We start from the raw sequence: 144,179 nt of genomic DNA, 5'->3' as shown, positions 1-144,179 counted from the left end.
TTATCATTATTATTATTATTATCATTATTATTTTAGCGAGGAATTGTGACGGTTGCGTTATTACGTTTTTCCGTTTCCTCCTTTTTTTTTTTTTTTTTTTTAAAATCCGAGCGAAGTAGGTATTTCGACGTCAAGTTTTTTGTAATCGACCTTTGACCCGATTATTTAATAAACAAACCGCTTTTTATTTTTTTCTATTCGACCACCTTTCGAAAAACAAAAACAAAATAACAGTAATAATAATAATAATAATAATAACAATAATAATAATAATAATAATAATAATAATAATAATAATAATAATTTTTACTTAAATTTTTTGGGTTATTACACCGCGTCAAATTTTTAGAAAATGGAGCGAACTCACCCATTTTTCCAAACGTTTCGCCGATTTGAACAGCTATCGGCATCCTCAGTGGAGTCTTGCGTACCTGTGTACTTAACACTTGCACTATCAAAACAAAACTGATTGTAATAACCCAAAAAATTTAAGTAAAAATTGTAGAGTAGAATGCCGCGAAAGTCTAAATAATATAATAATAATAATAATAATAATAATAATAACAATAATTGAAGCAAGCACAGAATTAAAAAAATTATTAATTAACGGCAAATTACTTTCTAAAATTTTTTTTTTTCTTATGATCTTTAACCGGAAGTGGATGTTTACCATCTGATGATAATATTGTCAAATAATAATAATGATGATGATGATGATGATGATGATGAAATAAAATGTCGGTATAAAAATTTTTTTTTTTTTTTTACGATTTCCTTTCGTGACTTACTCATTTCGATTACTCGTAAGGAGAAAAAAAAAAAAAAAAATTCAGAAAATACAGTTATTATACAAATCTAGTGACACGTTTAAAAATTACATAAAACTCATGTGCGGTAGCAGCAAAAAAAAAACAATTGAAATAATTGAATTTTTCGCAACGAATGATGCCAACTGCCACTCCCCTTTCCTCCCCTCCCCTCCTCCCATCAGATTCATTTACTCGTTTTTCTCATCGTTGTGTCTTCCCCTCCCCCCACCTCGTATTGTACTTATTTCAACAACTCGTTTTTGTTTTATTATGAAACGAACAAATAAATTACTTTACCTAAAACGAAAGTTCGAAATGAAAAGAAGAAGAGGTAGGGAGGGAGGGAGGAGGGAAATAAATAATAATAATAATAATAATACTGAATTCGGTTTGTTAAAAAAACAAAAAACGCGGCAATCGTGTCCAAACTTAAATTTTTTCCCGTTTATTTCTTTTTTTTTTTTAAACTTTAAACGAGGGGCGGAGAGCGGGGGAGCGGGAAAGCCTCGAGCGTACCCGATCGTTTCCTTTCATTGCCAAATAAAAAAAATTTTTCTTTTTTTTTTTGTTGATTTGCCCAAATTTAAACGATTTAACGCGTTTTTAACGTTTTTATTAAACTTGCGCAAAATTAACAAAAAAAAAAAAAAGTTTTCCACGTTTTTTTTTTTATTAAAATTTAATCGGGGGGCAAAACGAGTTTGATGACTTTTTAATAAATGTATCGCCTCCGAAGTTGCATAACAGGACCGTAGGGTGAAATTTCAAGATTTATCGAATCGAAGCGAATCACGTGCAGGTAAAAATTAAAAAAAAAAATTCGGCGGTGACGGTAGCGGCGGTCGATTCGTTGACAAAATCAAAATGAATGAAGAATGAATGAATGAATGAATGAATGAACTCTTCTTCTTACATTTTTATTTTTAATTATTATTATTATTAGTTTTAACATGAACCGTTCGACTCAAAACGTTTTTCAATACGCAGAGAGAAAAAAAACGAAAAAAACGAGACGATTATATCAATTAAAAAAAAAAAATACTTGAAACGAATCCCTCATCGTCGTCGTCGTCGTCGCCACCGCCGTCGCCATCAACGTTCACAAACAATCGCGAATCATTCTAGAAGTTTCTTTCTTTTTAAAAAAAAACATCAAAAAAAAAAAAAAAAAAAATGGATCCCATCACGACAACATCAACAAACAACATCTAGGGTCGATCATATTAAAACTGTGAAAAATTTATTTTTCTACATGTGCAAAGAATTAAAAATACTAATAATAATAATGATGATAATAATGATAATAATAATTAAATTAATAGAGTTGTTTATACACAAATGTGTGCGAGTTTCTCCCCCCCTCCCTCCCTAGATCCCCCGCATAAAAACTTCCACGAATTATTTGCTCGCATTAACTTTTAACTCCATTTGAAAATTTTTATTTTTATTTATTCCATTTACAATTCTATCAACATCATCATCATCATCATCATCATCATCATCATTAACATCATCACCATCATTTCCATCATCATCACCATCATCATCATCATCATCATCATCATCATCATCATCGTCATAGTGTTTGTTTGTTTTCATCATGTGTTTACACACAAGTTCAATGTCGATCACCACGATTTTTATTACTTTTTTCCCCCTCCCTTCTCTCTTTCTCTCTCACTCTCTCACTCATTAGTATTCCTTCGATGAAAATTTCCGTTCACGTATAATCACGCATGCGTGTGTGTGTGTGTGTGCGTGCGGGTACAAAAGGAAAAAACAAAAAAATTCGCACGTCGAATTATTATTAAAATAATCGCAGCACTCGACATTTTAAAACGACGACGGAGAAAAAACAAAACCGTAAGAAATCAAAGGATAATCACGTAAAATATTCCAATTATTACCCAAAATTCAAGGTTGCAATAATAATAATAATAATAATAATAATAATAATAATAATAATGATGATGATGATGATGATGATATTAAATATCATTCGGCACGAATTTTTTTTCTAACCGGAAACGATTAATAAAGATTTCAAAAGTTTTCATTTTCCCAAAGACTTTATCCTTTAAAAAAAAAAAAAAATTTGCAAATCCGCATCAATTTCCGCTACTCCCGCATAATAATAATAATAATAGTAATAATAATAAAAATCGTTTTCGTAACAATAATGATAATTATTATTATTATTACGACTGGAAGGCCGCCGTTGGTATACAAAAAAAAAAAAATTTTTTTTTGATTTTCGGTCGTCGTTTTTTTTTTTTTTTTTCTATCTTCGTTAATTAATTTCAATTAAACAACAACAACAACAACCACAACACCCGAAATTCGATACCTGAAAAAAGTGTAACGCAGGAGGAGGGGAAGAGGGAGGGAGGGGAGGGGAATTAGTAATGGAAATTTAAGAAAATCGCGCAATTTGACCCGTAAAAAAAAAAAATAAAAACAAATCACGAGTCCAAATCGTCCGTTATACAACACGGACACACAAATCGAACGAAATCGATTTAAAATTTTTTTTTTTTTTTTTTTTTACAAAAATTTAAATATCGATCTTGTTGTAACTCGTGATTAAAATCGAACAAACAAACAAACAAACAGACAATTTTTTTTATAATTCGATTGTTAACAACGATTTGACTAACGAAGGACGCGACTCTCTCTCTCTTTCTTTTTACTTGAAATGAAAAAAAAAAAACTCCAGAGAATTACTTTTCCGTTTTAAATCGATTTTTCAATGCCAATTATCTCTCAAAATAAAAATAATAATAATAAAATTATTGACCCTGAATTTACAAACTGGGGGGGGGGATATAAAGAGAGAAAGAGAAAAAGAGAGAAAGAAAACTTCCAGCGTGCATAATAGAAACCCAAATTTGCAACTTAAAACCAATATTAAATTTATTTAAAACAATAACAATAGAAATAATAATAATGATGATAATAATAATAATAATAATAATAACGATGATGATGATAATAATAATAATATTACGATGATGATGATGATAATAAAACATGAGAAATCGTGATTTTCCGCTTATTATGATCGTCATCATCAACAAACTCGTCGTCGTCGTCGTCACCATCATCATCTTCATTATTATTATTATCGCCATTATAAACACAATAGAGACTTCGCTCGTTTTCCCAAATAATAATTTATTATTATCATTATTATCATCATCATTTCTCGTTTTAAAGGTTTCGGGTTTGCTTTCGTTGAATTTTATACACAATAATAATAAAATAAAAACTCGTTCGTTTAAACTTTCTTTTTCGTAAATCGAGGCGTAAACAACAACGACATTGAATTTAAATTTTTTTCTTCTGCTTTTTCTTCTCCATGACTCACGTGCTTCGTAAAATTACGCAATTAAAAAAAAAATTATCGATTTGCGATTATTGATTGATTTTTTTTTTCTTCCTTAAACTTTTACACGAAACAATACGATTCTTCCTTTTTTTTCCCCCCTTTGTTTTCACCTTTCACATTTATAATAATAATAATTATTATTATTATTATTTTATTACCGACGACGAGACTTTTTTTTTTTTTTCGGAATTCATTCATAATTCATTCCGAGAATGAATGCGATTCTCGATAAGTGAATGATGCAATCATCATCATCATCATCATCCGTAAGAATCGATGCAATTAAAATCTATTTTTTTTTCAACTCGAAGTTTAATATCGAAAATCGACAATTCGAGAATCGATTCGGAAAATTTTTTTTCTTCTGCTTTTCTCTTCCGCTCCGGCTATGGCTCCGCCCTTTTATTCGACTTACGGCAACAACAAAACGTTCCTGCTTCTCTCACCCAGAGTTTCAATACGAGTTTAAATGCCTTAAGGTTCGACGACACGTAAGGTTCAAACCTTACTTCGAGCGATAAGATAATAATAATAATCGTCGACGTCTTATCATTCAATTTCATCACTCTCGATTATTATTATTATTATTTTTTTTTTTCGAAATTACGAAAAGGTCAAACGCAAAAAAAAAAAAAAAAAAAATTTAAAAGGCGGTTTGCATCGTTTTGGCTTCCGTTCCATATTTATTAATTTATTATTATTATTATCATCATCGTTATTAACGTAATTATTATTATTATTATTTCTCATATCGATCTCATCGATTCGATATCACGATGTTTTTTTTTTTTTTTTTTACCATAAACGACGAGTGAAAGTTTTTTTATTACGAATAACAATCGAAAAAAATCCGAAAAAATGGCGGACATTTTAAAATTTTATAATTGAAATTAAGGTTTGGCAGTTTTTTTTTCTTCTTTCCTTTTGTTACAATTACTATTATTATTATTATTATTATTGTTTGTTCGTTTGTTTGCAGGCACGAAACAATTTGTTTTTTTTTTATTTTTATTTTAGGTCAATTAAATGACGTCGACGTCGGAAATTTTCCGTTTAACAACTTTAAAAAAAAAAAAAACCGACAAACGATTATTATTATTATTATTATTTCCAACTTCCGGTTAATGAAAAAGAAAAAAAATTAAACGTAAAATTTTAATTACCGAACAATCGTTTGTTTTTAAGTCTTGATCAAACGAAATTTTTAATTCCAGTCGATTAAAAAAAAAAAAAAAAAATGTCCTTATTTATTTTCCTTTTCCCTTCCCTCTCCCCTTTCCACTCCCCTCCCCTCCTTTCCCCCCGTTTTAATATTAAATTTTTATTTTAATTTAATTACCGTTGAACATTTTCATCTCTCTCTGACTCTTTCTCTCTCTCTCTCAATCAAATTATCACCGAGAGTAATAAAAATATAAAAAAAAAGTAAAAACGGCTCGTTAATAAAAATAAGAAAATATTATTAATAATAATAATAATAATAATAATAATAATAATAATAATAATAATAATAATGATAATGATAATATACTTTTTTTTCGCCAGGTGATGAGCACCTGATAGATTTCTCCGGAAGTTTTTTTTTAAAAAAACAATTTTGAATTTAATAAAAAAAAAAAAAAAAATTATTAATTCCCATTAATTTCAACAATTATCAATTTATTCCCTTGCACGACCTTCTCTGAAAAAAAAACAAAATTGGGGAGGTCATTCTCCTCCTCCTCCTCCTCCTCTCCCTCCCCACGTTGTCCTCTTTCTCATCTCATCACGTTGTTTCCCGATCCGAAACGATTCCCATCACCATAATCGTTTTCGGGGGGGGGGGGGGGAGAGAACAACAACCGAACCCCGAACGAACTGTGAAAAAAATTTAACAGGGAAGTATAAAAAAAAAAATTTAAGAAATGGCGTTACGCAATTTTTTTTGAATCCGCGTGTCACAATACCGACCGAAGAGATAATATCCGTTAGTGAAGTATACAATAATAATAATAATAATAATAATAATAATAATAATAGTAATAATAATAATGATAATGATAATAATAATAATAATAATAATAATGATAATGATGATGATAATACCAATAATTAAAAAAATTTAACGATTTCGTGTTTCGAAACTTTTCCGTTTCGTTAAAAATTACCGTTTTCATAAGATTTTACTCTCTCTCTCTCTCTCTTTCTCCCCATTACCACGACCCCTCGCTCGCTTTTTTTCGCTCCTCTTCCTTCCTCTCCTCCCTCTCCCCTAATAAACGTGAGATTTTTGACGTGTCAAAATGTCACATAGTCGTCGTCATGTGAAAAAAATCAAAAAAAAAATTACGTCGAAATTATCGACGAATGAAAGTGGCAAATAAAGAAACGCAAAATAATTTTCGTGAGACATTTTTTTTTTTTTTTTTTTTTTTATTTACTTAACAATGCTGCCAACATGCGAATTCAAATAGTAATAATAATAATTATTATTATTATCCGGCACAGTTTTTACTTTATGCAAACAATTAAATTCTTGTTAATTTTTTATTAAAAAAAAAAAAAAAAAAAAAAAACTAAAACCTGAAACTAAACTCGACACACTAAAACCTCTTGAACTTATTCTTTACTTTACTTTATTTTAATTTATTTTATAAATTTAATTTCCATTGTTATTAATAATTCTCATTAAAATAATAATAATAATAATAATAATAATAATAATAATAATAACAGTTAATTGTATAGAAGGAAACTCACGAAATTTCTCTTTTTACTTTTACACGAAGAAGAGCAACAGTTTTGGAACAGGGCAAATTATAATCTCGCAAACAATTAAATTAAAATACTGTTAATGCCCCCTCCACTTTACTCCCCTCCTCTCCCTCTTTCTCCCCAGTCGAAATTCCATAATAATAATAATAATAATAATAGCACGAAATACAAGCCTGAACACCTTACACGATACGACCGCCATTTCATCGTTAAATTTTTTAGAATAATAAAAAAAAACAATAACAATAATAATAATAATAATAATAATAATAATAATAATAATAACAACACGGTAAATAATAACAATAATAATAATAATTTTTTATTCGCAAAAAAAAAAGAAACAGTGACGCATTCAGGAAAATTTTTAAAAACAACAACATTGACTCATCATGCCTCGTCATACCTCGTACTGAAATAACAAACCCAATATTAATTATTAATTATTAATTATTATTATCATTATTACTTTTTTTTTATGAGCCTAATACTAATAATAATAATAATGATCATTTTTCAATAAAAAAAAAAAAAAAATTTGATACGATTCGATCGATCGCGTCGCTCGAATTTTTTTTTTTTTTTTTTTTTTTTAAATTCCCCCCCAGCAAAAAAAAAAAAATAAAACGATGAATCCGAATAATTTGTCATGAAACAAACAAAAACAAACGACAACAAACGGAAAAAAAAAAAAAACCCCCCCGACTAATTATTATTATTATTATTATTTTGAAAAAAATTCGGGACGGATAATTATTGCTAATTCCGTCATTTTATTTTCAAAACAGCAAAAAAAAAAAAAAAAAAAAAAAGGAAAACAACGACAAACAACAACGCGCCATCACTGAGACAGAAACCTAAACAACAAACAATTTTTTTTTTTTTTTTTTTTTTTTTTCAAAATTTACGAGTCACGCTGACAAATAATATAAACTAATAAATTTCGCTGATACAAAACGTAAACGATGACGACGACGATGATGATGATGATGATGATGAATTAATAACGATTTATTGCTGATTTCCGATAAAAACAAACAAAACAGACGCGAGACTAATAATAATAATAATAATAATAATAATAATGACGTTACGAGGAAGTTATTATTTTTTTTCATTTTTTCGCTTTCATTTTTATTATTTTTTCCTTTCCCCCCCCCCGTTTAAACTGTCAAGTTTAAAGGAAAAGTATCGGGGGGGGGAGGGAAATTTATATAGATTTACATAACTGAAGAATACATACATAAATATATAAAATGATTATTATTGAATTGCGTAACGAAACGAACGTAGTCGTAAGAAAAAGAAAAAACTAAAAGGAAATCAAAAACAAAAAGATGTCCGAAATTTTCAGAGTCTTCCGCGTGAACGAACAAAAGGTGAAATCGATGGAAGAAAAAAAAACCGTTACAATAGTTGTAAATTACGTAATTTAAAAACGAATTCAAATTTATTTTCGTAAAAAAAAAAAAAAAAATTTCACATCTACCTCTTCCACGCATCGGTTTAAAACCTTTCGACGCAAAATTTATCAAAACTTTATTTCAAATTAAAAGAGGTACGACGCGTGCGCCCGCGCCTGATACAAAGATAACCTCCTCCTCTTCCTTAAAATTTAAAAGGTTACCGAAACGGAAAAAAAAAAAACTACCGATTCGAATTATTATTTTTTTTTTTTTAAATAAAATTTTCAAAGTCGAATTTAATTATTTTCATTTAACCTTGAAATCATCTTCGTGAACCCCGTCCCACCTCCCTCCCCCTCCACGCGACGTTGATCTATTTAATTATCATTATTATAAACGTTATAATTCTCGCGCATGAAAAATTCTTTTTTAAAAAAAAAAATTTCCTCCGGTTGATTTTCTTTTTAATTTTTTTTTTTTTTAGGGAGGGGAGGGTAAGGGTTTTTAATGAAAAATCATCCGTATTCCTCCACAGTTGCCAAATCGTCAACAAAACGAACGAAAATAAAATTCCCGTAATTCGATTTGACAAAAAAAAAAAAAAAATCTTGAGAATTTTCTCAGGTTTTTTTTTTTTTTTTTTATATTCGTTTCTCAACCCAGAATCGACAGCACATGTACAACAAACAAACAAACGAACAATTTTTTTTTTTTTTTTTTTTTTTTTTAAGGAATGTTTGAATAATCATGAGAACTGGAACACGATTTTGACGTGTCGTTAGAAAATTTTTTTTTTACCGGAATGTGTACGTAATTTAAACTGTCGATTGAGAAAAAACCGTCGGTTTCACACACACACACACGCGAATGGAATCCCGCGTTCGCGACATTTTCCCTCCCCCCCCCGTTTTCCTTTTCCTTTTTCCGACGGTTTGTGTAATAAATTTCGCGTGTATTTTTGTGCCTGACTTCATCGCGACCGGTCATCACATTTATTTAAACTCGTTAAAAAAAAAAAAAAACGATGATGTCATTACGAAGCTTTCGAAATCGTTCATTTTTTTTTTTTTTTTTTTTCCTTTTGTGCACCAAGTCAAATGACTAATTTTAAACCGTGTTAAAATCCATAAAAATAAAAACCTCCTCATCGTTCATCATTAATTAACCCGAATCGTAATTAACCTAATATTTAAACAAAAAAAAAAAATTTTTTTTTACATTGTTGCGAACTTTAAACCCCAAGTTTCGCACGGGGAAAAGAGATGAAAAGAGAGAGAAAGAGAGAGAGAGAGAGAAACAAAAAAAAAAATTTTTTAGACACTCAATGACCGATACGAGTTCAATAATATGATTTTCAATCACGTAAAATATCAATAAGGACGAAGGTCAGATTCGATTGATAATAAAAAAAAAAAATTGTTTGAATTACATGCTCCAACATTCCTAAGTCTGCGGTCAAATTCTTAAATAAAATAAAAAAAAAAAAAAAAACTCCGTGCTAAAACTCTTGCTATTATCATTATCATCATTTTCTTATATTTTCACTTTTACACATACACGCATACGAGACAATTTACGATTGAGTGTCGGTATCTTCCATTTCAGGTATCCATCCAACTTTATCACTACCCGATACTTCACAATTTGCGGTGTAAACCCGACCGACCTGAAATTTTGAATTTTCTCGTAAATATCGATCGAAATTTTTTCTTCCCCACATCCTGAGAATCTTTTTATTTTTAAATCCCTTTTTTTATTACCCATCTTATTTCCGGTGGTAAACATATTTCGAACGGTTATAAATTTTTAACTTTTCCCCCGGGATTTTTTTTTCGTATTTTTTGAAACTTTGCGCGCGCGTGCGTATTTACGAGGAGGGGGGGGGAAAAAATGTCGCCTTTCCAAGTATCCCCTTATTCTCAAAACCAGGTATTCTAAATAATAAATGATTTCCGACTCGAATCGGTACCTTTTTTATTCCTTCAAACTTTACAAACTACCTTCCCGTAATTAAAAAATCATCCACAAAATTTCGTCGCCATTTACGGTACTCTCTCTCTCTCTCTCTCTCTCTCTCTTTCTTTCTTTCTTTTTTATATCAAACACATCATCATCATCATCATCATCATCATCACCTTTCCTAACGTTCCACCATTTTGAATTTTTTTTAATTTTATTTTCTTAATAATTAATTTAAGTAATATTAACTATATTCGGAACAGTAAGAACGAAACATATATATATATATATATATATATATATATATATATATATATATATATTGTTATGATCCCGTACTCAATATTCACATTTTCAACTTTTTATAAACAAAAGACTGGCGACGAACTCAAATTGTTCTTCTTTAGAAGCGAAGCTTCTAAAGACTATTTCTTTTATTTTATTTGCAAGTGTTTGCTCGAACATTCGAAACAGTTGACTGGCGAAAGACAAAAGTAATATAGGGAAGCTACACAGCTTTGCATTGGTTCATTTGATTTTTAGTCTAGCTGTAATAAGTTCTTGTTTATTAATATTAGTTTTGTGATAGTTTTAAGTGCTTGTTCATTACTTACAAAAATAAAGAACGAACCGAATATAACAATATATATATCCTTTTTCGGGATTAAGTTAATCATCTGAAAACTCAATTAAATCCGTGATAATCCGATTTTAATTATTTAATATAAATAATATAATGTCCCGTTTTTCATATCCCGCACGTCTCCCTCTCTCTCTCTCTCTCTTACTCACTCATTTTTAGTTCAGCAAAAAGAAAAATAATAATAATAATAATAATAATAATAATAATAATAATAATAATGTGACGCGAATCGAATTCGTTTTGCGCGTTAAAAAAAAAAAAAATTTAAAAATTTAAAGATTTTTATATATATTATTATACGCTTTTGAAACCGAAATAATAATAATAATAATGATACAATATTTTTTCTATTTTTTGATTATAATTCTTTTTCCCTTTCTTTTGGTCTCACTTACACATCGAGTAAAGTTAAGAATAATAATAATAATAATAATAATAATAATAAACATTTCCCGTGACCGTATTGAATACGGTTATAATAATAAATCTTCATAAGATATATAAATTTATATAAATAATAATAATAAATTACACGTGACTAAAAAAAAAATAACCCTACTTTTTTGTTACGAACGTAACGTTGTTGTATTTTCATTGATATCGATGTATTATTGTTATTATTATTATTATTATTATTACTACCAACGCCCATATCATCGTCGTCATAAAATTTTCCACGGAGAAACAACAACAATAACAATAACAACAAACAAAACCGTGGCGTGTACGGGTATGGATGTGTGATGAGTGTGTGTGTGTGTGCGTACGCGCGACGTAGTGACCTCAAAGGGTCTGTCTCGTGTCGCGTCGTAAAATTTATCATGTTAGACGCCGAAAAAATATATTTAATGTAAATAAAGTTATATGTGCGCGACTACATAAACAAATCATAGAAATTTTCGCGCGATTTTCTCGTCATAATTTTTTAAAAGATGCGTTATTCGGTTACGACTCTTAAGTAGATAATTTAAAAAAAAAAAAAAAAAAAAAAAATTTAAGGTGTGATGAAAATCGATTTGCCTTCTAAACGTTTGTCGTTTATGAATCATTTTGGAAAAAACAAGACAAACAAATTAAGAAAACAATAAAAGTTTTATAAATTAAACAAACGACTCCCTAAAGTCGACAACCGAAAAGAAAAGAAAAATGAATCATCCAAATTTTACCTTTTTGGGGTAAATAAAATTACTTAAAACTTGGTATAAAATTAACGGAAATCTACAAACAAATATTAAAAACAAACAGAGAGAGAGAGAGAGAGAGAGAGAGAGGGAGATCCGCCATTTTGCTCACAAAAAAAAAAAAAAAATTAATGTGGAACCAATAAATACATATTCCGACAGATGATACATAATACCCATAACCCATCATAAAACTCCGACAGTCAATTTTTTCGAATTAAAACGTCAATGTTTACAAAGGGAGAGAAAGAAAGAGAAAGAGAAAGAGAGAGAGAGAGAGAGAGAGAGAGAGAGGTGAAAGAATGAAAATTATTGAAAAACAACAGCTGACATTTTTTTTTCTTTTAAACTCCAAATGAATCTGATTAAAAAAGGGTCGCCAACAAATCCCTTACATATGCTTAAAAGCACATGCGACCACCATATTTTTACGTGAGGACCTCTCATTTACTCCGACGAAACCGACCTCGACCCCAGACTCATTTATTTCGTGTTAAACACTCATATCCGTCTTATAAAAAAAAAAAAAAAAAAGGTATAAACTCACCGTTGGGCTTTGAAGTACCGATGCATCGCTTAGGGAGCAATAACTCGAGGATCGGCTGGAAAGTAAAGATGACAGAGGTTCCGGACTTAGACTCGTCGCCGATGCCAAGCTCACCGAATCCAGGCATCGATCTCGCTTCTCCGTAGAGTCTTGTCGAGATCTCATCGAACCCTGAAGATGAGTCCTCATCGATTCCATCGATCTCGAATTGAGGCTGACTGTATCCGCCGACCGAGTTCGGTAAGGGCTGAGTTGAACGTGCTTCAACATCCTGTTGGGGAAAAGGAAACAAAAAAAAAAAAAAAATCGCATCTATTATTAAAAATGAACGTATGTATGTACGTACGTATTAAAAATCAATATTAAAAACAAATGAAAATAAATAACATTCGTTCGTTCGTTTTTTTTTTTTTTTTTATAAAAGCGGATGTCTGGAATTTTAAGTCCTTGGCATTCACCCAGGAGATTATAAGTGTACGATATTTTGTTACGTCGAAAATCCTTGTTCCCTAATACACGATCGTAAAAACAAACAAACAAACACATTTTCTACGATTAATATAAAATTTAATAAAAAAAATAAAAAATGGAACAACGAAACGTACTGTTTGTTATCAAAAGGTAGTAGTGTGTAAGGAGCCACGTGAAAATAATAATGCGTGTGTGTGCGTGATTGCGTGTGCGTGTGTGTGCGTAATTGCGTGTGCGCGTGTGTGGTAAAATGAAGATCCTCGCAACGAAATAAACATTTTTTTTTTTCTTTTTTTTTTTTTTTTTTTAATATTATCCATTAAAATATCACTTGAACAAGTAGTGAACGAATACACGAAATGATATTAATTAAACAAATAATAATAATAATAATAATAATAATAATAATAATAATTTTTGTGAGAAAAAAATTTTCTTTTTTTATATACATTAAATTTTTTTCTTCTTTTTTTCTTTCCAGGTAAAATTATCCACTTAAAATTCTTACCAAAAGAGATTTTTTTAATTCTTGCGTACCTTTAAGAACTAAATAATGATAATAATGATAATAATAATAATAATAACCAACGCTTTTTAATCCACGAAAAAAAAAAAAAATTCACATAGTAATCCTTAATTATTTTATTTATGCCATGACATCTACACTACGCATCTCTTTAAAAACAAAATACAAACAAAAAACAAACAAAAACAAAAAAAACGGGAAGTTGTTACAACGTGACGTGGAAATAGAAAAGATCCGATTACCTTTTACAAACGCACAACTCTTTACAATAATAATAATAATAATAAGACAAAATAACAAATAAAAAATCATAAAACAAAAAAAAATAATAATAATAAAAATTTGCGATTGTTAATTATTTTCGGACATTATTATTATTATTAACAAAAAAAAATCATCTCATAAAATGAATAATAATAATAATAATAATAATGATAATAATAATAATAATAATAATAATAATAATAAATTTAAAACCTGACTGCATCTTATGAATCGTTATATATACGTAGAAAGAGCTACACGCGGAGCATAAAGGGATCGGATAGTTAATTTCATTACTTTTAAAAAAAAAAAAAAGAAGGGACTCGAATTCCGGCGGAAGTTTTCGACACGCATCAAAAATAATATTTAAAAAAAAAAAAAAACTTTTAAATCGACCACACAATAAACAAGATCATAATTTTTTGAAATCCCCGCCAAAAAAAAAAAAAAATTTAAATATTGTTAGAAATAAATTTTCCTATAAAAAAAAAAAAAAATTTTACAAAACAAGAAAAAATAATAATAATAAAATTTTTTTTTTTTTTAAATCCCGAAAACCAGGAAAAAACAACAACAACAACGACAAGGAATATTATTTCGTTTGTTTACTACGTCATTCATTCATTCATTCATTCATTCGTTTTTTCTCGTCTCGACTTCCTTCCTCCCTTCTTCCCTCTCTCGCGCGTACATTTTTTTTTTTTTCAATTGAAATTTTACTCGTAAAAAAAAATTTTTTTTTTTTCGGATTTGAATATTTTCCGTTGGCATCCCTGCCAACAACAAAAACAAAAACGACGCCATTAAAATTTTAAAATAAAGATGAAAAGCTCGATTAAAACGTTGGCATTTTTTTTTTTATAATTCTATTTAAAAACAAACAAACAAACAAACAACAAGCAAACAAAATGAAGAATCCACACCAAAAACACGCTAAAGAAAACAAACGTAAACAAAAACGTAAAACAAAAAAAATTTTTTTTTTTTTTCCTTTAAAATTTTCCTTATTTTTTCCTTCCTCCTCTCTCTCTCTCTCTTTCTTTCTTTTTTTCTTTCTCTCTCTCTTTAATTTTAACACGAAAAAAACAAAAATATTTTCAACGTTTGACTCTCAATTTGTTTCGCATTAATGTCAACCGATTTACTCAACCACCGAGAAATTTACGACTTTTTTTCTTTCTTTCCTTCTTTCTTCCTTTCTTTCTTTCAATAATAATAATAATAAACAAACAAGAAGCAAAACAACAACAACAACAACAACATTGATAATAACGATGATATTGATTTATTTCTTAATTTAATATAAATTTTAATTTTAAAAAAATTAAAAGAAGAAGAAGAAGCCGTGAAATGAAATGAAATGAAAAGAAAACAAACAAACAAACAAACAAACATACAAAATCATTCATCCCGTTCGAATTATTATATTTCTATATATATACAAACAAACAAACAATTTAAAAATTTGTTTTGTGCTGACAAATGATTGCCATTTATTTATTTATTTTTTTTTTTTATACGTTCCGTACAACAACAACCGTTTAATATGTCTTCAAACAATGTGAAATACGTTTGCCCCCGTTACAAACAAACGAACAAAAAAAACAATAAAAAATAATTTTTTCTTTTTTTTTCTTTTCTTTTATTAATTTAAAAAAACGACACAAAAATTGTTGCATTCAAAAAAAAAAAAAAAAAAAACTGTGCCGCCGCCATTGCCACCGCCGTCGACACACACAACATTGTTAACAATAATTTTTTTTTTTTTTTTTTTATTGTTCTTTTCGACCGTTCGAACTGTTCCAGTTTTAAGTAAAATAAATAATAATAATAATAATAATAATAATAATAAATTAATTAATTAAAATAATCGCTTAAACTAGTTTACGAAAGAGATATTACGTTTTGTTAACCTGGAGAAAATTTTTTTTTTTTTTTTTGTAATTTTTTTTTTCACCCGCGTAAAAAATTGTTTGTTTGTTTGTTTGTTTGTTGTTTGTTTAAATATTTTCAAATTTAAATTCGAACGAATTTAACGATTCGATTAAAAGATCATCGAGGGAGAGAAAATTCTCAAACGAATCCACGATAAATTTTTTTAAAAAAACTTGTTTTTCACACGAGTTTTAATCGATTCCACCTCTCTCTCTCTCGATTGAATTCTCTCAATAATAATAATAATAAATAATCCCACACCTGATTCGTTCACGTAATGCACCTGAATTGTAATTCGAAACTCATGAGAGACAAACAAACAATCAAACATTATTTTATTACTACTACTACTACTTTTTTTTTTCATCTTTCAGATTTTATACGAATCTCGATTAATACCCGATAGGTAGCCAACAACCCGAAACAAAAAAACAAACAAACAAACAAATAAAAATTGTCAATGTTAACAACAACAACCAAAACAACCGCCTCGGATTTTTTTTTTTTTTTTTTCTGTATGTTCGGGTAAAACGTGTTGTCGAAACTATTTTCTTTCCCCCTCCCCCTCCCCCCCGTGTTAGTTTTTCTTAATGAATTAAACCTATAAATTACTCTATAAATAAACCAAGTAGGTAGGCGTAGGTGTTGATAAAAAAATTTTTTTTTTTTTATTACCGGTTGGTTATTTAAACTTAAACCGAATAATACTTCCTATTATGTTAAAAAATAAATTATTATTATTATTATTATCATTTTCGATTTTTTAACAAGTAATGGAGACATAATTTTCATGAATCTGTCAAGATTTACGTATAAAAAAAAAAAAAAAAATAAAAATTCCCATATTTGCAAGAGAGTGGGAAAGAATAAACCATCTTCAACAACGACTACGACCACGACCACGACTAAGGTCACGAACTGGATTTTTAATTAAATCCGGATTATTATTATTATTTTCGATCTGCAAAATCCTCTCCGTGTTTTTTTTTTTTTTTATTAAAATCCAAAATTTTCAAAGTTTACAATTAAGTGGAAAAAAATCCGCTACACACATGGCGCAAATTCTCACGGGAGACAAAGCAACAAAAAAAAAAAAAAAAAAAGCTAAACTAATAATAAATAGGAACGTTAATGCGAAGGACCTTTAAAAAAAAAAAAAAAAAAAACGCAACACTTGCCATGCATAAAAAATTCATATGCGGCGGCGGCGGCGTCGACTAATTTAACGTTTTAAAAGCTGGAACCATCACCACCACCACCACCACAACCGCCACAACCGCCGCTACAACCAGTCAGTGACTTCTCTCTAAATAAAATTCAAATCCTTTTATAGCGAAAACTTTTTTACTTGCCACACGCATTGGTTTTATGAAACAAACAAACAAAAAAAACGCTCACAACGTTTAATTAGATATATAAGAAGAAGAAGAAGAAGAAAAAGAAAAGTAATAACGTGATTTACGATTTCGAACGCGCGTTGTGTGTGTAGTATTCGTATATACGATTTAATTCGTCCGTTTATATTTCTTTCTCGAAAACAACACAAACAACAACAAAAACAACAACAAAAACAAAATTAGGGTGTATGATGGCATGGATAATTTTATGTTATTTCAATGCCGCTCCCTTAACGAGTAAAAAAATACCTTTTGTACCAAAAAAAATTGTTTGTTCGGACACCCGAAATGTGTTTTTATAAAAAATGAATCAGCTTTTCTGCCGCCGACATGTTTTTTTTTTCTCTTTTGCCCTTTTTTTCCTTCTCCACACGCACACGCGCACCCATACACACAATCGTGAGAAAATTAAACTGAAATTCTTTTTTTTTAAAAAAAAAAAAAAAAAAAAACAATAAAAAATTCGACCGCAATAATTTCCATTGTAAAAAAAAAAAAAAAAAGAAAAAAAAATTCGGATACTTTTCATAACAAATTTTAAACCTACTCAACCAATTTAAAAACTCATCTAAAAAAATTTACTCTAATTTAAAAAAAAAAAAAAAAAAAAGCCTACGCGCGAAACAAAAAATTCTGTGACGTCAATTTTAATCAATTACGTACGAATTATGATGATGATAATAATAATTAATTAATTAGAATAATAAAAAATGATAATCGTATGCGAAAGTTAATCATTAACTCGATTAAAAAAATTATAATAATAATAATAAAAATTCCAATTATTTTATTAATCGTAAAAGTATAAAAACGAACGAATGAAATAATAATAATAATGATACGAAACGTTTCTCTCTCTCTCTCTTTCTCTCCCGATTGATTGACCTTTATAAAGGTGCAACCGGTTATGAAAGTCTTTATCGTTAACAAAAAACGATACAATAAATAGTTTCAATTAACCAACTTACATCTCATCGAGAGTCATTTCATAACAAATCAACAACCCATTTGTGTGTGTGTGTGTGTGTGTGTATGCTAAATACTTTTTCCCAAACAATGGTTAATAATAATAATAATAATAATAATATGTGGCGTGGTGTGGATATTCTCGGATCGATTCCCCAATTGAGGGGGTTGAGGGGTGAGGGAGGAAGAAAGAAAGAAATATCGTTTTCTCTAACAAAAGATCATTTCGAAAACTTGTAGTAACCCTTTTGGAGAAATAAAAAAAAAAAAAACAAAATATTCAACTCATTCTCGGTCACGTTTCTTAGGTATAAAAAAAAAAAAAAAAAGCTTTGGTATCGTTAACAATACTAAAACACCTCACATAAAAACAATTTGTGCTTTATTTTAAACATCATTTATTGTTGTAATTTTCCTTCGTTTTTGTTTACGACACTACAACAATCCGACGAAATTATTTTATTTAAAAAAAAAAACAAAAAAAATTCCTTCGAAAACGAAAAACACGTTTAAAGATGTAAAAAAAAAAAAAAAAAAAAATTCAATTTTTTAAGTGTTAACGTACGTTTTAAACTCTCTCTTTCTCTCTCTCTTTTTCTCTCTCTTTCTTTCTTTCTCTCTCTCTCTCTCTTTCTTTCCTTCTTTCTCTCTCTCTCTCTTTGGAATTTTTTCAAAATGAAAAAACAATTACATTTCGATTTTCCAAAAAAAAAAAAAAAAAACAAGACAAGATAAATCTTTACGAAATTCCAATAACGTAGAACATACAATAACTATAACCACATAAATATTTATTCGAGAAAAAAAAGAAAAGTTTTTCCAGGTTTTCCAAACTTGGATTTTCTCATTTCAGGTTTTCCCAAATCATTCGATCAAAGGTTAACTTCTGTAAGTAATTTAAAATTTTAAAAAAATTTGGCTAAGGCATAGTATTAACAAAAAAAAAAATTCATTTCCCTGGGGGCGGGCGGGGGGAGAAGGGGGGGGGAAACTCCCCGAAATGCGTGAAAACCCACCTTGAAATTTCACGTGTAAAAAAAAAAAAAAGTGACCGTTATTAAATTCATTGATAAAAAAAAAAAAACTCAATTGTTAAACAATTTTTAAAAATAAAATAACCTGACCTGATTAAATCTTTGTGTAAATCTAACGTATTTGCCCCCTACCCCTCTTCCCTTCCTCCCACCCCCTCCCGCATCCCTTAAAACCCGCGTAATGTGCCATACTATAATAAAACGCATTTATTTACAATCGATCGTTTAAACACCTGCAATTTTCAAATACTGTACACCACGTACATAATCAAATTATTTATTTACTTTAATAATGGCGGCGACGACAACACCGACAATAATAATAATAATAATAATAATAATAATAATAATAATAATAATAATAATAATAATAATAATAATGAAAACTTTCCAATGACTTTTACCATTTCCTCGCGCTTTATTTATTGCGCGCGGCGATTAAATTAACTCATTGATTTATTTGATCATTTAACTTTTACCATCGCAATTAAATTAATCGAATTACGACGACCATTTTTTGTCACGGCATTTGACAAACGAAATAACAAATAAATTATTTTAATGTGCGATTAAAAAAAAAAAAAAAAAAAAAAAAAAAAAAACGTGTGCGATTCGCATTTTTTCGGGAATTCATATTAATCCCTTTCCCTCTTACTACCTTCTCCCCCCACGACTTCCCTACTCCCCCCACGTGATCGTTTATCACCGGATGAAAATTTTCACAATTTCCATTGCTTATTCACTCACTTATATAAAATCATAACTTTATTTAAAAACGTGATTTCATATTGTGATCGATCGAATGATTCGACAGTAAGTTAATGTAATCGAATGGTGTCAATGGCATCACGGACCACCGTACAAACGCCCTTTTTTTTTAAATTAATTCCTTTACAAATTTTATTATTATTATTATTATTATTATTATTATTATTATTATTATTATTGATAAACGGTTACCTCGAAGCGAAAAAAAAACGGTGTGAATGTGTGAGAGAAAGAAAAAAAAGCAAAACGAACTACAAACGAATAAGATTATATAAGTCAAAGTTTTTTGCAAATAAAACAATCAAAATTTTTTTTTTAACGTTTGTCGAAACAAACTCTGAACAATCGATGCAACAACAACAACCATCGTTTTTCACATAAAACAAAAATACAAAAAATAAATAACAACCTTTCTCGACAGATTTGACAACATAAAAAGGCAACGCAACGCATTTTCTTTCCCTTACGTAAATTTATTGTATCGAATTAAAAACACATCGAACGCCCCCAAAAAAAAAAGTAATAATAATAATAATTTTGACGGGGGGGGGGAGGTTTATTATTTAAAAACAAAATCTTCCGACTCGTGTGTACATACGTAGAGAGAGAAAGGCGAGAGTGCATGGTGGCAAACATGTAAAAAAAAAAAAAAAAAAAAAAAAACAAAAAAATCAATTACAAATATATATATATATATGTGAAATTACTCTTATCGTCGAATCGAACAACATGTGCGGTTACAAACGCGAAACAAACAAACAAACAAACAAACAAATCCATTGCTTATGCGCTCGTGCGAATAGTAAGAAAAATCACATAACAAACACACGATCACGGAGTAAGCCATAAAGTTATAAACATACTTTTCATTCCTTTTACTTGTTTCGAGTGCTATGACGAAAAAGAAAAACGATTTCATCGATCGTCTGAAAACTTAATTTGTGATCTCCGTAATAATAATAATAATAATAATAATAATAATAATAATAATAATAATAATAATAATAACGCAATAATTTTTTTTCGTATCGATTCGAAATTCAAATAAGAATAATAATATTTCCGCCGCGGCAAACCGTTGTTCGCGGGAAATAATTATTTTTTCAAAAAAAAAATAATAATAATAATAATAAATTTCCCGTTTTCTTCCGCGATAATCAAATTAATGTAGTGAAAATTAAATCGTCTATTCTTTAGAGAAGAAAAAATTCAATACTTTTGATGAGAGAGAGAGAGAGAGAGAGAGAGAGAGAGAGAGAGCAATTAATTGGAAATTAACGAATAAAACGATGATGGAAAAAAAGAAAAATTTTTCGATTGTTTTCCAAACGTGAGCAAAACTATGACAGCAGACAAACCGGATGTAAAAAATATTATCTTAAATTAACTGAAATATCCGCAACTCTAACAGTAATAATAATAATAATAATAATAATAATAATAATAATAATAATCAATTCCAGGGGGGAAACGGGTCGAAAGGCGAAAAAAAAAAAAAAATTTTTTTTTGTTAAATTTGTACTCATAGAACAAAATCATAAATAAGACGAGAAACTTGGATTCGTCGTGCCTAAAAGCGAGAGAAAAATGATGATAATAATAATATGAAAATGATTACTACTCCTATGGTGACGATGATGATGCTGAGCTCGATGATGATGATGATGATAATAAGCATAAATTTACGTGCGTTCGTTGTCTGAATAATAATAATAATAATAATAATAATAATAATAATAATAATAAAAACAACAACAAATAAAACAAAACAAAACTCAAAACGCATTCACAATCACACACACGCGCGCGCGCGCGCACGCACACACAATTTCATTGTTTTTACTTTTAAAATTTTCATCAACGTACATTTTCTAAAAAATAAAATAAAATTTTTTTTTTTTTTTTACTAAACATTCATTGTTTTCCTTTGAAAATACGAAAAAAGAAAAAAAAAAGAAAAAGAAAAGAAACTTATGCGAAAATATAGAAAGTAAATCTTAATCTCTGCACAATAACAATAAGACAACGTGCAATGTATAAATGATTCGAAATCAAAAAAAAAAAAGAAAAAAAAAATCTTTCAAACGTTTCACCATTTCAAAACGTCGTCTGTTTGTTGATATCCTCCCCCCACCACCACCCCCCAAAAAAAACATGCCGAATTCACGCAATCAAATTTATATACATGTCAGTCAACAAAAATTTAACGTTTTTTTTTTTTTTTAAAGTGAGAGAGAGAGAGAGAGAACGGACAAAATACGAAGGTTAAAACGTTCTAATTTTAAAAAAAAAAAACAATAATTAAATTAAATTATGAAATCACCAAAAAATCATTCAAGTCATTTTCTTTTAATACAACCATGTAATTTAACACCCCTCCTCCCCCTCCGCTCCTTCTACTCCCTCGCAATGTCAACAGATGTTCGTTTGTTCGTTTTTTAAAAAGCTTTCGAAAAAAAAAAAAAAAAAATTCTTCAACTTCTGTCACGTTCTGCAAAATGAAATCCCGTCACAAACTATTAAACGACAAACGAAAATTCCCTTTTCCTCGCGTTTTTCCCCCCCCAAACCTCCCCTCACAACCACCACCACCACCACCAACACCCTTTTGTACGTGGAAAGGAGATGAATGGATACTACGAACGTTCCTCAACATAATAAGAAATATCGAACAAAAGAACAAAATTATTTTATTACTTTCTTCCCTTTTTTCTCCTCCTCATCATCATCATGCGGGATACATGCCGGGATGAAAGGATTTTTTTTTTTTTATCCCGTAACGTTATCACCCTCGTCACCCTTTCAATAAAAAAAAAAAATTATCGTCCGAAACTTTAACACATACAAAAGGTCAAACAAGAAGAATCCTCTAATCGAAAAACGATTAAAATAATTTTTTTTTTTTTTTTTTTTTTTTAAATAAAATTTAAAACCACAAAATTTATCGAACACGCGGTGATAAACAATAAAACTTTTGTAAAAAAAAAATTATCGTGGCAGTAGAAAATTGTTTAAAAAATATAATAAAATAATTAATTTTTCTTTCTACATAGTCAAAAAAATTAATTATGATAATCGTCACGAACGAAAAGGACTCTTATTTCTTCATACGCTTCATTTTATTTCATTTTTTTTAACTTTCACCTACAAACAAACAACAACCGCAACAACAACAACAACAACCCTGAATTGTATGAGAATTGTACGACGAAACAAACAAAAAATAAAATCCGTCCTTGATCTTAATTTTTTTTTAAAACTAAAATTTTGAACGCGAAAAAAGAAAAAAAAATTTTTAATTTAATTTAATTTAATTTTTTTCTAGATTTTTCCAATTCCCCCTTCCCCCTCTCCCCCTTTTTCACCTTACACTAATAATACGCTTCGAGTCGATAATGAACGATATAATTTTTTAACGTAAACATTTTATGATAATAATAATAATAATAATAAAATTTTCATTGTAAAAAATCTATCACGATTCGATTCGAAAACAAAAACAATTTGGTTGCAACCTTCAAACAAATAATAAAACCCCTCCTAGTTACTTCCGTTTCCTTTTTACTCTCTCTCTTTCTACGAAAAATAAAAGCAACCTTATTACTTGGGGAGACCGAAAAAAAAAAAAAAAAAAAACTATCTACAAAGTTCTAAGAAAAAAATAAATAATTATTTTGTAATCGATAGTCAGAAAACGACAAACAAATGGTAGCAGATACTTTATTACTCTAGGGTTACAGGGTGTGTGTTTGTGTGTTTGTTAACAACCCTTATTTAAAATTTCCATTTAAAAAAAACAAAAAACAATTGTCGATTGTTGTCGATTGTTGTTGTTGTTGTTAATTTAACACATTCGTTTTCTAATGGGATTTTTCTCTTTCATTCTTTCTTTCTTTTTATACTTTTTTGTTTTATTTCAATTAAAACGCTTTCAATTTTAATTCGATGAGAACATTTTCCCTTGTACCTTATAAAAATTCAAAACTGTGAGAGAGAAAGAGAGAGAGAGAGAGAGAAATTCACACAAATTCATTACAAATATTATTTTGCAACAAACCAATTCTTTTTACTCTATGCCTGAAAGGTGCTTTTGCGTGTGCGTTTGTCTGTGTAATATATAAAAAAAAAAAAAAATGTAGGAAGATTATTAAATGTTATTGTCCCTACGAAACTTGTTATCATTTGTACATACGCACACGCACGCACGCACGCACACACACGCACATCTCGACTACATTTTATTTTCGTAATTTCGAAGGTTACAACAACCCACCTGGATAACAAAAAAAAAAAAAGAAAGAATAATAGTCGACAGTACTCGCACGCACGCACACCTTACACACTAGCACATTGTTCGTTTAAATTAAAATGAATAATAGCAAATAATATTATTATTATTTTTATTAGTATTCGATCGAGTTTGTTTGTTTTTCTTTCTCTCTCTCTCTCCCAATAACCGGACAATTATTTGAACAACAGTTATCGTAATTTTATCGAGTATTTCTTACGTTAAACAAATACGTAACCACGCAAAAAAAAAAAATATTTCACTATAACTAATCGACCGCAAATGACCTCAACAATGCGTTTATAACTCCTGGAAAAAAAAAAAAATTAATAATTGGAGGATGTAAAAAAAAAAAAATACGTCACGATTGATAACCGCAAAATTTTTGCATAAGTCAATCAATCAATTCTCTCAATTGAATCACTCAAAATATGAATAATCGCAACAAAAAAAAAAAAAAATTTTTTTTTCCCATCAATTCCGTTAACCCAAAATAAAATACAGAAAAAACAAACAGACTGACATACAGACAGACAGACAAGCAAACAAACAAACAAACGCACACATTCATTTTATTATCAATTTATTTTTTTTATTAATTTTTTATTAAACACTTTTCAAATATTAAAATATAAGCCATCTTTAAATGCGTCACACTTTTATGTAATTTCGTCAAATTTACGACCATCGATTTAAATAAAATTTTCTACATTTTTATTTAAATTAAATTTTTTTTATCCCGACAATGTTTAATCACTCCCTCCTCCTCCTCCTCCTCCTGCCCCCCCACCCCATTTCAAAAAAAAAAACGATAAAAGTCTTTGTCACTGTCGTTATTAAAAAAAAAATCCCGTGTTTAATTTTTTTTCCTGCGGGTTATTATTATTATTATTAAAACATAGTGATTTGGCAACGTGAATCATTCCATCAGAAATTTTTTAAAAAAAATTATTATTATTATTATTTTTAACTGTAAAAAAAAGGGAGAGAGAGGAAAAGGGGGAGGGGAGGGGAGAGGGGAAAACTGGTAGTAATTTATGAGTTGTTTTCTTTTTCTTTCTTTTTTTTTTTTTTGAAATTTCATTTTTACGAAAATTAAAAGTAATTATTTTGTAATTAACTAAAATTCGATTTGATATAAAGTTTTTCATTCACTCTCGCGCCAACATTAAAGTGTAATAAAAAAAATAAATAATAAATTTACACTCTCCCCTCCCCCCTTTCACCGGTTACCTCCTTTTCTACCTTTTCAAATCCCTTATAAAACAAAAAAATCAGGGAGAAAGGTCCAATAATAACAAATAATAATAATAATAATAAATTCTTTCACAAGTAATTATAACGAAAAATGAGATTCTTCTCGTTAAGATTTTTTGGTTAAAAAAAAAAAAAGTTTATCAACAAAATCTGACAAAGAAATAATAATTAACGCCAAGTATTAAAATTTTTTTTCCCTTCATTCTTTCGTCGAAAATATTACTCGAAAATTATTTAATTAAAAATAATAATAATGATAATGATAATAATAATAATTGCAAAAGTAATTACTTACACAATTTAACCTCCTCTTTCACCGATAATAAAATTACAATCATCACGAGGAGTATTTTATTATTATCATCATCATCATCATTTTCCAACGTGCATTCAAATTTAAATAAAAAAAATAATATCGATTTCCTATACTTTCCCCTCCCCTTTCCTTTCTCTCCCCTTACTCCTCCTCCTCAAACGTAAAAGAATTGAAAAAGTTACAGAAAAATAAAAGGTAAGACGTTCGAAATTTTATTTGACTCGTCATTAATAATTATGCGAAAATCTCGAATCGTGTAAACGAGATATCGAACGATTTCATTTGGAATTAAATGCCCAAAAATAACAATTACAAATCGCGCAATAGAAATAGGAGGAGCAACAGTAACAGGAGCAAGACAAACCTCCTGATAACTTATAATTTATCGCAATTTTATTTATACGTTTTCCTACACCCGCATAACACCTCTTTTTCCTTTCCTCTCCTCAAAATCGAACAAATTTGCAAATTTTTACGTTTGAAATTTCCGCTACAATAATAATAATAATAATAATAATAATAATTATTAAAGACAAAAGAAAAGCAAACAAAAGCAAAGAAAAAAGAAGCAGACAAAAGGCTGAAATATAGAAATTTGGAAATCGAAATAACCAGGATGTGGGGAACAAAAACTGAAACGATTCCGGTCATCGTGGGAGCATTGGGAGCCATGCCACATTCAATAAAAGGAAATTTAAAGAAGATTATGAAGAACCTAAAAGAAGAAACCATCCAGGAAATCGCACTATGTGGGACGGCCCACATTCTTCGGAAAATATTATAAATAGCACCACCGATATTCGAGTATTTGTCCCTAAGGAATCGGGTAGAGACCTGGGATAAATGCTTAAAAACCCCGACAAATAAGAGCCTTGTCGTGTTTAAGAGTGACCATAATAATAATAATAATAATAATAATAATAATAACAATAATAATAATAATAATAATAATAATAATAATAATACCCGCGACGAGTTTAAAAAAAAAAAAAAAGAAAGGAAAACTTTTTTTTTTCTTTTTTTTTTAATTTTAAATATAAAAATTTTATCCCGAGGGCATAAACTCGACGTAACTTGGAAGTAAAAATAAAATTCTTAACTTTTTTTTTTTTTTTTTTTACCTCCTTCTGACACTTGCACACCTTGAAAACCCATTAACTCTCTACCTTGTAGTTTTACAAAAGAATTTTTGTGTAATTAGTCAAAAAAAAAAAAAATTAATTAAATAATTACAAATTTATTTCCTTTTCGAATATTAAAAAAAAAAAAAATTTCATTTCGAATACCAAACTTAAATTTTCGGTACGTAATTATTTATTTAATCGTTATCATTATTATTATTATCATCATCAACATCAACATTTTTTTTTTTTTACGAAATTCTTTGACTTTTCATTCAAACTTCCGGTTAAAAAACATAAAAATAAAATAAATAAATATATATATAATTTTTTTTTCTTAATATTTCAAATAATTTTCATCATCATCATCATTATCATTATCATACCCGTGAGAAATTTAATTTTTTACTTAATACACGCATGCACGAAATCACAAACGCACTCGCACGCACACACGCACAACAATCGAATTTGTTTCTAAAAACTAATCTCCAGTTGTGTCAACAATTTATAAAAAAAAAAACAAACGATTAAAATTATCCCCGGTACAAACATCGGAGATCGAAAAGTCAAAAAAAAAAACAACAAACAACAAACGACAACAACAACAACAACAATAATCCATCTATCTCTAACGTGTTTTTCATAAACGTGAACAAAACCTACGGACACACACACTCACGCATATAAAAACATATCGTTTAATAATAATAATAATAATAATTTCTTACATAACAAAACCCGAAAACATTTCCTCCTCGCCCCCTCCCTTCCCCTCCCACCCCCCGGTTGTTTGCCAGTTAATTTTTCATTTTTTTTGTTCAATGAAAAAAAAAAAAAAAAAAAATAACAAGCAAACATGTTTGTATGTTTTTTTTTTTCATTAAACAATCATTTTTAACGGTCGAAAACGAAAAACGAGAATTTATATTTTTTTTTTTAAAAAAAAACAATTTGCAATTATCATTGACATCGTTTAATTTTCTTTTTCAGGTTTTCCGAAGTAGAAAAAGAGAGAGAGAGAGAAAGAGAGAAAGAAAGAAAACAAGACAAATAACAAATAAAAAAATTCAATTAATAATGTCCACACGAACAAAACAAAACAAAACAAAACAAAAAAAATCCAAACGAGTTTTTTTTTTTTATCACAAATGATAACAACAAACATAGAGAGAGAGAGGGGGGGGGGGAAATTTCTATCATATCGTATTGTAATTCCTTTTATTCTTTACAAACTCTTATTGTTCTTAAAACCTTTTTAATTAATTTTCTTTTTTCAACGCTGTTTGCCTATTTAAAAATGTCCTTCGTTTAAAGATAAAATGGCGTCCGAAAAAGGGGGGCAGATAGATATTTACACTCGTCCTATGCAACTTTAAATTCCAGGTAGTGCACACACGCATACGCACACGCACACGCACACGCACTCTTTCATTTACTCATTGAAAAACCCATCGAAAATAATTTTTTTTTTTTTTTTTTTTGATTTTGAAGAATGTAAATAAACGAACGCTACCGATTGTTTAATGTTTGTTTGCGTAACTTTCGACGTAACTAACTAACTAACTACTATTTACACGGAATCGTGACAATATTTTTGAATCACAATTATTTTGTAAAAAAAAAAAAAAAATGACATAATTTAACCCGTGGCCATTTCATTATTATTATTATTATTATTATTATTATTATTATTATTATTATTATTTAACGTAAAAACTTTAAATCACGTGCGTACGACGAAATCATAAACGAGATCAACAACAATTCCTTCAATACATATATATAATCGCCATTTTCTTTTTTTCTAGAATAATTAATCGACGGTGTGAAATAAAATTAAGAAATTTCATTACGCTCATCCTAATTATTATTATTATTATTATAAAATATTCAGTGAGAAACGAACGAATGAATGAATGAATGAATGAATGAATGAATTTACGTTAACATCATTTTCATTACGATGAGACGTTCACGCACGCGTTCACGTATTATAAAACGAGGAGAGAGACGGGGAGGGGGGAGGGAGGGGGGAAAAAGAAAGAAAGAAAAAACGCGAACGCATCCTAATGCTGAATGTAATTCAACGATTCTTTGAACCTTCGATTACGTGTGGGAAATAAAAATAAAAAAAAAAAAAAAACGTGTTAATCTTTCCATTCAATCGTAATTCTTTCATTCCAAAAAAAAAAAATAATTTATTTATTTCCTCATGTACGACTACAACGAGTAGTATTATTATTATCATCATTATCATCATCATCATCATCGTTCGCCACTTTTATAATACTTATACTAATTTATTATCATACAAAAACACCTACGATAGAGTCCGCACAGAGTTTTCTTTTATTTTTTTAGGGGGAGTATGACGTTTGTTGTTGTTGTTGTTTTGTTTGTCGTTGTTGTTTTTGTTGTTGTTGCTTTGTTCCCTTTTGTCAATGGGCGATTGTGCGTCACTAAAACTAATTAAAACTAATTTTTCCCCATTTTAACGATAACATTTTAAATGTTTTGACACTGACGAAAATAAAAACAAAAAAATCAACACCGCGTATTTAATAAGTCAAACAGAGTTTTTTTGTTTAAAACAAAAAAAAAAAATTAATAATAATAATAATAATAATAATAATAATAATAATAATAATAATAATAATAATAAGAGCAATAAGAAACCGCCGGATTCCAAATGATATTTAAAAAAAAAAAAAAACGTCCTTCAACTTTCGTGTAAAAATTTTTAATTTTCGCTCCGGCAACGACTACCTGACTTTAATTATTATGAAACCTTTTTAAACAGGTGCAAAAAAAAAAAAAGGCAGGGAAAAATGCTATTAGCAGTACCGGTAAGTGATATTAATAATAATGATGATGATGATGATAATGATAAAAACTAGAAATAATAATAATTTCGTTGTCGCTATTCAAAAAAAACAAAACAAAAACAACAACAATTATTAACAATAATAATAATGATGATGATGATAATAAAGAGTAATTAATAATCATTAAAATTAATTATTATTAATAATAATAATAATAATAATAATAAATATTTACTTTTCGACTTTATTGTATTTTTTTAACATAGGTATACTAAAATATTACGAAACAAAACAAGAAAACCTTAAGGGGGGTAAAAATGGTGTGTAATTATTTAATTTAATGAAAACCTTTTCTCCCTCTCAATAAATAAATAAATAAATAATATGATGACGATGATAATAATAATAATAATAATAATAATAATATAAATTACAATTCCTTTTAATTTTTTAAACAAACGAGTCGTTCAACAAACGCACACGTGCACTCACACACTCATTATAATTAAAATAAACGACGATGATGATAATAATAATTACAATTAACAACAAAACATTCAATTATTTATATAATTATTATTATTATTATTAATATTACTTTCGAAATTCTTTTTTTTTTTGGGGGGGAGGGGAGGGGAAACTATTCGCAACAGTGAGAAAATTCTCATAGAATAACGCATAAGCAAGTGAAATCCTTAAAAAGAAAATTTTTCTTTTGTGCGAAAACACCATTTGACACAGTTTAAAAATTATTATTATTATTATTATTATTAAAAATAAAATAAATTAAAAATTCCGACGGTGAAAACTCTCCCCCCCCCACCCCATCGAATCGTTTAAAAAAAAAACCATTTATTCAACCTCTGAACAAAATAATTTAAAAACGAGAAAAAAGAAAATTTTTTACCCTCGGGGTTTAACAAATTCTTTAAATATTAAAAATAACACCGACGACGACGACGACAACTTTCAAGGTTTTATTATCATTATTATTAAGAGCAAAAATTTTTATAATTACTACAACAACAACAACAAAAAAATCGTTCGATTATCATTATTATTATTATTAATACTTGCGCTTAAAAAAAAAAAAAGAAAAAAAAAAAAAAGGAAAAACTGGGTGTGAAAACCCGTTGTTAAAAAATATTTTTTCGAACGGTGGTTTACGAACGTTTATGAACATAATTTATTTTCCCACGATAAAAAAAATTTTTTTTTCCCGAGTCCATAAAGTTGATTTTTTTTTTTTTTACGTGAGCACAACAACAACAACAACTACAACAACAACCAAAAAAAAATACCGATCCGTCTTTCATTACCTTTTTAAAAAAAAAAAAATTATTACTATAAACAAAAAAAAAATAAAAATAAAAATTTGTTAATTATATTTAATTGCACGTTTAATTTCGAACGATTTTTTTTTTTTTGTCCAAATCCCGAAGGACTTCCACCCCCTCCTCCCCCTAAAAAAAAAAAAAAAAGTCCAGATTTTTTCCTATCTTAAAATCCTCACCACCCCCCCCCCCACCGACAACTCTCATTCGTTCAAATTTTCACTACCTTTCGGATAAGTAAAAAGAAATCATTCATTCATTCATTCATTCATTCGTTCGTTCGTTCGTTATTTCAAACAATTCCTCACAAACGGGGGAGGGAGGGAGGGAAAGAAAGAGAGAGAGTGAAAACATACGTCAAATAAATAACTCGAACCTTGTGGAAATCTTGGAAAATCGACAATATATAAATTATTATAATCGTATTTATGTAAAAAAAGAAAAAATTTCTGCCAAAAAATATTACGAACGAATTAGATAATAATATTTAAGAATAATATAGTAATAATAATAATGATAATGATAATAATAATTTATTAACGATAAATTCTTTGAATTGTTATTAACAAACCAGTTAGACTAGGTCAATGTGGTATTTTTAATAATAATAATAAAAAAAGAAAAAAAAAAAAACCTGGCTACCATTTTTCCTTATATGGTACGTGTCACACGTTCAACATATTATTATTATTATTATTATATTTAATAATTCCACGATCATCAACCGTGAAAATTCCAATCGGTTTAAAAAAAAAAAAAAAAATTTAGGTACAAAAAAAAGTAAAAAAAAACAATGAACGAATGTGCTCTCTCTTTCTTTCTCTCTATCTATCTCTTTTTCTTTTGGAGATCAGGTAAGGGCTTTTCTTTAAAATATAATAATAATTATTATTATTATTTGGTAAAATAATATGAAACAGGAAGCAGATGAATGGAAAAAAAAAAAAAAGGTGGTATTGTATATATGGTTTTTAACGTTACAAACTCTACGAAAGACACACACACTCTAATTTATATCCCATTATGTAACGCAGCATCCGGTGTTTATCCCAACAACAGATAAAAATTGTACACCTTATTAAAAACCCAAACATTTTTCCTCTATTGGAATCTCAATAAACGATTAATTAATTTTTTTTTATCAACGGGAAGGGGGGGCGGGAGAAAGGGGGACGAAATAATAACAACAATCAATCAAAAAACGAACTAAAATAATAATAATAATAATAATAATTTAAAATCGTTATTCGAACTATGAACGTTTAAAATCGATCGTTTAAACTAATTTTTATTGATTTTTTTTTTTTTTTTTTTTGCTTCACCTAAACGCCTACAAGTTTAAGTCAACGTACTAAAAAAAAAAAAAAAGTTTGTTTTGTTTGTTAATAAACAAACAATGACGACATATATTACGAGGGAAACCTTAAATTTTTACGAATCGAAATATAACAACAAAAACAATCAACTACTCTTAACAATTTGTTGCTTTTGAGTTTTTTTCAAATATAAAATAAATTCGTACCTTAAAAAAAAAAAAAAAAACTCGTCGATTTAAAATATCCTTAAAAATATCCTTCAATAAATTTTAAATTTTTCCATTAAAATTTATAAAAAATAAAAATTTTCTCCTTTTTTTTTGTTCGTCAATTGGAAAAAAAATTAACGCGAAAAACCAAAAAAAAAAAAAAAAAAAATACAATCCACGATTTTTTTTTTTTAACCGACACAAACCAAACAATAACAACCGTAACAAACGGCAAACATCTCACTCGCACCAAGATAGAATAACAACTGAACATAAAAACATAAAATATAGTCTAGAGAGTGTTGTTAAATACGAAATAAATAATAAATGAATATCGCTTACGTTTAACTCTCCTATAACATGGTCTTTATAACTTTTCCCTCTCTCTCTTTTTCAACATGAGTATACTCCAATACTGGAACGTACTAGAATCGTATCAGCTGGAAAATACGATGAGTAATTATTTATGGAGGACAACAAAAGGATCACCTGATATAATAAAAAAAAAAAAAAAAACTTTTTAACTGATAGTAGTAAAAAAAAAAATTGGAAAAAGAGAGAGAAAAAATTTTCAATTACTCATTGTTTGTTTTTTTTTTTTTTTTTGTTATTTCTCGATTCAAAAAAAGTGAGCAATTATTTTCTTCTATTACTTTTCAAATGTTAAAAATTCTTGTTAAACATAAAAAATGTTAATTTCTTCTCGAATGTTATCTTCAAGTTATCAAAATGGTATCTGAAGGACAAAAAAAAAAATTTAAAAGAGAATTAAATAAATAAAAAAAAGTGTTGTCATTTTATCTTATTTAATAAAATATAAATAAATAACTATCCATCTCAAAGAGAAACAAGTTTTAATAAATGCTTACAAAAACTATATAATGGCAAGCCGACAACATTGAAGTAATCGCCATCAATTTTTTCTATAAAACTACCACCTTTGACCTGTATACCATAACCGCCAGCTTTGTCCATAGGATCACCACTTTTAACATATGCTTCGATAACATCATCATTTAAATCGCCAAAATAAACTTTTGTCATTTCGCTAAAAACCAAAGTTTTATCTCGAGTTTTTAAACACACTCCGGAATAAACACTGTGACAATTATTGCTAAATGATTTTAAAAAATTATATGCTTCTTCTTCGTCTTTGGGTTTCCCATATATTTTACCATTCATGTGAACAATTGTGTCTACACCAATGAGAATATCATATTTTTCACAGAGTTTATCAAGACGATTATTCACTTCTTCGACTTTATTGACTGCTGTTGCAATGACAAATTCGGATGGACTGGGAAAATCATGAGGATTTAAATTTTCTTCATAATTCGATGGGATAACATCAAAATCAATACCCTAAAACATTTATCATCATCACACAACTCATTTTAATAAGATTTATGTCGATTTGTAAATCTTTACTATAAATTTTAATGATGAAATTTTATTCGACTGAATGAATTAATTAATTAATCAAATTATTTTTACTTAAACCATTGTAAAAAGTGTGAGCAACCATATTGATTTATTTCATATGAAAGTCAAAATTATAAAAAATATTCTATGGAGGTTAACTTGGGATAAATTTTTGTCACTTACAATTTGTTTTAATATTTCTTTACGACGAGGCGAAGAACTTGCAAGGATTATCCTTTGAGATTTTAAGGTATTCATTATAGGTTCCAACATTTTAACCCTTTCTTTTTTTCTAAAAAAAAATAATAATAACAATGATAATAAATCAATCCCTAATGTTATTTTTACTTATAATCAATATCATTATTATTGGTGGGATAATAATGCACACGCATTGTAAAAAAAAAAAACAAAATGGATTCTAATAAAATAATTAAAAATAAAAAAACTATTTAATAAAGTGTTAATACTTACATCGTTAACGTTAGACTTCATGTATTGTTTTAATTTGTAAAATTTTTTCCTTTATCAAAATGAATAAAATCTCAACTGCGAATAAAATCGAACGCGCGACCATTTACAGTACAGCCAACTTAATCAGAAAAAAAAAAAAAATGAAACGAATTTTGTCACGTACGCAAATTAACGTTAGCTGGGAAAATAAAAATAAAAAAAAAAAAAAAAGAAAATTTTTTTTTATACGTAAAAATACGTTTAAGCATATAATAATAATAATAATAATAATAATAATAATAAATGAAAAAATAAGCATAATTTATTGATATATTAGGAATTAAGATGTTATTAAATGTCTCCTTAAAATATTAAAATATTTTTGTAATAAAATAATTTAATAAATTTTAAATATGAATGAATGACTTTTTATTATTTAAGATAATATCGTTTTATATATAAAATACTTTTTTTTTTTTTTTTTTTTTTTTTTTTTAAATTTGGGAATACATTACATTTATTTTACAATTTAGCTATTTATTAATGGTAACTTTATTTTTGTGTAATATATATTATAAATTATCATTTTGTTTAATACCATTAATTACGGGGGGGAGGGGGAGGGGGTGTGCTAAAGCAACTCATATATTACAAAAATTAAAAATTATGTAATTAAAATAGGTGTGAAAAAATTTACAAGTTTTTTTTTTTTTTTTACTTTTTTAAATAATAATAATAATAATAATAATAATAATAATAATAATAAGATAATAATAATAAGAATAGGTAAATTGTAATCAATAACATAATAATAATAATAATAATATTTATATGTAGAATGTGTAGTCGAAAATAGAGGGTCGACAACAACACATTCAAGAAGAAACAGTTTCAACCATTGATTTTTTTATTATTTCACCTAAATTTTCATCGAATTCTCCATTGTTTGTTGTTGTTGTTGTTTCTTTCAATGGCGTTTTTAAAGGTTTGTCTTCTGTTACGATTTTAGTTTTGTTGTCTTCGTTTTCAATTTTGTTTTCTCCAACGTCCTCCAAAACTGTTTCTTTCGTAAGAATCGACTCGACCTTTAACTCTTCATCTTTTTCTTCTGCTTCTTCGTGTTGTTCGGTTTTTTCAACGTTTGGTATCGGCAAATCGACAATTTTTTCTTCCACCGACGATTCGTGATTAATATCATTGTTTGTAAACAATGGCTCGTGAGGAGTCTGAGACAGTATTGTCGAAGAACACATTTGAGAAGAATGATCATCGAAAACTGGATCTGAATTCACGGACAAGGGTAGAACCGGATAACGGCCTTGTAACAATTCCGAAAAGGGTTCCAAACGGCTACTGTTTGAAAATACGGTGTGAAGACTTGCATAAGTACTCGTGTTGGGAGGTACATTGGGGTCGTTGGATTTGTTTTCACCGTCTTTAACCGGTACGTAACCATCTCTTAAAGAGGGATACATGGAAAATGTATCGGAAGTAGTGGTTGTTTTGAAATTTTCGCAGAGTAAACCTTTGTAAGAGCTCGTACCGAAATCTTTCGATAGCATTTCTTGGGAATACATGGTACCGTAGTGTGAAAAACCACCGATGGGTTGATGAGGAGTAAATGAAAAGGTTGAAAAATGGGATTGATATTTCGACGCGGATTCGTGAAAAGTGTCTATGGCGTTGTGAAAATTCGGAGTCAAAGAATGAAACTGAAGTGAATTTATATCGTGATTTGTTTTACTTGTTTGAGCGCAAACCAAACTCGATGTTGAGGGAGTATCCAAATCTATGCTCCCGCAAGATTTCACACCGTACTGATCGTCACGGCAAGCATATAAATCAATTGATTGTGCGTCAGTGAATCCCGTTCCCTCCGATGTGGATGTTTCAACGGGCCATTGATCTATTTTACTGAAGGGTTCGGATTTAATTTCCTCTTCCTCCAAACGGTGTTTTTTTTCTAATTCTAACCTCATTAAGGTGTGAATAAAATGAGTTCGAACGCGAACCGGATTGAATTCAATTCTCCCACTTGGATTTCCGCAACCGTCTCGCGTGCATCCGCAAGGAAAATGAAGTCGATCAACCTGACATTTAATTCCTCCTTGAGAACATGAACAAGTGTCCGGATCGCAATAGCCTTTACAACAACAACCGCAGTATTCTCTCGACGTTCTGATATCTCGACATTCGTCTTTTTCCACGGAATCTATTTTCCGAACTCCTGCCGCTCTCAGTAGAGCTCTCCTTTGCCTCGCAGATACTGGCTGCAAATACAATAAATATTAATATAATTTTGTAATCGAGTAACCGTGAAAGTTGAAATAAGACGATAAATAAATTCGTTACCTGTAAAAAATAATAACTATCGAGATCCATTTCACCTTCGTCTTCATCTGTGGGTTCTTCATCGCTTTCTGTATCATCCGTGTCGGAAGGTGGTTGCAACCTTTCGTTTCTCAATCGTTGAAGCATTAATCGATGTAATCGCCTTTGTTCGGTTGCATGCTCTGATAATGTGAATTGCTGAACGTGAGAATGAATCGGAGACATTCCGAGGGTGGAACCTCCTTGAGATGGCACGCAAGTAAAACCTTGTGCCCGCGGAAAATAATATACGGAAACGGTGTCAAAGGAAATGGAACGCTTTTTCTTCGGTATTATATCCAAATCCGTGTCACTTTTTCTTTTCAAACTACTTCTCAGCGGTATTTGATTCTCCGGAAGGGGTTTGAGTAATTCTTGCTCTATCGTTTTAGATTCTTCAGGTTTTTCACATAATGAATAAACGGGAAAATCTAAATTGGGCTGCGGCGTTTCCAAAGGTTCAGAATTATCTTTAATTTCTTCAAACGACAAACAATGAGATCTTATTTCTTCGAAAGTCGATGATTTCAAATCATCTAACGCGGGAGCTTCTATGTGAAAGTCTGATTTGTCTTCGTCGACTTCCAAGCAAGAACCGGGGTCCGGTAATAACGACACCGTTATTTTAGAATCGTTTTCGGTTTCCAATTGAAAAGGTTCTACTCTTTCGTCACTCAATTCCAAACCCAATCCAGAATCGCTTCCGTCACATCGCTCCGACGGATCCATTTCGGTAGAAACTTGTTCTTCATGCGATATTTCCGTATCGCATCCTATAACCGAATCAATTTCCGATGTTTTCGAATCCGAATCTCCTCCCTCTTGAATAACGGACGATTCTAATTTTTCATCAGCCAACTCCGACCCCAATCCTGAATCACTTCCGTCGCTTTTTTCTACTTCGTTTTCAGAGTTTTCCGTAAACGTCGGGCCCAGTTTATAGTTTTCTGATTGGCCGTCATTTGGCAAATCCAAGGAATTATCTTTCGCCCCTTCGGTTTCTTTTTCCGTAAAAGTACACAATTTTGAATTGTTTGAATTGTTAGAATTTTCCGAGATTTCCACCGACTTGGCCGAGCATTTTTTACATTCAGACTCGTCATTCTCCTTGTATTTGAAATAACTAGATTGGGCGTCGTCGCCACCGCCATTTTCGTTCAACACTTGGCTTTCTGGTAAATCATTACAACATTCGGTAGAAGACAATGGATTATTACTATTATTATATTTCGAATAATTTTCATCGAGTTCTTTTATTATTTGAGCAGGTTGAATATCTATCCTCCAGTCTTCGGAACTATCAAAATTCGAAACGTCTTTGGTCTCGCAACCCGATACCTCACTCTTTGTATCTTTTGAAAGTAATTCGCGGGAAAGTTCACCTTTATTTACATCATCATCATCCTTTTTAGCATCAGATTTGTTAGAATCATTTACGACACAATTATCGATATCGCTTGTTTCTAATAGTATTAAAGCACCTTGGTTACAATTGGTCTTTGGTATGGCACAGGAGCTTCTTTCGGAAGTGGTAGTAGAACCGTTTTCGGAAACGTTCGAATTCAATTCATCTGACACTAAACAAGCGGACGGAGGCGAATGTAGGCGGGAGCGCTCTGATAAGTCCATGCCCTCGACCTCATTCATCCCTCCTTATCATGTAGTTATGTTACCAATCAACAAATTCAAAACGCCTTTTGACTTCCATAATATTAATTAATATCAAACTAAGTCTCGTACTGGAATCGTATTACTATTATTATTATTATTATTTTATTTTCCAAATTTCCTTTTCATTGAATATTGAAAAACATTTGATTTTTCGCATCTATCCGTGTTCATTATCCGTCGCGAACAACATTTTTGTAATCTAAAACAAATAAATAAATAAATTATGATACGTACATAAATCCTTTTAATAAATTTATTAAAAAATAAATAAATAAATAGATTATTTAAACATAAAACGAACGGTAGAACGAAATTAAAAAAAAAAAAAAATCAAACCGGTCACGACTCAATTGATAAGGAAATAAAAATTATCAGCGAGCTTAATCCGCCCCTGATTGACTGTTAGCGTTTACTGAATAACACGGGACACAAAAAAAAAAAAAAAAAAAAAAACTAAAACATTCTTTCACAAGAACGAGGACGAGGTTGACGGTGTTCGTCATAAGTTAAACATGTTATCAATTCACGCTAGAAATTACATGACGTCCCACAGACTTCAGGGACAAAGCCAGCAACAAGGTCAACTAGTATGGCGTATATACTGAAACTTTTACATTTTCATTTCCAACTACTACGACAAGTAGCCCAAGCCGTGCTTTTACGTAAATAATAATAATAATAATTTCTACATTTTATTTAATAAATATATATATATATATATTTTTTTTTTCGCAATACGCAATCGGGAGGCATAATAATAAAAGAGAGAGAGAGAGAGAGAGAGAAACATTCTGACGTGTGCGTCAGAACGTTGTTGTTGTTGTTTTACGCTGGGAAATTCACTGGGAAAGAGGGGCTGAAGGTGACGTAAGAGAGGAGAACAGGAAAAAGAAATAATTTTTATCGTTAACGAACTCAAATTTTTACGTAAGCGTGCTAATAAAAAAAAAAAAAAAAGATCAACAACAACAACAACAACAACGACAATAACCGCACGGGGACGGGCGGCGTACACGATCGGCTCGATTACGAAATTCGAAATGAACGCATTTCCCCCTCCTCCTACCCTCCCACTCTCCTCCTCCTCCTCCTCCTCGGGCAAACGAAATGAAAACAAACACAAACAAAATTATACATAAACAAAAAGGGATAAATCACTCACCGAGACTTAAAATAAATAGAAAACCAACGACAATAGCTACGACGATAACATAATGAAGAACTGTTGTCAATGAAAGCATAAGGCACAAGGCATAGCAAGTTTTAATTAATTTACCAAACATTAGAAAAAAAAAACACAAAATTAAAACACAAAACAAAACAAAAAAAATGGTATATTCAAAACGCGGTTATGTTATTATGCGTGCGTGAGTGCGTACGTGCGTGAGTTAGGACGTGCGCGTGTCTGCGTGTGTGTGCGTGTTTTCACGGTGCATCAGGGGCAGATGTAAAATAACAGAGAAAGTTTAACGTAACCATGGCAACGCATATGACTACTGCTAGGTGATGTACAATCGATCCGACCGGAGGCGGGGAAAAAGAAAAAAAAAAAAAAAAAAACAAAAATTCACAGCTCCGGCTTCGATTTTTTTTTTCCCCGACTATTAACGAACGAAAAAAAATTCGTTATTTTTTTTTTTTTAAATTTAAAAATGTTCTCGAACGCGTAAAGTAGCGTCGTCGTCGTCGTCGTTATTGTTATTGTTGTTGACGTCGTTGTCGTCGTTGACGGATTCGATACACGAAACGATATGAATTTTTAAATCGTTATTCACGTTCATCCTCCTACCCCTCCCCTCCTCCTCCACCCCCTCTTCCTCCTCCTACACTTCATTGTCGACGTTGTCGTCGCCTTCAAATTTTTTTTTAAATGCGACGTTTCATGTTCTACGACGCGCGCAATTTAAAATTAAAAATAATATTTTGTCGTCGTTTATTATACCCACACGAAATATACATTTAAAAAAAAAAAAAAACAAAAATAAATAAATTATTAACAATAACAAACAAACAAACAAACAACCATTTTTTTTTTTTTTTTCAATTTGTTGTTTGTCGTTGTTGTTGTTGTTGTTTGAATACAATGCAACCCCGCATTTCGTTTCGTTTTTCTCTCTCTTTTTTTTTTTTTTTTTAACCTTCTTCGAAATCTCGTTCGTTTTCATTTTTTTTTTTCATAACGTTTCAAACTTTCCGTTAGAAAAAAAAAAGAGAGAAATAAACGTTTCCGGAATACGTTACATTATATTAATTTATTTATTAAAAATAATAATAATAATAATGATAATTATTGCAATAACCTACTTAGTACGTTTCTTTGTTGGATGCGCACAATCACAATTTCACAACTCTGCATTTTTTTTTTTTATATTCCACTTCTTCTTCCAAATACTATTTAACTTTCCTTTGGTTCATTTTTTCAAAAAAAAAAAAAAAAAAAACCGTTTTTTCTTCTTCCTTTTTCCCTCCCTCCCTTCTTCTTCTTCCTTATTTCATATTCGTTTAAGTATAATTAAAAACGTTGTTTGCACATCTATATATATATTTCATTTTTTTCTCGAGTAAAATTAAAGTTTTTATGTGCGTGTACCTACGTAGTAAATAAATATACCTGAAAATGAAGAAAAAATGAAGAAAAAAAAACGTTTTCAACAATTAAAACAAATAATGCCACACGAGAGTCCACAACCTCTGACACGAGTTGCATTTACTAACTAAAACCAAACCAACGAAAACCGCCGTTCGTATAATAAAACATCATTAGCGACATCTATTGTTTTTTTTAAAAAACTTTTTTTTTGTCGTGGCGTTAGAGAATTTTTTCGTGACGTCATATGAATATATTATAAATAAACCTTGCCTTTTAAATCCAGTTTAACATATATATATATATAGAAAATTAAAATAGGAATGATGTCAATTTAATTGTTCCTTTTTTCTTTTTTTTTTTTATATAAATGCGTCAACCGACACCTAAATATCGTAAATAATTAACGAAATAAATTAAAAATAACTAAAACTAAAAAAATTTAATTAATATATATATACCTTATTTTAATTAAATATCAATTTTCCTCCATTAATTTTCCCTTTCCTTTCTTAATTTTAATTATGTTATTTTACAATAAATAAATTTTCCTTTTCCTTACGTAATTATTCTACCTTCCATATAAGATTTTTTCTTTTTTTTACAACTGAAACTAATAATAATAATAATAATAATTAATAATTAAATTTTAATTACAATTTTTTTTCTTCCCCTCCCTCCCATTGACTACGATTACAATTTTTAAATTGTAATTATTTTACAATTTTTAATCAATTGGCGACAATAAATTAAATAATTTTTAACACAGAAAGAGATAGAAAGAGAGAGAGAGAGAGAGAGAGAGAGAGAGAGTACAATTAATATCGATTATTTTTATCATTTTTCTCTTATCACAATTAAAACAAATTTTCTTATACACACACACACATATATATATATATATATATATATATATATATATATATATATATATATATATATATATATTTAAAATAAATAACTAATTAAATAAATTATAATTTAAATAAATAAATAATTAACAAAATTAAGAATGTGAGAATAAATTAATAAATGATAATAATAATGAGAGACAGAAAATAAATTTCGATCAGATTCCAGGCACAATTTTTTTTTTTTTTTTTTTTTTAAATAAATAAAAATTTATCGTCGCCATTATTGAGATATTTTTTATAAGTATCGATCGATATTATAAATATCAATTTAAATAGTATCGTAACGATATAATTATTGATTATACGTTATTAATAATGTTTATAAAAATTTTTTTTACTAAAAAAAAAATATAAAAACTATTGGATAATATCGATCGATCGTTATTTGTAGAATTCACGAGCCTGGTGATACAGCTGCTGCTGCTGATGCTCCTGTTGCTGGAGGAGGCGTAGATGGCGGTTGAATTTTTTGTGGAATGTTGTTTGTAAATGTTTGAGGATCAAAAGCAGCACCCGGAGATGTTTGCATTCCAGGCATCGCAACAGCTCCTTGTGTTTGCATGTAAGCAATTATTCTTCTCATTTCTTCCAAAGCGTTGGCCTGGAAAAATAAAATTTTTTTCAAAACTGGAAAAACTCAAATGATGATGATGATGATAAATTAATACAAACGATACAGACTTGCATTAGAATGTAATTTTTAGCCAACAGCAAAGTGGCAATTTTCGACAGTTTTCTAACCGATGGTGAATGTGCATAAGGTATGACACTTCTCAATTCGTCTAATGCATCATTGAGATCGTGCATTCTTCTCCTTTCTCTTGCATTTATATTAAGTCTAACGAGTTTTCCTTGTCTCGATTTACCTTTGCTGACGTTTCCTGTCGTGTTATTTCGAGATGTTTGAACTCTAAATAGAAAAACACAATTAAAAAACAAAAAAAGGTTCGATTGAAAGGTGAAACATCATCGTACCTGTTAGTTGATGGTATGTTTGAATTAGACACGTTGGGTTCTGGACTATTTTCATCTCTAGGACCTGAACACGATGCCTGCTGTTGCAATAAAGATGGCGGAAAATAAAATCCTCCGAGACCGACAGCTCCCAATGGTGTTCTTCTTCCAGGTATTTGATTTTGATTTTGCGTTCCGGGTGATGAATGTTCTTGCGTTGATTCCGTACCAGACGTACCGAATTGTATACCTGTACTTGATTCTACAAGCGGAGGACGATCCTAACAAAAAATTATAGGTACTTTTAAAATTTCACGAAGGTATACAAAAAAAAAATTATAAAAAAAGTTTTATTTAAAAAATACCCACCGTAAAAGTTCCTGTTAAGGTTCAAATTATATAAAATCGTAGAAAATGATTTCATCTTAAATTTTAATAATAATAATAATAATAATAAACTTACCGTATCGGATTCATCCCAACCCCAAGAACCGCCACACAAATCCGTTGGTCCTGATATGGATTCTGATTTGAACCGCCAAGAAAAGTCGGTGGTATTCGAATTTAATGGTGAACCGTTACCAAAACCGAGACGTCTCACTGATCCTTTTATAATATTATCTTCATTTCTCGACATATTTAATAATAAAATCTCAAATTAACATTTTATTAACCGAGAAAAAAAAAAAATTAAACAAAAACTTATTTGTTATAAACAAATTTTTTTTTTCTTTTTGTGGTTTCTTACAGATGTTCGGTGATACTAAATGTTGAAAATTTTAGTTCTACGACGCTGCGTTAGGTGGCAGACGTGTAGTCATTTGAAATGAAACATATGGTCCATGATGCTGAGGAAAATTAAATAAATTCACACAAATTGAACAACAACAACAACAACCTGAAGAAAATTTTTCTTTTTTCTTTTCTTTCGTACCTGATTTTTTAATATTATTTTTAAATAATTTTTTTTTTTTTTAATTAAAAAGATTTAAAACCTTAATTTACGTTAAACAATTAATAAAAAAAAAATTAAAATTACAACCGAGAAGAAAAAAACAAAAATGTCGACATTTTTTAATAAAAAAAAAAACGCGACGAATTTTTATATTAAAAACAATAACGTAATAATTATTTAATATAAATTTTAATTACGATCAATCAATGAAAACAATAAAATAAACAATAATAATAATGATAGTAAAATAAAATTTTCATGTGTTGGAAAATAAAAAATCAATGGAAAAAATAAATAAATTGTTTAAACATTGTGAAAATGAAAAGGAAAAAAAGAGGAAAAAAAAAAAATTTTATGTAAGTTTAAAAAAAAAAAAAAAATAAATAGCTGGGGAAATAATCATTAAAAAGGAGAGAAATTGAGGACAGAGAAAAAGGATGAGAACAAAGGATTCGGTTGCCATGGTAACCCCCCCACAATCGGTCTTGCCTGTTAGCAAAATTTTCCCCTGGATCTCGTGAGATAAAACTCTTCTCATCTTTATGATTTTCATACTCTCGTATGATACGTTTTTCCTCTTATTTTTTCCTTTTACCCTCGCACCCCCCGCCTCTCCGCTTCTCCGCCACACTTATTTATTTATTAACAATTTTTTTATTATTTTATATAATTAAACATTTTCAACAAATAAACAAACAAAGCAGACGATTTTAAATTCACTCATCACAACAGCATTCTTGTCGAAACGAAGCGAAGGAGGGGGAGGGGAAAGGGGGGAAGAATCTTTCAAATTTTCTTTTGTCTTCATAATTATTATTAATATTATTACGAACGATAAAAATTTTCCAAAATTTAATTTAAATTAAATAATGATGATAATAATAAAGGAATAGAATATACAAAAAAAAAAGGAAAATTTTTGTTCAAACGTACCCTCCGCTTCCCCCCACCCCCAAAATTCGAAGAGAAAAATTTTAATAAATTTTCAAAAAAAAAATTATTCGATATCGATTCGATTTGATTCGATAGAGGGCACGAAAAATTTTCGAATCGAATCACGAGAATATTTTATAAGAAAATCTTTTAAGATTCACCATAACGACATTTTTTTTTTTTTGCCTCCCCATGATGGAGACAAAAGAACAAAAAAAAATTATAACGCAAATGGATTTCGGATATTTTGTAAACAAACAACAACAACAACAACAAACGAACAATTGTTTTGTTGTCGAATTGAAAATGAAAATTTATACGGAGAAAATATATGGAAATGGCGGTCGTTGTTAAAAAAAAGGGGGAAGATGTTACGTCATCAACTTTATATTTCAAAGATACCTGTGTGCCTGCCTATCAGGAACGAATCCCCCCCCCACCCGTCAGAGTACTTAATCGACCTGATTATCATTTGGAAAACTTAAATTAAAAACCGGATATAGTTGTCGTTAAATTTATAGGTGGTAGAAGCGTAACATGGAAATAAAAGAAAATTTAACCATCCGCCATTTTGAAATATTATTTTCCTCGAATTAATAAACACACACACACACACAAAAATTACATTTATATGATATCAAATATTACGTAAGCCATTTTATTTTTCGTTAAAATTATGTTCACACAAATCATCATCATCATCAACATCCCCATTATTATTATTATTATTATTATTATTACAGATATCGATTTCGCAATAATAATTAATGTTGAAAATACGTTATAAAACCTTTTTGAAATATTATTTCCCTATTAAAATTATTATTATTATTATTATTATTACTAGAAAATAAATTTAAATTCGAGATGTGTGTAAAAAAAAAAAAAAGAACAAAATTTTACAAAAAAAAATTTTTAAATGATAAGAAAGAGATGAAAGAGAAGATGAAGATGAAGAAGAAAAAGGGAAAAATGTCGCCACTAAGTCTACTCCCGTCATTTTGTTGTTTTTTTACGTTTTCCTAACCTTCGACGAAAAATAGGTTGTTCAGGGCGGTCGAAAAATTTTTTTTTTTTCCTGTCGTCTTTTTCATTTCGTCCGACATTTTAAATAATAATAATAATAATTATTATTATTATTATTATTATTATTGTAAAAAACGAATTCGTACACATTTTCGAAAAATATGCCGTAGCAACTATATCGTCTGCTACTATGAGATAATTAAAACGTTAAGGAACGCGCGTTTTTATCATTAAAACATCATCATCATCATCATCAACATCATCGCGATGTGTGACGTCACAATGATGATGATGATAATCTCACGTTAGGTTTCTTTTTGTTTTCGAGGGAAAAACCAAAGCGTTGCCACGCACTTACGCACTCATGCACGCATTCACACGCACATGTAAATAATATTAGTAAAAGATGACGATGATGATGATGATGATGATGATGATGATGATAAAAATAGGCGGTTTTTTTTTTTTTTTTTTTTTTTGAAAATTATGAAATTATGCAGCTTAGTTTTTTTTCCCGTTCCCGTTCCCCTCCCCTCCCTTATTTTTCCCGTTTGAAAATAAAGAGCTTTTATTCCTCCTTGTAAGAATCAATAATCATGACGTCACGTTCTTGAGTTGCCAAGCAACCATTTTCCCAGCATCCCAAAAATGAAAAAGTTATATTTGACTCGTAGGGTGGTTCACATTGTTGAGAAAAAAAAAAAGAAAATTATAATTTTTCCTTTTTTTTTTCTATTTCGGTTTTTTTTTTTTTTTTAAAGAAAAACGCGCCACCGGAAGTGAGGAGGAAAAAAGAAAAAAAGAAAATCACGCGTATGATATGCGCGTTATCCATGCGTACCACCTGACAAAGGTAAATTTTTTTTTTTCTCTCTCTCTCTCTCTTCCTTTCTTAGATGAGAGCTAATGGTAGGTAGTTGATGGGGGTGGGAAGGGGAGGGGTGCCGTGGGGAGGAGGAGGAAAATAAATGGCGAAAAATGAAAAAAAAAAAAAATTATATCACATCGCGAAGGTAAAAAAAAAAACATTAAACTTTTCGCAAAGATAAAAACATTTTTTTTTTATTATTATTATCCCAACGTTACACGTATTCCTTTCATCATCCCCTTTTTTTTAATCATTCATCCCCCTTTTTCTTCCACGACTATCCTTTAATTCTCAAAAGTCTAACGTTAAATAATAATAATAATAATAAATCGGTCAAAATTTTTTAAACATTTATAATTACCCGCGCGCGAGATAATTTTTTTTAAATTTTCCTAAGGTAATTAAATAATTTTAACAATATCCGTTTTGTTTTCATCATTTCCGATTTCCGTTTTTCCTCCCCAGTTTTCCCGCGTAAATTTAAAAAAAAAAATCATATTTTATTCGGAAATATTTTAAATAATAAAAAGTCCGCGGCGGACTACGCGTGTAATTTATTACCTTCCATTAATAAAAAAAAAAAAAAAAAAATTTTTTTTTAATATAAAATTTATTATTTATGTTTTTACGCGACTGGTGATAAATAAAAACATAAACATAAACATAAACATAAACATAAACGTAGGAAAACGTAGAAAAAACATAAATTTATTCCAGTCGATGAAAAATGATAAATTAAACGTTTTACATCGATTTTCTTTTCCTTTTTTTATCAAATTGTCGTCGTCGTTGTCGTTATTATTATTATTAATAATAATAATATCCGGTTTATATTTGCTAATAATAATAATGATAATAATAATAATGATAATGATAATAATAATTTTATTCCTTTTCAAAAAGTTTAATTAATTTTTTACCGTAAGGTTTTCTCTTTTTTTTTTTTTTTTCTTTTTATTTGTTACTCGCTCGCAAAAAATAATTTTATTAAAAAATAATAATAATAATAATGATGATTATTAATGGAAAAAGGTTTTATCATTATTATTATTAACAATATTATTTAATTTTTTTTTTCTTTTATTCTTTTCGTTCGTAAAAGGAAATTGAAAAACTGTTTTGTCGTTTCAAAAAATTAGGTTAAACCCTGTCAAAAATTGTTTTTATAAAAAAAAAAAAAAAAAAAATTAATGTAAACGTCACGAAATGAATAGTGATAATAATGATAATGATAATGATGATGATGATGATGATGATTAATTAAATTTTGATTTTACTTCATCGCCAAAAAAAAGCAAAAATTTGTAGATTCGGGAAAAAACAAATAAAAAATTTTAAAACGATTCGTTTCCTTTTTTTTTTTTTTTTATTGTTTTCCGGTTTTTAAATTCGATCGATTTATCGATTCCCTCCACGTATCGATTAATTTAAATAATTAATAATCGAAATAATAATAATAATAATAATGACGAGAGAGAGAGAGTAAATGAGATACAACAAGTCCAAATAATTTTTTTTTTGTGAGACACATACGAAATATTTTTTGAATGCGTGAAAATTTTTTTTAAACCGGATGTGACGTATTTTTTCACGGTACGTTAAATTTTTTTTATAAAAATATTTATTAATAATATACGCCCAGGAAAATTTTTTTGTCGTCGTCATCGTCATCCCATAATAAAATTAAAAAAAAAAAAAAAAAGAAAAATTTTTTTTTACGTAATTAAAAGTCAAAACAGGAAAAGGAAGTTAATTATTTAATTTTTTTTTTTGTATTATAATTACCATTTAACGAACGAGAATTTTTTTTTTCATATTCGGGAGAGAGTGCGAGAGTGAGAGTGAGAGAGTGGGGGGTGGAAAGGGGAGAAAGAGGGAGAAAGGGGGGAGAAAAAATGATTCCCTGCCAAGTTCTCGTCAAATTTTCTCGTTAGTAATGAACAAGATTTAATTGCATGTAAATCAGAATGAGTACGAGGTGGGTTGCCTAGCGACGCTGCCTTACTGCTGCCGGTATATTTATCGATCGGATGCTGGGCTCGGCCCTGGTTCCAGCCCGAATTCTAGTCAGAGCTCCCCAGTCCCGGATATAATTTCAATAACTATACCTATTAATTATTATTATTGTTATTGGCTTCCCGAAAAGAATAAAAGAAAAAAAAACACAAAGACGAGAAAAAGCAGACGAGCGGGAAGAAGGCGGGGAGTGGGTGGGTGGGCGGATGGATAGAAGAAATTTTTAATAATAATAATAATAATAAAACCGCAAACGTTTTTTTTTTTAAAAACTTTTTCGTAGTTTTCCCCCCCCCCACCACCCTCCTCCGGTTTTTCCCTTTGAATGATGGTTGGCTCCCTTTTTAAAACAAAAAAAAAAAAAAAAAAAAGGAAACCGTATTTTTTTTTTTTGTTACGATCCCGTACAAAAATAATTTTCTGGAATAAACCATGTCTTCCCGAAAAAAAAAAGAAATTTTTCCTATTTTTTAATTTAAAAACTTTTCTTTTATGCGTCCTCCATTTTTTTTTTTTTTTTTTAATGAGTTACACGGCGTAGAAAATTTTAAAATCAAATTTTTTATATTAACATTTGAATTTTGTTGTTGTTTCTTTGATGTTAAATTTCCCTTTTTTGCAAAAAACAAAATGAGAGAGAGAGAAAGAGAGAGAGATGAAAAGAGTACACACGCATACACACAAAATAAAAAATAAAAAAAGAAAGAGAGAAGGAGAGAGAGAAAGAGAGAGAGAAAATGTGTACGTAGGAGGGTTCTTGAAATCCCTTTTTTGTTTCTATATAGTCGCGCAACTACCCTTACAAAAAAAAAAAAAAAAAAAAAAGGAAAAGGCAGGACCGTAACGGATCAAGTTTTTAAATTAATTGTTTTCAGATGATAACTTTCTGGTCATTTTCTTTCTTTTTCTTTTTTAAATATTATCATTATTATTATTATTATTATCCTCCCGTTGTGTGTCCTGTTCCTGTCGTTACATTATTTTTTTTTCCTATTGTGTTAATTTTAATCCAGGATTTTTCGAAACATCAATAAATCAAATTTTCTATTTTTTGTAATAAAACAAATACAAACCCTTCCCGAACGTATTCATTAACCGCAAAAAGGGGAGGAAATGGGGAGGATGGGGGGGCGCATACCTTCAGCACTGAGTAAATTATTAACGAAAATACATTCATTTTAAAAATTTAATAAAGGGATAATGCGAATGTAATCATAATAATAATAATAATAAATTTTCACAAAAAAATTTGGAAATTTGATTTTCGACACGCTTCACCCCCACCTTCCACCCCCCACCTCCCGCCTCACGCGAATGACAAATTCGTACGAAAAAAATAAAAATGAAATTTCAGGTACGTTTGAGTAATAAGTTTCGCTCCTGTTTTTTAATCAAAAACTTCAATTTTATAGCTTTATTTAAAGTAAAAAAAAATAATTTTTTTCTTCGATGTCTATGGCTCCCATAAAAAAAGAAAAAGAAAAAAAGAAAATACGGTAAAACTTTATTTCCGGTTTTTGAACATACGTGAAATCAAAAAAAAAATTTTCTTTTTTTTGGGGGGAAGGAAAATAAAGATTTTCTTCTTTCTTTTTCCCCCCTCTCCCTCTCCCCTCCTACCCTTTCCCTTTTATTTTTTAAAAAAATTTTATTCCCAAAGCTTTTCTCTCTCTCTCTCTCTCTTCTTTTTTTTTTAAATTTTCCAGTTTTTTTTCTCCCAATTTTCTCTTTTTTTTTTCAAAAGGTAAATTATCATTATTATTATTATTATATATTTTTCTATTCCTTTTTTTTCCCCCCGGCCTTTCATCTTTTTTTTTCCTTTTCCAACCTTTTCTCATCATTTTTAAATACGAATTTAAATATTACAAAACGAATTTTATTATTATTATTATTATTATTATTATTATTATTATTATTATTTTCCTTTTTTTTTTTTTTTTAATTTTTTTGTTTTTCCCGCCTAATTTTTTTTTTTTATCCCGACGACTGTAACCTTTTTTTTTTTTTTTTTTTTTTTTTTTACAAAATATTATTATCAAACGTGATAAATTATTCATATATGTTTTAAAAAAAAAAAAAAAATTCGATATGAACGCGCACACGTGCACACACACATACACGCACGTGCGTATTTTTAAAAATTCCGTCACGATTTTTTTTTTTTTTTAAATTTTTTTCCCACGAAAATTTTTACTTGCAATTTTTTTTTCCCTTTTCCTTTTCCAAAAATTATAATAACGATCCGACAGCGTGATTCCTGCCACGTTAAAAAATTAATGTTAATAATAATAATAATAATAATAATAATAATAATAATAATAATAATAATAATAATAATAATAATAATAATAATAAAATAATCGAATGAGTTTGTTTTCATTGTACAAAAATTTTCTACCTGCCAACCACCACCGCCAACATCATCATCATAAACATTTATCATTATTATTATTGAATCTTGTTAACTCTTTTGTTCTTTTCCCTCCCCCCTCCTTCCTTTTTTTTTGTTCTCTTTCACTCTCTTTCATTATTATTATTATTTTATTGTAATTTTAATTCGAAATCTTAATAAAAAAAAAAAAAAAGAAAATTATAAAGGTTTTTTTTTTTTTATTTACTACAACTCTTATTAATTTTTTTAAAAAGTATTTTGTATTATTATTATTATTGTCATCAACGACTAAGATTATCAAAGAATAATAATCAAATTGTCAAAAACAGCAAAAGAGAAACAGAGAGAGAAAGAGAGAGAGAAAGAAAATCTTTGATGGGTTTTCTTTTATTTAGAGTAAAAAAAAAAAAAAAAATTATGGAAAATTAACGTGTCAACATAAATTTTTTTTTCCTTTTAAACAAAAAAAAAACGGTTTTGGATTTAAATATAATTAAAAAAAAAAACCTGTGATTGACAAGAATTTAATAATTGTGGCCGCCACCCTTCCCCCCACCCCCGGGGGGAAAATTATTTTAAAAAAATTAATAAAACGAAATTCCTGTTGGAAAATTTGTTTTTTTTTATAAAATAATGTTTTTACACTAAAGTCATTAAAATTTCATCTACACCGGAAACGCGTGCATGTGTGCGTGGGTACGTGTGCGTGCGTTATGCTCCTGCTGTTGCTCCTGCTGCGGGAAGGAGGGGGTAAAAGGGGAAGTGGGGGAAATTATTTTCTTTTCAAACAACGAATAGCTTAACGTAATAACCAAAAAAAAATTTTGTTTTTTTTTTTTTTTTTAAATTCACCTCCGCAGATTATCATCATCGAAACAGGGAATTTTCCTCGGAAAACTCGTTAAAAAAAAATTAATTAATAACGGTTTTCTTTATGACGTCACACGAATGAAAAAAAAAAAATAATAATAATAATAAAAATAAATAAAAAAAAAAATTTATGCCAAATCAATCGCTCCAATTAAATGATTACAAAAAAAAAAAAAAAAAAAAAAGAAAATGATATAAAATTATTATTATTATTATTATTACTACCATCATTATTATTATCATTATCATTATTATTATTATTTTATACCCTTTTTCAAACAATGATAAGTGTTATTAAAATCGATGCTCATCAAAACGCAAAAAAAAAAAAAAAATTCCAGAGATCAAAAAAAAAAAAAAAAATGAATTACATAAGCCCGAATAAACACAATACCATTTACCATGAGAATTTCCAGGATGAGGAGATAAAAAGCTCCTCTCTCTCTCTCTTTCTCTTTCTCTCTTTCTCTCTCTCTTTCCATCCATCTCTCTCCCACTCGTTTCCCAGATTCCCGGTCGAGAAATCCGGGACTCCAGCCATTTCGGAGCCGGGCAACCCTAGCTAAGAACAGAAGTGGGAACCAACTTTTTGTGTAATATTAGTTTTCTCCCATTCTTGACTTTGATGGGTTGCTGCTGACATACGCGAGAGCTTTTCATACGCTTTCTCACATACATAGATACATACATACATACATACATATTTATTTATTTATTTTTTTTTATGTACATAAACACAAATTTTTAAAAAAGTGTTTTTGTCATTGAGTGTTGATATCAACAAATTTTCAATAGGAATTTTCCACATAATATTTTTTAATGGGTGAGTAAGTTTTTTTTTTTATATTTAAAAAGAAAATTTTTTTTCCCTCCAAATTTTAAACGATTCTCATTTTCCCGCGCAAATTTAAAATTTAAATTTTAAATTTAAAAATAATAATAATAATTCCGTTTTCTTTTTTTTTTTTTTTTTTTTTGTTTTTTGATGTTTTCTATCTCTATGACAAAAATCGTTACGATATTTTTTTTAAAAAATTTCTTTTCTCGTTTGTTTGTTTTCATACTCTATGATTTTATATTTAAGAAAAAAATTTTATTAGTCATAGATATTAAAACGTCTATGGTAAATTTTTAAAAATTTGTTTTTCGTGGAAAATTTACACGCGTATGCGTATGTGTGAGTGCGTGCGTGAGGGTACATGGGTGTGTGTGCGCGCGTGTGAAAAGTTAAAATAATAATAATAATGTAAAGAAAAGCGTTTGGGGAAAAATACGCAAATATATATAAATAAAATGTCGGACTTTAGGACGTAGTAGTAGCTAGTAAAAAGATCGATTTTTATGCGCTGAAAATTATTTAAAAAAAAAAAAACAGGGTTAAAGACGACGCAAAAGCGTCGATTGGAAATATAAAACATGGACATGCGTAAAAAAAATTTTTTTTTTTTTTTTTATCCCGAAGGGTAGGGGTGCCGTTTGACGACAGTTCCAGAGCGGCGTCCGTCGATGCGTCGACGTCGGCATACATATATATTCATCATCTACATCGGGGCTTCTAAAGTGGTGGCTCTACTACTAGTCTGTTGTCCAGCAGCGTGCGCGAGAGAGAGAGAGAGAGAGAGAGAGAGTGAGATAGAAACAACAACCATCCATCAATTTTTCTTTTGATTTTTCTCATGGTAAGTTTTCAATCGTTTTTTTTTTTTTAAATTTTTTTTTTTCCTAAAATTATTTTCACCCTTTTTTTGGATTCGGATTAGAAAATAATAATAATAATAATAATAATAAGTGATTTTACGTACTTTTCTTAATAATAATAATAATAATTTTTTCATTAATATTATTAAAATTATTTAATATTTTTTTTTACGTAATAACATTCGCGAATAAATTTTCCGAATTAGGAAAAAAAAAAAATCAATAATAAAATATATACGGAAAATTATTATTATTATTATTATTATTATTTATAACGAATTTTTCGAAAATTTTTTTTCGTTTAAAAAAAAAAAAAAAAAAAGGAAAAACGTCGTCGTTCGTTATACGTACATAAATTTTCGAAAAACTTTTTTTATTTATTATTATTATTATTATTAATCTTATCTGATAAGAACATGATAGTAGTAAAAGGACAATATAGTAAATGACGTCACTTCAGCTGACTAGGCCATCGATCCTGGCACCGTCAACGTAATTGACGACCCGGAATCGTCCAACCCCGACGCTCTTTTCCGCCCCCTCCCCCTCCCCCCACGGTTTTCGGCTTATTCAACATAAGAAATAAGCCGGTTTAAAAAATCTAATTTAGATTTTTTCATTTCATTATCGCGTCACGATATATCCATATTTTTTTTTTATAATAAAAATAAATACGCATCCATTTTGTTTTTGTTTGTTTGTTGTTTGTTTGTTTGTTTGCTTTTAATTTTACGATAATAAACGTACATTTATAACTTTGTAATAATAATAATAATAATAATACGAAAAGATGGAAAATTATTAATTAGATTTTAAAAAAAAACGACTGCATTATTATTATTATTATTATTTTTTTTTTTAATTATTTGTAACGCATCGACGCATACGTAACGCACAAGCACACGCACTCCAATACTTATCTATAAGAGAGCACGTAGTCGAAAAAAATAAAATAAATTTTTTATCACGCTATAAGGAGGTCTTTTTTTTTTTCGTTAAAGGGGTTTGTATAATGTGCAGCATGATTGTTTCATTTTAATAATTTACATAAATGGTGGTGTTTTTTTTTTTCGGTAATGTAACAACAATATTTTCCACCACCACCACCACCCCCCTCCCTCCTTCAACCCCCTTTCGCAAAAGGTTTTACGTTTAGCAAAAAATACGTCGATGAATTTTTTGTTTTTTTAAATAAACATTTGAACGTTCTATATCGTTTTACAACTATTAGGCAAACATAAGCTGTTACGACGTAGATTTTCTCCCTTACCTCCTTTCCCCCGACACCACCACCACCCCCCAACCCTGTGTACTACATACGGCAACAGATATCGTAAGTGATTTTTATTTTCATAATTAATTACACCGTTACTAAAATAAATGGATTAATGAATGAAAAAAGTATAAGTTGCAATAGTTTTGTTGGTAGCAGTAGTACCAACATTAGCAACAATTCGTTACTGTCGTTATAATATAACAAAAAAAAAAATTGCAACCGTAATTTTTATTATAATTTTTATTATTATTATTTCGGTTGGCTTACGTACGTGCGTACGATTCGTACAAGCCGCCCTCGTATAAGTTTAGAGGGTTAAATTTTGCCCTCGGCCATATTCAGCTGCATTTTTCGTCACCGTAATAAAATAATACAAAAAAAAAAAAAAAAAAAAAAAAAAACCGTTGGTTAAACTAAAAAAAATAAATTTAGTAGTAAGTTTTATTCATTTAAATGAGTCTTTTCTAGTTTTGGTTACTAGGCGCGCGTGGCTACCCCACATTTGAATATGAATTAGTTTCGAACGTACACACACACACACACATGCATCTGGTGACCGACCGTGCAGATTGATTTTTTTTTTTTTTTTTCATTATTTCTTTTAATAATAATAATAATAATAATAATATGAAGTGTAAGTTTTTATTCAACCCCCGCTTTCGAATCGTTTTATTGTTTTGGTTGTATAATCGAGAGGGGTTTGCAATCAATAGCTATTAAACAAAAAAACCGTCAGAAAATTTTTTTTTTTTTTTTTGTGCATTTCGTTGAAAATCTGGTTATAAATGTAGCTTAAGTACTCTCTCTTTCTCTCTCACTCCCCTCCCTCCTCCCTCCTCTCCCACTCCTCATTTAAAGTGCTTAAATACAATATCATTCTCAATACAAACACATTGAACTATTTATTATACTAATTGTCCTTCGACGTGAAGCCAAAGGAAAAACGAAAGTTAAGTTTTTCCGAATTGTAAATGCAACGGGACCGAAAAAAATTGCCCCCCATGGCTTTCCTCCCGACAGCGGTGGTAAAATTATTTTTTTTTTTTTTTAAATACCCGAGGAGTACCCGTCGATTGTTAACACCTTGTTTGCATGTAATTTATAACTAGAATTTGCACGCGCGCGTGTACGTGTGTGTGTGTGCGTGTGCGTGTGTCTGAGTGTTTGTTTGTGTCTGCAAAAAAAGAGTGTTCGACTACAACAACAAAAAAGGAAAACCGGTTTTTAGTAAAAATGCAAAAGCCTTGATCCCAAGGGCAATAATGAAGAAGAGGCGTAGTTTAAATATTGATTATGATAAAGGGAAGGGTGGTACGAATGAAATACACGCAGCCCGGCACGGGAAGGCCACGTGGCCGCTCACGTCAGCAACAATTCAACCATGCATGCCTCCCCTTTCATTCTTAACACATGATTCGATTGATTTTAATAAAAAAAAATAAAAAAATTTTTCGCCTGAGAAAAAAAATTTTTCACTTTTGTTTTTATTTTTTTTACTAGTTCATTGTTTACCACTACCACTCGTCGTCATCGTCCTCAACCGTCATCGTCACGTTTAAATTTTAAAATTATGATTTGGTCAGGGATTCGACTCCTCCCTCCCTCCCTCATCTTCCCTCCTTTTCTCCCTCCCCGAATATAAAATAAAATATAAACGAAACGAGGAATCGATACGTTTTTTTTTTTTTTTTTTTTTTTTTTTCGATACGTCATCGGGAAAACGTTTTACGAAAATAGCAAACTTTTTTTTTTTTTTTAATTTCAGGAGCAACAACAAACAACAACAACAACAACAACAGGAACGCGTCATCGTGAAAAACGGTTACGCCCAATCGTTTTTACTTTTTTTTTCAGGTGATTGAGTAAATTTGAGTTTTTGAAAACTCTTTCACAATGATAAACTCCATTTTTTTTTTTTTTTTTTTTTTTAATTCATTGACTAATCACACCCAGTTTTTTAACGTTCGCACACGTTCGTTTTTATCGAAACTCTGACTGACTCATTGTCTCCCGAAAAAACCCTCTCCCCCCCCCCACAAAAAAAAAGAAAAAAAAGAATAGCATTAAGAAGAATATTAAATAATTATATATTATCAAAACTTACATTTTTACGTCATTATTTATTTACTTTTTTCGACTGGTACCTCTTTTCCCTTTCATTTATATTACGTTGATTGGAAAATTCAGACGTTCGTATACCTGAAAAATAATAATTTTCATTAATGTGTGACGTCACGGAAGTATACATACATTGTTAATAATAATTTAATTGTAGCATCAAGAAAAAAAAAACATTTTTGTGGCATCATGTCTTAACAAACGTTTTTCTTAGGTGAACCTTCAAAGATAGAAAGGAAAATCAATGGCGATTGGATTGATTGATTGATTGAAAAATAAAAGGATGTAATACATTTATAAAAAATACGTATATTCGGAAAGACTGCCTGCTCCTCGTGTTCACTGTTGGCCTTGATGTTTTAATGATCATAAGGCACGCGGTGAATGCCAAGAGCTAGCTCTTATACAACAATATCAACATGGATTTATTTCCGGTTTTTTGCCAAATCATCATCGATAGAAATTTTGGTGACGTATCAACTCAAGACGAAGGATCATGACGAAAGCAAATCGTAGCAAAATAGAAAAAAAGAAATGGGGGGGGGGGAGGCGAAAGGGTATGTGAGTCGTTCGTGTACGGTTCGTGTGTAAATAGTGCGTGTTGACAAAAAAAACAAAACAAAAAATGTTTCGTTTTTGCAAAAGGTTATTTACGGTTAATATGAAAGAGAGAGAGAGGCGGGGGAGGAGGAGGAGAAGAAGGGGGAAGGGAAAAAAGGGGGGAACAAATTAAAATTGATTTTAAAATTTAAAAAAAAAAAAAACGAATTTCTTTTATCAAAAGGGAAGAAGAGATACACGCGGTTAACGATGTACGATTTTATAATAGCACCTAACCGATTTCACTTATCAGTCTGGTAAACATCGTAAAAAAAAAAAAGAAAGAAAAAAAAATCACCCTAATTTAAGGGGTGAAAAAACTTTACCAAAGCATCAATGACCTACGATTTTATTTACATCTATTCATCTCTAACATCCCCTCATGCGAAAGTTGTAAATCGAATGCTGCCCATTTTTATCCCCAACCCATTTCATCCCCCCTGAGATTCAATTTTTTTTAAGGGTTGAATTTTTAGAAGAGGACACCACTCACTCGCTCTCATTCGCTTTAATAAATTCTATAAAAATCATAAAGCTAGGGGTAAAAAAAAATAAGAGAAAGAGAGAGAGATAGAATATCAAAGGGATCAAATTAAAATTTTGAAATATTATCATCGACGTCCAGTTTTAAATAAAATAATATCGATTAAAAAATTTTCCGATTTTCCACAAGGTTTACCCTTTTTTTTTTTTCCATTTAACCGGAAACGGAAACGACGTTTGTCTCGTGTGCGAAAAAAAAAAAAAAAAAACAAAAAAATTTCAAAAAAATAAAAAATCAATGCGTCGAAAGGAGTAGTAATTAAATATAAAAATTAATTGCGCGGAGGGTGGGAGCAGGGGAGCGGGGGAGCGGAGGAGAAAAAGAATCCCGGCAAAGGTAAATTGTTACTCGGAGGTGAACAAAATTAAATAAAAAAGGAAAATAAAAAAGGAAAAAAAAAGTACAAAGGAAACCTTCTCGGGTTTCAATTAATTAATTAAGAGTTATTAAGATATACAAAAAAAAAATAATAATAATAATAATAATTTGTACATATATACATATACGCGTACGAGTTCGCGTTCGTATTCCATCCCTCTCTCTCTCTCTCTCTTTTTCCTTTTTGATAAACATAAAAGAAATTGCAAATGTGGGAAGAAAAAAAAAAAAAAAGGGGGAAGAAGGGTAAACAACAAGGACTCAAATGTTTCATATTGATCCGTAGTCATGGTAACCCGCCTCCGCTCGGATGCTGCTGCAGAGCTCTTCTCACTCTAGAGGAAATAAAAAAAAAAGAGAGAGAGAGAAAGAGAGAGATATAGAAAAACACGTAAGAAGAAAAAAGAAAGAAAAAATTATACAGTTTCGTAGAGGGAAAAATAAAATAAAAACAGCGAAAGAAGAGCACAAGGAAAATCGGGCATTTAAAAAAAATTAAAAGCAGAAACCTTTTTCTCTCTCTCTCTCCTTCTCTTTCCCTCTCCTTCTCTCTCTCTTTCTCTCTCTCTCAATTTCCGTTTTTCTTTTTAAACTCTACACAAACTCAACGCTTTCGTAATGTTTTTAATTCACGAATTTTTTTTTCAAAACCCACGTTTCCGGTTTTATTTCCCCATCGAATCACCTTTTCACCTGTTTCCACGTTTGTGTCTGTGTGTGTACGAGACACACCATTATTGACTCGTCTTTTATTTTACCCTGTTAAGGGTTGAAAAGAGATGAAAGAAGATATCGTTGGGGTCAAAATAATTTTTATTCAACTATCGACACAAAACGAATATAAGAAAATACGACACACGACATTTTTTTACACGTTCGTGTATACATGTAAGCCTGCTACCACGTTCGCTCACCTACTTCCCCCTCCCCTCCCCTCCCGACACCTTTCACCTTTCTTTCTTCCCTCCATTTTTTTCAAAAAATTTTATTTTAGTATCGAACAATCGATATGTCTACCTATTTAAAAACGTAACCGTGTGACGAAATTAAAAAAAAAAATGGCGGGATGTAGGAGTGCTACGTAAGTTAATAAAACAATAATAATGATAATAATAATTTCTTTTTGTTGAGATAATTAAATTTTTTATTATAATGAAACGTTGCCATGATAATGATATTAAAGGTGATAATAATAATAATAAAAAAAGGAGGTTTTAAATTAAAAAAAAGGTAACGTTACGTTTTTTTTTTTTTTTTTTAATTATAATTAAATTTAAAAAAAGAAAAAAGAAAAAAAATTTTAATTTTCCGACATTTTCTTTTCGAAATATTTTTTTCCTAAAAATAAAATATTCAATTTAATTTTTTTTTTAATTATTTTCCTTCTTTGACATGAAAAAAAAAAAAAAAAAAAAATGAAATCCAGAAAAAATATTAAAAAAAAAAAAAAAAAAAGATGTCGTAATAATTAATTAAATTAATTTTTAAAAAAAATTTCTTTTTCCGATTGGATTGAGGTGGAGTGAGGGGGGTGGGAATAAATCTCGACGATTTCCCACCATTTTTTCCATTTCGTCACATGACCCGAAAAAAAATTTACAAAGAAAAAATGTTGGCATTTTAAAAGAGCCAAGGTGAAAACGTCTCGCGAGAATACAACTACTTTCAGGTAAAAAAAAAAAAAAAAAAAAAAAAAAAAGGTAAGAAAGATGATTCGTATACATTTTTTAAACAGTAACAGGTCAAGTTCTTTTTCACCTGTAACAAAATCAAACAAACAAACAAACGAACAAACAAACAAACAAACAACAAATTCTTCTCTGATAAAAACGTAAACGAATCATCATGCTGGGGAAAAAAAAAAAAAAAATTTTTTTCTTAATTTAAATTTCTCGCCAATTAAAAAAAAAAAAAAAAAAAAAAAAAAAATTTGACGCGCGTGTACGACAACAACATGATTTAAATAAAAAATTATCATTATCATTATTATTATTATTATTATTTTTTAGTCAAGGTTTTCCTACCCTAATTCAATTCAACAGCAAGCGGCACCCTGTCTGCTCTGACAGCAGCTCGTTTCTAAGCAACAACATGGAAGGGGATGATGATGATATCGATCTCATCTTTGAGCTTCATCGTTCCCGGTTTTTTTCAGATCGAAAAAGTTCATTTATGTTTCTCTCTCTCTCTCTCTATTTTTTTTTTTTGTTTTACGTTTTACGTTTTCCAACCCCCCGCCCTTACCCCCCTCGAAAAAAAAAAAATTTAACTTTGACGGGAGAGAACGAAACGAGAACAGAAAAAAAAAAAAAAACTCCCTAATGAAAAATTAAAAAAAAAAAAAAAAAAAAAAAAACGTTTTTTTCTATACTATTACTATTACTATTATTATTATTATTATTATTATTGTTTACCGCTTACGCCACTACAGGAGCAACAACAGCAAGAAAATCGTTTCGATAAATTCAACAGAAAATTTTCCACAAAAAAAAAAAATTATAAATCAATGCGAGTCTATGAGAGACATTACTGAAAACTCATTAAACAAAAAAAAACCTTATCATCATCATCATCATCATCATCATTATTATTATTATTATTATTATTATTTAAATCCCTTTTTTTGTTGTTCAAACTTTGACGTTTGTCAATAGAAAAAAAAAGAAAAATTTTAACATTAATTAAAAATTATTAATCGACCAATTATAAGTTTCCCGAATATATAACATATTAAAAATTTAAACATTGAATAACAAAAAAAAAAAAAGTTCCAGAATTCAGCAGGGATTGTCGGGAGTGGCTGACGACCCGAGACCTAGAGCAAAAAGGAGAAGGAGACTTTGGGAGAAAGAGAGAGAGAGAGAGAGAAAACCAGGATCAAAGCAAAAAGGGGGATACAGTTTCCTCGGCAACGGGCTGCAGGTGACCTGGGAAGAGTAAAAGTAGTAGGAGCAGCAGCAGCAGCAGCAACAGCAGCAGAAGCTTACAAATAATTCGAATTCCAAATCAACTTTTCAAACATTTTTAAAAAAAAAAAAAAAAAAAAAAAAAAAAAAAAAAGGAAATCATTCTTAAATTCGTCATTTTTTTTTTTTTTTAAATTTAAAGAATGATTGATTGATTGATTGATTGATTGATTACTATTATTGTTAAAAAAGTATAAAAAAAATTTTAACCTTTTGCTTTGTTTCTCTCAAAATTTGTAAACGTTTTTGTACTTTACGGTCACTAAAATTCTATCCTTTCCCCCCCCCCTCTCCCCCTTCCCCCATTCTTCATTTTTTAAACGGAGGATAATGAATTAATTTTTCAAAAAAAGAGAGAAAAACAAAAAAAAAAAAAGCAAAAAGGTCAAACGGGGGGGGGGGCGTCAATTAGTTTTTTTTAAATTACCTTTTTATTGCGTTCCGTCCGCGACTCTTGGAAAAAAAAATTTTTATATCGACACCTGACACAAAAGTGCAACACCGCGCATTATCCAATGTTCTGGTTTTTTCGACGTCGGTATCCACATCGATATGACGAAATTAGTCGAATGACCCGTCGTTGATAGTACCCCTCGTCTTTCTGCCGTTTTATAAACGGGACAAATGTAAATAAGTCTTTCTTTTACGTCCGTTTTACGAATGGGTACCAACCACATCTATTAAAAAAAATACATTTTTTTTATTTTCTTAAATGATTGATGATGATACTGAGGAGGAGGGGGAGGAAAAGGACAACAAAAACTCACGGTTGGCATTTCGTCGTATAAAACTTTCGGAAATGCTTCTTCTAATATGTGTGCATCATAATCCCATCGCGCACCATCGATGTAAAGGCCGTAAATGTAAACGCCGTCTTCGGGCGGCTGGGTAATATTTTTCACTCTCATCACCTGGAAAATCCAACAAAGAAATCATTTCCGAACTTTGATGAAATATTATCGATATTTTGGGAGAAAATTTTTTTAATAACTACTCACTTGGAAATCAAAAACCAATAAATCGATTGGGATTTTATATTTTCGTGCGTAGTTTTGTTGAGCGCCCGTGAGAAAAGCCTGTGTGAAAAAAAAACCGGAAAGCCAAAACGTAGGGGGAGCACCGTTTTCGAACCACGATTCTAAAAATTCTAATCTTTTTAAAAAGTCTTGTATGTAACTGCCCAGTGGTTTCAATGACGGATATGATTTTTTCCTCCACAAACCCGGAATCCGACCCGTGAGAATGCTGTGAAAAACTTCTTCCAATTCGAACGACATGACGATAAATCCTGGAAAAAAAAAATAAAAACAAAAAATTCGAATCTTTTTCCCGGAAAAATATTCTTCGATTAAAATAAAATTTTCTTTAAAAAAAAGAAAACCTTTAACGGCTTTTTGAACGTTTTGCAAACTTTCTCTTATACGGGAGAGCAATGCGTTAAACCTTCCCATTTCCTGTATCAAAACCGTGTTCATGGATTGTTCGTACAGTGTGGGATATTTCGCTTGAGCTTTGTCTATGTTGAAATCCCCCGGGAGTTTATCCAGGATATCTTTGGCGATGTTGAATACTAACGTGTCCGAAGACGCACTTCCTTGTCCGCTTGTTAACGTATCCTACAAATAAAACGTAAAAAATATCATATTATCACGTCATTAACAATACTTTCGCCATTTTATTTCTTTTGTGTTAACTTACGCGTTTTTTTATTAAATCCTTATTATTATTATTATTATTTGTTATGCGTGTAAAATTTTAAAACGTATTAAAGTATTATTATTATTATTATTATTATTATTAGGGGGGGAGAGGGTAAAAAAAAAAAAAAAAAAAAAAAATTTGAATTTTTACTTACGATTCGATCCTGATGCATGAGAACAACAAAAATTTTTCGTTTCGTATTAAATAAAAAAAAAAAAAAAAAAAAATTAAAGGTTTGGAAAATTCTTACTTACTTGAGTCAATAAAACGGATGATAAAAGTAAATTAGTTTCTTGATGATCTTTTATCATGTCTGCATTTTCATTCATGCCAAATACTTCTGGATGCGTTATCAATGGTAAACCGCGAGTATATTCAAGATAAGCTTCGTATTCTTTTTCATTTGGAGTGTAATACGTTCCTGTGTAATCATAAAAAAAAAAAAAATGTTTTATTACAATTTTTTTTTTTTTTTAAAATACATTTCAATAGGAATTGAATATACCCGTGGGATCGAAAAAATAATGAGGTTCTTCCAAAAGTTCCCGACAATAAAATTTTTTAAGTATCGTATTTAAACATCTTCTATCCCAATCATCCGTAACTCTTCCACCGTAATTACATTCCCCGGTTAAATATCGAAGAGCATCGAATTGAACATTCTAATTAATAATTAATTTAATAAATTAATTAATCGTTAGAATATTTTTTAAAATAAAAATTATGGGAAAACAACAACAACAACAACGTGCCTCGTATTTATCTAAAAACATGTGCAATTGAAGAATGCTTATTCTCAAATCCGTTTCGTTAAATTCGTATTGATTGTTCCATCCCAAAGGTCCAAATTTTCTTCTTTCTTGTACTATTGCGTGAAAAAAACATAACGCGTAAAGGAGTCTTTTAAAATTTTGACTCTGTTTACAACTTTCGAACCATTCCATATCACTTATCGGATCGCTTAAATAAGATCTGGAACGAAAAAGACGAAAAAGATGAAAAAATCATTTTAAATAAATGAGATTACATATCGTTTATTTTTACGAAACGAAAAAAAAGAAAAATACCGACCGCATTATATTATTTCTAAGACCTTTGGGAGGTTCGTTAGTCATTTTAACGCCATTTTGTAAAACGACAACGGGAAAATGTTCTGCCGGATACGACGTGAGCCACAATCGAAAATCTGGATGCGTGCTATCGGGAAGTAATCCTTCGCAAACTTTTTCCAACGTCGGCATAAACGATTTAGCCAAGTGACAATTTTGAAGTACGACCCAATTCCCCATTTTGACTCCTTCATCAATCATTTTCATTGCTATCGGCCCTTGACCCTGTCCCAAAGACAATGAAAATAATCTGCTCGCGCCAAATCCTTGATCGTCGGCAAATTTAAGTAAAACTCCCGTGGGATCCGAACCGGGAGTCAATATAAATATCAATGGAATGCAACAATGAGAATCGTTGAAAGACGATAGTAAATCAAAAGGCGGAGGTTCGATGAATTTTTTACCCATTCCATCTGTTCGAAAAATAATTATTATTATTATTATTTACGTCAGAATAAAAAAAAAAAAAAAAGAGCAATGATAATGATAATAATTTACCCATTACGAATAACTGAATGGCCGTTACGACTTTGTCCGGTCTCAAACAACGTAAAACGTTGAGCTTTTGAAAACTACTCAAAGCTTCATTCCATTGATCGGGAAGAGGAAAATTGTGTGGTTCTACAGAATCGAAATATTCCTTCCATTTTTGAACATATTTCGTAAAGTGTTCTCTCAAACCCTAAAATTTTTCGATAAATAACCTTTTTTTGAAAAAAATAACGGGGGGGGGGGGAAATCAAGTAATCCATTGCTAACTTTATAAGTCGGAAGCTCGTCTAAACGACACAATTCGTCCCAATTATTATTTGGTAACCAGGCATTTGCAGGATTCGGATATGGATTGCTCAAACCGACTCCCGCCGTGAGTAAAAACATCCATTCTCCCGTGTCTATTAAATTATCTTCTTTTAATAAATTTATGTACAAAAGAAGAGAAAACAATAGTTTATCCTGAAATAAATTGGATGTTATCGAGTGATTAAAACTAGAAATTCAAATGAAATAATAATAATAATAATAATAATAATAATTAAAAATCAAAATTTTTTACTTTTTCAAATAAGCTTCTGCAAATATTCACATATAACGAATAAGTAAAATAATTTTTAAGATCTTCCAATCTGGCCTCCACATCTTCTAATTTTTCCGTATTATCGATCGCCATTTTAAATAAATTCACAAACCAAACCAATGAATATTGATACATGGGATCGATGTTTGCCAATACAGCTAATGTGATGGAAAATCGTAATCAATTGTAAAATAAAATTTAAAAAAAAAACACAATTTAAAAATTTTTTAACCGCAACAACGATTTTACTTGTTGTGAAGAAAAGAATGCTCGAGTAAACAGCGATTGACGTGTATTCCAAACGAGCTGCATCAATGGATTTTTCCGTTATTTCCGCTGCCCCTTGTTTTTCTTGTATTTCATTAGCCAAAACTTTTGACGAGCTTAAAACTTGTACGGCAGTTTCATCTTCTAAAATATTATCCTCGGACGACGATAATATTTCAAGGATTTTATCTTCAATGTTTTTCAATTGCCTAGAAAAATCATATTTATAATATATAAAGAGAAAAGAAAGAAAGAAAAAAAGGGAAAAAAAAAATGAACGAACTTTTTATTTTCCGCTCCTTGAATAATTAATTGATTTTTTTCTGCTTCGAGATCGGGTCTTTCCTTAGCTACAACGATTCCCAACAACTGATCCTGCAAACCCACGGCCGTGATCATGAAATTAATCAATGTGACTTTAACGGCAATTTCCGGTAAATAATGCGGATTCCTTAATTTCGTCGTTATGTAAAATCTAAATTCCGGATTGAATTCGACGACCGAATCTCCTAATTTTAAATACATGACACCTCCCTGTTTAAATATTTGCTTTTGTAAAACGGGTTCTAAAACTGCGTCAATTTCTTCTCCGATATTTTCCAACAAAACCTTTAAAAAAAAAAATTATCATTTCCTTTATTTTCCTTTTTTTTCCTTTGTTCCTTTTTTTACCGGTTGTCCAAACTGTATGGCATTTTCTAAAATCCTGACGTAATCCGTATTGGTGAGTCTTATGATTCCTAAACTGTTTGCTTTTTCCATATTTTTCACCCATTTATTTGCCTGACCTTGCGGATCAATCATTAATGGCCATCTTCTGGCATTTCTAAAATTACAAAGCATTATTAAAAAGTAATTTAAAATACTTTAGGGGGGAGGGGGGGGCAAAATAAAAAATGAATTTATCATCACTTTATTATGATTGCATTGTCTACTGAAAAAAGATCGCTCGGCAATCCGAAAATATTCCATTGACGAATTAAAACGGGTTCTCCGAGAATGGCAGTCAACTGATAATCTTTAGAACATTCTAATCCAAATTCCAGGCAAGCTTTGACCCAATCGGCAAGTTGTTCCGAACGAAATTGCATTGTAAATGGTCCGAGATAAGCTACAACTCCAGCAGCGACGAGAATGTTACCTAAAAATTGGGAAAAACAAATTTTAAAAAATATGGATTCCTTTTAAAAAAAGTAAAAAATAATTTGATCATTTACCCGTTAATTTGTGATACGTGATTCCCAAATCTTTGGCAGTTTGTTGCCAACGTGATTTTTCTCCACCTAAACCATTGATTAATTCTTCGGCTCTTTGAAGTTTTTTCGCGCATAAATCTGCCGTACCTTGCAATTCGTTAAAGTGAGCCTGATTTTTACGAAGTTTCGCTTCTAAATTGCTCAATTCTTCTTGGATTTCCCGTAGCTGAGTTCTTTTTGCTTCTAATTTTGACATGGCTGCCCCGTATTCGGCTTCTGCTTTCGCCAAAGCTTGCTTTTTCGGAGCCACGATTTTGGCTACTTTGTCATATTTTGCAATGGCAATTACCCACTTGCACAAACCTTCGACTGCGGTTGAAGCGGTTTTGACTTTTTCCGGATCGAAATTTTCATCCGTTAAAATTCTTTTTTCCAGTACTTGAATAATTTTAGGATCGATATTATCTTTATCGTAGTTGATTAAATTGTCCAAAAATTTTATATCGGCTAAAACTCTTTTCGAAGAAGACCAATAATCTTCAATCATTTTTCCCGTTCCTGATGGATCCGGGACTTTATCGGGTTTTACGCCTTTTAAAACACAAACGGCTTCCATAACGATTCTAACGCCCTTGGGTGGAGTTTTCATTGATTTGACTACCGTAATGTCGGCAGGAGTCAAAGTATTTAAAGCCTCCAAAGCAGAATTTAAAATAGGTAGAGCTTCTGCTAAATCGGCGTCGCATTCGCTCTTAATGGCCTGAGCTGCCGATGCTTGACTCATGGCTACCTCTTCATCTGCTTTAACCAAAAGTTCCGTTTCCGCAGCATATTTCGTATCGTTTTCAACCTGTTGTAAAATTTTCTGCACGCCTGATGCAGCCTCAACCAATTTAGGTTGCAATGCTTGTAAATCATTTTGCATAACTGAAATTTGACCGGCTGCGAAGTCTAATTTTTCTAAACCAACTTCATATCTTTTTTTAGCTTTTAAAATTTCTTCTCTTTTTTTTTGCAAAAGTTCTTTGAATGTATTTATCAGCTCCAAATACGAAGTAGGCGTCACGTATGTTTGTCTCCTAAGCCTTAAATAATAATCTTTGGAAAGCTTTTCAGTTGAACTGTGAAATAATTGACACATTTCAATAGCCACGTGCCTTTCTTTGGTAGTTAAATCTATTTCACCGAGAAACCGCGTTGCTACGGCTAATAAAGCATCTTGCGGCCACGGTTGAAACCAATCAATGGTACAACAATTTACCAGTGCTGGAAATTTACGTATTCTATTTCTAAAACCGTCGCCTATGGGGCTAAAAGCTAAAACAATATGAAGTTGCTCTCGAACGATTTGAACGAATAAATTGTACAACGCTACTGGGCTCCCATCCGTTTGCATTGATTTATCCCTTGCACGATCGATTCGTCTCATTTTTTCACATAAATCAGCCTTTTCATCGCTGGGAAATATGTTGGGAACTTCTCCAGAATTTAACAAATTATTTATATCTTCCACCATGGATTCTTCTTTTATTTGTGAATCGCAAAATAAGAAAGTGACGTGCAATTCGGATGAGCAAGCTCTGCGAAGAATATTTTTAATATCCTCGTACCACTCGTAACGTCCGTATTGTCTACTTAATTCGATTTGAAACAAATCGTATTCAGATATGTGGGAAGCAAGTCTGCATAATGATTGTCTTCCGGATCCACCCACGCCCACCAACAAAGCATGAGATCTAGGTTGCTTTAATATTCGACATATTCTTGATAAATGTTCTATGGCAAATCTAAACAACACCAAGTTCATCGGTTTTTTTGTCATGTTGTTAAATTCGGCCAGAAAACCTTCGACGACACTGCGCAAATGATCTAAATTGGTGACTTCGGTATAATGTCGCGTATCGGCTTTTAAATTTGCAAAGTCACAATATATCAACTTTCTAAAATGACTATCCGTTATCTGCAAAAAAAAAAAAAAAAAATTATTTAAAGTAAACATAATGAATAATGCAAAAATGCAAACTATTAAAGAAAATAAAAAAATTACTTCCGGTTTTCCAGGTTCTAATAAATGAGCAAACATTTTATTTAAATCTTCCAATAGATCTTCTTTACAAATGTAATGAAGAGTTTTAACCAGCCAAGCCCTATCTTTGTCATCAACGAGTCGATCACCGTAAACCCGAAGTACTTCGTGAACCCAAAGTCTTTTGATAGCCATCAAATCTTCCATAGCTTCCGGTACCGAGAGTAAAACGCCTTGTATCACGCGGGAAAAATCACGAAGGTTAAATAAATAGTGGGATTTTGCAGGAGTCGGCAATAAATTGGATAAACTCAATTTGTATATATTCAAAGTGGCACCAACGATTTGATCTATGCACGGATCAAATTCTTTGCTAAACCCTCTGCAATAATAGATTTTCATATAAATAATTATTATACCTTAACAACAAACATGTCGTAAATTTTTAAAAATAAATTAATCGTAATTTGTCGTAACTTTCCTCGTGTCCAAATGCCAAAGCATAATTTTGCTGAAAATTGTTATCATGACGGAATCATCAAACTCGTCGATGCTCAAAACGTTAAAATGCCTTGAAAATCTGGGAGTAACCGTGTTTCCAGTTGAAGGTGGTCCCATGGCGGTCATAAGTATAATATCTATTAATTTCATTGGAACTATGTCTTTTCTATCATACCAAATAGAGTGATCAAGCCATTGTCTGAGGAGTTCTATCGGAGGCTGTGCTCCGTATGTTTCTTTCATGGGCATTGACACATCGTCGACAAAAATTACACATTTTTTTCCCAAAGGAGGTCCGTAAACACCTATAAAAAATATTTTATGGCGTTCCTTGAATAAATTCAATTGTAAAAAATTTAATTATTTTCCTTTAATTCACCTTTTTTCCTTTTATCTAATTTTCCCATTATAATGTCTTGAGTTTGATTGGCTGAAGTTTGAGCTGAAAAATTTATGAACAATGGTTTGTACACATCATTCGGGATTTTTTTCAATAGGAAATCCTAAACAAAAATATTTATGCATTTAAAAATAATTTTTTTTTTTTTTTTTTTAATTCTGCTCCATCAAATTTAATTTAAAACCTTACGGTTATGTATACGGATTTCCCTGTACCCGTAGGACCGACAAACATTGAATGTTTTCCTTGAGTTGTTAAAAGCAACATGATGGCTATGTTTCTAATAGTTTCGACAGTGGTTACTATTATTTGATTAACAGGAATATCACGTGGTATCGGAGGAACATTTTGTAATTCGTCGGACCATAATTTCCATTTTCCTTTTCCCTAAAAAATTAAAAATTTTTTTTTTTGTTTTACATGTAACCTTTTTTTTTTTTTTTTTTAAATAAAAATTAAAAACCTCACTTCTTTGATAAACCTGTAATCATATACTGAACCCTCGGAAGGTATAGTAAAAATATAATTCTTAGCGGGAGGTGGTACATCCATAGGTAAATCAAATAATTTTTTCAAATATGGTGGAAATGTTTTCTCCATCAAACCTCTAAATAGCAAGTTAAACTTTTCACGACTTTTGGTATCTAAAGCTCCACCAATCGACCAAATGCACGAGAAAAAAAATACACCCTGAAAATTAAAGTTAAATATTATTAATTAAATTTTATTTGAATGCCATCTATTTTTATCGTATTTAATTTACCTCTAATTGAGCTCTTGCATCTAAATCAGAAATTGTTTCCATATACTTTTCGTCGCGAAAATCATCCAGATAACAGTCGAACAAATTCGTACAAGATCTAACTAAATTAGAATCAGACGTGGGTCCTATTTCACGAACGCCGCTTTTACGTACAAACCACAACAATGGCTCCAAAAATCTTTTAAATGTGGCTTTTAACATGTGCTTATGTATGTCTTGAATAATATCCGGTAAATTGTTTATCCAAGATTGAAGTAAAGGTTCCCAACCCAACGTACACGGTTCCATGTATATCATTCCGCATCTGGACACTGTGGCTGGAGATGCTACCTCCAAATCCATCGGCTCAAAAACTAAATTTGTCGTCGGAGCCAATTGAATAATTTCACCTGACATTAGACATAATTTTTTATTATCGTCCAAAACGGTATTCATGTTTTCTATCCAAATCGCATCGACGGGCCCGTCAAACACTAGCCACTTTCTATTATCATTAGTTGATTGAGCAAATTGCCTGTAGCTAACAGCTAAAACTCCGTCGGACCATTCGTGTGACACTTGATCAAACTGCCCGTACAACTGACCCATTGTTATACTTTTAGGATTGATTACGATTATTTCAACTTTATGCTCGTTCATTTGACCCTAAAATTATTATTTTTTTTTTTTAAATCAAATTTAAAATAGGATTTTACAAGTAGACGTTTATTTTTTGAATGATGATTAAAAGTATTTCGCAATGTAAAACATTTACACGTTGCTCTATTAATTCCAAACCGGCAGCTAACATTCTGTAGGCCGTTGTTTTGCCACCAAAAGGCAAACCCACTATCATAAAACCGTGACGCACAATCATCATTTCATATATTTGTTGAACTTTTTCCAAAAATGGAGGAGTGCACTGAATGTTAGCCGTATCGCAAGCATCAAAAACTGCTTGATTTAAATCGGTATAATCCGGCTCGGGCAAATCAATACCGGGGAATAAATCTGATGCAATACCCTGAAATTTTCCGCATAAAATTTAATGAAAAAATTTAAAAACATTAAATCTATTAAATGTACGCTAAAAACTATTTTTTTCTTTTTTTTTTTTTTTTTTTTACCTGAAATAATGGTATATCGTGACTTAAAAACTTAGCCAAATTAACATCTTTTATAGATCTTAACATGAGAATATCTTCGCTTTCATCCGGATATTTCAATTTTAAATTTCCGGCAGCCGTTAAAACTGATTTGACGGCTCTCATACCATAATCGTAATGGCATTGAGAAGATAATTGTTCCGAGCACAGCCGATATGTCGCCACAATTTTCACGGCCAAAGGTCGAGCTTTGATAAAACCATAAGAGTACAATACTATTTCTGATATCAAAGCATAATCCGGTACCATCATGGCCACGGATCTGAAAAGCGCCTTCAAGTTGTCAGGTAGTTCGGATCTACCAGCATATCCAGGATTCATCGTGATAAATACGGCACATGTGGGATCGAGTTTTAATTCTGTGCCCTCGAAAACGAGAGTTTTTAATTCTGCATTGACGGCACGTTGAATCGTTAATATTTGTTGAGCTACCACGGATAATACTTCCAAATCGATTCTATTAAATTCATCAAAACATGACCAAGCACCGCAAGATGCGAGACCTTTGAAAAATTTTCCTAATGCAATATAATCCAAACCGTCTGAACAATTAAACACGACGCATTGTTTGGCCACCGCTTTGGCTAAATCTTTTGTAGTTTCCGTTTTTCCTGTACCGGCTGGGCCTTCAGGAGCACCTCCTAAATGAAGATTTAGGGCACCAAACAGTGTTCTATAGCATCGATCGGTAAGAGGAGTGATTACCAAACGAGGAGAATTACCCAAATATTCGTAACCGTATAACAAAACGGAATTAATCATACAAACAGTAAAGTCGATTTCCTGTAATTCGACAACAAAAAAAAATTTTTTTTCATAGACGAATTTAAAAATAAATTTACCTCGAATATAAAAAAAAAAAATTTGTTATTTTTACCCCCCAATAATATCGAAGTTGCGCCAACCATTGGAAATCATTCTCTTGCTCTACATTTTGCTTAATCAAATCCGACAAAACATCTCGAGCGTGAACATCAATGACAACCAAAGCACCGAGGGTTATACGATTTTGCAAACTTAATTTTCCTCTGACCAATTCAATTATTTTTTCTAAATTTCTATTGCATTCATCAAAATAATGTGGTAATTTGTGTTTCTTTATCGAATGATGAACATCTTTTGTCCAATAAGTTGCTGAAACGCATAATACGCATTGTCCTGGCCATTGCAATACCCATTCATGCCTGAAAACAAAAAAAAAAAAAAAAAACAAAAAAAATCAATAAACTAAAATAAACCGATATTGTAACTTAATTATTTCGCGAGTCACACCTTGGAATGGTTACATAATGATCGATAGCAGCACCTATTGTAAAACGAACACTTTTAACCATACTTCTTTCCAATTCGAGAAGCCATTTTTCAACTTGACCTCGTGCTTGAGCTGTATTTATATGATCAGTCAAAGGTACTTCTTCTCCTTCACTCGATCTCATCGTGGTAACTTCGAGCGTTTCCGTGAACCGTAGTTTAGCGATTCCTTCAAAACATTTTTTCAGATGAGGTTGTACCCTAAATAAATATTTAAATATTTAGCATGCCTTCATTTTTTTTTACAAGACAAAACCTCGTTTTTTTTTATATTACCTAGTTGGATCCTTCGTTTCAGAAAGAATTTCCAATAATTCATCGTTTGATAAGAAAAAGAATCTGGAAAAGTATAATCTTTTCTTTTCCAAATAATCATTGAGACCCCGTTCGATCAATTCCAACAATCCGTTACATTTTTTTAATCTTTCTGACATTTTTTCTATTTCAACAACGGCCAATACCTTTGTATCCAAAATAACCGTTTTCATTATGTCTCGCCAAGTCTAGAAAAAAATTAACAGAGAAATAGTTTCGAAATTCTTAAACAATTAACATGCATAAAAAAATTCAATACTTTATCAACGGCGCTAAATCTTCTTCCTTCTTCGGGCATTTGCATTTGAATATCGGGAGAAGAAAATATTGGTTCCAAATACATCCAAGTCGCTTGTACTTTTAACCAATCATCAAGGATATCTTGCAAAAGCATAAGTTTTGCTTCCCAATTTCTATAATAAAAACGCGGGAATAAATTATAGGCAATATATATAAATTATTAAAAAATTTGTTACGTACAAAATATCCTGTTCGAATGGTTTTATGTAGGGTGAATTTTTCATTGTTTGAGTTTTGACAATGTGATCATCGAGTAGTAATTGAATTTCATCGACCGATGATAAAATGTATGTGCCGCTATCCCTAAAATAATAAAAATACAATAATCAATAATCAATATTCGATATGTGTATTTAACGACTATTCCATTCTTACTTACGGTTAAATAAATTAAATTAAAATCCAATTTAATAGCATATTTAAACAAAAATTTAATTAATTTATTTTTTATTAATAAATACTAAAAAATTGAAACAAAAATTATTTACTCACTTGTATGGATTACAAACGAAATCCATTTCTTCCCATTCTTTTATCATTTTTTCCATTCCTTTTTCCAAATTATTTTCTTTCGTCGCAAAATCCGATATAAGTTCAAATCTCGCAATGAATTCTTCTAAATTCAATTCAATAATTTTAGACAGTGTCAGCGAATCATCTGCTTTAAGTGGGAAACCAATAATATCGGAAACTTTTTCCCAGTGTCTCGATTTCATTCCGGGATTTCCAAGGGTTTGAATTATGGGTAAATGTCCGCGGAATTCTTCAATTCTGGATCGTACGGTTTCGGCTAATCTTTTCGTTTCCGGTTGTTCGGAAAATTGTTTCTCGAGTTTATAAACGATTCTGTACCAAGTTCCCGATTCTTGATCGATTTCTTCCGGGTCAAACGATCCGATTCTACTGTTCATCCACAAATCGTATTTGTTTAAGAAATCAGTCGCAGTTTCGTATAATCTTTTATACGGTGCCAATTTATCACTGATCTAAAATATGCAAAAAAAAAATTTTTTTTTATCTTTTCGTTTTTTTGAAATCTCGAATACATTTGTTATAAATGAAGTCACCGACTTGTTTTCTCGCTGGATAATATGACTCGTCAAAGCCATAAGCTTTTTCTTCTGCATTGAATTCATCAATCAATTCCGTAGCTTTCATAAGGCGTGCATCTAACGTTAGCGCTTTTTTATAATATTTGGGCAAATCTTCAATATCACCAAAAGTCTGAAATTCTTCGACTTGTCTAGCATAAGAATCTAAATCTTCTTCAAATTTTTTTATGCGAGCCTGAAAAAAAAAAAAAAAAAACAAAACAAAAAAATTAATAATTTTTTATTAAAAAAAAAAAAAAAAACAAGAAATATATGATGGAATAAAACCCTAAGAGCTTCTTGAAATTCCGCCGTTTTCAACTCGACCATTTTCCTATGTTCTTCCAATATGGAAGGCATACGACCATACCACTGATAAGTTATGTTGTTGGTTTTCAATTCTACAGAGGAAAAAGTGACGTAATCTGACAAAAAAAGAATATATTTCATAACCTGGAAATTTTAAAATGATATTTTTTTTTAATTTTTACACTTCGAACTTTAAATATTTTTGCCTTAAACGATTTGGTAACTCAAAATGTGACACCAACTTCTCTCAAACGTTCTTCCATCTCGAAAAGAGTCACAGTTTCAATTTTATTCACGTATGCAATAAGTTGCATTAATTCATCCGTGCATTCTGGAACTTTTAATGCTTTTTCTGCTATGTGTTGATAATCTTCTCCTATTCTAAAAAAAAAAAAAATTAATTTTTAAATTAAATAAATAAACTTATAAATAATAAAAAAAACAATTTAAATATATATGTATATAAACCAACTGTCTGCATATGGCTTGGCTATCACTCGTCATTCTACTTAAAATTTGATTACGAAAAGATTCTGCATTATTTACTAATGATTCAATTAAATCGTGGCGAAGAATTTCATACATTCCCATTGTAATGGTATGATCAATCGAAAGAGGAATATTTCCTGCTATATCATGGTATAAAATGACATACGTACAATAAGCTAAAACGATGAAAAAAAATCATTTAAGGAATGACGTTTTTTTTCTGATAAAGTACACCAAATAAAAAATTTTTCTTTTTAAAAAGGCGTACCTTCAAAATCGTGGGGATTAGACAAAAATTCGTTGATATGATCCTGAGTATTACAGTTAATTAAATCAATATAATCATCAAAATCTTGAATTCTTAATTCGGGTCCGATTCTCTGTTCTTCTAACGTTTTTATAACTTGAGCTTTGTTCAAATCCACGAAATCATCCGATATGAGGGGCTGAAAAAAAAAAAAATATAAGGAAAGTTTAATGAATCGATTCAGACATTTTTTTTTTAAATTTTTTTTTAAAAACTTACTTTTAATATGTCCTCGCCGATGTCCCAATCCATGTACAATTTATTTTCAAGCCTGGGCATATTGCTCACGGCTATAACCATCAATTCATAGACGGCAAGTATGGCAGAACGAAAATTTTGAAAACTCGGTTCAAAAGCAATCATTTTATTTCTTAAACAAACTCCAATTCTCAATCCAGGATTTTGGTACTGAATGAAAAAAAACTTTTTACAAAAACTTATCTTGTAAATAAGTATCCTAAAAATCAAGAAAATTCAATATGATTTCTTAATTTCCTTTTTTAAATCTTAAAATAAATACTTACTTGAGATGAAGGACATATCTTAATGCAGCAATGAATAATAATAATAATAATAATGATAATAAAAAAAAGATGTAATTTTTTATAATTTAATTTAAACTACTTTTGTTGAGTTCATTAGAAAAATGATTTTAAATTTAAGGTTTGAAAATCCTTTGATTTCTTACCCCAACATCACAAATAAATTCCGTGTAATCCTTTATCGAATCAATACAAAGACTTTGAAGTTGATAAGCCATAACTTCAGCCAAACAATCATAAAATTTTTTAATTTTTTTATGATTATCAGAAGATGGTATTAATTTTTTTTTATTTCCCTATAATTTGAAAAAAAAAATTAAAATTTACTATAATAAGTAAGTATAATACAAAAAAAAAAAAAAAAAAAAAAAAACAAAAAAAACAATTTTTACCTGAAGAAAAAAATTCTGTATGGTTGGAAACCAACTATTTTGCAATATTTCTTTCGCTTCTTCAATATGTTTATTTGTAAAATATTTAAATGCAGGTAAATCTAAGGCTTCATGTGCATTTGTCAATTCTTTAACTCTGACCAATCTTAACGAACTAATAAAAAAAACATTAATAATTATTATTATTATTACAAAAGTGACATGTCTATTAAATTCAAGTTGATGACGAGTGAAATAACATACAGGTATTGTTTGTGCCATAAATCTAAAACTTGTGCTATGCAAGGATTGATCAAGTATAGATTTTTTAACAATTTTAATTTAACTTTTTGATATGTGAGACCAAATTCCTTGCATACTCTTTTAGCATCTCTTCTATCTTCCGAATCATATTCTTTTAAACCTTTATTATCAGCTGCTGGATCTGTCAAAACAAAATCCACAATTGATTTTTTTATACAAAGTACATATTCCTCTTTGACTTCTTCCAATAGTTCATTTAATATTTCTTCCCAATATTTAAGTTTTTTAGGTATAATTAACATTATGTGATCAAGCCATGATTGATTTATTGATGATGCATGAATTGTATCGACGCCATTATGAATGTAATAATAATAACGAAGGACTTTCATGTCATCGTTTGTAGGTATTGCATCAGGAGGAGCTTGAACTTCATCTTTTTTTAATATGAGTAACAAAAGCCTTTTTCGAAATTCTTCTCTTTCTCTACGAAGTTCGGCATATGACTGCGTTCAAAGACAAAAAAAAAAAAAAAAAAAAAAAAAATCATAAACTTTTTTTTTTATACCTTACATGATTAATAATTACAAATAATAATTGTTTTTTTTAAATACCTGTACTTTTGTACGCTTTTTATCAAAATTAGGTGCGTATGACCTAGGTAAATGCCTTTTGAGAACAGGACGTGCCACCAATTCTTTCGGAACAGAAAATAATTCTTGTTCGTCAATGACGACATCCTTTCCTTTTTTTGGTATGACAAAATCGTTGCAAAGTTTTTTCGCGCCTAATTTTTCTTTATGCTTGGGCATTTTTTTTTTTTTAAATTATTTTTTACTGTTTTTATTGTTGTTAAATATATATTAACTGATAAAAAACTTTTATTATTTCATTTAAGTTCATGTTGAAAAAAACAAGTACTATTGCTATGACAATATTATTGATTTTATATATTTTTTAAATATAAATTATATATTCAAATTAAAATTAATTTTAATTTGATATTTAAAAAAAAAAAAAACTTTAAAAAATAAACACTGTAAAATTAAAACAAACAACAATGGTGGTCTAAGACATGTTATTAATTTAGGGAAATATCATTCGACAATAATAATAATAATAATGACAATAATTTAAAAATGTAATCGGAATGTTATGTAAAGTAGTTTAACTTTTAACAGTATATACATAGTTAAAATTTTACATTCGAACAATTTTTTTAAAAATACAAACTGCACTGAATAACTGAACAAAAAGAAATTTTATTCTTATTTTTAAATAATACTTTTAGTAAAAAAAGAAAAATTTTTGACATGAGTGATGTTGTCGATAAGAACAAGAACTACTATTCGAATGATTTTAAAGGTTTCTTTAGTTAAACCTAATGTATAAAATATTAATTTACTCAAGTTATGTAATTATGTATAATAAATTCTTTTAGTTTTTAAATTACTTATTCTATTACAAGCAATTAATAATAACATTACAATTATGTTTAATACAAAATGACATTTTTTTTTTTTTATTACTTTTTCATTTCCTATAATTTTACTCGTGATTAAGTTAATAAATTATTAAAAGAGTTCAATTATATCTATCTTATTGTTACAAAATAATAAATTTTTTATTACATTATTACTATTACTAATAGAAAAAATCATACTTTAAACATATTTAAATATTTTAACTTATTTATACAATTTGTTAATGTTTTAATTAGTGTTATTTTAAAATAAAAAATTACATGGAAATTTAATTTAACTCAAATTTAATTTAAAATAAATACTTTTCAAGTTCTAACCTTAAAATTCGTTTTTTTTTTTTTTTTCCTAATTTAATAAATTTTATAACTTGTAATATTTTTTTGATTGCTTTTATTACATAATTACGTAATATTAGTGAATGATTACAAAAAAAAAAAATATTTTAACAAATACAGATATTCCTTTTAATCTAAAAAAAAAAAAAATGTAAAAAAAATTAACGTAAAAAACCGTTGTATAAAAAAATTATTAATAAAAAAATTTAAAAAAAACCATCGACATTTATCTACTTCCACTTTCTCCATTGATTTACTAGGAACGTAATGTTTTTATTAAATACAAGGCTTTAATAATTTTTTTTTTAGGATGGGAGTATTTCGATTTTTCTATTCAAGTGCATGTCATCATGGAGTGACAAAAAATGCTCTTGCAGCTCTCCGTAAAAAAACAGGATGTACTTTTGCCAATTGCCGAAAAGCTTTAGAGCTTCATAATAATGATGAAATTAAGGTATGATAAGGTTTTATTTCACGAAATTATTGTATTATTATATTGTGTCATTACAAATTTTTATTTATTTGTCCCTAAAAATTACAGGCCGAAGAATGGCTGAAAGAACAAATTAAAAGTCTAGGATGGATCACAGCTGAAAAACTACAGAGTAGAGCTGCTAGTCAAGGTTTGATTGGTATAGCTAGTTCGAAAAAAAAAGTAGCCATGGTGGAAATCAATTGCGAAACTGATTTTGTATCCAAAAATGAAAAATTTAAAAATATGGTCAATATAGCTGCAAAGGCTTGTTTAAAATATCCATTATTGTCATCAGGAACTGATACACATACAGTAATTTCAATTTCATAATTTTTTTTTTTAATTTCCCCCCCCCCCAAAAAAAAAAAAGGTTTAACACATGCCACACATTTTTTTATAGATACTACTAAATTCAGAAACCATGGGTAAATTAAAAGTGGGAAATGAAACTTTAAAAGACCAATTAGCTGTATTAGTAGGAACAATCGGTGAAAATTTATTATTGAAGCGAGCATTTTGTTTCGAAACAACAAATGATGATATTGAAGTCGCATATTCCATACATCCACCTTGCCAAAACTCAGATGTCCTCATCGGTATTAATATTTTTATTTTATTTATATTAATTAATATAATAAAGACTTACTTTACTAAAATGATGTAATATTATAGGAAAATTTGGATCATTCATCTCATACAGAAGATTAAAAGGAGAAAATGTAAACGGGGATGTGAAACCTACTGATAATGTAGGTTATTCGTTATGTCAACACATAATCGGTATGAGCCCATCTAAAATAGGAGAATATAATGTAGATGAACCGAGTAAAAATTCAAATGATGAAAAGATTTTTATATACCAAGATTTTTTATTTGATGAAACAAAAACTGTTGGAGAAATTTTAAACGAGTCTCAAATTGAAATATTAGATTTCAAAAGATTTGAATGTGGGGAAGCAGAACCGGAAAAAACGACAGAACAATAATACAATTACTGAAAAAAAAAAAAAAAAAAAAATTTCAATTAATTATAAATAATTGTTAATTTATTTAAATTTTTTTTTTTTTTTTTCCTTATTTATTTATTTAGATGAAACGATAGAAATCTATGAAATATATATTAAACTCTTTGAATTTGCATATAATTGAATAATATACACAAATCAATCCTTTTATTTTATTTTTATTAAAAAGTTAAATACAGAAATTATTAAAGACTTGTATTTAAATATTTTGTGTTCATAATTTTTTTTTACTCGATATTTTTCTCACATGTTTTTTCTTTTTTTTTTTTTTTGTTCGATAATCTCATGAAATTTTTATTATTTAATATCATTATGGATAAATTAATAATTTTTTATTTATTTATTTGTTTTAATTGAAATTTAATTTAACAAAAATAGTTTTATTGGAAAAAAAAAAAAAAACAAAAAAAATTTTAAAACTTTTATTTAATTTCTCCTAATCTTATCATCGACTAAATTATCATTTTCAAATATTTTAATAGTTAATTTTTTTTTTTTTTTATTTAAAAAAATTAATTCTTTGTTTTTATTTCTCGTTATTATTTAACCTTGATAAAACACCTGGAAAATAACAAAAATAAAAAAAAAAAAATAATAATAAAAAATTCAGTTTTATAAAAACGTTTAGTGAGTGAAGTTTGTGTTTAAAAAAAACAAAATCAAGGTATTATTATTATTATTATTATTAATTCGACCGCAGAAATTTTTAATAATAATAATTTAAAAAAAAATTATTTTAACTTTCAAGGCTATTATTATTTATAATCAGGGTAAATTTATTTATTAATAATTTTTTTTTTTTTTTTTTTTTGTAAATTTTTTGTAAGAAACAAAAAAGAAAAGAAAAATTCTTTGACCTTCCTTAAAACTTTTTTATTATCGATTATGAATTCATTAAAAAAAAAAAAAAAAAAATTCTCTATTATCAAAAAAAAAAAAATTGCATGTTTTCACATAAAGAACTCGTTATTATTATTATTATTATTAGTATTATTATCGTCCTTTAATTTTTTCAGTTTCTATCGGTAAAAAATTTGTTAAAGTTGTGAAAAAAATTTTTCTCTTATTCTTCCAATTTTTTTTTTTTTTTTTTTTTAAACTGTAATCCCATTTCTTTATTAAATTTATTATTATTATTATTTTTTTTTACACGATGATGATGATGATGATGATTATTTTTAAATGATTCATTTTTTTTTTTTTTTTAAATTAACGATAACCTATTTTTTTATTTTTTATGCGGGTGTTTAAAAAACATTAAATTCGACAATGAACCCTTTAAGTCGGCTAATATTCAACGGATTTGATAACAAAGATAAAATTAAAATTTTTAAAAATGGCGGAATTGATAAGAATTACAATGATAAAGAATTGTTGTTGTTATTACTTAAGTTTAACACCATATTGCAAACGTTACGTTAAATCGTTTGACCGTGAATTACCGTGTTTTTGTTTTCTTTGTTATTTATATTATAATTAAATATTTAAAATAATAATAATAATAAATAAATAAATAAATAAATTTTTTACAAAAAAAAACTAAGTTTGATAAAGTGTTATTTTGTTTGTTTGTTTGTTTTTATTATTTTGATATTTTCAGGTAAATATTTAATCAAAAATAAATTTTCCTAAATTTTTTGTTTTTTTTTTTTATTAACAAACATGATAAAAAATATCAAATGTTAATAATCAATAATAATTATTATTATTTAAAAAAAAAAAAAAAAACTTGGGGGGGGGGGAAAAAGTTTTTGTTTTTCATAAAAGAAAAATATTGTTTTGAAATTTTTTACATGTCTTGAAATTAAAAACAAAAGAATGTTTTCATAATAATAATAATAATAATAATATTTTGATTTACATACAAATTATTATTATAATTAAATAAAATTACAAAAAATGTATTGATTTAAATAAAATAAAAAAAAAAAAAAAAACATGAAAATTTTCAGTGATTTCAAATATTTAAATATTTAAAAAAAATTTTTTGTGTTAATGACAACAAACAAACAATTTTTTTTTTGACATTTAATTTATTATCATTATTAATAATTTTTGACTAAAAAAAATTCAACATCACAGGTAAATATTAAAATTATTATTTTGTTAACACATAAATTAAAATTAATATTATTAAATTTGTTAAAAAAAAAAAAAAAAAGTTTTTAGAACTTTTCATTAATTTATAATTAACATGTTTTAAATATTAAGTGACCTACTTTTTGATTTGTAAATGATTTAAAAAAGAAATAATTTTTTCAAATTCGAGCTAAACATTTTGTTTTTCTTTTTTAAAACAAAATTTTAAAGATTTATAAACTTGAAAATGTTTTTTTTTTTTTTTTAAAAAATTTGAGGTAGTTTGTTTATAAAAATATATCCATTATTATTTAATAAGAAAAAAAAAAATGACGTGACAAATTTTAATTAAATTTTTACATTAATTTTAAATGTGTCAATCATTTGCTTAACAAACGCTTAACTTTTAGTTTGTTATAAATTAAATTTTCAAATTAATAAATTGTTAATTTTATTTACAAAAAAAAAAAAAAAAAAAAGATAAAATTAATGGTTGTAGTAAAAGTAAACATTTATTGTTACAATTGTTTAAAGACATTATTTCACTTTTGCTTTTGTTAATTATTACAAAAAAAGTAATTTTTTAAATTATTTCAAAAAGTATTTTTTATATTTTTCATTAAATTTGTTTTTTTTTTTTAAATAGTTTCATTAAAAAATAAAATAATAAAAACGATTAATTTGAATTCGAAAAAAAAAAAAATTTTGACTTCATGTTGATTTTTCATTTTGCGACAAAAATCCCTGCAAAAAATTTAATTTAGTTTTGTCCGTTACGAGTATGATTGACGAAAGTACGAGTAGTTGTTTGAAAATGTATATACACTTGGTTAATTTGATTTAAAAACGTTTTCTTTTTTTAAACAGGTATAATAATTAAATATGACTGTTGATTCGGCATTTAAAAATATAAAACGGGGACAAAGTAATTTTCTAATATGGCGTGTGGAAAATTTCGAACTTAAACCTGTCCCTATTTCACGCTATGGAAATTTCTACGAAGGAGATTCCTACATTGTTTATTCTGCTTTTCCAGTTAATCAAACGTCCAGGGTAAGTTGGATTACATTTTTCTAATTAAAATACTGAGATTATTTACATTCTAAACGTATGGTAATTTTTTTTTCAAGTCCGAAGAAGGTAAATTAGAATATCACATACATTTTTGGCTTGGTTCTTCCACAACAACTGATGAATCTGCAACAGCTGCTATAAAAACTGTAGAACTGGATGAAGTTTTAAATGGCGATGCTGTGCAACATCGTGAAGTACAAAATCATGAATCCAATCAGTTTAAATCATATTTTAAAAATGGGATTCGTATCCTAAAAGGAGGAGTAGCTTCAGGTATGCTAAACATTATATATATATTAAACATACATTAAGGTATATTAAACAACATGAAAACTGTTTATCTCTTTTCACTTAACTAATTTTATTTTAAAAAGGTTTCCATCACGTCACCGATGACTTTGTATCACGATTATATAAAATTAAAGGAAAAAGAAGACCGACCATGACCGAACAACCCGCAATATCTTGGGAATATTTTAACTCTGGAGACATTTTTATATTAGAAACGAGCTCAAGGATTTTTGTTTGGATTGGAAAAAAAGCAAACAAAATGGAAAAATTTCAAGGCGGAAAGGTTTTTAATTACAAAAAAAAATTCTTTTGTGCAAGCTCATTATCGCGTTTTTTTATTTTTTGCACGTTAAGGAATTTTTTTTTTTGTAGATCGCATTGCAATTAAAAAATGAAGGACCGCAAAGGTCCATTGTTTACGTTGAAGAAGATAAAGAATATCATTTACAATCTGATGATTTAGAAGATTTTGAAAAACATTTAAGTTTAGATAAAAGAATTATAAATGAAGCTGAAAATGATGTGGACGACACAGAAAACGAGCAAAATTTATGCGAAGAAATTCGTTTGTATAAATGCACCGATGAAAGTGGTTCATTTAATACAACATTCGTTAAAAATGGTCCCATCAAACAAGCTGATCTCGATTCTAACGTACTTTTCTTTTTTTTTTTTATAAAATCTTTATTAGTAAAAATATTTTAGTTTATAATAAGTTTAAAATAAATATTTAAGGAGGAAAAAATAATAACGTTCAGCGTTTCGAACGTATTGATTTTTTTTAATTACAGGATAGTTACATTATAGTAAATGGTAAATCTCGAGTTTGGGTTTGGATAGGTAAAAAGGCATCTGCCGAAGAAAGATCAAAGGGAATGACAACAGCACAAGAATTTTTAAAAAAATATTTAGATTCGGAAAAAGTATGCGTTACAAAAGTCGTCGATAATGGCGAACCTGTTGAATTTAAAATGCTTTTTGCTGATTGGATCGATAAAAACAGTTCGTTGGGATACAAGATAAGAAGTCCGAGTAAATAATTTTCTTTTATTAATGCTAAAGCCCGAATTTTTAAATTAATTTGTTAATTAAGAAAAAATTTCTTTTTATTTATTAAGCTAAGAAAATCGTTAATTCAAATTTTGATGCGGCTAAATTACACGAAACACCATCTTTGGCGGCAGAAACACAATTGATTGACAATGGCTCCGGTGAAACTTTTATTTGGAGATTACGTAATAAAGAATTGGAAGCCGTTTCGCCAGATTATTTCGGTGTATTTTTTTCTGGAGATTGTTATTTAATTCAATATTCATATGATTGTAACGGGAAAAGAAAATATCTTTTGTACTTTTGGCTGGTAAATTAATTTTTTATACAGAGTTTAACGTATTTGTGCTTTTTTATTCGGTGCATGTAACGACAAGGAATGATTACAGGGTGCACATTCATCAGTTGACGAAAGAGGAATCATTGCTTGGCACACAATAAAAAAAGATGAAGAATTACAAGGAGCTGCCATTCACGTGAGGCTTGTCCAATCAAAAGAAGATCCTCAATTTTTAATGATATTTAAGGGAAGAATGATAATATTTAAAGGAGGTTACGCATCATCTTTCGACGGTATGATTTTATTGTTATTTTTCTAAACGGAAAATGGAAAATTTTCAATTTGATACGTACCTACAGGAAAAGAAGGAAAAAATAGTAACATCCCATCGAAATTTCTTGTCCAAGTTAAAGGTAGCGAAGAATATACAACTCAAGCAGTTGAAGTGGAATACAGTGCATCATCTCTAAACACAAACGATGTATTTATTTTACATTGTGACAAAAAAATTTTTATATGGTATGGAAAAGGTTCGACAGGTCGGTGATCCCCAATTGGAAAATTTGAGTACTGCGGAAAGATTAATAAATTATTAATAAAATTGATTTGTACGGTGTAGGAGATGAAAGAGAAAGAGCCAAAGATATTGTTAAACATTGGTTACCATCAAACGATTATCAGGTTTTATTCGAAGGATCAGAAGTTGAAGAATTTTGGAAACTTTTGGGTGGTAAACAACCTTACGCCAATTACGAAAGGCTTACACATCCAGAATTAAAATTTCCAGCAAGACTTTTTCACTGTTCGAACGCTTCGGGATGTTTTAAAGGTTTTTTTTTTTACTTCTTTTAAACCTGATGATAAATTTTATTATGAGTGATTGTATACCTGATACCTTTTTTTAGCCGAAGAAATTATGGGTTTTACTCAATACGATCTCATACCGAACGATGTTTTCGTGTTAGATATTGGCACTGCTATTTTTATATGGATCGGACGGGGGGCTAATGCTGCCGAAAGGTCACAATCTATCGTATTAGTAGAAGAATATTTAAAAAAGGGTAAATTAATCACAACTCAAAAAATTTTCATGATTAAAAATAATAATAATAATAATAATAATAAAACTTTTTTTAAAGATCCACGTGGTAGAGATTTAGATTGTCCGATAACGATGGTTAAACAAGGTTTCGAACCACCAAATTTTACCGGATTTTTCGGTCCATGGGATAAAGATCTTTGGGAAGTGAGTTTCAAATTATTTATAAAAAAAATAAATTATTTATTTTATATATATATATTAAAACTATTTTAAAATCCTTTTCAGTCGTCTTTATACAGCGAATTTTACACGGATGGTAAAATGGATACGCCTAACATTATCGGTTCCGGTGAAGAAATAATAGAAATAAACAAACAATCGACAAAAAAAACGGTTTATCCATTAACGATGTTAGCTAATAAAAATGCAGACGAAATTCCAAAAGATGTTGATTTAACGCAAAAAGAGGTGACGTGACGACTCAATGATAAAAAAACCTACATATTATTATTATTATTATTATTATTACAATTCAAATTAAATTTAAATATTTTTTTCTTTTTCAGTTTTACATAAGCGATGAAGATTTCGAATCGGCTTTCGGAATGAAAAGAATTGAATATTTATCACTTCCAAAATGGAAACAAAATAATTTAAAAAAACAAATCGGCCTTTTTTAATAACAATAACAATAATAATAATAATAATAATAATTATGTAATTTTTACCGACCGACACAGGTAAATAAAAAAAAAAAATGTCTCTCTAACAACAACAACAACGACGTTTCACAATAAATTAATTAAAAAAAATAGGGCGAATGTACTACTACTGCCACTACTACTACCACTACTACTACTACTACTACTACTACAAATACAAAAAAACAAATAATAATAATAATAAATCAATTATTTGATAAAACAATAAAAAAAAAAAGATTTTTTTTTTGTTTTTTTTTTTTTTTTTAATACGAATTATTTACATTTATTTATTTATTTATTTCATTTTCATTTTTTTTTTTTATTTACTTTAAATTAAATAATCACTTATTAAAAAAAATAGATAATAATAATAATAATAATAAATAAAATATTTATTCGTATGTATATTTATATATATATATATATGTATATAATACTACAACTAAAAAAACGTAAAAAAAAAAGTTTTACAATAATAAAAACAATACAATAATAATAATAATAATTATTATTATTATTATCATCATTCGGTTCGAAGTGCTAACCTCATTCTTTATCTATGTATACATAAATATATTATTATTATTATTAAAAAAAAAAAAAAAAGAAGAAAATTTCGTTGTTTTATTTTTATTATTATTATTATTATTATTATTCACGCAATTTATTAAATAAAAATAAATATTTTAAAAAAAGCAGCGGAAAACGACACAAAAATTATTATTATTATTATTTTTTTTTTAAAAAAATCAACAACGATTTTATTATTAATAATAATAATAATAATAATTAGTACTTTTAAGATTATTATTATTAAAATTTATTCGTTTCGTTGAGAAAACATTTATTTATTTATTATTTAAAATTATTAAATGAATGTTTTTATGACGTTTGGTAACTCGACAGAAAAAAAAAACCCAATCATTATTATTATTATTATCATCATCATCATCATTATTATTATTATTGTTAATAGAAATAAAAAAAGTTATAAAAATCGCCGACCAACACCTTGTGACGTGTGTTAAAACAAAAAATTATTATTATTATTATTCATTTTAAATGTTAGTTAATTAGTTTTTTTTTTTTTTTTTTTTTTTTTTTTTAATTTTTATGTGTAAAAGCATACAAAAAAATTTCTATGTAAAAAAAAACCGGTAATAATAATAATAATAATAATAATAATAATAAAACACATTACGCAACAGAAAAATATAAAAAATTAAAAAAATAAAAAAGGAAGCAAAATTAAACAAACAAACCTCACACGACTACAAGTTAAAAAAAAAACTTTCTCATTATTATCATCATTATCATTAAAAAATTATATTTACAGTTATTTTGTTTAAATTCTTGTGTGTGTGTGTGCGCGGGAGCGCATACATAACCTATTCTTTTCTCTTTTTTTTTTTTTATGTATTAAAAATCTAATTTCAAATTATCATCATCAATAAAAATTTTTCATTTATTTATTTATTTATGTATAATCATTTATTAAAACTTTATGCATTTACCAATCAATCAATCAATCAATCATTTTAAAACATTCATTTTATAAACTAAAGTTTTTTTTTTTTAATTATCCATTTTACATGCAATGGAAGCACTTTCAATTTAAATCCTTTATTATTATTATTATTATTACGAGCCTTTCGAAAAACAAACATTTTATTTAAACAAAAAAAAAAAATTAATATTATTATTTTTACAATAAATTATAACGATGAATGAATTCAATTAATTAATTAATTATAATAATAATAATAATAATAATAAATTTTATAGATTATCAAGATGTTGAGTGTGATGTTAATGTGTCCAATTTAAAAAATGATAATAATAATAATTTTTTTCTTTTTTCCTATTTTCAATTAATTAAAATTTTCTTGCTTTGTTCCATCTTCGATTAATTTTCTTTTTACCAATCAATCAATCAATCAATCATTTAAAATTAATTAATAGCGTGTATTAATGAGCAATAAATATAATAAGCTTTCGATGAGCATAAATTATTAATAAAAAAAAAACATTTTAGCGAGGAGGACCCTAAAAGCTTTGAGGAAGCATAATACAAACGTTATGAACCTATCATCATCATCATCATCGTTATTCTCCCCCCCCTTTTTTTTCTAAATGTTAAAATCACAGGCTTTCGAAAATTACGAAAAAATATTTCTTTTAAGAGTAATAAAAGTGGAAAAATATTTAACAACATACACCGGTTAATGTTAGCGTTAATGAAAAAATCGACAATTTAATAATAATAATAATAATAATAATAATAATAATAATAATAATAATAAAGTAAATGATGATGATAATGATAAATTCATCCGTAATTTTTTGTGACCTTAAACAATGATTTATTTTTTAAATAATCGAACGAACGCAACGTGCACGATAAATTACAATCTTATCCTGTTATTATTATTATTATTATTATTATTATTATTATTTACAAAATCTATTAAAATCTATGATTCCCTGGAGGTCCCTGGAGTGGACTGGAATACCCGCCGAGATACACCTAACAGTCTTATATATATATATATATAAAAATTTTCAGGTTTTATCGCGTTCGATAAGTAGTAGCTAACTAGTGTTTAACCGAAAAAAAAAGGTATGAGTAAAACAACTGATTAATTATTATTGTTATTATTATTATTATTTCCTCTTCTTTTTCTCATCTCCTCCCCACTTTTTTTTTTTTTTTTTTTTTTTTTTTTTAAGAGCACTTTGAGGCAAGTTTTTTTTTTTTTTTTCTTTTTTAAATAAGGCGCACTTCAACCCTACAGAATTATTTTTTGGTTCATCATTTTGGATTCGCTGATGAATTTGCCGGTAATGTCGAGGATCTTTGTTGAATGTTATAAGGTTTCATCGTCGACCTCGTCGATTCTCTACAAAAGGTATAAGAAAAAATTGTTTTCAAAATTATAGTTTTGTATTAAAAACTTTGACGGAGAGAGAGAGAGAGAGAGAGAGAGAGAGACAAACAAACAAACCTGGGAGAAATTTTAGAACCTTCGACGCAGTTATTCGCTTTGTACCCACATTTCTGTATTTTCCTACTCAACCTTTGAACCCAAGCTTTCTGATCATCAGAATTATGAGCCAATAATAATAAATCTTTGGCACTCGTCGGATCTAAGTGTAATTTACACGGCGCAATTGCATCCTCTTTCTTATCTAAATGTTCTTTGTGAACTTTGATTCTACACCGTCTGCATTCGACGGCGGGAGGAGGTCGAAACATGTGCCACAGGGGCTTGGGACAAACTTCGCACGTCGTCGGCATGTGATACGATATTTGAACAAATTCGTGACCCTTGACGATGGCCGTTCCCGGTTTATCCTCTCCTCTCAATGTAGAATGATCCAGCGTTTGAACGCCTCCCTCTTCTGGCTTTCTAGCTTCTCCTTCTCCGGCGTATAATAGCTGATAAAAAAAAGGTTTGAATCCCTCAATTCGATTGTTATTCTACCTTTCTTTTAATTTAGGAAATTATAAAAAAAAAAAATCCATCTCGATTTAACCGAAAATGAAAATTGAATTACCAATAATTGAACAGGGCCAAAAAAATTAAATTGGGCTTAAGATTTAGGATTCAATACGAATAGCTGTGGGGCAAAAAAACAAACAAAGTCAATAAAAAAAATTTAATTTTGTGCACGTGTGATTTTGTTTTTTTTTGACGTGTTGTGCACCTACCTGAAATATTCTAGGTATATCTTTGGCATCAGCACGTATTACGTCACCTTGCGTGACTGGTCTCACATGAAATACTTTGCTGTGAAGGAAAAAAAAAAAAAAAAAAATTATCTTAAATGATTCATTGAATGTTATCAAAAAAAAAAAAAAAAAAAAAAAAAAAAAAAACATTTCCTTACATAATCACTCACGCTTCGTTTTACGTAAAACTAACCTTAGATCTAAAACTAAAACGGGATCCGTATTTTGCTTATCCGATTCCGAATTGTAAAAAATTATTTTTTTCGACGAAACAACGACGTACTGTTTACGCCAACCGTGTCTTCTTATGTTTTGCTTGTTCGGCACCGACAGCCAACCCTCCAATCTCGATTCTGTAAAAAATTCATACATAAAAAATTTAGCATTCATTTAAAAAAAAAAAAAAAAAAAAAAAAAAAAATGTCTACTCGTATTAGTTGAAAAATAATTTTACCCTGGGCGTATCCGTCATCGTTTTCGTTTTCTGCACCCCCCGAACTCAAAGACGCGGTTTCGCTGCTGAGCAAAGCTAATCTCGATTGCAATTGTTCAATTTCCGAATCTTTCGAATCAACTTCCATTTGTAATCGAACTTTCATTTGACTCTCATCGATGACTTGCGACTGCAATTCTTGTATTTCTTTTTGAAATTTGGCAGCCATTTGACCGTATTTTTCTCTCTCCTGATAACATCAACATTCAAAATAATTCTAAATCGCGTTATTTAAATAAAAAAATAAAAATGTAAAATATTAAGTAATTATTTGCCTGAGTCAATTCTTGTTGTAATTTTCTGCAATCTCTTTCTTTTCTCCTAAGATCCGCCGATGAAACTTTTATCTTGGGTTTAGCTCTCAAATTCATATCTTTTCTATTCATTATTTCAGCTAATTTATTAACAGCCTGTTGTTTCAATACGATCTCTTGTTTTAATACCCTGTTAAGTCTTTCCACTTCTTCGTCTTGATTCGTTCGTTTCTTCATATCCTCTTGAACGTGCCTCAATTGCCTCGTCATTTCTTCCCGTTCCTTCGACATTTGGTCTAATTGTTTTTTGAGTTCCGATTCCCTATCCTTCAGCTGAAAATTTTTAATAATAAAATAAATGCCCAACACCCGAAATACCCATAAACGGATTCAAATTAAGTTAAATTCAAACGTACAACATTCAACGTCTGTTCCTTATTCGATTGATCGGTTCTGTGTTTGACTAAGAGATCTTTTAATTCCAATTCCTTCATCGTTTTTTCTTTTTCTAATTCGGCAACGGTTTCTTCAGCTACGGATCTTGCTAACGCTTCGCTGTCGGCTCTCGCTAATGCCAACTGCAATTGATGAGTCAAAGATCCCCTTTCTTCTTCGAGCTCTTGAACGTTTCTCTGCTTTTCTTCCAATTCTTCCTTAGTTTCCGCAGCTTGCATTTTATATAACGTCTAAACGTTTAAGTAAAAAAAAAAAAAAAAAAAAAAAATTAAAAATTACAAAACGATTTTAAAATTAATTAATGCAAGTAATTTAAAATTTACAGAAAAATGTTGTTCAGCTTCAAACTGATCTTGAAGTTCCTTCATTTGCAAATGATCCACGGATCTTTGAGCTTTGACTTTGTGCAATTCATCTTCGACCAATTTTTTATTTTGCCTCAAGAGTGAAATTTCTCCGGTCAATTGCGTTTCCCGAGCTTTAAGTCCGGCAACTTCAGATTGCGTCAACCCTAATTCTGTCGCCAGTGAAGTTTTCTTCTGTTGCTCTTGTTCCAAATTCGCTTGCAACGCTTTGACCTTTTCCATTTCCTGACGATGTTCTCCTTCCAACTTTTGCAACCTTTGTTGAATCTGACGATAATCCACCGACAGCATCGACATTTGCCTTTCTTTATCCTGAGAATGTAAATCTGCCTTTTGACGGGCACTTTTTTCTTCGTTTAATTTCGCTTGTAATGCTGTTAAACAGTTACGATTGATCGATTTAAAATTAGTAGCGTATAAAACGAGGAGAAAAATTATAAGGAAAAATATTTTTGCCTTACATTTAGGTGTTAACTCTTTTTATGATAGCATGAAACAATATCGTAATTAATGTTAGTTAAGGAAATTTTTTTTTTTTTTTAAGAATAACACAAAACCATATACCAACCTTTGACAGCTTCTAAATTGGCTTCCTCTTTTGTCAATAATCTCGAACGTTCAGTTTCTTGATGTGCTTTCACTTCTTGATTATAACGACTGTGAGCTGCTTTTAATTCCAACGTGATACCCGCGATTTCTTTTTCGAGCAATGATACTTTTTCAACGAGAAGTCTATTATCTTCGGATAATTTCTCTTCTTTTTCTTTACTTAAATCTAAATCTATCAACAATCCTTGAAGTTTTCCTTCTAATTCCTGAGTAAGGTCCGAAGCCTGAGTTCTGGAAGATCGCTCTTGAGAGAGTTGCGATTGTAACGTTGCAACTTCTTTTTGTAAACTATCCCTTTGAGCTTGCAATCCGGTAAGCATCCCTTGAAGTTCCGATTGTAATTGTTCACTAGTCGCTTTAACAACAATCAATTCTCCGACTAATTTTCTTTGCTTTGCCGCATTTTCACTTTCCGCTTTTAGTTTTTCTTGCAATTCGTTGACTTGTTTTTCTAATTGATTCATTTTATCGTTCGTTTGCTGATTATTATTCATTTCCCTCGTTCTTTTATTCTGTTCATCTTCCAATTTTTTTTTCGTTTCCGCCAAAAGCGCTTCTACTTTTCGTCGTATATCAGCTTCGTTGTCGGCGCGTCTTTGAGCTTCTTTTAAATTATGTTTAATTAAAGTTATGGATTTTTCTAATTGGCTAGTTTCTTCGGTGATTTCGGTTTCTCGAGTTTTCATTGCATCTAATTGAGTCGTTAATGATTGAATTTTAAAACATAATTCGTCAACTTTTTTCTTTTCTTTTTCCAATTCATTTTCCAGTTGATTTTTTTGTGCCGAAGTGTTTAATTTTGTCAAACCCTGAAAAAGAAAAAATGTTAAAGTTAAACAAAACAAACATTACTTTTGAATTTGCTAAATTTAACTGGTTATTTTAAAATTTTATTTACAAGGTCCACCGTGTCTCCGATAGAGTTGTACCCATCTTTACCACTGAGTAATTGGTAATCTCTAGAGTAGGTAAACCCAACAAAAGGTAAGTGGTTTCCAGCAAAAGCTTTGGGAACAGGAAAACTTTCTTCAGGAGCATCTTCTTTTTCGACGTCTTCAAAATTACTAGTGTCATCATCTCCAGATAATTCAGGAACTACAGGTGGTACTGTTTCTCTCAAGTTATCAAAATTCCATTGATCATTTTTAAAAAAGGGATGCGCTTTGATTTCATCTATACCACTTCTGCCCAGTCTTTGTGTACGATCGGTAAGAAATCCGTAAATTAAATTTTTGGCAGCTTTGCTTATTTCTATATCTTGTGGAAAACTTAATGAATTTTTATGATCCATAATTTTTGAATAAGTTTCCACAAGGCTGTCTCCGTAAAACGGAGTGTCACCCACTAACATTTCATACAGTACAACACCCACAGACCACCAATCGCATTCTCTTCCATACAATCCTTCTCCTCCTTGTGATTCTAAAACTTCAGGAGAAATATAATCTGGTGTACCCACTGCTGTGTCTGATCTAACTAATCCATCCTGAATAAAAAATTTTTTTTAAATATATAAATGATTTAACCATAGCTGAGGTTTTTTTTTTTAAAATTAAAATAATAATATTAAAATCTTACAGATCCCATTCTCATGCATGTTCCAAAATCAGCTAATTTTAAATGGCCATATTTATCTAACAGCATGTTATCAGGTTTAACATCTCTATGTACAAAACCTAAAGAATGAATGGCATCTAATGCTAAGACAACTTCAGCACAATAAAACTTAGCCCACTTTTCAGGGACATCATAGTTAGACATTAAATTAACTAAATCTCCTCCTGGCATATAATCCATGACCATATATAAGTATTGGGTGTCTTGAAAAGCAAAATGCAACTGAACAATCCACTCGGAATTGGCATGTGCCATGATGTCCCTTTCTTCCCAAAAAAATGCTGAATCTGACCTTTTGATCTTAGAGAAAAGAAAAATTATTTAATGTCACATTTTGCAATGTGAAAAAGTAGGAGTTTTTATAAACTGCATAAAAACTTAAATTACTCAATCATGGAAAAATTATCAACATAAACTTACCATTTCGAATTTGCTTAAAAGTTTCATTGCATAAACTTTTTGAGTTGAATTGTGACGAACTAGTTGAACAACACCAAACGATCCCCTACCAATTACTTTAATTAATGTGTAATCATCTGTTTTCATTCGTAAATTACATATGTCTCTAGCTAGTTTGTCATCTGCCAAAAAAACAATGTTGTACACAATCACAAAATAAATATAAATAACTAATAAAAAATTAAAAATTTAAATATTGTTATTTATAATAATTAAAAATTTTAAAAAATAAATAATAAGCTCCCAATTTTATTTGTACATTAATTTACTAACTACTGTTATTCTAACATTAACTTACATCTATTAGTATAAGCTTCAATGTTTTTCATCCTTTTTACACAAGGATGGTCACAGTCAGATATGAGGGCTTGAACAGTATCCAAAAGAGAATCAATGCTTACTGCACTTCTGGGATCTTGAATTTTATCTTCTAATTCTAATAACCGCCTTTTGCGGTCATCATCTTTTATTTTCTCCATGATGCTTGAATATGCTAAAAAAATTAAACGTAAAAAAAAAACATAATTTTAAAACTCAAAAGCAATAAAAAAAAATTTTTATTTTTAATTAAAAAAGAAATGAGTGTTTTAATCGAAAAATTAAAACGATTTGATAAAAACTGTTTTTTAACGGGGAACAGATCATCATGACCACACCTAATTTCTATGGCTTTTTTAGCATTTATTTGTAAATAAAAATTAAATGACTTAAATCCCACTAATTTACTCAGGTAACATTTTAACAATTAATAATCAAGTGATTGTTTAGTATTTAAAGCAACCCCGAGAAAACTTGACATTTCAGTACCTTTTACGCAAGCTATCAAGGCCCGAGTTCTGCTAAAAAGGAATGTGCATTGAATGCATCACAAATTAAGCTCAAGCCGATATTTCGAATATCCTTGAATAATGTGATATTTATTGTAGTTAAATATCATAATGACAAACACCTAAGACTCCCTGAAATATATAATCATGTTAATACATAAAATCGTACACCAAATACTCTTAACCGCTTCAACATGGCTGAAATATTTTCGAGTTAGCCAACATTACATCATGAATTATGTATGAATAGCAAATTTTACGTCTCTTGCTACCAGCAAAAATTATCTTAATCGTATCAAAATTTGTATTGGGCGATAGGAATTTCATAATGCTATCCGGCATTTATTAAACATAAAAAAAAGGATATATATTTTTAGTTAAATAGTTGATTTTGATTTAAGATTTAAATTTATTTCGACTTTGTAATATTGTTTTTTTGTTACTTAAAAAATGGCCGCTCAGTTTTTCAATAGAATCGGCCAACTAGGGTTAACTGTTGCAGTCGCTGGAGGAGTGTTAAACTCTGCTCTTTATAATGGTTAGTAGTCATGCTTTCGAAAATAACATTCATACGATTTGCATTTATATTCGTATTTTATTCTAACAATTTGAATTTTATTTAAATTGTAATGTGTAAAATATTTTTGAATATGATGTAATTGCAATTGATTATTTCTCATGTGTAAATTCAACAAATAATTAACTTTAGTGTAAAATTTTTCTTTTCAGTTGATGGAGGTCACAGAGCGGTAATTTTTGATAGGTTTGCCGGTGTTAAAAATCAAGTTATTGGTGAAGGAACTCATTTTTTCATTCCATGGGTTCAAAGGCCTATTATTTTTGATACTAGAAGTAGGCCCAGAAATGTTCCAGTTATAACAGGAAGTAAAGGTAACATAGTTATTATGTATCAAGTTTTTCATTGTTTAATTCACAAAAAATTTTACATTTAATAAAAAAAATTTATTATTTTTTTTAGACTTGCAAAATGTTAACATTACTCTTCGAATATTGTTCAGACCACTTCCAGAACAATTACCTAGAATTTATACCATATTGGGAGTAGACTACGATGAAAGAGTTCTTCCGTCAATTACAACGGAAGTATTAAAGGCTGTAGTTGCACAATTTGATGCTGGAGAACTAATTACTCAAAGAGAAGTTGTATCTCAGAAAGTGAGTGAAGAACTGACAGACAGAGCAAGCCAATTTGGTGTAATACTAGATGACATTTCCATTACACATTTAACATTTGGAAAAGAATTCACTCAAGCTGTCGAATTGAAACAAGTTGCCCAACAAGAAGCAGAAAAAGCTAGATTTTTGGTTGAAAAAGCAGAACAAAATAAGAAAGCTGCAGTTATATCAGCTGAAGGTGATGCCCAAGCTGCTATTCTTTTAGCAAAATCATTCGGAGAAGCTGGTGAAGGTCTTGTCGAACTTAGACGTATTGAAGCAGCAGAAGATATTGCTTATCAGTTATCTAAATCTCGTCAAGTGTCTTACCTTCCACCTGGACAAAATGTTTTATTAAATTTACCAGCAACTTCTTAAAATGAGCCAATATTATTTACTGTGTGAGCATTTTTTAGACTGTACTCTATAGATTTATTAAATATTGAGTTTGTTTTTTTTTTTTTTTTTTCATATCATTGATACTTTAATGTTAATTTTAAGAAACATCATTTAATTTTTTTTTTTTTTTTTTTTAGTTAGTAGTCGTTTATTTTATAAATAAAGTTCTTAAAAATTGAAAATATTTAAATCATTATCATTCATTGTGAATTACATTGGATATAAATAAATTCCATTGAAAATTCCTAATGAAATCGTTTAAATTTAATTTCATTTCTCGACAACTTTTTCATTAGTTTTACCTCCTGTTAATTTTTATCATTTCATAAAATTATATTTCAATCGTTGAAGTTTTAAAAAAGCTCATTAATCATTTTGATTTTGTAATAATAATAATAATAATAATAATAATCCTTTTAATAATAATCTTGATAATTGTTATTATTGTTACTTCAAAATGTTATATTTTTTTTTGTAATTTGTTAAATTTGATATAAAAAAATAAAAAAAATCATGATTGGGAAGTATAATTTTTTACAATACAGTAATATCATAAATTTTTCAATAATTTTTCAAACTTTTTGAAAAATAATTAAAGAATAAAAACAAATTGTGAATTATTTTTTTAAAAAAAAAATTGAATTAAATTCATTTTTTAACTGTTTTAGCTTGTTCAATCGAATTATTTCCACCTGGTGGTAGTTTTATTAACTAAAAAATATCTTGCATAAAATTGAAATGGGGTTTTTTTTAAAAAACTTTTTAAAGTATTTTTGCCATAAAAGATCCAAATCTTATGAAAAATGCATTATTTTATTTAAAATTTAATAATTCACTAAAAAAAAGGAAAAAAAGGAAGAAAAAAAAAGTTTGTTATTTTATTAAAAAAAAAAAAAAAAAATTTAGATATAAAAAAAAATATTGTTCGTTCCGAGACAAAAACTATAAAATGAACTTACATTTTACCTACGACGATAAATAAATTCATGAATTTTATATTTTGGTTTGAGGCAACGTCTGCGCAATGCAACGGTTTTACAATCAGTAACGCGTCGTTCTGATCGTCGGTCGGTATATGTATGTGTCTACTATATTCTTTTCAGTTAAATCGTGAAAAAAAAAAAATTTCCATTTTTGGAACAAAACAATGGTAGTACGTATTAAATTTAGTTAAAAAACAAATCATTAGTGTTTATATAAAAATATTTTTACATTTTTCAACAGCAATATCGTTTATTTAATAGTTAATAATAACGAATGAATTCGCAAATTATTTGTAAATCACAAGTGTACTGGAGTGACCGGTCAATATTACCTCCCCATAACTCTTTTCCCTCCAATTTTTTTTTTTGAAAAATTTATTCCATTAAAAATCAATCGTTATTTAAATATTTCGTTTTTAAAAATGTTTTCTTTTTTAATTAACGATTGTCGATTTTTTTGTCGATTGTTAATTTTTTGTAAATGGTAAATGTTATGCTCGGTTGTTTGAGAATTTACTATATTGATTTTACGAGCCCCATCCAATCTTCTGCACCACCATGTTTGCGTGGAGTGAATTTTTCAAATTCACAGTTTTTTCTTTTTTTATTTTTTTTTTTAATTTTATTCTCTCTTAATACAAAATTTTTTACTTTAAATAATTATTAATTTTATTATTATTATTACTTTTAATACGAAAAACATAATTAAAAAATTATATACATGTTTTAAAACCCTATTCCAAGTCAGTTAAGTTTTGTTTATTTAATTTTTGTATATTAACAATTAAACATAATTTTGTGTTTTTCACTTGCATGTTTTTAATATTAAATAGAAAAGTAAATTTTTTTTTGTATGTTAATTCATCATGTTTAGATTTTTTAACTGTCAAATACTTTTCTGACACATATTTTGTTTGTATGTTTTTTTTTATTGTTTAATGTTGTAGAATTATTTTTAATTCATTACACTTTTTTTTTTTTTTCCGACTGAAACCTGATGTAATTTTAATTCGAACAATCACATTCAGATTCATTTTACAATTTTTATTATGTTGTTGTTATTATTATTAACTTAATTGCTGCACTAGTTTTTTAGTTTCACTCAAAACAAAGTTGTTTCATTGTGTAACATTGTGTTACATTTATCGAATGTTGTGATAAAAAAATAATCATGATGGCTGCTGCATACATTTTGATAAATGAGTGATTGCCAAATTTAATTAATTGTAGGTTGTTCGAATAAAAATTATTTATTTGTGTTGTATTTTTTGTTTTGTGTGTTTGTTATTCGAATGTTTGTTTGATTGTATACTTTTTTGTTTTTTTTCTTCTTAGAGGTTTTTACTAATAAGTTTTTGTTTCGATAAGCTTTTGTAAATTCCTTTTTTTATTCAATTGGATTAAAAATAAATTTATAATTAAAATGACAAACACTTTTTTTTTTTTTTTTTTAATTAATCAAGGTAATTTTGACCACTTAACTCCAAATTATTTATATATATGTAATGTTTATAAAAGAAAAGTTTGAATTTCTATTTATGATATCCGGTATTTTAGTTTTTTTCTATATATATATATATTATTCTTTCCAGTTTGAAATGATTTGAAAAAAAAAAAAAAAACAAAAATATTTAATATAAAAATTTATTTATTGAGGAAGGTGAAAATAATAATAATGACGATTTGGACAGTTTGGCCGTCATCGGCCGCCATAGCCGTTTTAGTTTTTATTTTACTAGGAAGTTCCGTATGCGGATTCCACGTTCGGAAAAGCATAGCCGTTCTACCTCACGACACTCATCCAGGTTTCAGTATTAAAAAATTTAACAACAGCGAATTAATTAATTTCCGATTATTAGAAACGAAATATAGTCAATTTTTTACCGTTTTGGATAATGGAATTGTAATGACAACTTCTGATATTTCGCCATTAGTCAATCGTGCTGTCAACCTCGTCGTTTTGGAAGAAATGCCTAATAAAACATCAAGTCATCCTCTAAACGTCTACGTCCTTGACCGAAACGACATGATTTATTTTGAAAAAGATTTTTACGAAGGTGAATTATTAGAAAATTCTCCTCCGAGCACCGTAGTTTCTCGTCTTCCAATTATACAAGCGTACAGAGGCGGCGTGGGTGGCATTAATATTAGGTACGCTATTGTAGGCGGAAACGAAGACGATGCTTTCCGTTTGAAACCCAAAGTTTATAATAATTCATGCTTCGGAGTGGAACTCGTGGCTAATATACCGCTGGATAGGGAAAAAACAAGCGAAAGACTCGTGACGATACAAGCAGCAGACGAAAAATACATCGATAAAGCCTACACGAAAATCAAAGTCAATATATTGGATGAAAACGATAACAGTCCCGTGTTTAAGCAATTGGTCTACGATTTCGCTCTGAATAAAAATATAAATTTTGGAACCTTTAATAATGGAAACGGTAGAAAATTAAAGGTCGTGGGTAAAGTTTCGGCAACGGACGACGACGGAGATAAAATCGCATTTCGTTTATTGAATCTTAATAATGCCGTTGTCATGGTTCCACAAACCGGTGAACTCATATTAACCGGTGACCTCTTGGTGAATCCTCTCGATTTTAAAGATTTGGAATTGAACGTGGAAGCTCACGACGTGAGAACGCCAAGTCGGATATCCGAAATACCCGCGAGAGTTTGGTTGCGTTACAATGATTCTTCGAACGCCAAAGACGTCGATGGCGACCACACGTCCGAGGAGATTTCCGATGATAAAATGAAAAAAATAAAACACAGGGAAAAACGTAGAGTGACACGAGCCGTCCGTCCAACGAAAAGAATCGAATTCACAGAAGCTGATGGTGAAACCGAGGGACGAATCGTTTTTCAATTGGAAAAAGAAACGGAAAGGGAAACGTTTAAAATTCGGGATGAAAATGCTTGGGTGACAGTCGAACCCAACGGATCCGTAAGAGTCAAAAAGAAATGGGACTACGAAGAATTGGGACCGGAAAAAACGATTGATTTCTGGGTCACCATAACGAATAATGGCAACGGTGGTGAGTACTTCATATTTATATTTACTTATTTGATAAATGTCAATCGAAATTTCTCACGGTATGCGCCATATTATAAAATCTTATTTCCCAATTGATGGACCGTCATTTTTAAGGAAGGGGGAGGGAGGGCGGGAGGGAGGGAAAAACTCTTTAAAACAAAAGATTTATTTTTAATGTTGTTTTCTTTTTTTCACGTGAAAAAATATTAGGACTAAAAAAAAAAAACATGCATTATTAATTTTCTAAACATAAAATATTGATTTATGGTTATTAGTTCACTGGAAAAAAAAATTCATCTGCAGCGAACTGGTAATAAGAAAGTCGATTATTAATTTACCAGTCGATAAAGGTTAAAAAAAAAAAAAAAATGTCCCAGCGTCACGAAAAGGGTTTTTTTTTTTTTTGTGCAAAATTATTTTTATCGTTTCAATTTGTATTTTCCATTTTCTTTTGTTTTATTTTTTTCATTTTAATCGATACTTTCATTTTGTTTTTGTTTCGGCGGTCGTTAAAATTAAAACGATTTCGAAAAAAACGTGAAGAGTTTTGTATTGATGATTTGCAATAATGTTAAAATTCGTGTGAGAAAAAACAAAAGGTTCGAATTCGAAATTTATTTAAAATAAGAAAATGTTCCATTTCCTGGAAAAATGTCCGTCACATTATATTTATATCGACGTTATAAATTTTCCATAGACGTTACGATTCGAGTTTATGAAATTTTCCTTAATTTCCTTTCTTTTCTTACTCAACCTCGAGCCTACAGGAATTTACCATCGGATAACCTACCTAACCTTTTCGGTTGTGTCTTTTTTGTTTTTGTTTTGATCCTTTCGAAAAATTCATGCGATTCGAAATTGAAAACAACAACAACAACACAATTTTTTTTTTTTTTTGTTTTATCTTTCTCGAAGGTTAAATTAGTTAATATTTATTTAAACCTTTTCTCTCGAGTTGACAATCGTGAAAAAGAAAAAGGGTCATTGTGTGTTGACAAAAAAAAAGTATTTTTTCCTTTTAGACCGTTAAAATTTTTATTAAATGATTTGTGGTGTCGTCTGCTTTGTAATCGACATAACTTGGCGTTTTGCGTGTGTGTGTGAGCGTTAATGAAAATTTGTTGTTCTTAGAAAATAATTCTTTTCTTAAAAACAAATTTAAATAATTGAAATCCACGTTTTGGAAAATTTTATTTTCCTTTTTTTTTTGTTCTGTTTAATTTTTAAAACGACACGTCATTAATAAGAATGAGAAAGGAAATTTTTGCGGGTAGGACATCAACACCAACAAGAACAACAAAAACAAGAAAAACATTAAATATGTTTAATTGTCTTTTGAAAACCATTTTATTCTCATACAGTATCTCGTTTAAAAGTAATAAAATAATGAGAAATTATATTGCTGCGTCACGTTGCGTCACTTTGTTGATTTGTTAGATCACAAAAAAAAAATTTTTTGATGTGGATTTTGTTTTACGCGAGTTTGATGATTCGCTTTTGTATTGTAATCGAAAAAAAAAAACGATAATGGATTAAATGGATTTGGATTAGATAGAATTCATTGAGTATCATAATTTCTCTCTCTCTCTCTCTCTCTCTTTATTTTTTTTGCACTTAATTTACTTTGTACGATTTGAAACAAAAGAAAAATTATAAATAAATTTATTCGAGATATTCGCGTGCGAGGATTTGTGTTACGTAAAAGAAAAAGGGGATTCATTCGTCTTCTTCGTTGTTGTTGTTGTCGTTATTATTATTATTATTCACTTTCCGTCATTGAAAAAATCCATGGGTAATTGATTACCGTAGGTATTTATGCATTTTCGGGGATAAAATAAAAAAAAAAAAAAAAATAATCGTGGATTTTGAATGTTTTGTGAACACCGACCGTGAATTTGACATAGAAATTTTTTTTTTTTTTTTTCTCTCTCTTTTTCTTCGGGATTCGGTTCTTTCGAATTTGTGATTAATCGTTAATACCGCAACGAAAATAAAATATTGAATAGGTATAATTTTTCTCAGGGTTATGGGAAACAACCAAACAAAAACAACCGAAGGTTGAAACTATGAAAAAACATCGTGATTTTGTATATTAATAAATTTTTTATTATTTTTTTTTTTGTTTGTTTAAATTATAAATATTCATTCGTAATTAATCGGTTAAAATTTTAAATTTTAAATTTTGAATCCCCACAAAATCACGTCACGCTGTTTAAAAAAAAAAAAAAAAAAAAAAAAAAAGAAAATCTCTGTCGTAATTTTTTCCCGTGGGGATTCACTTTTGAGAACGTGCGACTCGCGATAATTTAAAATATAAAATTTATAAAAATATATTGGAACCGATCGATTACACGTCTTTTACCTGTCTCATCGTCTTTACCAAATCCAATGGAGGGGGGAAAGGAGGGGGAGTGAGAGAGAGAGAGGGAAAAATTATTATTATTATATAAGATGATAAAAAAAAAAAAAAAAATATTACACGATATGTGAATTTACATTTTTTTACATTAATCACTTCACCTTTTGTTAACACCTCGTTTATTATTATTATTATTACTATTATTATTACTATATATCATGCCTTCGTTGTTGTTATTATTATTATTATTAATAATATCATTATTTATTACTGCATCCTTTTTCTTTTTGTGGAAGGGAAAGAAACATTAATAATTTGTAGTAGTAGTAGTAGTTATAAATAGTTATTTTGATGTGGCTCAGTACTTACGAGACAAACTTTTTTTTTTTTTAAAAAAATGTTTAAAAATCTTTATAAATCGATATTAATATTAAAAAGAAAAGAAAAAGCTTGTGATTTATTATTATTATTCGACGGTACTTTAAAAATTGTAATAATAATAATAATAATAATAAAACGTTAAAAGTTTTTTTTTTTTAAAAAAAAAACTAATAAGTATCGATAAAATCATCCGCATATAACGATTTATTGTCGCATCGTGTAAATAACGAAAAATTTAAAATTTTTTACATCATTTTACCAACATCGAAAAAAAAAAAAAAAAAACTTAAAACGAGGGGAGGGGAGGGAGGGATTAAACCCCTTTTTGTAGTCGTTAAAAAATTTTTCAAACGTGGCAGTAATAAATAAATAAATAAATTATTTATTAAACGACATACGGTCCGTTGGTCGGTCGGTTGGTTGATTTTCAATAAGGTACGTACGTTTGCGTGGGTGTGTTTGTTCGTTTGTTTGTTTGTTTGTAATTGAAACGGCAGTTATAATAAACCGTCATAAAATAACGATAATTGTTCGTATCAACCGTGTTGAAAAAAAAAAAAAACCGGAAGGAAGTAAAAGAATATAAAAAAAATATTTTGTAGGGGGTGAAATTTATAAACGTTGGATAAAATTAATTGGAAGGAAAAAAAAGTCGTAAACGGTGTATACCCATTTATTTATTATTATTATTATTATTTATTAAATTAAATTGAAATCGTCGTCGTGACCGACGACGACGACGACAACGTTTATGACCAAAAATGAAAATTTGTAAAAAAAAAAAAAATTATCTTTCGTTAATTTGATTCATTCGTAAAAATAAATTATTAACGGGTCGTAATTCGTTTCAACCTCTCTCTCTCTCTCTCTCTCTCTCATTTTCGAAAAACCAAAAATTTTTTTTTCTTAAGATTTTTGTGTGTGTGCGTGGAATTTTTTTTTTTCGTTATAGGAACGACGACATCATAAAATTATTTTTGGAATTGTTTAAAAATTTCTTTTTTTTTTCTCGAAAAATATCATCAAAACGAAAGGGGAAAAAATTTGTTTTGGATTTTGTTGTTGTTGTTGTTGCTGTTGTTGTTGTTGTTGTTGTTGTTTTAAATCTTTCGAGAAAGTCTTATCGAATAATTGACAAAAAAAAAAAAAAAATTTACGAGAGATATCGAAATTGTAAACGTCCGGGGAAAAAAAAAAAAAGTTAAAAGAGCGTTCGATCGTATTATTATTACTATTATTATTATTATTATCATCGTGAAAAATTCGATTTCGAACGAGACGATCATTATGGGGCGATGGGACTTTTCAATTATATTTAAAATCTTTAAAATATTTTGGAATTTTTTTAAACGAAAATTATTTATTCGCGTGAGAAATTTTACGTAAAAGGTTTTTTTTTCTCTACGGTGCCAATTTTTCCTTTCTTTTTTCTTTCTTTCTTTTTTTCTCTCTTTCTTTTCCAGTTTTCGTGTAAGAGTAGTATATTTTATCGAATTATTATTATTATTATTATTATTATTATTAATATCATTATAATTAATTTTAATTTTTGCCATCAATGAAAAAAAAAAAAAAAAAAAAAAGGATTTAAGGTCGTAAAAGTGAAATGTATTTAATATTCAATTTGGCTAATTGATTAATTTCAATTTTCGATATTAAAATCTTTGCCAAAAAAAAAATTTAAATAATAATAATAATAAAGAATTTTCTTTTATTACTTTTCTCTCTCTGTTTTTTGTCTTCTGCCACGTTAAAAATTCCCCCCGAAAAAAAGGGGAGGGAAGGGGGATTTCATACCGCGTACGTACCACACGACAAAAGTTACAACGTCCACATTTTTATTACGGATTCTATTCTAGAAAATTCTATTATTATTATTTTTTTTTTTTTGTTTTATCACGTGATCGTGGCGATAGTTTGGAAAATTTTTTTTTTTGGCGCAAATTTTAAAAATAAATAAAATTTTCAAAATATTTAGTAAAATACGTATGTGTGTGGTAATTGTGAAAAAATTTTAATTGGAAAAAAAAGAACGGGGGGGGGAGGGAGGGAAATTGCATACGGGAACGTGGAAGGTTGTAATTAATTTTTTTTTTTTTTTTCATTATTTTCTGATTCCACGTTGAATTTAATTCAATTACTACTACTCTGCGGTTTTTTTTTTTAAATCTGATTTTGCACAATTATTTGTCGTAATTAAAATTAATTTTAATTTTTTAATTTTTACGTAAGCGAGTTCATTAAAATAATAATAATAATAATAATAATGATGATGATGATGATGATGATAAGCGATAAATTATTTCCGGGAGTTTCGATCGGAATTTTTTCTTTTTTTAAATAAAAATAGTCGTTTCGGTAATAATTATTAATTAAAAAAATTTTTTTTTTTGGAAAAGTGGGAGGAAATGAAAAAATAGGAGGAAAAATTGCAAGTTTTTTCCGGGAAATTTTTTTTGTTTTGTTGTTGGTTGCATCGCGTGAAAAATTCGCCCAAGGTCGTACGAGGAATTTTTTTTTTGTTTCTAAATTTCGGTGAATTACGGGAAAATGAGGACGAGGAAAAGAAGCAGGGAGAAAGGGGGGGAAAAATGTTTAACACTATCAGGTTGATTACCCGCGTTCGCCTTTCGCGTCTTATATACCTGAGAAAAAAAATTACGAATGAAAAATTAATATAAATTTTATTTTAACGTTTATTTGCGTGTACAGTTACAAATTATTAATTCTCGTACCGGCAGACATTAAGTTAACACCATTATTATTATTATTATTATTGCTATTAGACATTTATTTTACTAGACAGACCTTAATACGACGTTTTAAACGAACTATAATGCCTTTGAAATGTTTTTTTTTCACGCTTACACTCACCCGCGCATGGATTTTTTTTTTGTTTTTTTTTTTAACCTTCTAAAAAGTTTCGATTTAGAAAAAAAACGACGTGTAATTCACGTGTAATTCACCTTAATCTTCTTATCATTTTTATCAGTTCTTAATTTTTCTCGCGGTACAATTTCAAACCGCGTTTTTCCTACGAATTTTCCTGTAGATTTATGTCCTCTTACATACGCATCAGCTTGATCCCTAAACTAAATTTATTTTTTTAAATTTCGGTCGTTTTCCATCTTGTCTTTTACTATTATTATTATTATTATTATTATTAGAATGAAAATTAATTGATTTTTTAAGTGTTTGTCCCTTTGTGCGATACCTCGGGGGTGAAAATTTGATTTTCATTAAATAATAAATTTTTTTTTTTTTTGTTAAATATTGTCCGACGTTTAAAAAGTATTTATTATTATTATTATTATTTTCGTCGTTTCGTTAGTTTTAGTAAAACTTGGTTTATGTGGTTTTTTTTTATAAATAAATTTAACGTTAAAAATACGACGACGTTGAATAATTTTCCTAACGAAAACCGAAAGCGTTGTGTTGTTGTGTTTGTTGTTAATGTTTTTTTAAAATTTCGAGTGGGAAGGCGGGGGGGGGGGAAAAGATTCTAATGAAACATCCATTAGTCGAAATCACGCCATTATTTAATTTAAAAAAAAAAAAAAAAAAAAAATTCATATTTTCCCCCCACGGTTTGTGTTTTGTCCTCTTGAAATTATTTATTTCGGGTTTTTGTAAATGGTTTGTGTTTTGATTAACGATGTCGCAGACAATCATCATTTTTACCTTTGTCTATTCTTTTGAAAGGATAATAAAATCGTCGTCGTCGTCGTCGTCGTCGTCGTCGCGTGGATTTCGTGTACGAAAACGATTATTCTCGATCGAATTCATTCATAAGAAAAATTTATTATTATTATTATTTCACAAAAACAAACGCGTGGTTCGTAGAGAGTCTACCGAAGTACGTACGTATACATGACGATGATTTATATTTACTTTTGTAAATTGATGAGACAAGTGGATTCTTTCACCCTTTAGTCAGACAAGGAGTCTAAACGGCATATAAATTAATCAATTTAAGGGAGTGAAGTGGATTCGTCTGAAGGATAAAACAAACGCGTTTAAAAAGCTTAATAGTCGGGAAAAAAGGAATCGGGGTCGTCTATCCCTTTCTAAAAAAAAAAAAAAAACACATTCCAACAACGTCGTCTGCTTTTTCTGTCGTTTCATTCGTCGAAATGGATTTTTCGGTAAACGAAATTTGTATCGTACGACACTAATAGGTGACCTAATCTCTTTAATATTAAGGCATTTTTAAAAAATAGCTGAATCAGGAGTCTAATAATAATAATAATAATTATCAATTAAGTTAATAAGAAAACTTGTTTTAAATAGGCGCGACTACTACTACTACTACCACCACCACCACTACCACCGAAATTAAAAAGAGTGTGAACTCAAATTTTTTTTTTTTTTTTTGACTCATAATGAATTATTTTTATTTCCATTTCCATTATAATTATTATTATTACTATTTTGAATTATGAAAAAAAAAAAAAAAAAATTTTACTGGAGTTGCCAAGTAGTTAATAATTCGTCGAATATGAATAATAATAATAATAATAATAATAATAGCTAGCGAGCTAAAAATAGTTTTTTTAAAATAATTTTTTCTTTATTAGTCTTATTTAGTTTTTTTTGTTAAAACAAAAATGGCTTTATTTTATTTTCTATTTTTTCGAAACGAAGTTACAGTTGGTTATCTATCGTTAAAATAAATTTAAATAAGATATTTGATTCGTATGAAAAGAAAATAATAATAATAATAATAATAATAATAATAATAATAGCCATTTAAATTTTTTTTTTTCCCTTATTTTTCTTCTTCTTCTTCTTCCACTTCGCTCTCTAATGCAAATAGTTTCCTTTTTTTTTTTTTATGGGAGAACGTTGAAATATTTTATTGAAGTCATTTTAAAATTTTAAATTCTATTAAACTTTTTCTCATTGAAAGAAAAGAGAGAGAGAGAGGGGAGGGGAGAAAGAGGGAGAAGGTAAAAAGTGTTAAAAAATTTAACTCTGCTTGCCGGGAGCGGTTTCAAAGAGTTCACCAGACAATATGATTTAACGTGAGAGAATTATTATTATCGATCAGGTAGAATTTAAGGGTTTCGTTTGCGGGGGGGGGGGGGTGGAAAAATTTATAAAAAAAAAAGAGTCCGGTCGTTTATTCTTCTTATTAATTAATTGGATTAGAAATTAGGGCTGGAACTGGAGAAAAATTTTCACGTATGCGTAAGCCAAACGAAAGGATTTTTAAAAATGGCGTGAAAAAAAGAAGAGAGAGTGAGAGAGAGAGAGAGAGAGAGAATTATTTATTTTTCACCCGTCGTGGGTTTTATTATTTTATGTTTTTTCATTTGTAAAATTTAAACGCCTCCGCGATAATAATTCTTTCGATTCGCAAGATTAAAAAAAAACTTAATCGATTACCAAGGTTGGCGCTTAAATAATCTTCGTGAGAGAGAGAGAGAGAGAGAGAGAGAGAAAACGATTCGTAAGATCGAATAATATCGAAGTGATTTTCTCTCTCTCTTTCCCTCTTTCGATTTTCTAAAGAACGAGAAAGTTTTTCGTGTTTTTTTTTTCGAAATAATTTAACCGAGTGTATATATATATATAATTTCAAATGATTATTATTATTATTATTATTTTAGTATCTCATTATTTAAATCTAGTTAAGATAATTAGATCACGATGAGACTCAGCCATGCATGGGTGGGGGGGCCTTGTTTTATTACCAACACGAACCATTTATTTAGTCAGCGGCTCCCTTTTTTTTTTTTTTTCAATTTAATCGTATTGGAAATCGTAATAACAATAACGACTTTCATGAAAATAATTTTTATATATCATTGCCACAACAATAACAACAACAATAACAACAATCGTATTAATAATAATAATAATAATATTAGTTTTCGTTTTACGAAAAAATGATATGTATATATATATGATAAATCATTTTAGTATGCGTATGTTTGTTTGTTTGTTTGTTTGTTTTTTTTGAATATGAAAAAAAAAAGAAAAAATTGTTTGAAGTCAGTTTCAAATGTAACAAATAATTTGATTATGAGATTTTGGATGCTGTAAATACGTAGATTGATATAATTGGATATAAAAGATTCCGGTCGGAAAATTTCGGAAGTTAAAAAAAATTCGAAATTTTCACGATCGAAATTTTGACGGACGTTTCAAAAATTCTAATAATAAACTTTTTTTTTTTTTTTTTTTTTTTTTTCGTATGACTAAGACGTATTTGAAAGAAATGAGAATTTAGGGTGACTAAGTTAATAATACAACAAACGGTTAGGGTGATGGTGAGGATTACGGTTGGTGATGGAAGCAGACGACGGGAAGAAAAAAAAAAAAAAGAAAAAAATAGGGAAAAACAATAAACTATTGAATTTGTTTTTTTCTCTCATTATTTTCGCTTTTTGTAGTTTTTTATTGTTTTGCGACTTTTTTCTTTACAGTTTTTATTTCTTGTCGTTTTATTCCCGGATCGTATCACGCTCTCCAGAATATTGCTTCGTTGACCTTTTTGTTTCTTTTCTTTTTTTTATTATTATTATTATTATTATTATTCTTTGCACGGTTTTCTGAAAGGCGGCGAATAATTCAACGGTGGCAAAAAGGTGAAACGTTTGTCAAAGGAATTTACCCGATTAATTATTTTTTTTTTTTGCCGTTAATAAAAGGAAAAAATTTTTTAAACGATTTCACATTGCGTGAGGGTGTGTGTGAAACGAACTCGAGGATCGAAAAAGTAAAAAAAAAAAGAAGAAAGATTTGTGTCACGTTACGTGACGATAATAAATTAAATAGAAAAATAGAAAAAAAGAAGAAAAAACGCCGGTCATTTAAATTATTAGTAAACCAATGACAACGTTAATCATAAATTTGTTGGGCTCAAGACATGACGTCACGTACCGTACAAACACAAACCAATATTTACAAACAGATCTCACGTTGTTTAATTGGATATTATAAAACAATTCATCATTTTTCTAAAAAAAAAAAAAAAAAAAAAAAAAACGTGTTGTTTTTATGCCAGCCCTTAATTTATAATAATTTCTTTTACCCTCCTCCCCGTCTGCACTCAACCGCCATTTTTTCTTTTAATCTTTAGTTATTAAGACGCAAACACGCGCGTTTTTTCCGATTTTTCTCATGCGCTTTACAAAAAGGTTTTTAAAGGTTCGATTCGATCGATCGATCGATCCATCGATGTATCGATTTTTTTGTCATTAAACGTTCCTAAAAAAATTTTTGTAGAGAGAAGAAATGTTTGCGGCTGACGGCGTTTAGGACCAGCATAACAAAAGAGAGAATCCATTTTTGTCGGAAAAAAATTATATTTCAAATTAAAAATGTTTAGCAGGGGGGTCACATGTTAGCAGTCAGACAACATCAACAACTTTCGTCAAATATGGGGAATTCATCGTCACCCCTGGGTTTTAACTTTATTACTCTTGTTTTTAGAAACGAGATTAAATAATTTAACAGTTTTTTATTTTATTTACGCATGTAAAACTCGTTTTTTTTTTTTTTTTTTTTTTTTTTTTACGTCATCCGGATATCCGCCGAAATTTTTTTTTTTTTCCACTTCCCCCTCCCCACAAAAAAATTCCCATTCAATATTTTTTTAATCTTCAAGTATTAATTTAAAAAAATCGTGACAGGAGATTATACGAAAAAGTTTTTTTTCTCTCTTTCTCTCTCGTTCTTTTCTTTTCTTTAATTTTTTTTTTTTTTTTTTTTTTTTTTTTTTCGTACGGTCGGAAAATTAATTTTAGGGTTTTTTTTTTTGTTATATTTTAGCATTATTCCCCTTTGTGAAAAGACAGTGAAAAATTTCTTTTCCTTTTTTCTTTTTTTTTTTATGTGTTCGAGGAGGTTGAAAAAATCTATAAATTTCCAGGTTTTTTTTTTTTTTTTTTTTTTTTTTTTGGGTTAACGAAAGTGATTCATTATTGATAGAAAAAAGAAAAAAAAATTTTTTTTTTTTACGTGATTTTTATTTTTAAAAATAAAATTATGTTCGTTTGTTGTGTGTGTGTGTGTGTGTGGGAGTAGTAAGATTATTAGGAGAACAATATGAGAATGAATTCCGGTCATTTTGTTCAGGAGTGGTCCAAACTCATTCGGGGTGAATGGTACAGGGGTCACAGCATCTCAGCAATTTTTGTACAAAAAATTTTTGTTTTATTTATTATATTTTAACTGTGGTTTATTTCCGTTTTGAAAGTTGTTGAGAATTGCCAATTAATTAATAAAACTAAATCACGTCGTACGTATTAAAAATTAAAAAAAAAAGGTCACGTGGTGGAAAAAAAAAGATGGCGTCGGAATTATTTTTTTCTTATGTAAAAAAAAAAATTTTCTTTTTGTTTATTTATTTATTTATTTATTTTTTTTTCTGTGAGCGTGTATCGTGATTTACTTTAAGTTTTTTTCTTTTTCTCCCAACGTAACATAAATAAATAAATAAATAAATAAATAAATAACGACGAAAGGAATTCGTTAAATTCGTCCATCTTTGTTGTTGTTGTTGTTTTTTTGAGAAGAAACGCATTTAATAACGATAAATTTTCAATCCGGAAATAGTTTTTTTTTTTTTTTTTTTTTTTTTTTTACATCGGATGTTGTTTTCGGCGAGGGGAGAGGAGGGGATGGGGTGAGGGTAAAAAATTTAATTAGTTTTTTGTTTTTTTGGTTTAGGTTTTCTATTCGATTTATTGACAACAAAAAACTAATAAATAAAAGAACAAAGAAAGAAAAGAAAAAAAAAAGGTTGAAATTATTTAATTATATAACCGTCGTCGGTGTGACGTCACACGTTGTCGTAACAAATTTGAAATAGAAAAAGAAGACATAATTTATTTATTTATTTTTATTGTAATTAAATTTTATTTTTATCGGATTCGTACGAGTGTTGATAATTTATTGCGTGGATCCATCGTAGTTTGAATATGACAATCTAATTCAAAGGTCAAATACTAGGATGCTCTTAGTTAGTGTAAGTAAGATGATGATATTGATTTTCTAGTGCCACGCCCGCGATGCTGACTCCCGTGTTGTTGCTTCCTTGCTTGCTTCCTTACTTGCTTGTTCCTTCCCGAAGAAAAATGTTTTCAAATCTTTTTTTTTTTTTTTTTTTTTCTTTCTCCTTGCCTTTTTTTTTCCCTATTCCTCTCCTCTTTCTCTCTCTCGTTCTTCTATATATATATATATATATATATATATATATATCTTTTTTAATTTGATTCTTTTGTACTGGAAAGTAGAAGTAGGAAGGAAAGAGGGAGTGGAAATTTTTTTTTCAATTTTCTTCGGTTTTTTTTCGTTTGTTATATAATAAATACTCGAGAAACGATGATTGTTTTTTTTTTTTTTTTTTTTTTTTGGATGTTTTTGCTAAGAGAAAGAAATTTTTTAAAATTAATAGCAAAATGTGTAATAGCAAAATGTGTGATAGCAAAATGATCCTCTCTGACTTTTTTTTTTTTTTTTTTTTAATATTCTCGTTTGATTTTTCATTAATTAATGGATGATCCCCGTTTTAAAAAAAAAAAATTCAAGTCGTAAAAATTATTATGTTTTAATGAGTTTTCTTTTTTCCTCCTTAAATTTTATGTTTTTGTTTTGCTTCTAGTTTCTCTCTCTCTCTCTCTCTCTCTCTCTCTCTCTCTCTCTCTCTCTATTCCGTTCGTGTGCATAAAAATTAAATTATTAAGTTAAAAATTCGCAAGTAATAATTAAAGTTAGTCTCGAGGTAATTAATTATCGTCGACTCTAAAAATTCCTTCGGTAAAGTTTTTTATTGTTTCCCCCGCCGTTCGATTCGAAATATAAACGTTAAAAAAAAAAAAAAAAAAATTTTTTTTTAATTATTAAAATAAGAGGAAGTAAAACAAATTCGAACGTTATTAATAATAATTATTATTATCATTCGTGAATTTTTTTTTTTTTTTTTTGGAAAAGAAAACATTCGATTCGATTCGATAAAAAAAATTATTTAAGGTTTAATTAACATTTTAAAATAATAACGGAAAGTGGAAATTTTTAAAATAATAATAATAATAATGATATTTTTTTATCGTTATCATTTTTCTCTCTCTCACAGTCTCTCTCTCTCTCTTTTTTTTCCTCTCGGACAACTTTGGAATTTGTTAAAAAAAAAAAAAAAAAATGAAAATCCCTCAAGATTTTTCATTCATTTTGTTACTATTACAAACTCACGACACGTTTTTTATTTTTTATTTTTTTTTGGTTTTCGAAAGGTTTTTATTACGGAGGATATTACACTGGTAAACAGCTTTAAAACGCGAAAGAGAAAGATAGAAAAAAAGAAAGAAAGAGAAGGAAAGAAAGAAAATTTTTTAGGTAAAAAGAAAAAGTTTGTGGGAAATTTTGGGAGGAGAAAATTTCAGTAACAGTAGAAAAAAAAGTCAGTCGATAATTTTCGCATAATTTTGACAAAGAAAATTTTTTTTTTTTTTAAACAATTTGTCAAAATTTTTTAAGAAAGACGAATAATAATAATAATAATAATAATAATAATAAGCCAACGGCCATAGCGTGCTGGTCACACCGGTTCCCGTACGATCACCGAAGTTAAGCAGCATCGGGCGTGGTGCAAACTTGGATGGGTGACCGTTTGAGAACGCCACGTGCTGTTGGCTTAAAAAGAGCAAAAAAAATGAGAACAAGACAAAGTAAGAACCAAAAACAAAATCTTGTTCTACGGTCGACCTGAGGCAGCTCGACGAGAATGTGAATTTCACTGCTTCTGACCCTGGCCACTCCAAAGATGTTAGTCACTGGAGCCCAGTTCAGGAGACAAATCGTTCCCATCGAATAAAGATGGACTCAGGAAGACCTTCAAGAATTGATGTGGTGCTATCTTATAATAAGTGGCACCACCGAAATTCGAGTATTTGTCCCTAAGGAATCGGGTAGAAACCTCGGATAAATACTTAAAAACTCCGACAAGTAGCCTTGTTTTTATAATAATAATAATAATAATAATAATAATTATAATTAATTAATAAAACTCGTAAAACATGGTGATAATAAATTCAGTAATAATAAAACTATTTTAAAAAGTTTTAAAAATTAAAAAAAAAAAAGGAAAGGAAAGGAAAGGAGAGGAGAGGAGAGGGGGGAGAGGTGGGGAGAGGAGAGAGGGAAAAAGTTTCGAAAGTTAATAATTTGTATTATGTGATGGTGTGATTATTAAATCCGCGTAATCAAATTCGTTAAAAAAAAAAAAAAAACTTATTTTATACAAATTTTTTGGTGTTTTTCCCACTCATTCTATTATTATTATTATCATTATCATCATTATCATCATTATCATCATTATTATTATTATTATCATCATCATTATTAATATTATTAAATTTAAAACTTTTTATTTTAAGTGTTTTTTTGAAATTTGAATATTTCGTTTTAGTTTTTTTTTTTTTTTTTTTTTTTTTTTAAATTTTCTGGGACGTTTTAAACGGATTTAAAATTTGGGGGAAGGGGTGGAGGGGTAGGGGAGGGGAGGAGGAGAAGGGAAAATGAAAAACTTTTACGGTTAAAATAATGAATGTGTATTAGTAGTAGTAGTAGTTGTAGTCGTCGTCGTCGTCGTCTTTATGAAAAAGTCATTAATTTTTTTTTATGCTCATTTTTTTTTTTTACACACCACGACTCCTCTCGAAAAAAAAAATTTGTTTTAAATGCCTTGGAAATAACAAACGATTGTCGTTTGTACGAAATACGAACGTAGAAAAAGAAAGAAAGGAAAGAAGGAAGGAAGGAAGGAAGGAAAGAAAACGGGAAAAAAATAAAATAAAAAAAATAAAAAAGAAATTCGAAAAGGAAATTTTCCTACGAATTTTCTCATACATATTTTCTTTATTTTTTTTTATTTATTGTTATTATTATCGTTATTATTATTATTATTATTATTTTCCTTGTTATTACACACTCACGCACACGCACAAAAAAAAAATAAAGAAATTCCTTCGAAATATGTGTAAATATAAAAAATTTTCCATTTGTTTGTTTGTTTGTTTTCCTCTTTTTTGTTTTGTTTTGTTTTTTTTTTTTCGCGTGTAAAATTTGTATTTTTTGTTTGTTTGTTCGTTCGTTCGTTCGTTCGTTTTTTTATCACCTTAATATCGTGTCGGAAAATTTTTATTTATTTATTTCCGATTCTCCAAATTATTATTATTATTATTATTATTTATTATCATTATTCATATGCATAAATAATTTTTTTTTTTTTTTTCGGTATTTTTATTCTTATTTAATAGATTCGATAAGATCTTTTGCCTTTTTTTTTTTTTCACCGTAAATAGGTCTTTACGACTCACCTTTACCCCCTCCTCCTTCCCCCAACGTTATATTCTTTCTTTTTCCTTTCGAATTCTAAGGCGAACTTTACGAAAAAAAAAAAAAAAAAAAAAAAAATTCGAAACCGTGTGAAATTTTCAAAGTTACACTTGAAAATGATTCAAGGACGTGAAGATGTATATAAGGAGGATTCGTTCGTATGTCGTGATTCGCCTCGGGTTCACGAATATACACACACAGGCACACACATCATTGAGAGCAATAAAGTACATCTAAGAAAACTATTAGCACGATTAGAGAGAGAGAGAGAGAGAGAAAAAACTGTAATCTCGGATGAATCAAGAAAGAGAGAGAGAGAGAGAAAAATGTGATGGTTATATAAAATAATGGAAACGATCGAATAAATTCCCTTTGGAAATATTTTTTTTTTTTTTTTTTTTCAGGGGATAAAAATTTCTTTCGACTTTAAAGAAATCCGACATACACCCTCTCCCTGGCAGCCCCCAACCCACCCCCCCGGTACGGTACAAAGTAACGAATGAAAAATGTGCGTGGGTGATGATAAATTTTTTGTTTTTTGAAATTTAAAGGGAAAAAGATTGTCGTTAAATCAATATATTAGGTCGCGTACGTTTGTGTTTGTTTACGAAAAAGGCAAAACTAACCGTTTTAAATCTTATTTAGTTCGAAATCGTCGCTTTTTTATTTTTTTTTTTTTTACACGGAAAATACTTTAATGCTATTATTATTTCGAAAATCTTATTAAAAAAAAAAAATTTTTTTTTTTTTATTTAGCAACTAATTAAAAAACGGTTTGAATTTAATTTTTGCCATTTTGTGGCTTTTCGCGTTTAAAAAAAAAAAAAAATGGCGGTGAGTCATGTTTGTTTATCGTATAAGTGATAAGTCTGGAGAAAAAAGAGAAAAAATTTGAGATTTTAAATAGATGATGATGCGGGTATACTAAAAAGAAAAATGCGTAGCGTGTATCTGGGGCGACACATACGCACACGCACACGCACACACACACACACACACACACATTTGAGAGACTGTTTGAATGTTTAGTTAATGACAAAAACAAAAAGAATTTTTTTTTAATAATAATTTTTTTTCGGTCGAGAGATTAAATGAAAAATGTTGTCGGTGGACGAACGAGTCAAACATTAAGAGCTAATAATAATAATAATAATAATAATAATACTAAATTTTATATAGAGATGGTTGATGACGAATATGGTTGACGTTGGATAAAAGGAATAGAGTGTCCATCACTAGTTAAAAGTTTGAGTGGTTAAAAATGGCGTGACAGGATTTCTAAGACGAGAATAGATAAAAAGTCTCGGGTGACATTTTTTCTTTTTCCTTTTTTTTTTTTTTAATAATAAGTGGAAAAGGTTGATTGGAAAGAAAATGATTTTGAGGTGTATATGAATTAATATTGATTGATTGATTGATTTGATTTGATTTGATGGGTGGACTCTTTTCCCCTTCCTTCCATTTTTGTTTTGATTAATGATTTTGTTTGAAATTTTTGTTTTTGTTTTTTTTTTTTTTTTTGTTAAATAACGAGAGAGAAAGAGAGAGAAAGAAAGAGAGAGAGAGAGAAAGAAAAAAAAAAGAGAGAGAAAGTACCGGTTGTTAATTTTTTCAAAAAAAAAAAAAACAAAACAAATTTTTAAGTTTGAAATCACGATTCCGTCGATGAATTTTTACTCGTTTTACGGTTAAAATTAATAACGCGGGGGAGGGAGGGGAATTTTGACCGTTAAAAAAAAAGGAAATTTCTCGAATGGGATAGAAACGATTGATTGAAATTACTTCGACATGCGGTAACCCTTTCACATAGGAAATTCAAAAAAAAAATATTAGAAAACAAAATGGCCGCGTAGTGTTTAATAAGGAATTTTTTTTTTTTTTTTTTTAAAGAAGCTATGAAAGTCAAATTTTTTGATTTTTTTTTATTTCCGGTTTCCCGATTAATCGAATGAAGAGAGTAAAAAAAAAAAATTTCTTTCTTTTAAAAAAAACGATGAATTATTATCGTTATCGTTGTTATTATTATTATTGTTGTCGTTGTTGTTTTCCGAAACTTAAAAACTCATTTTTCATATTTAAAATTAATTGACCAGGCTTACCAACCGACGACGACGACGACGACAACGACGATGGCGTTTATCATTATTTTACTTTATTTTTTTTACCCCACTTAAAAGTCATTAGGGGGGGGGAGAAACAATGGATTATTATCATTTTCAGAGTTTTGAAAAATCTTTTTTCAAAAGGCATCATTTGACGTTTCATCTTTCCTTCTCCCCCCTATCTCTCTCTCTCTCTCTCTCTCTCTCTCTGTTTAGGTGATGGGAATTTAATCCTTAAAAACCTTACTCTTCTTATCTATTCAATTTGATAAAGCCTTTTTTTTTTTTGTAATATTTCAATTTTTTTTTTTTTTTTTTTTTCATTTTCCCAGTTTTTGTAGTTGTTTTTGTTTTCATTTTGTTTCTAATAACAAGATGGGGGGATAGGGAGGGGGAAAGGAAAAATTTAATGAATAAAATTTTGATTTTTTTTTTACTCCAAACCGTTCTTCTTCTATTATTATTTTTTAGTTTTTAAAACGTTAATTTTTGCATTTGTTCATGTAATTCTTTTGTGTGTTTTTGGTGTTTCTTCTCTCTCTCTCTCCCCCACCCACCACCTCCCCGAAAAACGTTAGTTATAACGAAAAATAAATAAATGAGTTTTTCGCGTGCGTTATCGAATCTGTATAAGCGGGGGAGGAGGGGGGAAATATTCGGATTTTTCAAATTCAAAAAAAAAAAAAAAAGGCGGAAAAAGAATAAAAAAAAAATCATTAGGTTAGATCACGTCGGAAGAATTGCTTTAAAAAAAAAAAAAAAAAAAAAACAATGTTTTTTAAAAACATTAATTAAAAAAAAAAAGGTTTTCAGGTACTCTCGGTTACCAGGTTTGAGGTCGTTTATGAAATTTATTATGTTATACGTTATGATGTATTTTTTTTTTTCGTTTAAAAATATGTTCGTTGAGGAAAGTTTCGGTGGCCCCCAGTGTTTTATTATCATTATTATTTATTTGTGTTTCGTTTTGCTGTTGACACGTGTGTTTTGGTTTTTTTTGTTTTGTTTTGTTTTGTTATGAAACAACAAAACAATGCGTGAGAAAAAAAAAAAAGAGGCCCTTCCCGTTTTTGACTTGTGTGTAGTATCATCATCATCGGTCTGTCATATCTTCCGTTTTAAAATAAAACAATATCGTGTTTACTTAACGCGGAATAAATTTTATTGTTGTTATTATTATTATTATTGTTGTTGTTGTTGTTATTATTATTATTATTAATATTATTATTATCGCCGTTTTTTTCAAATTATGTTTTTTGTTGTTTTTTTTAAACATAATTAAAATGAGTCGTTTGTGTTTTTGTTTCCTGAATTTTTTTTATTGTCAAAGGTATTCATTTACTTTAAAGCGACTGATCGATATCGTTCGATATCTCGTTTCTCTCTCTCTCTCTCTCTCTCTCGTGGAGTTTTTCTTTCCTGTATTCTCTTGCGTTTTCATTTTTTACTTTTTTAAAACTTTTTGTTGTCAATCAAGGTTTTTTTTTGTTTTAATTTCGTTCTCTCTCTTTTCTTTTTGACTTTTTCTCATAAAAACTTTTCCCGTCGATAAGTTTTTCCTTTTTCGCGTAACGTTATCATTAAAAATTGTTTTTTTTTTTTTTTTTTTTTTTTGGCATTTCCTATTTTTGTTGCGATTATTTATTTTCTTTTTCTGACGTGCCGTCATTTCACCTTTTTTTTGACTCTTCATACATTCCCACGCTTTTGATTTTTTTATTTTTTTTTGTAATAAAAAAATCTGAGCGTACGTATCTTTCGTAAAGTTATTATGACGGTTTAGCAAATTAATGTTTTCTCGTTTGTTATGTTTTACGTTATGTTATGTTTTGTTGTTTTTTTCGGATTGAAGAAAAATTTTTTTAAAAAAAGAATTCGTGATAAAATCGGTAAAGAAATATGGTCGGAAAGAAGGTTATAATTTAACGTTTGAAAGGGGGGAGGGGTAAAAAAAAATTATTTTTCTTTTACGGTCAATTAATGTATTTTTTTTTTTGTACTTTAAATATTATTATCATTATCGTTATTATTATATTATTGTCATAACTCGAATCAATATTTTTCTCTCTCTCTCTCTCTGAAAAATTCGAAATTTACACTATAAAAAAATAAAAGAAAAAAATTGGAAAAGGGAGAGAGAGAAAGAGAGAGAAAAAGAGAGATATAGAGAGAGAGAGAGAGAGAAAGAGAGAGAAAAAGAGAGATATAGAGAGAGAGAGAAAGAGAGAGAAAAAGAGAGATATAGAGAGAGAGAGAGAGAGAAAGAGAGAGAAAAAGAGAGAGAGAGAGAGACAGAACGCGTTTCTTTTTTTTTTTATTTAATTCCTTTGGGTTGTTATAAATATTTCAATTTTTTTTTTTTTTCCTTTGTCGAATCCATTATGTCTTCAAACGTAATTGATTTACCTTTTTTTTTTATCCCGTATTTCTACGCATGTTTATTTATTAGGTTGTTTCCCATAAGTTTCTCTTTCCTTTTCCTTTTCCTTTTTTTTGAACGTGGCACGAAAGAAACTTGCGAGACTTTCCAGTCTCCAATATTTATTTAATTTCGAGTAGGATGAAAAAACAAAAAAAATAGTTTCGTTATTATTATTATTATTATTATTATTATTATTATTATCACCACCGACATATAAATTATCGATATGTAAAATGGTGTATCTACTACGTACACGTTCAAATTTTTGGCACAGATTTTCATAGGGAAGAACAAGGAAATTATATTTAAAATTCTGTTCGACGCGTAGGAAAAACTCCCTTTTATATATAAAATAAACCGCGTTCAATTATTATTATCATTATTATTATTATTATTATTGTTAGGTGCTTCGTTTCACGTACGTTTCTCACAATCGATATTAATTGTCTTTCTCGTCAGGTTCGTTCGTTCGTTTGTTCGTTCGTCGTCGTCGTGTTACCACTTAGGCTCCGTCACCGCCACCTACGCCTCCCGCCTCAATTACTATTTATTCGGTATTTCTCGGTTAAAAAAAGGAATGAAAAAGGCTTTTACCTTTTTTTAACCTTTTTTTTTTCTCCCGTTCTCACAATGGAAATAATTAATTTATCGATCGATTGCAACAACCGGTTGTGAAATAAAACGATTTCACAGAATTATAAATACTCTCGATATCGATTTCAATGAAAAAGTCGTTAAAAAATTTATATTATCGCCATTGGGAAAACTTTTTAATGTTTATTATTATTATTATTATTATTATTATTATTATTATTATTATTGAATTATTTAATTCCGGCTGTAATTAAGTTTTTAATAGAGAAGCGGGGGGAGGAGGGGCGGAAAAAAAAATCAATCGTCAAAGATTGACGCGCCTATTTTTTATTTTGTGCTTTTATTTTATATTATTATTATTATTATTATTATTATCATCATTATTTTATTTCGTTCGAATTTGTTTTTTAAATTAAATTGAAAAATAAAAAATTTTTTTGTTTAGGCGTGTCATTTTCATTTTTATTTCAAAATGGTTAAGCTCTCTGGTGACGGGTGCGCGTTTACACAATTAATGCCACGATAATTTTTTTTTTACTTCTTCTTAAATTGTTATTGATTTTCTCTCTCTCTCTCTCTCTCTCTCTCTCTCTCTCGGAAGGGAAATGCTATCCGGTCGATGATGTTTCATTTTTTTTTTTTATAATAAAGAAAACCTGATTAGGAAAAAAATAATAATGATGATGATGATGATAATAATAAGTAAATAAATGAAAAACGTGTTTTTTTTTTTTTTTTTTTAATCCAACCTGATTTTATCTGTCAAGTGTCTCGGATTCAATCTTAAAACTTGTTTATAATGAAATTTTATTATTTTTTTTTAACCCTTACTCACTACTACCCTTACGTTAAATAATTTTTTAGTAATAAAAGAGTTTCGAAGTGGAAGGTTTGGTAGGTCGGTCGGTCGGTGAACCTTCGGGGGTATGAATAAGGGTCGGTCGAACTCCCAACGTCGGTTAAAAGTAATTTTTTTTTTTATAAACAAAATCCAACCATCCCCCCTCCCCTCTCTGGCCCCTCAGGGGAAAAAAAGGAAAGTTTTATGCTTGTTCATCGTTCGTTCGTTCGTTCGTTCGTTCGTTCGTTTCGTCTCGAACGTCCCACAGGACTTTCGGTTCAAGTCATGTTGCCATTATTCAAATAACCGGAAACGCCTTTTTTTTTTTTTATATTTTTTTTAGGTTGGATAAACTGGTGAAAATCACGGGTCCGTAGGTCATTAAATAACTTTTGCGATTATGCGAATCAATTAAAATAATTTCCACTCTCTTGTTCCTTTTTTTAAACGTATTGCTTTTTGGGGTTGGGGAATACGGGTAGGGGGCGCAAATGGAAAGATTTGTGAGTTTTATTATTATTATTATTATTATTTCGGCATACGAAAAGTAAAAAAATAAAATAAAAAATGAACGGTTTAATTTGATTGCATCGAAACAAATACGAAACGAAATTAAAAAAACAGAAAAAAAGGGGAAAAAAATACTAAAAACCCTGGCATCGAGGTTGAGCAGATAGAGAGAGAAAGAGAGAAAGAGAGAGAGAGAGAGAGAGAGAGAGAGAGAGAGAGCAAATGAAATTCTCAAGTTCTTGCACATGCTTGTTTTTATTATGGAAAAAAAAAAAAAAAAACTTTTTTTTTTTAGTTTTATACAATCCTGCGCTTTCCGAACCCTTCACGTTAATGCACCGAAATGTGTAATCTACCCTCACACAGTCTGGAGCCTCCTTTAATATTCTTATTTATATTTTTTCTTTCTAAACCGGATGTTGGGAGCCATTTACGGCCTGCCTGCCTGTGTGTATACGTATACGTTTTCTTTTTCGCCTTATTTACGTAATACGTTTTTAAGAAATAGAAAAGGGGAAGAAAGGAAGGAAAAAAGAAACAAAATTACTTTGCACGGTTTCGAACAATAATTTTTTACCATTAGCATTTGTAGGCCACACACACACACGCGCGCGCGCACACTCGCACTCGCACACATGATGTTTTCCTCTCTCTCCTTCTCCTCCCCATCCTTTTTTTTTTTTGTGTAATATTGCACGGTTAAAATAATTCTAAAAAAAAAAAAGTTATTTTCTATTCTTCTCGCATTTGCGTGCGGATTCGATTCGAAAAAAAAAAATTGATCGTCATTCTCTCAATTGTTTTTGTGCAAAAGCGAATCGAGGTGTTTTTCATTCGCCTAAAATAGTTGTCTCTCTCTCTTTTTTTCCTGGGTTAAATAAATGAAACAAATGCTCCTTTCTGTTTGAATTTAACGAGATATCGTTAGTAATAATAATAATAATAATAATAATAATAATAATAAAAAGGACTGGATGCGATTTGGTTTTTATTAGGAATAATAATAATGATAAATTTTTTATCCTGTCCTCAGAGGCAAACGAATGAAATTGTTATAATAAATTTTTTTTTATGTTTTGTTAGTTTTAGTCATGTGCATTTATTCATTTTCATTATTATTATTATTATTATTATTATTATTATTATTATTATTATTATTATTATTATTATTATTATTATTATTATTATTATTAATTTATAAATATATTTGTCAATCGTGAATGATTTTCGAACGGTAGATGATTGTTTGTTGTTTGTTTGTTTTCTTTTCTTCACTTGAGGTTGTTTGTAGAAAATAGTTTTTTTTTCGTCACTCGTTTTAAGTATGAAAAATCAAGTTGTTTGTTCGTTTGTTTGTTTGTTCTCATAATTTGTAACTTACGTTTGTACTTGTCGAATTGAAAGATAGAAAGAGGAAAAACTTTTGTTTTCGTCACACATCAACTGAGTACGAACCGCGAAAAAAAAAATGGCGGAGGTTACGGGCGGAAAATGGGTTTGTCACGTGGAAAAAAAAAAAAAAAAAACTTGGCAAAATGGTAACGATGACTACTCAGAAAGATTTAATTAATATGTTAAAAAAAAAAAAACGGTAAATTTCTGTTTTTTTGTATAAGGGAAGGATGAAGAAATAAATAAATAAACAAGAAAAATAAAAAAGGGGGGCAAAGGGAAATAAATAAATCACGAAAGAACGAACAAACCGGTCGTTCGTCACGATTTTTTTTTTTTTTTTCATCTTCTTCTTTTTTCACATTCGGGCAAAAAACGCCATGAAAAATTTTCAAAATGTTGTTGTTTCCTGTTTTCTTGTAACTGCACTCGAGTAAATGTTTTTTTTTTTTTTTTTTTTTTTTTTATTTGAAATTGCAAAATTGCAAAATTGCATTCGGGTTAAATGCGATTCGTGGAGAATCTTTTATTAGACTCAATTAAATTTTTTTTGCCAATTTCCTAACGGAATTCGTGTGTGCGTGTGTGAACGTTTTTCTCTCTCTCTCTCTCTTTTTTTTTAATTTGTATTAATGGGTAGATAAAAGATTAGGAAGGTGAGAGAGAGAGAGAGAGAGAGTGAGATGAGAAAGGGCAGGCAGCCGCCGCCACCACTCAAGTAAATCATAACTCAATTATTAACCCGTAATTGTTTTTTAATTTTTTTCCTTTTCGATATCAAATTCATTTTATTTCTTTTTATTTCCTTTTAAAGAGAGAGAGAGAGAAAAAACTATTTCGTTTAACTCTCTCTCTAATTGTTCCTTTTAAATTTTTTTTTCTTTTTTTATTATCATTATTATCGTTCGGTTGAACTTTCACATTGTTTTTTCGCATTATCATTTTATCGTTTGTTTTAAATAGTGAAGAGTTTAACAATAATATAATGCGACGAATGGGAAAATTAATAATGTTAAAACGGTTTCTTCCCCCCCCTCCCCGCGAAATGATAAGAGATAAAGGATTATCGGTTTATGTTTATTCCGCTCGATAATTTTTGGAAAATTCCAAAGGAAAACTTTTTGTTCTTGGAGAAAGAAAATTTACAAGACAAATGAAAGAAAAAAAAATTTGAGCTGAGGGGAGAAATTGTTTTTCTTCGGGAAGATGTGTGGTGTGTTGCGGAAAAAGAAGAAGAAGAGAAAGAGGAAGAAGATGAAGAAAAAGGGATGTAAAGTGGTTAAATAATAATAATAATAATCACGTGTTGCAAAAATTCGCATCATCATTCTACTTTTTTTCTTAATTAAAACTAACGTGTCATTACTTGCCGTGACATTTTTTTTTTCTCGTTTAGGTCATTTACGTTGGTTCGACCCGTGTTTTCGGAGGTCGTAAGGGGAGGTCGGGGGGGTCGGGAAAAAGGAAAGGATTTTAAATGACGGTTATATCCTGTTATATGCGAGATTTTTTTTAAATTACCGTTTGGAAATTGTGTAATAAAATTACCGTACAGTTTTTTTTTTTTTTAAATGATAAATTATAATTTATTTTCTTCTCATTATCGATAACCAATAAACTTAATAACATTGGTTTTTCGAAGAGGAAGAAAAAAGAAAGAAGAAGAAAGAAGAAGAGGAAAAAATAGGGAAATTCGTTCTATTTTTTTATTATTATTATTTTATTGTTTGCTCGAGTTTAAATTTTTTTAAAAATTCTATTCTATTAATAACGTGATAACGTAAGACCAGGAAATATTTCACCTTTATTATTATTATTATTATTATTATTAGTAATTTTACAGATTTTTTGGTATTTAAACGGATGTCGTTTTCGATTTGTTTTTCCCTTTTCTCTTCTCCTTTTCCTCCCGCCCCCCGCCGAAATAATATTTTTTTTTTTCCTTTAAAATTTATCCGCGTGTGTGTGCGTGTGCGTGTGTAAATTTCGAAACGAAATAAATTTCCGTTTTATTTTTCCTTTAAAAATCTATGTATGTATATATATTAAATTATTTATGCGTTAACACCCGTAAAATTATTATCATTATCATCATTCGAAAGGGAAAAAGAAGAAGAAGAAGGAGAGAAATCGATAAATCAATATCAAATATAAATAAATTTAATTTTCGTTCCGGTACAAAAACATTTTAAAATTTTATTTATTTTATCATTTTTCGTTAAAAAAAAAAAAAAAAAAAAACGATGTAAATTATTTGTGATGGAAAACGAATGGGAAAAAGTAGTAATAATAATGATAATAATAATTATTATTATTATTTTATTACGGTATGATCACGAAAAAAAGAAAAATAATGATAATAATTAATTTTTTTTTATGCATTTTGCGTACGTATGGATTCGAGTCGTTGCAACCGGAAGTTTTTGTTTCGACTATGTTTTAATTGGAAAATGATAGAGTAGACGGAAAATTGTTTTTTTTTTTTTGGAGAAAAATAAATAATGACGTCACGATTCGTGTATTTCCGCTGGAAGAAATGTCGAGAGTTGTCGTTATCAATCGAACAATTACTTGGTGATCGTATATACGGTTGTGATAACAGGATTTTTAACGTAAAAGCATTTCCGGTCGGTTGTTTTTTTCTCATCGTTACGTTTTCCGATTTCTTATTGAAAACTTTTCTTTTCTTTTTAAAGAGGAAAATCGTTTTTCCAATCGATCGGAGTGAATATTTCGACGGGGTTAAATAAAACAAAAAAAGAAAAAAGGAAAAGAAAAGGAAAAATTTTATGAGTTTTCGTTAATTTCGTTATTTCATTCTCTCTCTTCATCGCCATCGCCATCACCATCATCATCATCATCATCATTATCATTATCATTATCATTTTAAATTAACGTTGCGGTTGTGAAACGAATGAAATCGAAAATTACAATGTTGTGGTTTTTCTTTTTTTTCTCCATTTTTTTTCTTTTTTTTTTTTTTTTTTTTTTTTTTTTTTTTTTTTTCCCCTTTTTTTCGTTTATTTTCTTTGTTGATTCTTCCCCCAAAAGGGGCAAATGAATTTTATCTATAATTTTAATATAATAATAATAATAATAATAATAATAATAATAATAATAATAATAATAAATTAAAAAAAAAAATTTTTTTTTTTTTTTATAAAAAAATATTGTCATCAAATAGTTGTGTTGAAAAAAATTATTATTATTATTATTATTATTATTATTATTATTATTATTATTATTATTATTATTATCCTTATTATTATTATTATTATTATTATTATTATTATTATTATTATTATTATTATTATTATTATTATTATTATTATTATTATTATTATTATTATTATTATTATTATTATTATTATTATTATTATTATTATTATTATTATTATTATTATTATTATTATTATTATTATTATTATTATTATTATTATTATTATTATTATTATTATTATTATTATTATTATTATTATTATTATTATTATTATTATTATTATTATTATTATTATTATTATTATTATTATTATTATTATTATTATTATTATTATTATTATTATTATTATTCCACGAACGTGATTAAATTTATTAAAAACTTTGCATAAAAAAAATGAGGAGGAAGAAGAAGAAGAAGAAGAAAAAGGAGGAGAAAAAAGGGGGGAAAAAAAGGAAAAAACTTTATTAAACTTTGTTATTTAAACTTTTTTTTTTTTTCCTTTTAATAATTTCCATTCATAAAAAAAAATTTAAAAAAAAATGATTATGGCCTTTTTTTAATTAATTTAATTTTAACGGTTTTAATTGTTTTTTTGTTTTTTTTTTCAATGCTGCTGACACGTTAAGTAGGAAATTTAAAATGTAAGTAGTAAAAAAAAAAAAAAAAAAAAAAAAAAAAAATTCGATTAGTTTTAGTCATATTAACATTTGAATTATCATTATTATCGTATAAAAAAAAAGTTTATTGGATTTTGAAAAACGCGCGTTTGTAATGTTGCCGACGACGTACGCAATGTTTACAGTATGATGGATGAACTTTTTTTTTTTTTTGAAGTTTTAAAATATAAATTATTATCATTATTATTCATTTGGTTTTTTTTTAATACAGATACCGATAATCAGAGAGTTATTATTCACGTGAAAGACATGAACGATGAAGCGCCATATTTCATAAACCGGCCTCTGCCTATGCAAGCGGTTGTCCAGTTGAACGCTCCGCCGAACACGCCCGTGTTCACGTTGCAAGCAAGGGATCCCGACACGGATCACAATATACATTATTTCATTGTGAGAGACAGGACGGGAGGAAGATTCGAAGTCGACGAACGGTCCGGAGTGGTACGAACGAGGGGAACGGATCCCTTTCAACTCGACATGGAATATGTTTTGTACGTCAAAGCAGAAGATCAAAACGGACGAATCGATGACAGACGGTATCAATCAACACCCGAGGAAAGATTGTCTATCGTGGGCGGTAAAAGAGCTCCGCAGTTTTACATGCCGTCCTACGAGGCCGAAATACCAGAAAATCAGAAAAAAGATTCCGAGTGAGTGAAAAAACCTTCCATATAAGTAAAATAAAAGATTTATTTACGAGAGGGGAGAGGAGGGAGGGGAGAAGAAGGGGGGCAATTTTTTTGTCGATCGTTTAATATTTTTTTTGTGAGGTTTTTGGCTTTCGAATTTTTTTTTTTTTCCTCCATCATCTTTTTATTTTTCTTTCTTTCGTCTTCGACGGATTAAAAAGCCTTTTTTTGAAAAAGGTTGTTAAATTTAGTCGAGAGAAAAAGAGAGAGAGAGAGAGAGAGAGAGAAAGTGAGAGACAGAGAGAAAGAGAAAGAGAGAAAGAAGGAGAGAAAAAAAACAGATTTAATCATTTTCCTTTTAAAATTACTTACCAATGTTTTTCTTTTTTTTTTTGGGGGGGGAGGGGGAGGAAAGGGATTTTCATTTCGTCGTTTTAACAAAATGAAAAAATATCTAGCAGACGAAAATTTTTTTTTTACGTATTCTTGGATTTAACTATCGAGAATAATACGAATTAGCACGTACCCTGTAAAAACGTTGTTGTGAACGTTTTGTTTTTTTTTTTGTTTTTTTTTTTTTTCATTCTTTCCTTTATTTTAAATAATGACGGTTCCTAATTCGTGCCTAATTTAATTCGTCAACGAAATACCTGAGAAAGGTACGGGTCGGACAAATATCAAATTAAGAAGAAAAAAAAAAAAGGAAAAATTTGATTCGTGTGATTTTGTTTTTTCCCCCAACAAATTGCGCTCAAAATTGAATTTTTAAGTAGTGGTAGTAGTAGTAGTAGTAGTAGTACTCGTAAAAAAAAAAACGTGGAAATAGAAAAAAAAAAAATTGTTTTGAAATCGCCAATAAAGCGGGGGGGGGGGGCGGCTTGCCCCCCCATATCGATTTTTGTTAGCTTTTGGCGTTTTTTTTTAATGATCTTTAAATTTTTTTTTTCTCGAATATAATTTTTTAAAAAAAATTTAAAATTCAAAAAAAAAAAAAATTATTCATCCATTTTTTTTTTTTTTTTTTTTTACTTAAGGATGTGACGATAGCATTATTAAGTTTCGAATTAATTGATGTTAATTTTTTTTTTCCCGCCTTTTCTTAACTTACGTCGAAAACGTTCTTTTAAAATTTTATTACGGTAATCGTTTAACCAAAAAAGGCGCAAAAATAAATTTGGCACATTTGGCTGTAAAATGAAGGCCGCCGGAGGAAATTTTCTTTTTTTTTTTTTTTACTACCTGTCAAAATCAATAAATCAAAAAAAAAAAAAAATTTTGTTTCTAGAAAATTTTACCTCGAGTAAATTTATCTGTCTGTTTTGCACAATGGCATAAGTATTTTGTTACTTTTTAAGTAATACAATTCTTAAAACGGAAATGAAATTTTTTTTTTTTTTTATTATTTCAGTATCATATCAGTCAAAGCGAAATCGTTTGCCGATCGGGAAATTCGATATACTTTGAAAGCTCAAGGGCAAGGTGCTGGTACGTTCAACATCGGACCAACTTCGGGAATCGTTAAACTCGCCAAAGAATTAGATTTCGAAGATTTGAGACAACCTCACGTGTATTCTCTCATCGTGACGGCAACAGAAGATTCCGGAGGTTTTTCGACATCTGTTGAATTAACCATACGCGTGACGGACGTCAACGACAACGCACCTAAATTTGAATTGCCCGATTATCAAGCTCATAACGTCGACGAAGATATCGCGCTGGGAACGTCCATACTCAAAGTAAAAGCAACGGATTCCGATTCGGGTTTCAATGCCGAAATCGAATATCTCGTTTCGGATGATCATTTCAGCGTGGATGCCAACGGAATTATATCTAATAACAAACAACTCGATGCCGATAATAATAATGCTTATTATGAATTCGTTGTTACGGCCAAAGACAAGGGCGAACCCTCGAAAACGGGAACCGCCACCGTTCGGATATACACGAAAAACAAAAACGACGAAGAACCGAAATTTTCGCAACAAGTTTACACGCCCAACGTGGATGAAAATGCCGGACCCAACACTCTGGTGACGACGGTCGTCGCTTCGGATAAAGACGGCGATAACGTGAGATTCGGTTTCGTTGGTGGCGGAACGACTTCCGGTCAGTTCGTCATCGAAGAAATAACCGGTGTCATTCGTCTCCATTCCAAAGCTATTTCCTTGGACAGAGATAAATACGAATTGAACGTTACCGCCATGGACGACGGAGCTTGTTGTGCGAACGGTGGTTCGACGATTCACACGTCGACAGCGGTTGTCGTCGTTTTCATAACCGACGTCAACGATAATAAACCCGTTTTTAAAGATTGCAGCACTTACTATCCAAAGGTAGAAGAAGGTGCACCCAACGGCAGCCCAGTCATAAAAGTGAGTTTTTTACTTTTTTTTTTTTGTAAACTCGAAGGGGGTAAAATTATATTGACAATAACGACAATTTTCGTCAAAGGTTCATGCCATAGACGAAGACAAAGGAGTCAACGGTCAAGTCAAGTATTCAATCGTACAACAGCCCAATCAAAAAGGAACGAAATTCACGGTCGACGAAGAAACGGGAGAAGTGTCGACGAATAAAGTTTTCGACAGGGAAGGAGACGACGGGAAATTCGTTTCGGTAACCGTTAAAGCCACGGATCAGGGCGAACCTTCTCTCGAAGGTGTTTGTTCTTTTACCGTGGAAATAACCGACGTCAACGATAATCCGCCATTGTTCGATCGTCAGGTTTGTCCCGTCGAATCGTTTAAATTTTTGATTTTTTTTTTTTTTTTTTAAAATGAAAAACGCAATAATAATAATAATAATAATAATAATACTTTTTGTTTTAGAAATACGTTGAAAATGTCAAACAGGATGCAAGCATCGGTACAAACATTTTAAGAGTTTCCGCATCCGACGAAGATGCGGATAATAACGGAGCCATTGTTTACACTCTAAGCGCTCCTTTTAATCCATTGGACATTGAATATTTTGAAATTCAACCCGAATCGGGTTGGATAGTATTAAAGAAACCTTTGGACGTAAGTTTTTGTTTACATTGTTTAATTCGAAAAAGGTTAGAATTAAGTTTTAAAAAAAAAAAAAAAAAAAAAAAAAAAAAAAATACTTTTCGAATGGTCAAAACATGGCATTTTGTTCTATTGAGCTGATTTTTCTAATGAATTAATAAATCAGGTGGTTTTCGTTTTTGTTTGAAACAAACAAACGAACAACATCCGGTTTGTTGAAAATATTTCAATTCGTACAGGATTCACAAAAGGACAGGTTTATTCTTGTTATTATTCTTTCTAGAACAAAAAAAAATTTGACGATTTCCGGTGATGGGATTTTTTTTCCTTTTATTTATCGGACTTGATTTTCCTTTTTTCTTTTAAAATTATGAAAATGTTTTTCCGTGTTTTCTTGAAACTAACAACAACAACAACAACCAACCACGACGCGCGAGTACATAAATATTTTTAAAAAAAGTTTATATACTAAAATTAATGAATTCTCTATCTCTTTCTGTCTCTTTTTATTTCGTTCTTTTTCTTGTTTCTCTTTTATACGATTCGAAAAGTTTATTATTCCCCCCCCCCACACCCCCGAACGCGGTTTTAATTTTTTTTTGTCGATTCGGTATGTGTTGTAAGGCATCGTCGTCGTCATTTTCGATACGGTTCGGTAAACTTCATACACCCACCCACGCAAAAATTTACACGCACCCACGTGTAGTAGTGACGTAACGATCTGACGTGCGTGCGTGCGTGTTCGATGTCATAAGTTTTAACTGTAATTAATTTCACAGTCCGTCTGTAATTGTCATCATTGTCATTTCTGCTAAGATGAGGGAATTTGCAATCGGATGATTTTCTTTTTTTTTTTTTTTGTTGGCCGACGGCGCGACAAACGTTGAAAAGTTAGAAATAATCAGCCCAATGGAATTTAAAAAAAAAAACAAAAAAGGGTACATAGGGTTCCCGGGGGAAACAGGGAAAGTTGCTTTTTTTTTATCACTTTTGATTTTGTCAAATAATCACGTTATTTTTAATTTGCTCTTTAAATCAACGACAGAAATTTTTCTCACACGAAATTGAATTGTTGTCGTTATTATTATCATTATTATTATTTGTTTTATTTATTTATTTATCTACGGCACAGTCTCGTCAAAAGAAAAAAAAAAAAAAAAATTTTCTTTTAAATGCACACTTCCACCATTTTTAAAAAAATACTAATTGCACATTCACTGTTTTATCCAGAATTTTAAAAGAAAAAAAAAAAAAGAAAATTTTTTTTTTTGTTTTTATTTTTGGTTTTTGTCGCGGTTTTTAAAAACTTTTTGTTTTTTTTTTTTTTTTTTTCGACACAGTAAAATTTTTTTTGTTTTTCCGATTGAGGCCGATTGTGACGTCATAATATGATTTTCGGATGTGTGCAGTTGAACGTCGAAAGATTTTCTTTTTGTTTTTGTTTTTGTTTTTTTCACTCACAATTTTTGTTTTTTTTTTTTTTTTGGGGGGGGGGTGGGGAGGGTTTTTTGGTTTTTGCTGTTTGTAAACAAACAAAAAAAGGAAAATTGTTTTTTGAATTTTTCCAAAAATTGATTTTTGTTTTTTTTTTTTTTTTTTGATGTGATGTAACATCGCAATTGAATTTTGATTTTCACAGGTATTGGAAATGGAAAATTTTTTTTTTTTGGTTGATCCGGATGAATTTTCAAAAAGTTTTTTTATTTTTAAAAATCCGGATACGGGGAAAAAGGAAAAAAAAAAAAATGAAAAAAAAATTTTTTAAATTTTCTTTTTTTTTTTTTTTGTAATTTTTTTTTTTGGTCGTCGATTGATTGATTGACGAAACTGTTGTTTTATATATATATATATATTTGTATAAGTATGAAAACGGAAAAAAAAAAAAAAAAAAAAAACTTTTTTTACAGGATGATGAAATATTTAAAATCAACGTGTCATTTATAAACAAAAGCCACGTGACATTTTTCCTCTGTATGTGGCCAGCCGTACTCTCGGTACCGCGGAAAATTTCGTTCGAAAATTTTTTTTTTTAATTTTTTTAAAAAAAAAATTTTTTACCTTTTTAAATTTTTTTTTTTTTAAATTTTTTTTTAAAATTTGGCGGTATTTTAATATTTTGAAAACGCCAAATGAGAAAATTTTTTTTCTCTCTCTCTCTCTCTCATTTCCTATGATGCATCACATACAACGCATGCGCTTGTTGTAATTAACGCAAACCCCCTCCTTGTTAACCAACATATAAAACAACCAAAGTATTTATTTTATTTTACATCCTGTTTGTTGTTATAATAAACCTTTACGGTTTTCTTTATTATTATTATTATTATTATTATTATTATTATTATTATTTTCGGTTGGATTCCCTGTTTTTGTTTATTTTTTCTATTACGAGTTGTTATTATTATTATTATTTTCTTTTTATCTTTTTTTATTTTTTTATTTTATTTTCTTGCACTTGTGTTTTTGCACTTTATTATTATTATTATTATTATTATTATTATTTTTTTGTTTGGACTGGGGGCGCTACAAGGGATGTTTCCCAGTAAGTAAAGTATGCTGAATTATCTCTACCAAAATAATTTCATTAAATTACTAAATTTTATAAAAAATATTATTATTATTATTTTTAGTAGTTTAAAATGATAGAAAAAAATAAAAATAAAAAAAATTAAGAGTTCTTAATTATAGATAAATTATTATTATTATTATTATGATAATTATTAAGTTTTAGTTTTTTTTTTTTTTTTTTTCTGGAGGAATACTAAATTTTTTTACAATTATTATTATTATTATTGTTTTTGTCGTTTTTTTTTTTTTTTAATTTAATTTAATTTAATTTAAATGGTAGGATAATTTCAGTTTAGTTTGTTCAGAGTAAATAATGCCATATTCCTCGATTGTTATTATTATTATTATTATTATTTTTTTTTTTTTAATTTCAGTCTCGGATCGGTGTTTTGGATGCGAGAAAGAAAGCGTATATCGAAATTAATCGATTAATCGATTATTCGATATTTTGTTGTTGTTGTTGTTGTTGCTATCATCGTCGTCCAAGACATCGATTCGCGGCATTATATAAAAACTTGTTGCTTGTTTTTGTGTTTGCCACCTATCCTGATGCACCATATTTTGTAGCGAGAGAAGTATCGACTTCGGGTGCGAGCCTCGGACCGAGGCGAACCGCCCTCCTACGCGGACGTGGACGTGGAACTCGACGTGGTCGACCGGAACAATAAGCCGCCTCTCTGGGATATGAGTGGGTACGGCCCCATTTACATCAGAGAGAATGTCACTGTTGGCACGGTCGTGACGGCCGTGAAAGCCAGGTAATCTTTACCCAGTTCCCTATATAACTAATAAATACGTTTAACACAGCGCGAGACATACAAATTGGAAGCGACGGCGGAAGACAAAGGATATCCCTCATTGAAGCGATCCGTTGAGGTACAGATCGACGTAGTGGATCGCGCCAACAATCCGCCAATCTGGGACCACGTCGTTTACGGCCCCATCTACATAAAAGAAAACATGCCGGTTGGCACCAAAGTAGTCTCGGTCAAGGCCAGGTCGGTCGTGTGGCACGAGCATGCGCAACGCCGTTCTGCTGCATGACTCAGTCTCCTCATAGATTATTATTATTATTATTATTATTATTATTAATTATTAGTTACGTTTGAACGTACATTCAAACGAAGTAGTAGTTCGTTACATTTTTAATAAATAATAATAATAAGAAAAAAGAAAAAGTGTTTGGTGACAAATTGTGGTGATGGTGCACAAGACAAAAGAAAAAGAAAAAGAAAAGGTTGCTTCGCACCAATCGATGACCAGCGAGCCAGGTCGCACCATTGCTTACAAATACTTCGCACCTAACGATATTAACCCCCCCCCAACTTCCCCGCTAAGCTCCCCTTCCCACTCTGTCATTGATAAAACATAAAGTACGTTACGATTACAGTCAGTTAGGCCAATCAAACAGTTTCAATCTCTTTATCCGAAGTTCAAAAGTTCAATATGTTTTTACTGTTGTTTTAATTCGCCCCCGACAGTATCTCCAACATAAGAAAAAAAAAAAAAAAAAAAAGAAAGTACAACAACATCCAAACACAAAAATTAATAATTAATCACTAGCCACACAACATAATTCATTCAATTAATTATTTAATATTAGTTTTTAATATTTTAAAATTTTTTTTTTTAAACATTTTTTATTTTTTTTTTGTTTTTTGATAATTGTTTTAATTGAAGAAGAAATTTTTTTTGTTTTGATTTTTAATTTTTTTTTTCCCCCTCGAGAGGGAGAGAGATGATTTTTTTGGGGAGGTATTTAATTAAGAAACGAAAGTATCAAAAAAAATATCAAAAAATTATATAATCCGACATTTTGTTTTTCGTTTCATTCATTCATTCACCATTTTGAGAAGTTTTTTTTTTGGGGGGGAGGAAAAATATCAGTTTTCATCGTTACCGAAACGATAGGAAGTCATCAAGACGATTCAAGGCAACAACAACAAACAACAAACAAGATGAACGATGACGACTACCGTTTTTTTGTTTGTTTATAAACATGTTTTTTAATCGTTTGTAATTATCATCGTTAACACAATACGACTAACATTATTTTGTTTTTCATTGTCATCGGAAAACATAATTTGTAGAATCCTTTCTCACTCTCTCAAACACACTCTCTCTCTCTCTCGAGAAGCGTAAAACAAACAAACAAACAAACAAAAGTTTTCTCTCTGTTTCCATCGCTTTTTCGTACTAAAAGACGATTTTTTTTTGTAATTTTTTGTAATTTTTTAATTTTTTGGTCGTAGATAATTTTTTATATTTTTTTTGTCGTATTTATATGTACAGCATGTAATTATTTTTGCATTAACAATCGACTCTTTTAATGATTATTGAGTCGTTTGTTAAACAAACAAACAAAAAAGAATTTTTTTCGTATTTTTTTGTATTTTTTGAAAAAAAAAAAAAAAATCGTTACAATTTTTTATTTTCTTTTTAAAAGATTTTTTTTTTTTTTAATACAAAAAAAAAGTTTTTTGTGCTTGCATAAATTTTTTTCTAAAAAAAAAAAAAAAAAAAAAAAGAAAAGCATGCGCTAAATAAAAAAATTTTTATTTTTTTCTATACGATTTTGTTTTTTGGTAATCGTAAAAAAATAATTTTTTTGTTACGTAATAAATATAAATTTAAAAAAAAAAAAAGAAAAGGCGGGAAAATTTAAATTTTTAAAAGTACAAATACATGAATAACAAAACAAACAAACAAACAAATAATTCATGTACACACACATACAAAAAATTATTAATACGTTTTTATTTAAAAATTTAGTTTAAATTTTTTTTTCGTCGTTATTTTATTATTATTATTATTATTATTATTATTATTATTATTATTATTATTATTATTTAATTTAAAAGGAGTTATGAAAAAATAAATAAATAATTAAAAAAAACGAAACGGAAATAATAAAAAAAAAATGATTATTATTATTATTATTATTATTTTATTAATTTATTTATTTGTGTGATTTTTATAGCTCTGGTATCGAAGGAAATCCAACCGTTTATTATCGTTTAATGCCGGGTTCGACAGCACAAACGAACAAGTTTCACACTTTCTACCTTCAACAGAGAACTGATAACGGAGACACGTGGGCTGATATCAAAGTCAATCATCCTCTGGATTACGAAAGCATAAAAGAATACAATTTGACAATTCGTGTCGAGGTAATGTAATAGAATGTCAGTTCGAACCACAATCAATCACAATCGATGGGTGGTGGTGGTGGAATGGGGAGATGGGGGAGGGATGTAAGAGTTTAAAAGGTTAAAGGGATAACAATAGGAAAAAATTAATTCAACTACTCAGACAGACGGTCGCGGTTAAGTGTGGTAGTAGATCGTTTTTCGATACCTGAAATGTTTTTTTTTTAAATTTTTTCTATTGTCACGACGGTTTCGGTTATTCTAAACGAAACTGTCAGAAACGATTATTCTTTCTTATTTTTTTTTTTTTTTTGTTTTCTATTTTAGAATAACGGTGCGCAACAACTTGCATCGGAAGCCACGGTTTACATAATGTTGGAAGATGTTAACGACGAAATACCGTTATTCACCGAACGCGAACAAGAAACCGTACTCGAAGGTGAACCCATAGGTACAAAAGTCACTCAGGTGAATGCCATTGATAAAGACGGAACGTTCCCTAACAATCAGGTAATAATTTTAGAAAGAAAAAAGGTTTCGAAAAAGGTTTTTCGTTTAAAAATGTTTACCTCTCTCTCTCTCTCTTTCTCTCTCTGTCTCTTTTACTTTATCGATTTTTTATGTATATTTGTAACACGTGCGACGTGATTGTGATTCCATTTTTATCATTATTATTCTCGTCATAATAGATTTTTTTTTTTTTCGAAAGGTTTATTACTACGTCGTGGATTCGCCGAGAAACGAGGGGAAAGATTTTTTCGAAATAAATTTACAAACGGGTGAAATATTTACAAAAGTCGTTTTCGATCGTGAAAAACAAGGAGCCTACGCTTTGGAAGTTGAAGCGAGAGATGGAGCACCATCGGCGAGACCCAACAGCAACGGACAACCAAATTCCGGTGAGTTTTCTTTTTTATTTTCTTTTTTTTCTTTTTTCCAATATCAATCACGGCATCGTTCTTTCACGCGTGAAAACGAACGGATTCTTTTTTTTTCGAACGTATTTTATAAGGAAATGCATGACGTGACGAAATTAAAGCATTCACGAAAAAAAATTTTTTCGTGGATTATTTTTTTTGGGGGGGTCGCCGTACGCCGATGCCGCCGCGTAAAAGAAAATTTAAATGATGGAAAAACCTCTTATCGCGTTTTCCTTTTTTTTTTTTTTTTATTGTTATCACTTTGCATAATTTTTTTTTATTTTTTATTTTTAATTCGGAAAAGTTTTTTTTATTTTTTTTTCTCCATCGGTAAAAATTTATTTTATACTTATTTGCAAAACTTTAAACTTTAGACGCCATTTTTTTCTCTCTCTTTTTTTTTTTTATTTACGTTATTTATATTTAGTTTGGGGAAAATTAAAAGAAAAGTTACTTTAATTACTTTAATGAGATTTTAAGTTGGAGGGAAAAAGTTTTTTGTCTTTCCCTCCCCCTACCCCTCCGCCCCCCGCCTATTTTTTTTTTTTGCTTCTTCTTCTCGTCTTTAAAATATTATAAACAAAAATTTTATTTTATTAAAAAAAATTACCGGTCGTCGTCGTCGTCGACATTTTGTTGTTTTTCATAAGAAAAACATTTTTTTTTTTCCATTGTTCGGTTGTTATTATTCTATAAAAGGAAAAAAATCAAAGGAATTTTTTTTCCTTTTTCTATTTTTTATTAAAAAGTTATTTTATGAAGGAAGGAGAAAAAAGAAAAATTTGTCGTTTAAAATTAATTTCACAGTTAAATAACTTTAAATTGTTTATTTATTACTTTATTTACTCTTTACGGCTTTGTGAAATGTTTTGTTTATGTAAAAGTGAGCAAAAAAAATTATTATTATTATTATTATTATTATTATTATTATTATTATTATTATTATCATTATTTTCCGGTTTTCGGAAATTTAAGGTTTAAAAAATGGCGGAAAAATTTGAAAGAAAGAAAGAAGATGGGTGAGGGGAGGGGAAACAAATAATATTCGTTTAATACTCTTTTCGTTTGGAATATTGAAAATTTTTTTTTTTTTTTTTTGTAATTAATCATTTATTGCCCCCCCCCCATTACTGCCACCGCCGCCACTGCCACCTTCAATTCCTGGAGTTTTATATATTCGCAAAAGTTTTGAAACTTTTTTTTTTTTTTTTTTTTTTTTGAAACGCCGCGTGATTAATTATTGAAATTCTGTTGTATATGTTTATATTTTTTTTTTTTTTTTTGAGTTCGTTTGGGAATTGGAATTATAAAAAATTTCTGGAAAGTAGGAAAGCGAGAGGAAGGGGAGGAAGAGAGGAAGGGGAGAGAAAAAAAGAGAAAAAAGAGAGAGAAGGGGGAGGGAGAGAAAAAAAGAGAGAAAAGAGAGAGAGAAAAAGGTAAAAAAAAAATTTTTTTTCTTTTTTTTTCATTTCTCTCATTCTCTCTCGCTTTCCTCTTGTTTTTCTCCAGATTGTTCGTTTGTTCGTTTGTTTGTTTCTTTGTTTTATTTATTTCTTTTCGCAAATGGCAACGACTGCGGTTAATGTTTTCGAAGATGGAAATCCGGTAAAGTCAAAAAAAGAAAAAAGAGAAACATTTGTGTGTCGAAGTGAAAAACATAACGATTCATTTGACTCATTGTTTTTCGCATGGAAAATTCGACAATTTTCATTTCGAGTTTAATTATTGCAGGTTGTTTAATTTTCTACCTTTTTTTCAGTTTTTCCTTTATTTTTTGAATTTATAAAAGGAAATTAAAGATGGAAAATTTTGAGAAAGTTTTCCCTCCCCCATCTCTCCTTCCATCCGCCCCCTTACCGAACTTTTAAAATCTTTTGTGTCGTGATTGGTTGTATCAGGTTTTCTTTTTATAATTAAAAAAAAAAAAAAAAAAAAAAAAAAAAAAAATTTTTTTTAAAAAGGAAACCGTGGGAAAAATCTCGTTTCCGTTTTATAAACCTTTCAAAGCAGACGAATTTCTTTTTTTTTTATTTTCGGAATCGAAAATAAAATTCGGGACCGAATTTATTTTTAGTTTTTTTCCCCCCCCCGTTTCGTTTCGTTTCGATATTTTATATTAATTTTTTTGTTTGTTCGTTTGTTTGTTTGCTTGTTTGTTTGTTTGTTTGTAACATCGTCACGTTTTCATTTTATTTTTAAATTTTTTACATTTTAATAATATTTTAATTACACCGCCGCTCAGGTGTAAAAATTATAATTCTGAAAATGTTGTTGGTTCGTTTAAAATTTTCGCCACTGCGTTCGAAAAGTGGGGGGGGGTGAGGGGAAGGGAAAAAACTAAAAATGAAAATTTAAAAAAAAAAGTAAAATAAAATAAAATTAATATTTATTTAAATTTACGCAACGAGAAATTTTTTTTTTTCTTCTCGACGACGACGACGACGTCGTCGTCGTCTTCTGCCGTCGCTATTGTTATTTAATAATAATAATAATAATAATAATAATAATGATAATAATAATAATAATAATGATAATAAAACGAAACGCTGTTGTTTGATAAGATTGTTTTATTTAACGGTTTCATTCATTGATAAAACGGGTTTCGTCGTCGTCGTTTTATTAAATTTTTTTTTTTTTTGTTTAATTAAAATCTTACATGAAAGAAAAAAAAAAAGAATGTAATAGAAACGGAATTCCCTTTTTTTTTTTACAAAATTAATTTTTCAATGGAAAATTTTTTTAAAAAAAAAAAAAAAAAAAACATTTTTTCCTTTGTCCTCGCTCGCGAAAATAAGGGAAAAAATATTTAAATATCTCGAAATCGTGTTCGATTTTATTTTTTTTTCGATATCGATATCGTTTTTTTTTTTTTTTTTTTTTTTTTACATCAAGTTGTAAACATGAAAATCTAACGGAAAATTTTTTTATTATTTTAATTTCTTCTTCTTTTGTTTCTTCTTCTTCTTCTTATTATTCATTTCCGTTTCTTGTCGTTTGAGTTTTCTCGTACAAGTTTGAAAATGAATTTTTTAATGTTTTATTTTTTTTTCCCCTCTCCGAGTCGGTTGAGTTTTCTTTTTGGGTTTTTGCCTAAAAAAAAAACAAAAAAAAAAAAAAAAAAATTTTTTTTTTTTTCTTCTGCCACGAGGAAAAGTTTTTTTTTATTGAAAGGAAAAAGGAAAAAATTATTATTTATTATCGAAAACAATATTATATAAAAACGAACGAACGGATGCAAGGACGTGTTGGCGTTCGTTATGGTTTTTTTTTTTCGAACGGAGGAATGAGGGGAGGGGAGAAATGGGGGGAGCGGTTAAAACGTGTTTTTTTTTTTTGTTCCCTTTCCTTTTCGAAAAGTTAACGTTTAACCCGAACGGTTTTTCCGTGATACTGAAACATTAAAACAAAACAAAAAAAGTGATTATTATTATTGTTATTATTATTATTATCGTAACGGATGTGATATCGTCATCGCGCGCGAAATCGCGAAATTTCGCGCGTTCGCTAGTAAACGTTTTAAAATTTTTAAATGGAAAAAATCGTAAAAGGAAAAAAAAAAATTTAATTTTATTTCATTTTCATCATCGTGATTCGATCGGGATATCCGTCGTAAAATTTTATGAGGAAAAGAAGGGGAGTGGAGGGAAGAGGACAGGGTGGGAAAACCGGAAATGGTTTCAGGCAATAGCAAAAAAAAAAAAAATTTCATTTCGATAATTCGTATTTATACGTACATGCGTGCAATTTTTTTTTTTTTTTTTTAAATGTAATTTATTAAAAAAAAAAAAAAAATTAAAATATCATAGAGATCATTTCGGGGCATAATCACGTGACGCATAGAGTAAAAAACAAAAAAAATTTTTTTTTCTTTTATTTGCTAACCGCGCATATTCATCGAATTATATTTTAGAAAAAAATAATAATAATAATAATAATTGAAAAGACGGTTGTTTTGCTTTTTCAAGCAGGAGCATCATCCGATTTTCCGCCTTTATTCGGCGGAACTCACGTCCCCCTTTCATTCCCCTCCCCTCTCCCCGCGTTCTTCTTACGTTCCATTTTACAGCCTCGCATTTTTTTTTTTTTTTTTCTCGAAATTCAACGATCCGTTAAAGCGATTCAGATGGTTATCATTACTTTATTATGTTTCCAGCGTTGAATATTCTGGAAATAAATTATTTTCAAAAAGGAATTTTTTTTTTAATTTTTCCTGCCTTTTTTTCGTTCGTTCTGGAAAAAAAAAAGGAGAGAAAATTAACAAAAAAGTTTTTTTTTTTTTTGTTTTGTTTACAACACTGAAAATTTTTCTCCAGTAGTTAACGTTTTCCCTTTTTTTCCCTTTTATATATTCGGGATCAATTATTTCATTTTCCAGTTTTTTTTTTTTTTTCTTTTCTTTTGTGTGTTTGTGATTTTTCAATCGAATTCATTCCAAAGTATTTAAATCGTTTTTTGTTCCTTTCCATGGAAAAGAAAAGAAAAGGATCGGATTTAAGGGGGTGGGGTGGGGTGGGAAATAGAATGCAAAAAAAAATTTATTTAAGATTTTTTATTTTGTTTATGTAATAATAATAATAATAATAATAACTATTCGAGAACTAAACAAAAAAAAACATTTTAAAGTTTCTTTTTTTTTTTTTTTTGTATATTTTTGTTCCGTTTGTAAAGTGTTTGTTTGTTTGTTTGTTTGTCCGGAAATGGTGTTTGTTTTTAAAACAAAATTTATAATGATGCACATATATAAAATGTTTGAGGAGAGGGAAAAAAATGGAGGAGTGGGTGCGTGGAGGGGAACGGGGAAAAGAGGAGTGATAAAAAAATTTATTATTACGTTTATTTCCAACCCTCCCCTACCCTAAACACCCCCTTCCCCCTCGTTTGTTTTTGCCATTGTTCCTTTTAAGGGTAGTTAATAGATTTTTATATAGAAAAAAAACTCGTTCGTTGCGAAAGACGTTAAAAGAAAAAAAAATTAATTAATATTATCATTATCATTATTATTATTATCAGGGTAATTTTTTTAATTTAAAATTGATTCAATTAACCGGAAATACTTAATTATTAAACGTACGTTGAAAATTTTACGCGGCGGGAAAATTAAAATAAAAAAAAAAAAAACGAGAAGGAAAAATTCTTATAAGAATTTCTTATTTATTCTTTTTTCCTTTTGATTCTTTTTTCCTTTTTTTCTTTTTTTTTAATTAAACGAAATAAGTTTTTTGTTGGGAAAGGTTAAAGAAAAAACAAAAAGGAAATGATGATGATGATAATGAATAATTTTTCTTTTGTTTTTGAAAATATTCCAGGCGCGAGATTTTTTTTTTTTTAAAGAAAGAGAGAGAGAGAGAGAGAGCGGATGTTTAATTTATGTGAAATTTGTCAAAAAAAAAAAAAAAAAAAGAGAAAAAAGAAAAATAATTTTTTTTTTTTTTTTAATTTGAAATACGCGAAGGAAATTAATAAAATTTTATGTATCCCTCAATATTAATTAAATAAATTTATTATTATTATTATTATTATTATTATTATTATTATTATTTTTAAATTTAATTAATTTTTATTTTTTGATTCGATTCGTTTTTTTTTTTTGTTTCTTTATTTT

The 144,179-nt window shown here is 29.0% G+C and overlaps 10 protein-coding genes and 1 non-coding gene across 11 annotated transcripts; 5 read left to right on the top strand and 6 right to left on the bottom strand.

The window, feature by feature from the left end:
* Positions 1-12,144: 12,144 nt before the first annotated feature.
* Phum_PHUM507470 (uncharacterized protein) lies at positions 12,145-12,957 on the bottom strand (the record flags this gene model as incomplete). The annotated part of the gene is made up of 2 exons (XM_002430976.1): positions 12,145-12,177; positions 12,688-12,957. 2 exons carry the CDS (start codon positions 12,955-12,957, stop codon positions 12,145-12,147), a joined length of 303 nt encoding a protein of 100 aa, XP_002431021.1.
* Positions 12,958-33,554: 20,597 nt separating this feature from the next.
* Positions 33,555-34,412, bottom strand: Phum_PHUM507460 (maf protein, putative; the record flags this gene model as incomplete). Its single annotated transcript, XM_002430975.1, has 2 exons — positions 33,555-34,079; positions 34,323-34,412. The coding sequence occupies 2 exons, from the start codon at positions 34,410-34,412 to the stop codon at positions 33,555-33,557; spliced, it is 615 nt and encodes a 204-aa protein (XP_002431020.1).
* Positions 34,413-35,467: 1,055 nt separating this feature from the next.
* Phum_PHUM507450 (uncharacterized protein) lies at positions 35,468-38,609 on the bottom strand (the record flags this gene model as incomplete). The annotated part of the gene is made up of 2 exons (XM_002430974.1): positions 35,468-36,862; positions 36,945-38,609. 2 exons carry the CDS (start codon positions 38,607-38,609, stop codon positions 35,468-35,470), a joined length of 3,060 nt encoding a protein of 1,019 aa, XP_002431019.1.
* Positions 38,610-42,528: 3,919 nt separating this feature from the next.
* Phum_PHUM507440 (Oligodendrocyte transcription factor, putative) lies at positions 42,529-43,725 on the bottom strand (the record flags this gene model as incomplete). The annotated part of the gene is made up of 4 exons (XM_002430973.1): positions 42,529-42,735; positions 42,816-43,044; positions 43,110-43,369; positions 43,552-43,725. 4 exons carry the CDS (start codon positions 43,723-43,725, stop codon positions 42,529-42,531), a joined length of 870 nt encoding a protein of 289 aa, XP_002431018.1.
* Positions 43,726-57,566: 13,841 nt separating this feature from the next.
* On the top strand, positions 57,567-57,643 carry Phum_PHUM507430. Its single transcript, XR_009833542.1, has one exon. It is a non-coding gene; the product is annotated as a microRNA, putative (microRNA).
* A 4,558-nt stretch (positions 57,644-62,201) lies between these two features.
* Phum_PHUM507420 (ciliary dynein heavy chain, putative) lies at positions 62,202-78,528 on the bottom strand (the record flags this gene model as incomplete). Its single annotated transcript, XM_002430972.1, has 41 exons — positions 62,202-62,408; positions 62,499-62,642; positions 62,730-63,019; positions 63,113-63,347; positions 63,687-63,853; positions 63,938-64,094; positions 64,185-64,404; positions 64,504-64,954; positions 65,040-65,223; positions 65,301-65,495; positions 65,596-65,774; positions 65,866-66,092; positions 66,167-66,492; positions 66,556-66,709; positions 66,796-67,024; positions 67,101-69,039; positions 69,127-69,487; positions 69,650-69,911; positions 69,986-70,109; positions 70,196-70,393; positions 70,475-70,696; positions 70,770-71,414; positions 71,524-71,772; positions 71,876-72,697; positions 72,792-73,098; positions 73,187-73,426; positions 73,502-73,728; positions 73,800-73,953; positions 74,021-74,143; positions 74,333-74,826; positions 74,912-75,127; positions 75,220-75,384; positions 75,483-75,621; positions 75,713-75,905; positions 75,998-76,175; positions 76,256-76,444; positions 76,725-76,874; positions 76,971-77,124; positions 77,214-77,719; positions 77,834-78,000; positions 78,447-78,528. The coding sequence occupies 41 exons, from the start codon at positions 78,526-78,528 to the stop codon at positions 62,202-62,204; spliced, it is 11,871 nt and encodes a 3,956-aa protein (XP_002431017.1).
* Positions 78,529-79,342: 814 nt separating this feature from the next.
* Phum_PHUM507410 (elongation factor Ts, putative) lies at positions 79,343-80,493 on the top strand (the record flags this gene model as incomplete). The annotated part of the gene is made up of 4 exons (XM_002430971.1): positions 79,343-79,486; positions 79,574-79,819; positions 79,908-80,103; positions 80,180-80,493. 4 exons carry the CDS (start codon positions 79,343-79,345, stop codon positions 80,491-80,493), a joined length of 900 nt encoding a protein of 299 aa, XP_002431016.1.
* A 3,000-nt stretch (positions 80,494-83,493) lies between these two features.
* Phum_PHUM507400 (Advillin, putative) lies at positions 83,494-87,028 on the top strand (the record flags this gene model as incomplete). The annotated part of the gene is made up of 13 exons (XM_002430970.1): positions 83,494-83,664; positions 83,742-83,958; positions 84,060-84,259; positions 84,349-84,630; positions 84,768-85,008; positions 85,095-85,336; positions 85,416-85,599; positions 85,666-85,845; positions 85,926-86,135; positions 86,212-86,367; positions 86,446-86,552; positions 86,634-86,816; positions 86,915-87,028. 13 exons carry the CDS (start codon positions 83,494-83,496, stop codon positions 87,026-87,028), a joined length of 2,487 nt encoding a protein of 828 aa, XP_002431015.1.
* Positions 87,029-89,864: 2,836 nt separating this feature from the next.
* On the bottom strand, positions 89,865-95,517 carry Phum_PHUM507390 (Rho-associated protein kinase, putative; the record flags this gene model as incomplete). Its single annotated transcript, XM_002430969.1, has 13 exons — positions 89,865-89,952; positions 90,058-90,491; positions 90,765-90,843; positions 90,979-91,138; positions 91,240-91,468; positions 91,554-91,865; positions 91,949-92,218; positions 92,312-92,727; positions 92,922-93,771; positions 93,861-94,448; positions 94,541-94,879; positions 95,000-95,160; positions 95,337-95,517. 13 exons carry the CDS (start codon positions 95,515-95,517, stop codon positions 89,865-89,867), a joined length of 4,107 nt encoding a protein of 1,368 aa, XP_002431014.1.
* A 798-nt stretch (positions 95,518-96,315) lies between these two features.
* Phum_PHUM507380 (uncharacterized protein) lies at positions 96,316-97,419 on the top strand (the record flags this gene model as incomplete). Its single annotated transcript, XM_002430968.1, has 3 exons — positions 96,316-96,403; positions 96,595-96,772; positions 96,885-97,419. 3 exons carry the CDS (start codon positions 96,316-96,318, stop codon positions 97,417-97,419), a joined length of 801 nt encoding a protein of 266 aa, XP_002431013.1.
* A 2,679-nt stretch (positions 97,420-100,098) lies between these two features.
* Positions 100,099-138,951, top strand: Phum_PHUM507370 (Cadherin-23 precursor, putative; the record flags this gene model as incomplete). The annotated part of the gene is given in 8 exon segments (XM_002430967.1): positions 100,099-100,867; positions 130,358-131,304; positions 131,384-131,656; positions 131,761-131,931; positions 137,599-137,602; positions 137,620-137,678; positions 137,985-138,167; positions 138,367-138,951. The coding sequence occupies 8 exon segments, from the start codon at positions 100,099-100,101 to the stop codon at positions 138,949-138,951; spliced, it is 2,991 nt and encodes a 996-aa protein (XP_002431012.1).
* Between the last annotated feature and the right edge of the window lie 5,228 nt (positions 138,952-144,179).

Source organism: Pediculus humanus, genomic scaffold (assembly GCF_000006295.1).
Source record: "Pediculus humanus corporis 1103172108279 genomic scaffold, whole genome shotgun sequence".
Taxonomy (NCBI): Eukaryota; Metazoa; Arthropoda; class Insecta; order Psocodea; family Pediculidae; genus Pediculus; species Pediculus humanus.
Note: the sequence above shows the minus strand (reverse complement) of the source record. Positions and strands in the feature narration are given on the sequence as shown.